General features: G+C 52.8%; 9 protein-coding genes and 1 long non-coding RNA gene across 17 annotated transcripts; 1 reads left to right on the top strand and 9 right to left on the bottom strand.

The window, feature by feature from the left end:
• Positions 1–34327: 34327 nt before the first annotated feature.
• Positions 34328–36376, bottom strand: HOXB1 (homeobox B1). The gene is made up of 2 exons (XM_035027387.1): positions 35620–36376; positions 34328–35151 (listed from the first exon to the last, which is right to left on the bottom strand). Exons 1-2 carry the CDS (start codon positions 36203–36205, stop codon positions 34823–34825), a joined length of 915 nt encoding a protein of 304 aa, XP_034883278.1. The 5' UTR covers positions 36206–36376; the 3' UTR covers positions 34328–34822.
• Positions 36377–44194: 7818 nt separating this feature from the next.
• Positions 44195–48278, bottom strand: HOXB2 (homeobox B2). Of its 2 annotated transcripts, XR_004683202.1 has the most exons (3): positions 47729–48278; positions 44945–46960; positions 44195–44757 (listed from the first exon to the last, which is right to left on the bottom strand). XR_004683202.1 is itself a non-coding variant. In XM_035026927.1 (2 exons), the coding sequence occupies exons 1-2, from the start codon at positions 48114–48116 to the stop codon at positions 46302–46304; spliced, it is 1047 nt and encodes a 348-aa protein (XP_034882818.1). In that variant the 5' UTR covers positions 48117–48278; the 3' UTR covers positions 44195–46301. The 2 variants fall into 2 exon arrangements, 1 of the variants encoding a protein (XP_034882818.1); XM_035026927.1 differs by having other exon boundaries at positions 44195–46960.
• Positions 46768–57079, top strand: LOC118024804. Of its 3 annotated transcripts, none has more exons than XR_004683205.1 (4): positions 46768–46850; positions 53172–53227; positions 56379–56603; positions 56808–57079. It is a non-coding gene; the product is annotated as an uncharacterized LOC118024804 (long non-coding RNA). The 3 variants fall into 3 exon arrangements; XR_004683204.1 differs by lacking the exon at positions 46768–46850 and adding an exon at positions 48330–49986; XR_004683203.1 differs by lacking the exon at positions 46768–46850 and having other exon boundaries at positions 51850–53227.
• HOXB3 (homeobox B3) lies at positions 53301–108119 on the bottom strand. Of its 3 annotated transcripts, none has more exons than XM_035026925.1 (5): positions 107590–108119; positions 76846–77023; positions 58831–58918; positions 55301–55897; positions 53301–54461 (listed from the first exon to the last, which is right to left on the bottom strand). In XM_035026925.1, the coding sequence occupies exons 4-5, from the start codon at positions 55746–55748 to the stop codon at positions 53632–53634; spliced, it is 1278 nt and encodes a 425-aa protein (XP_034882816.1). In that variant the 5' UTR covers positions 55749–55897; positions 58831–58918; positions 76846–77023; positions 107590–108119; the 3' UTR covers positions 53301–53631. The 3 variants fall into 3 exon arrangements, with proteins under 3 accessions (XP_034882816.1, XP_034882817.1, XP_034882815.1); XM_035026926.1 differs by lacking the exon at positions 107590–108119 and adding an exon at positions 88403–90882; XM_035026924.1 differs by lacking the exon at positions 107590–108119 and adding an exon at positions 78049–78210.
• HOXB4 (homeobox B4) lies at positions 78519–81551 on the bottom strand. Its single transcript, XM_035026930.1, has 2 exons — positions 80884–81551; positions 78519–80036 (listed from the first exon to the last, which is right to left on the bottom strand). The coding sequence occupies exons 1-2, from the start codon at positions 81338–81340 to the stop codon at positions 79738–79740; spliced, it is 756 nt and encodes a 251-aa protein (XP_034882821.1). The 5' UTR covers positions 81341–81551; the 3' UTR covers positions 78519–79737.
• On the bottom strand, positions 94266–98187 carry HOXB5 (homeobox B5). Its single transcript, XM_035026929.1, has 2 exons — positions 96236–98187; positions 94266–95543 (listed from the first exon to the last, which is right to left on the bottom strand). The coding sequence occupies exons 1-2, from the start codon at positions 96795–96797 to the stop codon at positions 95296–95298; spliced, it is 810 nt and encodes a 269-aa protein (XP_034882820.1). The 5' UTR covers positions 96798–98187; the 3' UTR covers positions 94266–95295.
• On the bottom strand, positions 98509–107591 carry HOXB6 (homeobox B6). Of its 2 annotated transcripts, XM_035026931.1 has the most exons (3): positions 107399–107591; positions 100821–102805; positions 98509–99747 (listed from the first exon to the last, which is right to left on the bottom strand). In XM_035026931.1, exons 2-3 carry the CDS (start codon positions 101233–101235, stop codon positions 99488–99490), a joined length of 675 nt encoding a protein of 224 aa, XP_034882822.1. In that variant the 5' UTR covers positions 101236–102805; positions 107399–107591; the 3' UTR covers positions 98509–99487. The 2 variants fall into 2 exon arrangements, with proteins under 2 accessions (XP_034882822.1, XP_034882823.1); XM_035026932.1 differs by lacking the exon at positions 107399–107591 and having other exon boundaries at positions 100821–106895.
• Positions 108120–110361: 2242 nt separating the features above from the next.
• On the bottom strand, positions 110362–113866 carry HOXB7 (homeobox B7). The gene is made up of 2 exons (XM_035026923.1): positions 113350–113866; positions 110362–111187 (listed from the first exon to the last, which is right to left on the bottom strand). Exons 1-2 carry the CDS (start codon positions 113747–113749, stop codon positions 110934–110936), a joined length of 654 nt encoding a protein of 217 aa, XP_034882814.1. The 5' UTR covers positions 113750–113866; the 3' UTR covers positions 110362–110933.
• Positions 113867–115489: 1623 nt separating this feature from the next.
• On the bottom strand, positions 115490–128912 carry HOXB8 (homeobox B8). 2 transcript variants are annotated; one of them, XM_035026921.1, is made up of 3 exons: positions 128825–128912; positions 117244–118220; positions 115490–116315 (listed from the first exon to the last, which is right to left on the bottom strand). In XM_035026921.1, the coding sequence occupies exons 2-3, from the start codon at positions 117665–117667 to the stop codon at positions 116008–116010; spliced, it is 732 nt and encodes a 243-aa protein (XP_034882812.1). In that variant the 5' UTR covers positions 117668–118220; positions 128825–128912; the 3' UTR covers positions 115490–116007. The 2 variants fall into 2 exon arrangements, with proteins under 2 accessions (XP_034882812.1, XP_034882813.1); XM_035026922.1 differs by having other exon boundaries at positions 115490–116312.
• HOXB9 (homeobox B9) lies at positions 123520–131067 on the bottom strand. Its single transcript, XM_035026920.1, has 2 exons — positions 128825–131067; positions 123520–126158 (listed from the first exon to the last, which is right to left on the bottom strand). The coding sequence occupies exons 1-2, from the start codon at positions 129339–129341 to the stop codon at positions 125923–125925; spliced, it is 753 nt and encodes a 250-aa protein (XP_034882811.1). The 5' UTR covers positions 129342–131067; the 3' UTR covers positions 123520–125922.
• Between the last annotated feature and the right edge of the window lie 5453 nt (positions 131068–136520).

The raw sequence follows: 136520 nt of genomic DNA, 5'->3' as shown, positions 1-136520 counted from the left end.
GATCTTCACTTGGGGGGTGGGGATGGCTGGGGGGTGACAAGACTGCTCACACCAGCAGTTGGGTTCCCGAGATGCTCTGGGTTGCTGGCTTCTGAGCCCACTATCTCACTTTCTTGTTGCTTCGTGTAGATAAGCTATCAGCTTCTGCACAGGATCAACTGAGGAAGTCAGGAGGGAGGAGAGACCTTGGCAGCCAGCAGGAAAGGACTGGCAGCAAAAAAAAAAAAAAAAAAAAAGCAAAGCATCCTGGGGCCAAAAGTGCTGACTGGACAGAAGGTTAAGGAGGGAAGAAGAGGGAGAGTCAAGGCAGAGGGTGAAAATTGGAAAGGGAAAAGCAGAGAAAGGCAGAAAGACCCCCAAAAAACTAAAATGACTCCGCAAACAGAACTCGAGCAGTTTTTCTCCTCTTTCTATTAAAACTGTAGATGTGCCATTTTAAACTGTGTTTTCCTCCTGTCTTGCCTTCCAAGAGTTAATGCAAACCAAGTACTCTTCAAACTTATTTGTGATCCCATAAAGAATCTAGTCTTCAAGAGTGATTTACTGTGTGACTTCAGGAAATTCATTCAACTGTTCTGAGGCTTTCGGCTCCCCTCTTAAAAAAAAAAAAAAATGCAGAGATTACCCCAGCCAGCTATAAGGAGAGGCCTCATGGTCGAACTCACGAGAAGTGCTAAAGAGCTGTTCTTTCATCTGGAACTACCTAGGGAGAGATTTTCTTACCATGAGCTTTTATATCCTCATTCATTTGAATTGGCGCTCTGGGAGCCAGGCCGAGAACAGGTATTTTTATCTTACTTTAATGGGTAAGCAGTGGTATAACTAGTAAAAAAATGGATCTCTCCTTTGTCACACTTCTCTGCCTACTATATGGAAAAGGCCTGGACTTTCTCCTTTGAGCAGGATTCCCAGATGTGGCTGAGCAGACTGGATTTTGGGGTGCGGGAAATCCTGCTCTTTGGAGGGGAGAGGCACCCACAGACTGGCAGAGAGCCTGCTGGTATCATCAAAAAGCGTGAATCAGGAGCCTCTCTCTTGAACCCAGCTGCTCAGCCCACCGTTACGTGGGTCCATGGTACGGGCCACTCAGTTTGAACGCTAGAACTAACACAGGGGACTACATTCCATAAGGCTCTGATAGAACAAGTCGCAGATGAGTTAGGAAGCCAAGTCAGGATGAAAAATTTCCAGGTCTGTGCTCTTCATGTGCAAGAAGAGTTACTCCCGCTTCTTGTCCTGTCTTATGGGCTCACTCTCCTCGTCACCTTCCTCAAGGCCTCCTCTCCCTTCCCATCCAACTGCTAGGTGGCAGCCCTTTATTTATACTCTTCTCTAAAGCCCTCATCCTCCAGGGGGCCTACTCAGATTACACCTGCTCTTGAGGAATCCTTCCTTTACTTTGTTATTAGATCCCCAAATTTGTCTACTAGAACAAGACCCTGCACACACAGAAAGACAGCAGTAAATTAGGGGTGAGTTATATGTCTAGTGTAATGTGTGTGCTAGTGTGTAAGTTAACACCACATGGATGAAATCCAGAGCTGCCCCTGGGCGTGCACTGCTTTGGGCTCTTGAAAGTCCCATTTTCAGGGAGCTGGCTTCTGAAGAGTGGAAGGGACTGTGACGCCCCTTGGTTGTTATTCCTCTTCTGTGTCAAACACAGCCCTGGCCCTAAGCACCCCCTCCTCAGGACAAAGGCCAAGTGGGAGAGGGTACCCCCAAGTGGATGAGGTCTTCATCCAGAACCACCCCGTGATACCACTGTCCCGGTTGCTGTTGAAGTGTCTGCCTCTCTGCTTTGAAGTCCAAGACTTCTAGAAGAGTCTCCAAAAGGCAGGAGGCCTCCCACATGCAAAAGAGGAAGGGAAGTTCCAAGTTCAAGTCCAGGAACAGGTATAGAGAGGAAAGGTCATCAAGCAAAAGGAGCATTTCCCTCCCTCAGGGAAGGGCACAAAATCACCAAAGAACAAAAAGAATTTCCTCCGTTCTCCACCTGCCAGATACCCAAGACACCCCCACTCCCCAGCCCCTCTGCCTTCCCTGACCTGATCAACCAGAAAGAGAGAGTCCCTTGACCTTGCAGGAGTCCCCTTTAGGGGACGACAACCCAGGGAAGCTCCGGGGCCAGGGGTCCCCTCCCGCTCTTGCCGCGACTGGCTAGGGACAGCAGGTGCAGGCCCCCGGCAGGATGGAGATGGCGCCTCTGCTCTTGGCAAATTCTTTTCAGGGGCGCGCGCTGGTGGGAGCCTGAGTGAGCAGGAGAGAGCGGGAGGAGAGAGACACGGGAGGGCGCGGGCGCGCCGGGGGGCGCCGGGGGGCGCCGGGGGGCGCCGGGGGGAGGCGGGCCGAGGCGGCGGGCTGCGGGGCTGGGTGCCCAGGCGCCGCTAGGGTGCAGCTGTGGGCTGAGCGGGCGCCGGGGCCGGGGCGGGCCCGGAGAGCGGCGGGCGGCGGAGGCGAGGCCGTTGGGGTGTTGTGTTTCCACTGTCACTATAATTAGGCGGATTCTGTGTTTATTTAGGCTGAGAGCTGTAAGATAAATGACAGCTTCGAAGATGCTTTTCAGCACTTCATAAATCACCCACCGGCCCGGGCAGTTGGCTTCTGCCACGTCTGGGGTCCTCCTCGCGCCCTGCGCCCACCCCCACCCTCAGGGAAGAGGGCACCCCCCCCACCCCAGGACCCCTGCGCTCCCGGCACAAAGGGCAGGAGAGCCAAGCGAAAGGGGTGCCTGTCCTTCCCAAAGCTCGCAGCGCCCAGCGCCCCGGAACAGGCCGGCAGCCGTGGGGAAGGCGGGCAGGAGGGCAGCCTCCTCCTGAGGTGGTCCCTGCGGCTGCGTGGGGCTCGGGTTGACAGGCAGGCTTGCCCTCCTCTGGGAGAATAGGGTCTCTAATCGGCTCTAATTCAGGCTCTCTTCCTTGTGCCTGGCTGACACATCTGGAGATTTACAAGAGACATTTGAGAAGTATTTATAGCACGGTGGACTTTTCTTCCCCCTCCTATGACTGAGCCTCTCTTGGGGGCTCCGGGTGGAAGGTTCCACGTCCTTTCCCATGGGAGAGCACATTCTTGGAGAGGGGTGTGGACAGCAGGCCCTCTCCCATCAGGACCTTGGAACTCCCTGGCCATGAGGAAGGGCAAAGAACAGGATGGTGACCCACCCTGCCTAGCCAGGCCTGGGTCCGGTCAGTCCCCTCGGCAGGGAGAAGGAGCAGGATGTGGGGTGTGGAACATCGGGCCTATGGGGCTTTGACTACAAGCAGGCAAGCAGCCCGCGGAGGTGATAAACCCAACAGAGACGTGAACATGGTCTGAACCAGACACCTTTCCATGCAGAGGTTTCAAATCAAAACAGACACTGCAGAGTCTCAGGTCAGGTATCAGAGCCAGTGGTATGGACCCTTCTCCTGGTTTGGGAGCCTGGATTGGGAGAAATTGGCCTTGGAAACAAATAGCAGGCCAACCTTCAGAAGGCAGTAAGCCACAATAGTCTTCTGAGGCCCATGCTGCCAAGCCTAGGTCAGTCCTGGTTTGGGGAGGTCCAACCAAGCCAGCAAGGAGACAAAGGGATCCCTGGCTCCAGACATCAAGGTACTGCTGAAGGAAAGAGGGGTGCCACACCACTGCCCAGTCCCCTGGCATAGTCGTCCCCCCATAAGGGGTCTGCATTCCACCAGAGAACCAGCTGCCCATGTGGAGCACTGCACCACAAGGAGAACGAGCAGAGAGAGCAGACATGGTGGTTCAAGTGCCCAACTCAGGAGCTCTGAATAGATGTGCTAGTGTGTGTAACCCTGTGATCTCCATCAGAGTGGCATTCCTCTATTCACTTACCTGGTATGGGTTAGCCGCTATCTCTGAGCCGGGCACTGTGCTAGGTGTTGGGCATAAAAAGATGAAAGACACACCCTTTCACTTATATTCTAGTGGGAGAGAGAAGCATAAAAACAAATCATTACAATTGGCTATTATGGTGATGAGTACAAAGTAAGATGGTGCCTGGCACCTACTTGCCAAGAGTGATTCCTTTCTCAGCAAGGGTCCTCAGTGCTCCATAGGAGGGTATTGCTTAAACCTGGGTAGAGCTCTGAAAACACTACAGAGTGATGATTGGAAGCGTGGACTCTGCTGTGGGACATACTGAGTCTGAATTCCAAGTCCAAGATGGGGCTTAAACACACAACCCTGAGATGGTCACATGCTCTACCGACTAAGCCAGTCAGGTGCCCCAAGTCTGAATGCCAATTCTGGCACTTAACCAACTGTATGATCTCGGGCAAGTTGTTTAACTTCCCCTTACCTCGTCTATAAAATGGGGAGAAGAAAAAAAAGAACTATGATTATTACTGGGCTTACCTCACAGGGTTATCATGACGATGAAGTGAGAGAATGCATACAAAACTGCCTGGAACCCCCATTGTCAAGCATCAAAACATCAAATTTAAGTATGTGGAATTTGAATATTTTCTGCCCAACTTGGTCTTCATTACCCCATTGTCAAGCACCAAACTGCCTGGAACATAGTAAGTGCTCAATAAATGTTAGCAATGGGAAGAGAAAGAGGGAGAGAGAAAGAGACACAATGAGAGAGAGAGGGAAGGAAGGAGGTTGAGAGAGACCGAGAGAAAAAGAAAGGCTCTGTGCGTGTTTCTGCAGGAAGGAAATCGAAGAAAATGCTCAAGTCCCTTGAATAAGAGGGAAGTACTTTTTGTGTAGCCCCTGTTACCCTCTCCATAGTTTCTCAGCATTTTCTGGTGAATTGGGAGGCTTTGGTTCTCATCCCAGCTCTTCCATTAGCTGCTAATATGTTCTTTCTCAGTCTCTGCGCTTCAACTCCTCCTTTGTGAAAAGAAGCAGGCGAGCTTCCTTCTACAATCTTCATTTCTGACATTTTATGGTTCCGTTCAAGAATGCACACAAAAAAACGAACGTTAGTATGTACATAGATAATTTTACAAATCAGTTGCAAGACTGTATTGTTGCAATGGTTTCTAAGCAATTCTCTATCACTGATAAATGTCTTTTGTGGCGCTGAAAATGATGATATATTATCCACTGTCCTCAGTCCCGACAAACATCTTTGCGACACTGTCAACAGCATAACAACCACAGTGAGGCTGTGGCAATGTCAAGGTTGAAAAGGTCAAATTTCCAAACCCGGGATCATTTTGGAAGTTTACACCAGGTTCAGGCCACTCAGAAGAACTTAGATCTGGTTTTTCTGAGACCTGATCTCTCTGGTTCATCTCTATCCTTTCAACTGCCCTTGTTCATCCAATTTAATCAACTATCCTGGGTATTTCCCATTTGCTGGAAAACTTGGCTTAAGTTAAAAACAAAATGACTCCTTCCCTTAAGATGTTCATTTTTCTTTGAGGGGAAATACATGCAAGCCTATCAAATAAATGCAATAACATGCGGGCGCCTGGGTGGCTCAGTTGGTTAAGCGACTGCCTTCGGCTCAGGTCATGATCCTGGAGTCCCGGGATCGAGTCCCGCATCGGGCTCCCTGCTCGGCAGGGAGTCTGCTTTGCCCTCTGACCCTATCCCCTCTCATGTGTTCTCTCTCATTCTCTCTCTCTCAAAATAAATAAATAAAATCTTTTTAAAAAAATGCAATAACATGCTGTAAATGTGGTGACAGAAGTCTAAGTAAGTGACAACTGGGGATGGCGAAGAGGAAATGGTCGATTTTCTCCCGTGCCTACCTACACAGCCTCCTATGCGTTCACACTTGTTGGACGAGTGAATCAACCAGCAAAGAGCCTGGAGTAGAAAATCGCATGGGGGCGGGGGGAGGGAATAGCAGGAAGGAAAAGAAATCTACCTGCCCGCCACCAGCCACAAGACAAACAAACCAACTAAATTAAAGCAAGTAGGAATGGGGTTACACATCTCAGAACAACCGCGTGGAGTCAGGAATAGAGGCGCCCCGAAGCTAGTACTTTCTTTCTTTCTGATCCAACTCTTAGAAAATCCCCAGGCTACAGATTTCCTGGCCAAAACAAGTGGAGCAGCACTGGGGCAAAGGGAAAACTTTCTTCCACCCACACCGGAAGAGCTGAATCCCTGCCTCCCTGCCAGTTCTGGGGAAGCAACTGGGTCCTCTAGCTGACTGCTAAAGTAGTTGGATGAGGATGAAGCCAGTCTCTCTAATCTTCATATGATCAAAGGCCACACTGCATCTTGTTGCATCTGGGGCTCAGTCTGTAGCTTAGAGTCTGATGCACACAAAGGTAGACAGTGTTACAGGTTTATCTATCTTGTGGCTCACAGATTTCAGCAGATACCAAGAGGGCTGGATGAGAACATGTGGGTTAAGCAGCACAACCAGCCCGACCCAGGTGGATGAACCCCCAAATATGTGGCCAGCTCACCGAGTGTGAGGATTGACAGCTTCCTTGTAAAAGACAGTATATTCCTTTCATGTATAGTTTGGTGTAAAATACTGAAATGCACAGAACAACAGAATAGCTGTCACATTTACTAATGAGATCTGTCTTTATAGCCCAGATCTTCGGAAAACTTCTTACAGAACAATAATTCAGCCCTCCTCCGAGCTTTGCTTCATTTCTGCTCTCTTGGGGGAAGCAAGCAAAGAAAACTAGACATTTCCCACTCAGCCCTATGGCAGCTTAGCAGCACTGAAATCCTCTGTCTGGTTAACATGAGGCTTTTCCCATTATCAACAATCTCAGAGGAAGCCTCAAACTTCAGCCAACGTTTACAGGCAGATCCCAGTTACTGTCACCCAGTAATATCTTTCTGCTGACCCCTGGCTTCAAACTTGGCTCAGTCCGTGCTCTTGACTTTTCCCACACTCCGTGCTTCCAGTCAAAGAAAATGCAGCCGAGCCTGTTTCCTAGTGTAAGCATGTAAATACCACACTCATCAACTCCTGGCTTGGGCCCTACTCAGGAGACAGACATAGAGAATGGAATTTGTTTTTAAAATCTGCCTTTCAGGTTAAGAAGATGGTGTCCCTAATTCTTGTCAGGAGGACGCGTAATTTCAATGTTTCTCCAGGAGCAGAGAGAGGGGCCACGAAGACCCACAGCACTCCTTCACCAATGCACCTTGGTAATCAGCGGCCGAGAGCTCTCGCTAATGCTAGGTAATTCTATTTGGCTCAACAAACATTTGTTGAGTGCCTCCTAAATGCCAGGCACCATGACAGGTGCTGGCAATTATCGCTAACACCCTGCACTTGTGAAGCAGTTGGCCAGGGTTAGAGATGCTGTTAGATGGCTGGGGGATAAAGGACAGAAGGGACAACCGAGCTCATCATCACAACGCTCCGTCCCTCGGAGAGCGTCTTACACGTGAGAGAAACAGAAGCACAAAGAGGTCAAGTCTCCGGATAACTCATTTGCATTGAGTCAGCTGCTCGTCTCTCCTTCTGAATCACAGCGTAGTAGACAGAGCTGGGGATCTGGAGTCCAAAGATCTGGGTTCAAATTCCAAATCCTCCATGCAGTTGTGTGAGTCTCAGTTTCCACCGATAAGATGGAAATAAGAATACTCGCCCTTCTTCATAAGTAGAAGAGATAATGCAAGACAGACCAGTGCTTCTTCAACTTCAACGTGCATGTGAATCACCTGGGGGCCTTGTTAAATTGCAGACTCGGAGTCAGATGTGGGTTGGTTTGAGCTACTTGCGTTTCTAACAAGCTCCCTGGTGATGGTGCGGAGCCTGGTCCATGAATCACACTTTGAGTAGAAGGCTATGGACTGTTTACTAGACAGACGAAAAGGATGGTGATACCAATGAGCATCGCCATCTAAGTAAACATCGAGAACTCATTCAGAATTCAGTAGAGCCATACTAAGTGATTAGAAATGTGTTAAGGCAGCCACGTTTGGGGCAATAGAAGGAATTTATGGCATGGCTTTGCTTACTTCGGTGGAACGATTAGAGAATAATACCAACCCATCCAAATCGGCAGCTAGGTTAGAAAAGAAAAAATGGAATTCCTATCTCCTTCAGTTAAAAACACTTGCCCTGGGTGTAAAACACTGAGATAAAAATCAGAAGGTCCTTGATCCTGCTAGATCATATCCTGCACATTATAACTATCTCCTGCCAAATTTCTATGGAATCCTAAAGCTGTTGGAACAGATATGCTTGAGGTTAAGCATCTCATATCCTCCCCAGCCCTGGGCTTGGGCCTTATCCTAGTGTCTGAAGACCACCTTGAGGTCATTTCTACCTGCTTCTGATCACTGACATTACCCCAGATGAGAAACATAGATCTGTTTTTCCAATGCCTTCAGAAAAAGCTTCTGCATTTCCCTAATAAGAATGACCACACGCTCACACCCTTAGGAATATTAATATTTAGTTAATATTTGTATATCTCTTATGGGCTCATGGAGTAATCTGAGTGGTGTGCAACCTGGAAGAGAAGCATCTGCTTGTCCCAATGACCTACAAAGAGATGATCCATTTCTTAGAATGTGCCTGGCCAGGTCTCCAAGGGCCAAAACAAAGCATAAAGTTGAGGGAATTATTGAGATAAATAGGAGGGGAAATACTATAATGCAATATTCTTGGTGGGAGGCTGGACTCCCAGATTGTAGTCTTATCTTTGCCTCTTCTCTACTGATCTGGGATGGGGCTTCCAACATCTATTAACAGAATTTACCTGCTTGTAATGTACATACCTCTTCAGTGGTTAGAAAGGACTTACGAATCAAAGGAGATATGAAGGGGAAAAAGAGTAGTAAAAAGCAAGACAGCAAAACATAGAAATTTATTTTCTCACAACTCTGGAGGCTAGAAGTCCAAGATTAAGGTGTCATCAGGGTTGGTGTCCTCTGAGGCCTCTCTCCTTGGCTTGTGGATGGCCATCATCTTGTGTCTTCACATGGTCTTCCCCCCGGTGCGTGTCGTGCGTGAGTCGGTGTCCTAATCTCTTCATATAAGGACGCTAGCCATATTGGATTAGGCCCCATCCTAATGGCCTCAGTTTACCTGAATTACCTCTTTAGAGGTCATATCTACAGGGGAGCCTGGCTGGCTCAGTCAGTAGAGCATGCAACCCTTGATCTGGGGGTTCTGAGTTCAAGCCCCACATTGGGGGTAGAACTTACTTAAAATAAATTTTAAAAAAAAAACAACAGATCTGCAAATACAGTCACACTCTGAGGTACTGGGGAATATGTTTTTTCAAGTTAACATTCCCCCAGTGGTTTTTACCTATATTTTTCAGACAGTTGCTGGTTTCCTGCTTCTCTTTGGGTTTGAGAGTGGGGTTCAGTTGGAGCTAAGGGGAATCAAACAAGGTTCTCATTGGAGTTCCTTCCCGAACTTCCCGGGAGAGCAACAGGCCCTGGGGTCCCAGCTCCAGCTCCAAACACAGCAGAGCGGCTCTCCTGGAGAAGGGAGGGCGGGAGGAGTAAGTGGCGACAGTTTATCTGAAGCTGGCCCTGGGTTCATTAAGAGGCCTGGTGCAGTTTATCTGCCTCTTGTCCACAAGACTCAGCTGCTTCGAACGCAGAGTCCAGGCCCTGTCACCATCCCCGCCCTGGCGGCGTCAGGTTGGAAGAGTGTGAAACAGTGTGTCCCCTCCCCCCACCCCAGTCTCCCCTTGTCTCCAACGGTCTGTCCTCAAGGGGTCAGATAGGAGCTGCAGTTGCAGAAATGAAGCTTGAAGGCCTCTGTCAATGCTTTCTACCCCTCAGTCGACTTGGCTGCTGCAATACAGGCCCAGACCTCAGCGGAAGGACGCGGAGAGAGAAGAGGCACGGGCTTACCTTCATCAAAGCCACCTTGCCTGGAATGTAGGTGACACTTGTTTTAAGTAGTCCCATTTGTCCTTGTCCTTGCCACATTTTGATGATGGGGAAAGGGAGAAACCTCTCTGTTGCAGGAGAAGAGGCCCAGGGTTTGGAAGCCCCTTTCTGAATGTCCCACAGCAACTCTGTGGTAGGATAAAAAATGGAACATAGACCTCCTGAGCCCTGGACCAGCCTTTCCTGAGACTGAGGCCCTGGCCACGCCTGTTGTTCTTTCAATGCGGGGGAGAGTGGTGGCTTGTCCAAACAGCTCAAAACATCTGTCCCAGGAGGGAGGAGACAGTGCATTATTCAATGAGTTGGAGTAGATGCCAACACCTGAAATTATTAACTTCTTGCTCGATCCAGAGAGTACCCCCCACTGGATCTACTATTAGAATTCATTTTCAGAGTGCCTGAGTGGCTCAGGTCATGATCCCAGGGTCCTGGGATCGAGCCCTGCATCGGGCTCCCTCTTCCATGGGAAGTCTGTTTCTCCCTCTCCCACTCCCCCTGCTTGTGTTCCCTCTCTCACTGCATCTCTCATTGTCAAATAAATAAAATCTTAAAAAAAAAAAAAAAGAATTCATTTTCAAAGGGTTATTGACTTTTTCCAGGAAGGTGGAAGGCAGCAAGCGGATTTATCCAAGTCAAAAGGAAGCAGTTGTGGGTGCCTGGGTGGCTCAGTTGGTTAAGCGACTGCCTTCGGCTCAGGTCATGATCCTGGAGTCCCGGGATCGAGTCCCGCATCGGGCTCCCTGCTCGGCAGGGAGTCTGCTTCTCCCTCTGACCCTCCCCCCTCTCATGTGCTCTCTCTCATTCTCTCTCTCTCAAATAAATAAATAAAATCTTAAAAAAAAAAAAAAAAAGGAAGCAGTTGTTTTCAAGGAAATCTGTGGCAGCAAAACACCCGAAGTCGTCAGGACCTGCGGTCTCCTGACCCCTCTCCAAACGCATCTTCCTGGAGGGAAGACCTCCACAGATACCCTGTTCTATCTGCTTCTCCTAACTGCCCACCTGGATTTGCTTCCTCACTCCAGGTTCGAGGACCAGGGTGTCATCAAGTAAAACCAGGCACCCACTTTCCTCAACACTCATCAGCGGCCACGGATCTCTGTGCCCCAGACTCGGTCACCCACCCTGTGTCTCTCCACTACAGCCTGGTCCTTAAAGGCTTGGGGCCCCGGAGCCAAGCTATCCTGTGTTTAATCTCAGCTCTTCTTACTGGCTGTATACTTAATTGCTCTAAGCCCCTATTTCCTCATCTGTTAAACGGATATAGTAAGAGTATTTACTTCTTGGGATTAAATGAGATCAAGAGCTTAGCACAGGGCTTGGGCGCATGGTAAGCACCCCATAAACGTTAGTTATTATCTTCAGGGACTTTTAGGGAGGGGGCTTCCACGCTCTCCACACCCACGTCTGTCCTTCCCGATTGCTATGTCTGTCCCACTGGGCCTTTCTCTACTTTGTCTGTCCCTGTCCTTCATAAAACACGATCATCTTTAATGCCCTTCGCCTAGTAGATGCTCTTTGTCTCTTACTCCCATGGAGGCAAAAAGGGCAGCCGGGTTATTGGGCTACCTGTTTCCCAAATCTGTAAATAGAGAAAGAGCGCGATGCCCCGCCCACCAGAAAGCTGGATCAAGGCCACTTGACCTGCCATATAAACCCTCCGCAGCCTCTGCCCCATCCCAGCCCTGCTGCCCCCAGCCTGGAGCGGGGGGACTTCGGTGATGTATGTAGGCTTCCAAGTGCTCTCCCCAGCCCCTCAGCAAGCTGCTTATCAGGGACTGAAAGGCCAGTCCAAGCAGCCTTGGGCCCGAGCTTGCCATGACAGCAGGACCTGCCTGAGAAGAGAGGCTGAGATAAATGAAGGATCCTTCATCCCCGTCAGCGTGGGCCAGACAGAAACCAGGTGCAAGGCAGTGAGCCTTCATCTTTTGTAAACAACCTTCCATCGCCCACTGCAGCCGCTTGAGCCTGAGACGGGGATTAGAAGCACAGCTTCTGCAGGCCTGGGGCCTCTCAGCTGGACAGCAAGTTAAAGGGCGCACAAGATAACTCGCTGCTGGGAAAGATGCTTGAGGAAACACAGCCATTCGTCAACAGGGGGTTTGCCTGACCTGGCAGGAGAGAATCTGATATCTAAACAGTCCCTGCATCCCTGAAGCTCTGAACGTTCTCCAGCTAAATACTTGATATCACATCAGATAATAGCCCAAGGCTCTTCCCCGGCTGGTTGGAGAAGGCTCTGTGAGAGGAGGGAGGCCTTGCCAGCACTGGATTTGGCTGAAATCAGGCAGGACTTGAGGTGGAAGCATCCCAGTGAAGCTGGTTTTGGTGTCCTTTAACCTGGGCCAGTCCAGTTAGGGGTCAAATGTTGGTCTTCTGTGAATCCGTGAAGAGACCTGGCACCTAAATTTTGAAGGCCTTCGTCCCCTCCCCACCGCACTCTCCCTGCCTCCCCACTTCTTTGGCAGAAGCTCCACTGAAAAAGCAGAAAAAAATTAACTGTGACCCCCGTGCTCAGTCCGTCCACCGGAGATGACAAAACAAAGTTAAGTGCTTGAATCCCGAAGGGAGGTGAGGACAGACAGGCCTGGCTAAACGGAACAGTGTCTCTGTTTACGAGTCCTATTTTTCCAACAGTGGGGAAGAGAAGGTCTCCAACCCTGTGTTCAGAGTTTCTTGTAAGACAATGAGAACGAAAACATGTTTCAAATAGTACTGCTTCCGTGGGGCGCCTGGGGGGCTCGGTCGGTCAAGTGTGCCTTTGGTGCAGGTCATGATCTCAGGGTCCTGGGATCGAGCCCTGCATCAGGCTCCCTTGCTCAGTGGCAAGTCTGCTTCTCCCTCGCCCTCTGCAGCCTCTCCCTACCCCCGCCCAACTCATGCTCGTGCTCTCTGTGTCTCTCAAATAAATAAATAACTAAAATCCTTAAAAAAATAACAAAGAAAATTTCAAACATATACATAAATGACAGAATAGAATGGCCTCTTACATGCCCAACAATACCCGGTTTTAACAACTATCAATCAAGGCCAACCTTATATCGTCCATACCTCCCTACACAGGTATAGTCTGTTGTAAGCTAGCAATTTTGGCCACAAGTCTGGGTTATTTTTTAATAGGAGGAGGAACATGGGATTTGGAGCCTGAAAACTTGTTCCACTCTTCATTAGCTGTAGGATCGTAGGCGGGTCACTTAATTCATTTGACTCTTGGATTCTTCACCTATAAAATGATGAAAATAATACTTGCCATACACACTTCACACAGAGCTCTTGTGGAAATGAGATGTCTTGAAAGGGCCTTGTAAAAGGAAGTACTCTGCCAGCACAGCTTGTTAATGCCCCGCCTCTCACCCGTGCGTGGCACCCATATGCTCTCAACAAACATTCATCGAGGCTGTTGCTAAGTGCTACGTCATATGCCAAAGAAAAACCTGTTCTTCGATCTTGGGCTGTGTCCCCGAGCCCAGCTGGTCCCATCGCAAATGCTGTCCCTAAGGCACCTAGGCCAGACAGAATGGATTACTCGGGGTGTCTCAGCCCCACCCTCGGAGAATCCCCTCAGTACGCACATCCTGTTGGACCAAGAGTCACTGCTCATACCGCGTGTCCTTGCTCAGTGTCAAGGCCTGCAAAATGTCAAACCATGTCAAGTCTCCAGGGCTGTATCTCCGTGAAGGTTCAGAGTGAGAATTACAGAGACAGTGGGACCTCAAAGTTAAGACCTCAAAATTACGTTTTGAAAAAAAAAAAAAAAAAAAGAAGCTGTCAAGGACATAACCCAAATCACCCTTTCAAAAGTTATTTGGAGATAGGTCTCACATCCAGGATTTAAAGGTGTGAGCAGAGACCAGAGGGGGATGCCTGACCCAAAGGTTGGCCCTAAAACTAATTTGGCTGCAGCTGGAGAAGATGCTATTTCTCTCTTGTTTTTCTTCCCTTAGAAAGAAGAGAATTCAAGATTTCATCCTTGCCCCAACCCCTGCCTCCTGGTGGCCCATGAAAACAATATTTTCCTGCTCAGCAGGGCAAAACCTCTTATTTCCAGTTGTCCTTTTCCCACCTCCTAGCGCCACACTGAAGTCCTCGCTGTAGACAGATTTCTCCAGCAAGTTATTTTCTCACCACTGAGCCCCGGCTGTTTTGCATCCCTGGAGCACGTCAGGGCCAGAGCAGAAATGAAAGGACCGACGCAGTGTCAGCTGCACTGGGGCCCAGGTCACTGGTGATCAAATTTTTTAATGAACATGGAGGCCAGGGACTTGAAAGGAAGGTCGGGGTTCACTGAAAGGCGAGCACAATATGCGTCTGGTTTATTAAATCCTGAACGTGCAGGCATCGATGTCCTCCCAACACCCATTACTCCCAGGAGCTCGGCGCTGCCCTGAGCAATCAGGGCCCCTGATCTCCTGAAAGCCTCTGACTCCATACTGTCAGAGAAGCCTGAAGGACACTTGACAATAGGGACATGTCCCAGGAGTCAGCATCTTGAAGAGATATCGGCACTCCCATGTTCATCGCAGCATTATTCACAGTAGTCAAGAAATGGAAACAATTCAAGTGTCCATCGGTAGATACAGGATAAAGATGTGGTTTGTACACGCGATGGAATATTACTCAGCCATTCAAAAGAATGAGATCTTGCCGTTTGCAACGACAGGGATGGATCTTAAGGGTATTAAGTGAAATAGAGAAGAACAGGTGCCATATGATTTCACTCATATGTAGAATCTAAAAAACAAAAACAGAAATAGAATCATAAATACAAAGAAGAAATTGGTAGTTGCCAGAAGGGAGGGGGGTGGAGGATGGGCACAATAGGTGAGGGGAATTAAAAGGTATAAATGTCCATTTATTAAATGAAGACGTCATGGGGATGAAAAGTACAGCATAAGAAATACAGTCAATAATATTGTAAGAGCATTGTTTGGTGACAGATGGTAACCACACTTTTCATGGTGAGCATAATGTATAGAACTGTCAGATCACTATGCTCTACACCTGGAGCTAATATAATGTTGTACATCAACTGTACTTTAATTAAAAAAATAGTAGGGGCACCTGGGTGGCTCAATCGTTGAGCGTCTGCCTTCGGCTCAGGTCATGATCCCAGAGTCCTGGGATCGAGCCCTACATCGGGCTCCCTGCTCGGCGGGAAGCCTGCTTCTCCCTCTCCCGCTCCCCCTGCTTGTGTTCCCTTTCTCGCTGTGTCTCTCTCTCTGTCAAATAAATAAATCTTAAAAAAAAAAAGATTTATAAAAAAAATAGTAAATTAAAAAAAAATTTTTATACATATTGCAGTAGTATTCAGCTATAAAAAAAAGAAAGAAATCATGCCATTTGCAATCACATGGGTGAAGCTGGAGGACATAATGCTAAGTGAAATAAGCCAGACACAGGAAGACCCATATTGTAAGATCTCACTTTTATGTGGAATCTAAAAAAGTTGAATTCATAGAATCAAAGGGTAGAGCAGAAGTTGGCAGACACTGGGAGGGAGGGGAGATGGGGAGATGTTGGTCAAAGAGTACAAATCTTCAGATCTAAGATGAATAAGTTCTGGGGAACTAAGGTATAAGCATAGGGATTATAGTTAATAACACTGTATTGTATACTTGAAATTTGCTAAGAGAGTAGATCCTGAGTGTTCTCACCATGCATGCGCACACGCACACACAGACACACACAAACTATGGGAGGTGATAGATGTGTTCATTGACTTGATTGTGGCAATAATTTCACAATGCATATGTATATTAAATCATCACATTGCACACCTTAAAAAATCATGTTGTACAACCTAAGTACATACAATTTTTTAAAGATATTTATTTATTTATTTATTTATTTATTTATTGGAGAGAGCAGAGGGAGAGGGAGAGGGAGAAGAAGGCTCTCCACTCAGCGGGGATGTGGGGCTCAATCCCAGGACCCTGGGATCATGACCTGAGCCGAAGGCGGATGCTTAAGCGACTGAGCCACCCAGGTGCCCCCATATAATTTGTATTTGTCGATCATACCTCAGTAAAGCTGGGCGGGGAGGAATGAGATAATACATGCCTACATTAAAACATTATACACATGCTTTATAATCATCATCATGCTCCTTCTTGGCCCACCTCCTCTGGATCTCTTCAGTGTGTTCAGCTCCATTGAAAATTTATTTGTTAGTTCAGTAGGCATCGGGGAGCCGGACACTGTAGTAGGCACTGGGAAAACCAGGACTAACAAAATGATCTCTGCCCTCAAGGTCATCAGAGGATTCAAGTGCACCGCACTAAAGGCCGTAGCAGAGGCACGTGCGGAGAATAAGAATATAGGGGAAAGGGGCGCCTGGGTGGCTCAGTTGGTTAAGCGACTGCCTTCGGCTCAGGTCGTGATCCTGGAGTCCCGGGATCGAGTCCCGCATCGGGCTCCCTGCTCAGAAGGGAATCTGCTTCTCCCTCTGACCCTCCCCCCTCTCATGCTCTCTCTCTCTATCTCATTCTCTCTCTCAAATAAATAAAAATAAAATCTTTAAAAAATATATAGGGGAAAGCCTCCTAACTCCCACAGAGTGGAGGAAGTGACAACTGGACTGAGTTTAAGAGGATGCAGAGGAGTCATCCAGACAAAGGAAAGTAGGGAGGGCGTTCTAGGCGGGGATGAAACCATGCCTGAAAAGCCATGAAGTTTAATAGAGATGGAGGTAAGCTATTTTGAATTCAAAAAGGTCACTGCTGCATCGAAGGACACAATCAGCAAGAGGGAAAAGGCAACCCATGGAATGGAAGAAAAGACTTACAAATCATATATCTGATGAGGAGTTACATATCCAGAATATGTAAAGACCTCCTACAACTCAACAACAACAGAAAAAAAACAACCCTATTAAAAATGGCCAAAGGACTTGAATAGACATTTCCCCAGAGAACATATACAAATGACCAATGAGCACATGAAAAGATGCTTAACATCACTAATCATTAGGGAAATATAAATCAAAACCATAATGAGGGCACCTGGGCGGCTCAGGGCTCAGTCAGTTAAGCGTCTGCCTTCGGCTTAGTCATGATCTCAGGGTCCTGGGATCGATCGGGCTCCCTGCTCAGCGGGGAGTCCTCTTCTCCCTCTCACTCTCCCTCTGTGCTCTCCCTGTCTCTCTCTCAAATAAATAAATAAATAAATAAATAAATAATTCTTTTTTAAAAATAGAGTTATCATATAATCCAGCAATTCCACTTCTGTGTATATGCCCAAAAGAATTGAAAGCAGGGTCTCAAAGAGATATCTCTTTTTTTTAAAAAAAGATTTTATTTATTTATTTGACAGAGAGAGACACAGTGAGAGAGGGAGCACAAGCAGGGGGAGTGGGAGAGGGAGAAGCAGGCTCCCCACTGAGCAGGGAGCCTGTTGTGGGACTCGATCCCAGGACCCTGAGATCATGACCTGAGCCGAAGGCAGACGTTTAACGACGCTTAACAACTGAGCCACCCAGGCGCCCCCCATCTTAATCATTTTTAAGTGTACGGTTCACTAACGTTAAGTACATTCACATATGCAACCAACTCCAGAATTCTTTTCATCTTGAAAAACTGAAACTCTATACCTATTAAACAACCTCTTTCCATTCCCTCCTGCCCCCAGCCCCTGACAACCACATTCTGTCTCTATGGATTTGACTACTCTGTGTACCTCATATTAAGTGGAATCATATAGTATTTGTCTTTTTATGATTGGCTCATTTCACTTAGCAAATGAACTCAAGGTTTATCCATGTTGCAGCATGGGAAATGTAAAATTTCCTTCCTTTTTAAGGCTGGGTAATAGTCCAACCCGCATCGGGCTCCCTGCTTGGCAAGAAGCCTGCTTCTCCCTCTCCCACTCCCCCTTCTTGTGTTCCCTCTCTCGCTGTGTCTCTCTCTGTCAAATAAATAAAATCTTTTAAAAAAATGCTTAAGATGGTAGACTTATGTGTACTTTACCATAATTTTTTTAAGGCATTGGAAAATTTGATATGCACTGGATGTTATTGTTAATTTTTTAGGTATGATAACATTCCTGTGGTTATATAGAACAGTGTCTTTATTTTCAGGAAATGCACACTGAAAAATATAAGGGTGAAGTACAACCTATTTTGAATGCACGGATGAAAGGATGGATGCATAAATAGAGAGTTACATAAAGCCAACCTGGCAAAATGTTAACAGCTGAATTGAGATGGTAGATGTAGTGCTCATTGTACTGCTCTTTCTATGTTTTCTTAATATGTGAAAGTTTTCATAATAAAAATTTGGAAAAAATGTTTAAATCACTGTATGGACCCAGCTGGAGAAAATACTCTCAAGCCTCCATACATGCAAAAATAATTAGATTTTTCCAGATGAGTTAACTCTGGTGTGACTGCCAAAAAAAAAAAAAAAAAAAAAAAATCCAACAAAGCAAAAAATAACCATTAGCTGTATTAACAGAAATATGGCATTTGTGGACAAGCTATTTACCCTCTGTGAGTCTTGGGTCCCATAGGATGTCAAATGAGAATTACATTAATCCCTTTCGTCTTTGGGTTGTGACAAGAATTAGATGAGACCATGTATGTAAAAGGCTTGAAACAGAAGCCAATATTCAATAAGTTCTCCCTAAGCGGGTGGTGGGAGCAGAAGCATGAGGAAAATGTTACAGTCTTTTTTTTTTTTTTTTAATATTTTATTTATTTATTTGACAGAGAGAGAGACAGCGAGAGAAGGAACACAAGCAGGGGGAGTGGGAGAGGGAGAAGCAGGCTTCCCGCTGAGCAGGAAGCCCGATGCGGGGCTCGATCCCAGGACCCTGGAATCATGACCTGAGCCGAAGGCAGACGCTTAACGACTGAGCCACCCAGGCGCCCCGAAAATGTTACAGTCTTAATCGACCATGCTGGTGGTGACACCACATAGCACAGTGTGTACTTTGAGTGCTCTCAGAGGGTGTTCCTCTGGTTCCTTCCTGGGCAATACAGTCACATCACACAATGAGCAGCTGGAGGATAAGGGGCTTGTTTCACCTGGAGTGGGAAAGACTGAGGTGGGGAATACATCACGATTGTCTTCTGGTAGCTGAAAAATGGTGCTCGGAGCAAAGGGTAAAAGTTTATTGAAACAAATGCCATCCTAAATAAGGAAAAGCAGTCAAAGTAGCTTGAACAGAAAATTAACTGTCTTAGGAAGTTGTCAGCTCCCTCTCTTTGGTAATTGGTGGATTGTCATCAGAGGCTGGACAACCATTTGAGGAAAACTGTCATGAAAAGGCGATGGGGGTGGGCGCCTGGTAGAGATGCAACTCTTGATCTTGGGGTTGTGAGTTCAAGTCCCGTGTTGGGTATAGAGATTACTAAAAATAAAATAAAATAAATATACTAAATATATTTCAAGAAATCTTGAAAATCTTTATATGAAGAGAGAAAACCAAAAACTAAATACATTTGTTGTATCTGTCAGTTATTAATATTATACCATCTATGCTACCTATTGGATCTGTCTTATCGTTACTCTTATATTTGTTCGTTTATCTTTTCAATATTTTGTATATACTTACAAGGTATATTTTCCCTAGGTACTAAGGATGTAAAAATGAATTGATATATAAACAAGTGGTAAGAGCCCAGCAGTGGGATTAACAAGGTTGGAGCGGAGGAAACAAGGACAGAGATTCACTCTCTTTAGGGATGGGGGGAAGGCTTCTTTGAGGAAGTGAAACTTGAGCTACGTCTTAGAAAAGAAGGATTTTCCAGACATAGAACAGGTAGAAAATCATTTCAGCAAATGGAAGAGTTTATTAAAAGTCAATATAGAAAGGGTGTCATGTTTTGGAGGGACAAATAACCAGGTAAAACCGGATCTCGAGGAAATATGAAAAGCCAAGAACGTCAGGAACATGTATCACAATTCTAAAACGGGAGAGACAGACAGAAGACTTAGACATCCAAGCTTCTTTCTTCTCTTCTTCCCACTTCTAGAACCTCCCTCCTGAAACCCCATATCTTTTCATTCCATAAGCTGGTGACCTCATTCACAGTATAAGGTTTTAAGTGGTTTTTTGTCTTCCAGTTACTGCCGTATTTTAAGAGGATTTACAGATATAACAACCTGGAATTGGGGCACCTGGGTGGCTCAGTCGGTTAAGCTTCTGCCTTCAGCTCAGGTCATGGTCCTGGGGGTCCTGGGATTGAGCCCACGCATGCTCTCTCTCGCTGTCTCTCTCTCTCTCAAATAAATAAATAAAATATTTTTTTAATTTTTTAAAAATTTTATTTATTTATGTGACAGAGAGAGAGACAGCGAGAGAGGGAACACAAGCAGGGGGAGTGGGAGAGGGAGAAGCAGGCCTCCCCCACCCCCGCCCCCACCCCGAGTAGGGAGTCTGATGCGGGCTCGATCCCAGGACCCTGGGATCATGACCTGAGCTGAAGGCAGACGGCTTAACGACTGAGCCACCCAGGTGCCCCATAAATAAAATATTTTTTTAAAAAAAACCTGGAATTAGGGGGCGCCTGGGTGGCTCAGTTGGTTAAGCAACTGCCTTCGGCTCAGGTCATGATTCTGGAGTCCCGGGATCGAGTCCCACATCGGGCTCCCTGCTCAGTGGGGGGTCTGCTTCTCCCTCTGACCCTTCCCCTCTCATGCTCTCTGTCTCCCATTCTCTCTCTCAGATAAATCAATAAAATCTTTAAAAAATAAAAATAAAAATAAAAAATAAAATAAATAAAAAACCTGGAATTGGGGTCTTCCTTGTTGTACATTTCAGATTTTTAAAGATTTTATTGATTTATCTGAGAGAGAGAGCACATAAGCGGGAGAGAGGGACAAGCAGGCTCCCCGCTGAGTGGGGAGCCCGACGTGGGGCTCTATCCCAGGACCCTGAGATCATGACCTGAACTGAAGTCAGATGCTTCACCGACTGAGCCACCCAGGAGTCTCACATTTCAGATTTTTGACCCCTCAAAATTCACCCCACCTACTTTACATTTTGATGGGCTTGTGTTGGACTTTCCATGAGGACCCTCTCTGCAAGAGTGTCATGCGCAGAGAGTGCTCGCTTTCCTCCAATATCACCTCCAATGGATTGAAATTCCTTTGGCCTCCATTTCCTTAGTTAGCAAGCAAGGCTGATGACGGGAAGGGATGAAAGTAAGAGTGGACAGACTCATGAAGCCTTAACTGGACCTTATAAAAAATAGTTCCAACTGCCCCCCCATACTCTCACTGCTGTTTAATGATTTTTACTGAGTCTCAGCCAAAATTGATATTCCCTTTGGTTAGAGGGCTGAGTAACTCTCTGCGAAGTAAGTGAAATATGGTGCGCTTGTAGTCCCCTAGCTTGCAAAATCATAAAGACCCATTATTTCAGCATGTTGTCTCCAGGCTGGCTCCGACCCATGAAAAGAAGACTGGGAAGAAGCCTGGCTCCTGCCTTCCCATAAACGATTGAATTTATTTGACACCTCTTACTGGTAAAAGCTCAGGTGAAGGGATTCAGTAGCCGGATGAGGGCTGGGATCTCTAAATATGTTGAAAATGTTATCTGTTTTTTCTCAAATATGTCTCTGTCATTCAGGTATTTGTTCTGTGATAGTCTTTTACCTTGACAGCCACTGAGTCCCTGCAGCTTGCATTGCAGAGCAAGGAAAGGCAAGATCCCCCCTCATCCTGCTCACGGGGAGCACCTGGTGAGGAGAGGCCATATGTGATTTGGGCCCTGTGGCCTCACCACCAATACTCACCCACCTCCCCCTTGTTGTGCATGCCTTACTCATCTACAGAGGAGGTAACAGAAAGGAGAAAATAAGTGGGTTTTCTCTGAGGGGCTCACACATACACTCTCTCATCTCCTTATCTGCACACTTGGCAAATTCTTTACAACATCTGATCAAGGAAGGTGGGGGTTTTTTTGTTTTTGTTTTTTGATGTTTCCGCATGTTCTCGATGTACTGCCCTGCTGCTAGGATACGATGAGATGCCCTTATCAGGAGCCCCTTCGGAGCTCTGCAAAGTCTGCGTATTTTTAAAGAAATAGCAAGCCAGTCCCAGAATGTAGCTTCTTTGGGGGAGAAAGCAACATTTGCATAAAGCAAGAGAGTAGATGCCAGACCCAAGTGATCTACTGCCCCTGATCTGGCTCTATGTCCCTCATCTCTCCTCTTCCTGTCTCACTCAGCTTCCCCATCATCCTATTGTCAGGACCCCTCTAGAGGGGTCCCCAGGACCTGGGCTGAGTTATAGGAGAGGAAGCTGCTCATGGCCTCCAGCTTTCTGCCTTCCATCTGCTTTGTGTCTGGCTCTGCAGACTAGTGCCAGGAGGCTCACAGGTGGAGGAGGGTGGAGATTTGGACTTTTGATCTGCTTATTCCTCAAAGTCTTCAAAGCCCTGACCTATATGTCCACCATGACTGGGATCTCCAACAAGGCCTGGGTGATGGGAGGGGGGGCGGCAGGGTATGGGGAATGTGGAAGAGGTCTGATTCAAGTGAGAGTAGGCGGGGTGCTTGAGTGTGCAGTCAGTTAGGCTAAGCATGGGACTCTTGGTGTAGGCTCAGGCCCTGATCTCTGGGTAGTGAGATTGAGCCCTGCGTTGAGCTCTGGGCTCAGCACTGGAACCTGCTTGAGATGAGATTCTTTCTCCCTCTCCCTCTGCCCCTCCTGCTCATGCTCTCTCTCTCAAATAAATAAATCTCTTTTTAAAAAAACTGAGAGTAGGCAGCTAGGCAGTGCTATTGTCTCTGACTCCAGAGCTAAAAGCCCCTTCTTATTATCCATCCGTGTGTCATGACTCCCATTACCTGGGAAGTCATAGCGCCCACACACCCATCACAAGAATTTGGAAAAATATGGCCTCAAAGAGAACTCTTCCCAAATTCATGTTAAGAGCCCCCTTCCCATTTCCCTCAGGCTTGCTGTAATATACCAAACTTGAATCTTTCAGCTTCAAGATCAGTCATGTTCAAAGTGTCTACATCTTTCCAAATTTGGAGAAGACCACTAGAAGGGGAAGGTCCCTAAAGCCAAACCTCCCATCATGACCAAACCCTGGACCATTAGAAGTTTTCTTGGACTCTGTGAGTCAACCAATATTTGACTTGGATTCTATTTGCAGGAATTTTCAATCTTTAAAGGTTATACGGAGAGAGAGATTCCCTAGGTGAGCCTGGTGATCTTGGATATTTGGGTAATCTGCTTGATTTCTGTTCCCGAAAAGAAAAAAGGCAATGACCTAAGACCCTGAATGAGGCCTGATGGTCTGATGGGTAGGGGTGCAGCTGGGGCAGGATGAGGCGGAGCCATGATCCCAAATGCATTACATATTCCAAATATGTGGACTTACATATACATTCTTGAGGGCTAGAGGCAGAAAAAGGAAATCATATGTTGCTTTTCAGATATGCAATCTTGGGTACATTACTTATTTTCTCTGCGCCTCCGGCTCCCCATAGGTGAGAATAACGATCATACTAACCTCCCAGAGATGCGGTGAGGGGTAAGGGCTAATAGCAAAGTGCTATATAAATGTCAATAACAACAACGATCACAAAAAACCGTAACTGCTGCCCTCGAGAAGGGAGGTCAGGGCGAAGCACTCTGAAAGAAATAGAGTTACCTGGACAGCAATGATAAGGAAGAGTAGCTGGCTTAGCCCAGGTCATCAGCACTTCCTGCCCCTGAGATAATACGGCCTCTCCTTCTCACCTGTCCACACTGTTTCTCTACTCTAAGGCTCCTTTCCCTTCTCACAAATTACACAGGCTCCGCTCAGCAAATGTTTGTTCCCCACAAATAGCTGCCAGTCTGACAGCGCTCACCCTCCCAGAGCTTGGGGATTTGTATGGATTATGGTTTTGATGACTGATGCAGCCCTAGAGGTCAAGAAGATAAACACAATTGGCAAGAGATAAAGGATTCCTCTCATTTCTCACCAGCCACCAGCCTGCCCCATTGGCCTTTCCTGCCCAGGCCCTGCTCCCTGTATCAACAGAAATATAGTGACCAGACCAAGGGATAGGATATTCCCACTCTACTTAGAACTGATGCGATCACATTTTATATTTTCTGTTCCCCTCTGGGTGCTTCGTTTTATGGAAATATTAACTAAGGAAAGAAGAGCAGGTTGGGAAAAGATCTGGAAATCAGGTCTTCGGAGAAACAAATGAAGGAATCGGGCATGTGTATCACTCCAGAGAAAGAAGGAGCTAGGGACACACGTGAAGGCTGTTTTCAAATATTTGGAGGGCTAGCATGTGGACAAGGAATTCAGAGTCATTCTGTTGAGTCCAGAAGGGTGGCAAAGAAGTAAGATCGATGGGTGCAAGTCCCAAAGAGATGAGCTCCTAATCCATATAAAGGAATATTTCCTATCATTGAGAGCAATCCAGCATTAGAGGAATCTTCCTTACAAATAGCAATTTCCCCATTGCTAGAGGCATGCAAGCCCAGCCTGTTGTAGTAAAGACTAGGCGAGCGTATAAAGGATAAAGTCTATACAGTCTTTCCATCTCCAAGCTTTTCATTGTTCTTTTGCTTTGATTTGCCCCACCCTCGTTCTCCAAGGCCATCTCAGGTGGGCACTAGTGGGTTGAGAAAAGAGGGAAGTTCCCAGCAGTTGTCAGCTTCAGCACTGATAGGTGTCTGGAAATTCACCCATCTGACAGAGAAATAAAAGGCTCGTGGACTGTGTCCAGGCGGGGCACAGGGAAAGACAGAAGGGATGAAAAGAGAGGTAGGCAATGCAGATTCCTCAGTTCTCTCTATGAGCCAGGAAGCAGCTAGCTGGTCCTCAAAACATCCAAGGGCAATATTGATCTGAAAGCTGGAGTAGCATCTCATTTGGGGGCAGGAACTTCTTTCCACATCTGCCAGAGGCCAGGGGAAAACACCTCTCCCTGTTACTAGAAGCAGATTTACAAGTAACTTACTCCTCCTCTGTCCCTATTCCTTTAAACAACAAAACTCCTCCATTAAGCTTACAGAGGGTGTGTGTGTGTGTGTGTGTGTGTGTGTGTGTGTGTGTGTTGGGAGAGGAGTAGGGTCTTTTCCTTCCAGGCACACGTAGGATAGAAACAGCTGCTATTCAAACCATCAAGGATTTGTGACCTTCCCTCTCCTTCTCCCAAACAAGGGCTTCAGACCTCGTTGGGGAGTGAAAACTGTAACTCAGGAAACTGCTCCCTGTTCCACACTGAGGTGGAAAAGGACTCTGGGGGTGCTGAGTCAGATCCTCTGTGACAGCGGGAAAATTCTCTGCATCTTAAACCCTGCCTCGGTTGAGAGGAGAGGATGGAAAAGTACTCGCCCAGGCTTCTACTGACCTAAAAGAAGAATCTAAGTTATGTCTCAGCAACTGAGCAAACATTTACACTTGTCACCAAAAATAAATTTGAAAACTAAATTTAAAAGACCTAGGGAGGAAAAAAAGAGAGAGAGAGAGAGAATCAGGTCTTTTCTTGTTTTCCAAAGGAGGAATCTGACATTCAGCTCAGCTCAGCACCTGACCAATGGAGAAGACTTAAGAGCAAGAGGTTTGTGTACTGACTATATTAAATTCAAACCTAAGATCCTATTTCCTGCCCTACCTTGGGAGATTTGTGTAAAAGAAAGCTGGAGGAAAAGAAGAAAAAAAAGCAAAATTTGCTTTAAATTTTTTCCAGTCTCCTATACCCATTTGACTTAGAAAGTAATAAAGAGGCAGAAGGAAGATCCATATGTATTGTAGATAAACCTCTCGTTCAAAAAGAGGAATTTTTTAAAATGAGATTTTCCCTAGAGAAATAGAGGGAGTTTTTCATAAGGGCAGGATTTGGGGCCACGCTCATTATTTTTGTTAGATTTATATAAGGCACATTTGGAAGTTAGATTTTTTTCCCCCCAAATCGGTTAGGATGTTGAAGAACCCAAAGCTGGGGTTGCTATATTTTTCTTTTATTTTTGTATCCTTCCCTTTGTTCCTCATTATTAAATTCTAGGGATAAACACAAGCTCTTTTTCTTTTTCCTAGTCAAGGCAGGAAGATGCAGATAAAGTCTACTAAACTGTGGGTCCAAACACCCAAATGAAAACCAAGGAAAAAAATCAGCTTTGCAGATCTTCTGTATTCGATGAAGATAATGTAGGAGCTTGGCCACATTTGGGATTTTTTGCTTGTTTGTCTGTTTTGCTTTGTCTTCATTTTTGCTTTCCCTCTGAATCCTTAGCCACAAGCCACCAAACTTGAAGGGTTGATTAATTTCCCCCCTATTTCCTTTTCGCTTCCATTCTGGGAATTCTGGAGAGAAATTTGATTGAGGGATTTTTAGCAAAAGGCCCTCCTCCTTTTCACCTGTATGCCGAGAACACTTCTGTTTTCCACTCACACTTCTCAGGAGTCTTGCTCTGCACCACTTAGAGTCAAAATACAAACTCAAGGTGTAGGAGAGAAAGAAAACCTTTCCACCCAGGTAACAATACCTGTCTCCCCGGGAGCCCGCCTTCTCCAGCTGTTGGCAGCCACGTCTGCAAAGCCGTGTCCTGGACTTTTGATCGAGAACACACGTAACAATGTTAGTTTATAGACAAGTCTGCGAATGCGTGAGGGAGGCTGGCGTGACTGCGGGGAATATATCAAGGTGTGGATTTCAATAGGTTTTGAAATGTTCGCCCCGTAGGTGGGAGCCTGCAAGCCTGCAGGCCCTTTCAAAGGCATCTTTGCAATTCCCCATTTCCAATGCACCTAAATTACTGAATTTGAATTGCTGAATAGAGACCCCATGCTGGATTCAGCACTTGGCCCCCACCCCCACCCCACCCATCCTCTGCGGACGGTATTGCCTTCCTGCCGGACTGGCTCTTTGTAGCTTCAGCCCCTGGGTAGGATCTCTCCGCCAAACCCCAAAGGTGGGGATTGAACACTGAGTTCCGGAAGCTGATGGAGCGTAAATAGGAGAAACTGGAGGCGGTGGAGGAAGTTGGAGCTGAAGAACAATGTGGGATCGCTCTTCTACCACCTACCAGCCTGTGTTTGCTTACATAGAGTTGGAAGACTTTTCCCCCTGAACAGCCTATTGTCCAGATTTTGCCTTTTCAGAATCCCCATCCTAAAAAACAAGAGCATCTGGCCAGCCCGAAGCGGGGAAGCAGAGAACCCTGACCCAAGGTTAGAGCCACGCCCAGGACCCTTGGCCCTTCGCGTTCATGAGGGTCGCTGCTGAGTAATTTCCTTCCCCCAGCTTTGTTCCTCCCGATCTTGAAACCTAGCCCCAGAGAAGCACAGGGTGCAGGGGACTTTTCCTTATCCTTGACAGTTTTCCCTTCTGTTTTCCTGGCTGGTCAGTTCCTGTTTCTGTGATCAGGATCCATGTGTGTAGGTCTATGATAGGAGTAAGCAAAAGGACGTCATCAACTGCCAACAATTTCCAGTGATGGCAACTGACCCTGCTAGACTGGGTGATCCTCCTGAGGGCTCTGCGACCCTTCGAACAGGTGGCCATCCTTGCCCCGAGTTCCGTTAAGCTTTCCCTTAACGGAAAGTTACATGAAACATGTATCTTTGAAACATGTCACGTGAAAGTAATGCTTTCCCTCACTATCCCCCTTCAGGCCCAACAAGCCCATGCACTGCTCTGTGCCAATTCACCATATTGGCCCTAGAAGGGAAAGACATCCCAAATATTTTTAGAAAAGATGAAAGGAAACCTAGGTCCATTCGTGTATGGACGACCCTAGACTCTGTGGGGTTGAGGTGGGAGATGGAGAGGGAAAAGAAAGGCTTATCCGTGACAGGAATGCCTCACCCTGATCTCCTCACTGGGGTCGCTCTGCAGAAAGATGGCTGCTCGTCCCTTTTGTACCAACATTTCTACCAATCTAAACACCCCGGGGGTGCCTGGCTGGCTCAGTCGGTAGAGCATGCGACTCTTGATCTTGGGGTCGTGAGTGAGTTCGAGCCCCATGTTGGGGATAGAAGTTACTTTAAAAAAAAACAAAAAAAATCCAGCTGAGCCTTCAAATCCCTTACATTTCCAAAGTTGAGTCTTTTCTTGAGTTTACACTTACTAAACTAAAGGAAGCCCAAATAAAACCTCTGCGGGTGAGCCCTGGGAACAGACTCGCTCTGAAGCTATGAAGTCAAATCACTCTGTCATTTGCCGGAGAGAGACACACTTAACGCAGGACGGTAGGAGAAGAAAATGCCTCCCAAGTCCCCTCCCTTCCCCAACCCTGCTTTCATTACTCCGTAGTGATGCACTGATTATGATAATACTCTTGGACTCATCAAGCATCTGAAACTGACACCCTTTCAGAACACCATTTTTGGGGTGCCCGCCTTCTAGATAGGAGCATTCTGCTTCAATCTTCACTTACTCAACAAATATTTACTGAGCATCTACTACGTGCCAGGCATCATTCGAGGCACTAGAAATAGAGCAAAGAACAAAACAGACAAAATCTCAGCCTTCATGGACCTTACATTCTAGAATGTTTGGAGGTAAGAGACTGTTTTCATATATGGTTGCTGGGAATTGTGCGTCACCTCTTTATCGTATGAGCTCTTTTAGTGTTTTTGGAAGAAGAGTCCAAGCTATCACAAGGTTACAAGTATCTCTGGATGAAACAGTCTATAATACTAATAACATGCAGATACGTGACCCTTTGCAGTCCTGGATCATCTCCACGACCCAACAGTTCCATTTTAGTCAATTTCCGTCTACTCCTTCCCCCAAAAGACAATCATTTGCTGAGTCCTCTCTCCTCTGGGAGGCCCTGGCTGCATGCTGGTCCAGCAAGAGGGGAGAGACCAGGGCATGACCCCACGACCGGGGCCCTTCCCCCGCCCTTCTGGCCTCAGCAATCCCCTGGACAGGCGTCTCCGCCAGGCCTGGGGGGTGGGGGGCCGCTAGCCATTTTAGGGCTGAACTCTCCATGAACCAGGAAGGGAAGGGGGGGGACGGCAGAGCAGAGCCAGTAGGAGCAGGCTAGGGAGGCCAGGCTTCTGGGCAAACCTCTCTGGCTGGGTAAATATTGAGCTGCCTCATCTCCAAGGTTGGGGGTTGAAAACAGAACTGTCAGAGCAGAGTAAACTGAAGGGAGCTTCAGGCCCCTGAGGAGCAGAGAGCACATGCTTTGTGGGGCTCCCTCCCTCCTAGGTTCCCTTCCAGGCAAAAAGGGCTGCGGGACTCGGAATTGTCTGGACTCAGGCCAGTGATTTTGAGAGCTTAGAGGAAATGGACTGGGGGTAGGAAGAGCAAGAGTGATTTTAATTAGCTCTAACTGGGTCAGTAGACTCTATCCAACAGGATGCTTCCCCCACCCCACCCTCCCACCCTCCTATCCCCCACCAGGTTTAACATTCCTTCTTACTTATGTCTTCTATCCTCAGATGAAAGGATGAGTCAAACTGCAGTGGGATAATTCAATCTACATGAAAGACTGGGAAAGCAGGCCCAGAGAGATTAGGTGACTTACCCGAGGACACACAGGAGTCTCCTGATAGAGTAAACTTGGGTCTCCTGACTTCTTACAGAATTCTTTCTTCTCTGAAGTATCTGCTCCATTAATTTCCTGATGAGGAGAACAACAGTGGACAGGCGCCAGGAAGCCTTTGAGCCTCTCTGTTCTCCCAAGAATGGACATTAAATATTTTGCATCTCCAACTCCTGTCCCACCCAGGACTCACTCTGATTATGGAAAGCATTTAGAGAGCAGAGAAACAGCAAAAGCTGAAGCATCTGGAATATTGTGACTGAGTCATGCAAAGGAGGTCATTCAAGGGAGTCCTTAGAGTCAGGACTGAATCATCAGAAAAAAAAAAAAAAGAAAAGAAAAGAAAAATCTGGTACAACTGCAGGGGGTGCCAATCTCATGGACAATAGTGAGAATGTGCTCGCAGACTTACGCAACGAGGCTCTCCTGCCAAGAGCACGTCTCATCATGACACTGTACCAGTGTTCTGTGGGACTACCCTGAATCATTTCATTCAGAATTATTTTATTCCGTAACAGCAAGTCCCATGGTTATGGTACCAGCTGAGCTTGTGGGTGCAGTGCAGGGGGACCAGAGCTGGAGGATGTCTGCTTCCATCATGCCAAGACCAAGAACAACTTGGTGTAAGAAAGTAAGAGAAAGGTCTTATGTGAATGTATATATATGACAGAAAATCTCTCTGAATGCACTACCAGACAGTGTTCTAAGCAGGTCTCGTGTATCTCATTTATTCTTCAACATCCTCCATTTTATATCTGAAGAGATGGAAGCACAGGGAAATTGAGTAACTGGCATAAACTCACCCAGCCAATAAGAAGGGGACCACACTGAAAATCCAGTTACACTTTAGAACCCTTGCCCTCCACCACTCTAAGTCAGGAACTCTGCCTTCAAAAATTCCTGTCCATCCTCCCAGAATGGAGAAGGGAGGAAAGTATGGGAGGCCCAGGTCACTCTCCCCCTCCACCAGTCAGTGCACTGAGACCTAAAGGAAATGACAGGGTCTCAGCCAGACCCACTGGACCTGTTCTCAGCCTCGAAGAAGGGAATCCCTTCTGTAGCCCCATAACCTGCCACTAGTCCCATATGTTTATCAGGGATCAAACAAGCTATGAGTGTGAGAAGTAAGAGTGTGTGTGTGCCAAAATGTCCAGATGTGCCCTGGAATAGATTAGAGACCAAAGAAGTGGGAGAGGATATGCTCCTCTTAACAATGAGAATTATGATTATAGTGCACATTTATTTATTAGGGACTGTTCCAAATATTTTACACATTTTAACTAATTCAATCCCAATATCAACTCTATGAAAATAGGTACTATTACGATCCCCATTTTGTAGGTAAGGAAACTGGTCGCAGGGAATTAGACAATTTGCCCAAGGCCACTGGCTGTGATAGGCAGGGTTTGAAAGAGTTGAACCCAGGTATCCTGGACGCTTCCTGAAATCCTCAGTCTTCCTCTCCGGCTCATCTGGATCGGCTGCCCCCCACCCCCAGCCCCCATCTCAGTCATCCCAGAGATGCCCCCAGCCTCCCCATCCCAACTCCCTTCCAGCAGCTCAGGGGTATGGGTGCAAGGAATATTCCTTAACAAAGAAACTAACTTAAAAGTAAGAAGAACTTCAGGGTTTTTTAAAATCTCTTTTTCTTGTCTCTCTTGTCCAGGAGATCAAAGGGCATCACGTTAGGAGAACAAACGCTGAAGAAAAAGGCAAATGAAAGAAGAAAAGTTCACACTTTGGGCTGAGAAACAGATGGTGCGGAGGGTTGGGTGGAGTGGAGGCTTGACTGCCCCCCCAGACAGTGGGGGAGGGGTGGGGAGATGCTCCTCAGAAACCTTGACAGACTTGCAACCAGCCCTGAGAAGAATTCTCTCTCCTATGAAGACTCAAGGGGAAAAGATTCTCTTAAGATTTTAATTTTCAACAGGAGAATTTTCTTGAGATAGTCTTGGTAAATGGAAGTGGGGGTGGAGGGTTTTCCAGTTCTGCGGAAAATGCGCTATCAGATCTCCTGGTGAATATAATTCCCCTCCTCCCCCGCCCCTCCACGCTGTGAAAAATCCACCTTTCTAAGAACTGCGGTGGAATCTATGAGTGAAGCAGTTTGGCATTTATCCTGGGAAGTTCAACAATGAACACCATCAACTTAATTCAATAGCAGAAAAATGTGCTTTTGTTTGTTTGTTTTACCATCCTCTCCTTTGTTGGTTATGATAGGAAAATGCACAGTGATCTTTTCTTTCTCCAACTAAATGCCTTCCGTGTAGACCAGTCTGGAGCCTGAGGTTCAAAGTGGGATTTAGGAGAGCACAAAGTGCGAAAGAGGTCAAGATCTTCGCATCAAAGATGATGGGAGACTCAGACTTTTTGTGGATTATTTTGTGGATTATTTTGTGGATTATTTTGAGCCAGCCCCTCTGTTAACAGAGAATTGATTTGCCCCTCACCCTTCCCTGGGGGAATCTCATGGTTCCTTCTGCGATGACCAAAATCAAATGGGCCAGCCTTCCCCTTTCCTCCTGTCCCCTCCATCACGCTTCCCCCAGGGCCTGTCAGCCCCATTCTGAGGCCCAACTCCTCCAGCCCTGTAGTCCTGTCCTAACCACTGCTCTTTCCTCTCCCTGCATTTCTGCCCATTGGCTGGTCCAGAGGTTGGAGGATCCACAGATACCCCAATCAGAAGGCTCTACTGGCTTCCAGTAAATGGCCCCAAGCCAGGGGAGTTTTGTTCCCACAGACATTTGCTCTGTCCCCTCTGTCAAGGTGACCCTTTTAGGGAAGCCAACCTTGGTGGCAATTTCGATTCAATGCAGAGAAGCGGTTAATAGGGGTGTGTGTGTGCGTGTGTGTGTGTGTGTGGTTTAAGACAGCAAGCTCTGGGAAAGCTAGGCTTCCTCTAGCAGCTCACTTCCCTTCCTCTCCAGCCGGGCTGTGCAATTATTGATAACGTTGCCTTTCCTATGATGGCACCGTTTTCATTAGGAAGCAAATGCCCAGTGTTTCTTACGGACACTCCTCGTCTTTTGACCAACTCTCTTCCTTTGAGGTCAAGAATTAAATAGATGGGGTGGAACGGACACCCCCTTGCTCTTGCGCCAGCGTCCGTTCCCCCCCCCCCCCCCCGCCCCAGCTGTCAGGGCTCCGGGGCCTTTGGACTCCCCGGGTAACCGGAATCAATAACCAGGGCCGGAGCCCGCAGGCCCGTGTCAGCTCGACGGCACCGCGGGGCGAGTGAGCGCTGGCGGTTTGTTGGCCGTCGCGGAGCTTCCTGAGCCCCGGCCCCCCGCCTCCGCCGACCAAAGGTTTGTCAGTGGGACCGGCCGGGAGACAATAGCTGCCCCCGCGGGGCTCGCTGTTGGCTTGTTTGGAAAGCCCAGAGGCGCTTGGAGGTAAAAAGGTCAGCGCGGGATTGGGGTTTACCCCGGCCCTCCCAACCCCCCCCCCCCGCCTCCCTCCCGCGTCCTCCAGCTGGCCCGCCCTGGGCCCCCTACCTGCCCGCCTCCCGCGCCCCACCCCACCCGGCCCAGTGGCGGCTGCCTCCCCTCCCCCTCCGTCCAGCGTCCCGGAGACCGGGGACGTTCACCTTGAGCCCGGGGATGGCCCTCTGCAGGCGGGCCGGCTAGGGCCAGAGTCTCCCAGCTACTCTGGCTTCCCTCGTGCCACGTCCCGGTCCCCTTTGCGTGGAAGGGTTCTGCGTTGGGGGGCGGGAGTGGGCCGGGCGGGGTAGGTGGGGGGTAACCTGGGTGCCAGTCTGCAGTTTGTTAGGGACCCATCCTCTGACATTCTCTGAGCAAGAGTTGGAGGGGCGGGGGCGTTATTACACAGCCCACCGACCCCGGGTTCACTCCATCAACCTTTATTGAGGGCCCACTCTATGCCGGGCCTGGCTCTGGGCCTGGGGGAGAGAGCAGGGGGAGGGGGTAGAGGGCCCTTGCTTTCCCCCCACACTTCCTCCTCTGTTTTACACCTTTTCCGTTCTCTCCAAACAAGCTCTTTCTCTCTTTTCCTGCCTTCCTCTCAGGACCCTCCCTGGACCATTTCCTTCCCCCCATCTTTTCCCTTCTCTCTTTCCTGGTTCCTCCAATGACCCAAGGACTGACCACTGTCAGACCTGGAGACTGGGGCCCAGTTCTGCTTGGGATCCACCCAGTAAGTCTTTCTCTTTATCCAGCTGAGATCTTACAGCTCAAATCTTTTTTTTTTTTTAAAGATCTTATTTATTTATTTGAGAGAGAATGAGAGACAGAGAGCACGAGAGGGGGGAGGGTCAGAGGGAGAAGCAGCATGAGAGGGGGGAGGGTCAGAGGGAGAAGCAGACTCCCTGCCGAGCAGGGAGCCCGATGCGGGACTCGATCCAGGGACTCCAGGATCACGACCTGAGCCGAAGGCAGTCGCTTAACCAACGGAGCCACCCACGCGCCCGGGTTACAGCTCAAATCTTTCCAGCGCAACCAGCATCCACCAACTCTTCCCCCATCTCTCTCCAGGGCTCTTGGGGTTTGAAGCCTCTTCTTCCCGGAGGTGGAGGAGAAGAAGCAGTCAGGAAGACGGGGAAAAACAGACTTTATTGAAATGAGGTAGCTGGCGGTACAGAGAGAAGCCGGTTTGCTTGGGGCTCAGGTTTCCAGAAACTCGGGGCGGGGGGCACCTCCACTGTTTCCAAGGTTCGGAGAAATGCTTGCTGCTGCTAGGAGCTCTCAAGGCACCTGGGTCTCCCGAGGCTGCCTCAGGGCTCGACGTGGAGATGGGGAGGAGGGGCCTGGGTTTTCCAGGAGGCAATAAATAGGGGAGGAACTAGTGGGGGCGTGCCTGCGCCTTCCTGGTAGAGGCTTGCTGGGGGCAGGCCTCGAAGAACAACGTTCCAGAAGTCTCCGGGAGTACCAAGTTCCAAAACACTTTGGTGGCTTAGAGATGAGGTCGCTGGCGGGAGGCAGGTCTCAGAAAAGCTCTGGAGGCTGCGTCGTTAGTGCAATACAAATGTGCCAGGAGGGGGTTAATAAGGTTAGATGGGGGGGGGGGCTTTTTGGTCTGTCACAAGGCAGCTGGTGTTATTGTAAGGTCTGTGGTGACCGGACAGATTAAGCATCGGTAATATGCCTGCACCCAAAAGCCTCCCCCAAGAGACACTTCAAGGCCTTCTCTCTGTCCTGGCCTAGAAGAGGGAGTTAGGATCCGAGCGCATGAGAGGAGTCCTCGGGGCTCAAAGGCACTGAACTGAACACAGGAAGTGGGAAGGGAAAGGAGAATTCGGGAGGATGAGGCTTGCTCCTACCCCACCCACGTGCTGATCCCCAGATGAAAGGCGGAAGGAAGCCCTTCCCTCCAGAGTTGACAAGTTCCGAGTGTCCCAGGCCTCCCTGGTCCTATAGGGTCCCCAGCCAGCAACACCCTGCCCAGACCAGAGAAAAGCGTCTCCCCATTCTCCCCGAAGGCAGCTGTGAACGGGCGCTCCAGCCTTGGTGAGGGTCGCCGGAACCGTAAAGCCGAGGCCTGGGTTCGGGAGAGCCGAGGAGCGGGCTGCACTGAGGCGCTCTAGAACAGAGGAGCCCCGACGGTTGGGGAGGATTCATTCAGGAGGTGATGGAGCTGGGCGAGGCCTCCGGGGACGTGCACGTCGACTGGTCGGAGGCGTCTCCAGCCGCCTCCTTGGGACAGCCCGGAGGGGCTGCGGGCACCCGGCCTCCCTCCCGCTCGCGCTTCTTCTGCTTCATGCGCCGGTTCTGGAACCAAATCTTGACCTGCGTCTCGTTGAGCTCCAGGGTGGCGGCGATCTCCACCCTCCGGGCGCGGCTCAGGTACTTGTTGAAATGGAACTCCTTCTCCAGCTCGGTCAGCTGCCGCGTGGTGAAGTTGGTGCGGAGGCCGCCGGGCGCGCCCAGGCCCAGCTCGGACACCTTCGCTAGGGGCGGGGCGGGGAAAGGGCCACGTCAGCTCTCCCACCTCTCTCCCCTTCCCCTCTCCTCCTCCCGGGCCAGCTCTGTGCCCCCAACGTCTGCCCAACGTCAGCTCTCCCCGTGCCCTTGGATAGCCAGACATCCCCAAGGTGACCTCCAAATTCAGACGGACCTCCCCCAACTCTTCCGTCCCCCCCCCCGCCACCCCCCTCCCAAGAACCGGGTGCTGAGTCTGTGTTGGGCACAGAGATGAGGAAGCGGGGGTGTGTGGCGACTTCCTCTGCAGGGTAACCGGGCACTCCCTGCGGGGGGGGGGGAAGCCCAACTGACCAGAGACGGGGCGGAGTGCTCTCACCCGCCCCCACCAGGGCTGCTCCACCTGTCCCGCCAGCCCAGGCCCGGGACACCCTCCGTGCAGGAGCGGCAGAGCGGCTTTGAGCCCCGGAGAGGAGGTGGCCGCTCCTGACTCCTACCTGTCTTGGGTGGGTTCCTCTTAACCTTCATCCAGTCGAAGGTCCGGGCCGTGGGGGTGCTGGGTTCTGACGGGCAGGGCGACTCCTTGTCCTCCGAGAGGAGTTCAGCATAGGCCGATGCAAAGCTCGCCGAAGGCTCGTTCCCGAAAGGGGGCTGCGGGGGAGGGTACGGCCCGGGGCCCGCTCCACCGGTTCCATAGCCGTCGGACAAGCCCCCTAGCTGGGCCCCATAGCTCGAAGGATGGTAATAGCCTCCATCTCCTTCCGGTTGGCCCAGAGGATAGTACTGAGAGGGCCCATAGCTGGGGCTGCAGGCGGCAGGGGCGTACCCTGAGGTCGCCGAGCTGGGGAAGGGCACCCCGAGCGCCGAAGGCGGCTGCTGGGTGGGATAGCCTGAGTTCTGCTGGAGCGCGGGGCTGGGCAGTCCCCCACCATAGCGGGTCTCGCCTGCGTAGCTGTCAACAACCGGAGCCGAGCTGGGGGGGAAGGAGGTAGGGGCGCTGTGGGCGCTGTGGGCGCTGTAGGCGCTGGGTCCCCGGTTACAGAGTGGGTACTCTAAAAAGGAATTCATCCTATTATAGTCCATGCGTGGAGGCCGCAGGAGGGTCGGCCCGTTTGGGGGAGACACCCTCTTGCCCTACAACCTTTCGGCAGTATGTCACAGCGCTGAAGCTTGCATCCATGGCCCGGCCCAGCTCGCTTGGGCCAGGGCTCCCCCAGGAAGGGGGTAGGGAGTGGGGGTGGAGGGGCGCATGTGATCTCTCCCAGGCCAATGGGCGCAGCGGGCCAGAGTTTGGCAGCCCCAGCGCCCATCCATCACCCCCCAAGCATTAGCATGACAAAGACACTTCAATCACCCGCAGCCCATCCATCTGAGAGCGACGTGGATGCGTCAAAAACATCTTTCTTCAAAGACTTTTGGGAAGAAGGGACCAGAGGGAGAGGGGGTAAAAGTTAGAGGAATATTCAAGACTTTCTTCCCCTCCCAACCCCCAAGGCCTTCAATAGGCTCCTGGGTTATTAGATTTGGACAAATTCAACCCAGCTGCCCCTCACTCTTCCCACCCCCAAAGGAGCCTCCCTCCACCCCAAGGCTGTAGACTAGGAGGTAGGGAATCCAACCTCCTTACTTTGCCCAAAACTCCCACCCCTGGTCTCTTTCTCCCAATTTATCTTGGGGTGATGGGCTAGGACAGCAGGGGAAGGTATGTTATCTTGGGCCAAATGGATAACTGTGAAGGAAGAGGGTGCAAAACGCCCAAGGGTGGGGCAGGGTCTAGAATCTAGAGGAAGAATTCATTAACGGAGAGGTGGGAAACTCATTTCAGTAAGCAAGGCAGGACGACAGAAATGTGGAGAGGAGGATGAGAAACGCCCCATTTCTCTCTCCACCCCTCCCCAGAAATGCTCTCTCCTCATTCACACATCCATTTCTCTCCCTCAGCCTCACTTTATATTCTCTGTCTCAATACATCTCTCCATTCGTCCATCTCTCTCCATATTTATATTCGTTCCCTACCTACCGATCACCTCATCTCTCTAGATGTATTTATCTTCTCTCTAGCCATCCATAGCTGTAGCTGGCTCGCTCACTCAGACTCAGATAACTCCTTGTATCTCTCCAGAGAGCCACAATGGGTACAGAGCTAGGTGATGTTTACAGGGGAAGAAGAGGGAAATTTTATTCTCTTTCTCAAGTGTTTAAAACTAGTGGAGCTAACTCTAGGGTTGCTGGTGGGGAGGAGGGCGGGGGGATGGGGTAACTGGGTGATGGGCATTGAGGAGGGCACTTGATGTACTGTTATATGCAACTGATGAATCACTAAATTCTACCCCTGAAACTAATAATACACTACATATTAACTAAATTGAATTTAAATAAAATTTTTTTAAATAAAAAATAAATAAAACTAGTGGAACTCCTGTATTCCCCTGGTTGCCTCCTTCCCCTCTCTCCCTTACCAACTTCCATCTCTTTCCCCTACCTCCCCCCCCAAAAAATCCCAAGCCTCAAAATCATAAATTCAATACCAGTCGTGTCTTAAAGATTAGTCAAATTTTCAATGAACTTTCTAGAATAAATTAAGGGAGTTTGCTTGGAGAATGAGAGAATCAGAGACTCAGGAGTGGAGCCTCACCCCTCTCTGTCCTGTGTGTCTGTTGGGTTAGGTTTGGGGGAGGGGAGGAGAACAGGAAGTGCCTCCTTCTCTCTCTTTTAGACCTGGATGGGACTGGAAGAGAAACTCTTAGGTAGAGCCCATTGATTCTCCTCCTCCAGACTCTGAGGACAAGAGCTTGGCGCAATCCAACACCCACGCTCATTTGTAACCTGTCAGGGTGTCTGCCTGAGAGGAGGCCTGGGGCTGGGGCTAGGGCAAGTCCGGGAGGGCAAGAGTTCAGGGAGGGATCTCTGTAAACAACGGAACTCAGGAGAGGAAGGGAAGCAAGCAGGTGGGACTGGTCCGAGAGAGGACTCTCAAAGCTGCTCAGCTTTCCCCACCCCTAAAAGGGCAGGGTGAGTACTCCTCCTCTGCAAAGAACCCCAAAGTGCTCCCTCTCTCTCTGTGTGTCTATGTGTCTCTCCATATTTCTGTTTCCCATTTCCCATCATTTTGCCCGTCCTTTATAGTCACTTCTCTGGCTTTCTATCTTTAACACCAGAGTCACACAGCCTTTCTCTTCGCTTAATTACTGCGAGCCCAGCTTAGCCCCCCAACTATGAAGGAGCTCAAAGCTTTTCACGGGCCCCTTACCCCTTTCCCTCCCCATGTGTACTCTGCTTTGGACCCTGCTTCAGACGAGAACAAGTTGGGGAGAGGGAGCCAGCTGGTAACTCCTTTAAGGGAGAAACAATGGGGGAGGGTGAGAGAATGTTCTCTGCCAAAGGGATGAGGGCAGACAAAGGAAAGTAGAGTTGAGATGGGGGCAGGGGTGGCCTGCAGAGGGGTTGAAGAGAAAAGGAGTGTAGAGGTGAGAACAAGCATATTTCTTTCTAGTTCCCTTTTTGGGGTTTGTAGATGTTCCTAACTTTTTTCTCTCACTTTAAGATATTCTCCATGGAGGCCTTTGGAGAAGAAGGGTTTATTTAGAGTTAGGATTTTCAAACCCCAAATCTGATTGAGGACTGTATCTGACCCGGTGGCCCAGCCTCTGAGAGACTTGAGACTTCTTCACTCTCTACGTTTGCCTCAATCCAGAAAGAACCCACTCACCTCATCCCTTGCTTTTCCAATTAAGGCAACAATTTGAGGTCTAAATGAAGTGAATTCCAAACCAGTTTGTTTGTTTGTTTGTTTGTTTGTTTGTTTTTAGAGGGGGGAGGGCCAAAGGAGAGGAACTGAGAGAATCTTAAGCAGGTTCTACTACCAGTGAGGAGCCTGACTCAGGGCTCAATCTCACAACCCTGAGACCATGACCTGAGCAGATATCAAGAGTCAGGCGCTTAACCAACTGAGCCACCCAAGAGCTCTTGCAAAGGGATGGGGGAAAGTGTTTTAAGTGATACTATTGATTACAGGGATAGCTTTGGCCTCAGTTCTCCAAATTCACTTATAATCCTTAATGCATCCCTGAGTCTTGCTCCCTTCCCTTGTGTAGCAGAAAGATTAAAACTTCCCCAAATTCCTGTTGGCTCCCCCAGCTTCAGCAGAAATGACTGGTGGGGAAAAAAGTAACTTGGCTCTCTACATTCCCAAGTTGCTTCCTCCTTAAAAGAAACTTCACCAGCCTCTGGCCTGAGAAGAAAGTCTCCGAAGCCTGGATTCCTTGCTAAATCCACAGCTGAGTACAAAACAAACAAAGAAACAAACAGAAGTAATCCACAGCTGGAGTAACCTCTGGGCTACAGCATTTTCTGGATGACCAAATTAAGTTCACCAGAGAAGGTCTGGGTGCACCCAACACCAAAGTGAAATAAAGTCGATTGATTTCCTCTTTTATATAATCTATTTAGACACACAGGAGAGCAAGGACACCATAGGCATGTTTAGAACCAAAATGATCTTTGAGAGGTGCTAGTCCTTATCACACTGAGAATGGGGCTGTGTTAGAAGTTTACACCTGATTCTGGCCTTTTTTGTGCAGGAAGCTGCTTTTGCTGGGGGGGGGGGGGGGCGGGGGTAGCAGGAGTAATCTGCACTCTTCCTTCATAAAGTCCTCAAGTGTCTCTCTGCCTGTTCTTCCCAGCCCAATTCTTGAGGCCCAAGGCCAAGCCCAAGATCAAAGGTTGGAACGTAAGAATTAAGAGGGCATTCAGGGTTATAATTTTTTCTCTATAAGAGATGGCTATTTGAGGAGAGGATGGAATCTGAATTCAGTGGTGTTTCTCTGTAAAAGAATACAGGCTGATTAAATTGTCACAAATCTGGTTGACAACCATAGACTATGGGCAGTACATATCATAAGGGGAAGACTACTAGCTTGGGGGCCAGAATACTTGGGTTCAAATCCTTGCTTGGCCATTTCTTAGCATTATGACTCTGGATAAGTTTCCTGGTCTTTCTGAGTCTCAGCCTCATGGAAGAAGAATGGGTTTAATTCTACTTACTTCACTGCATTGTTAGTAGAATTAAAGCAAACAAGAAAATATAAACAATAGAGAACTCTGTAAATGTCTGATATAAACATTACTTGCACATTCTGAAACAGTATGAGTCAGTCTTCTGTTTTTTAATATAACTAGCATATTAAAATACGGAAATATGTGGGTGCCTGGGTGGCTCAGATGGTTAAGCATCTGCCTTCGGCTCAGGTCATGATCCCGGGATCCTGGGATCGAGTCCCGCATTGGGCTCCCTGCTCCTTGGGGATCCTGCTTCTCTCTCTGTCTCTGCCTCTCTTTCTCTCTGTCTCTCATGAATAAATGAATAAAATCTTTAAAAATAAAAAAATAAGGGGCACCTGGGTGGCTCAGTCGTTAAGCATCTGCCTTCGGCTCAGATCATGATCCCAGGGTCCTGGGATTGAGCCCTGTATTGGGCTCCCTGCTCAGCGGGAAGCCTGCTTCTCCCTGTCCCACTCCCCCTGCTTGTGTTCCCTCTCTAGCTGTCTCTCTCTCTGTCAAATAAATAAAATCTTTTTTAAAAAAATAAAAATAAAAATAAAAAATAAAATAAATAAAATATGGAAATATGTGATAGGAAAATAGCATATGTGTTATATTTTCATGTAACATATCACCATATATTATACAATATGTGTTTTGTCATATGCAAATTTCATTGAGAATTGAGAAGTTTGTCTCTGTTTAGGCAAGGGATTTTCTTCTAAACTACAGAGTTCTTTGGGAACTAAAGCCTAATGTCATATAATCTATAAAGAACCCAAATGATTAAAATTGTAACAGAAGGGTGAGGTTCGATATTAGCAAGAACTTCCTGATCTTCCAAATATTTGGAAAAAGTTTTTTAGGGAGGATGTTGTCTCTCATTCCTTGAGGAACTTAGCTTAGAAACTGCTCTTTCTGGGTGAACCTGACTTCTGTCTTCTAGATAGAGTTCATCTGCACTGAAAAGTAAGTCAGAGAGTTGGAATCTTTCTAAAAGGAAAGGTTAGAGTGACATGAAGAGTTGAAATAATTTTCTACTCAATTGGGTTTCTCCGAGTGTGTTAGTGGTGGCCAAAATATCCACTTTGGAAACTTTATAGAACAATGATCAAAATGACTTTGTATCTAGGTGACTGTCCGGACTGCGATTTTTCTGTGGTGTTTGGGAATTAGAGAAGGTTTTAGGAGGGCTCTTTTACTGGTGACTCTTCTCAGGAGGAAGCAGTTTGTTAGATCTCCTTCAGACACTAAATATCTGCTTCCCAGCTGAGTGTGAAGAGGGGGATGGATGGAGACAGGAGGGCAGAGTTGAGCTAGAGAGGTCAAGGGAGGATTTGGGCCACACCAGCCACAGCAGGTGGAGGGGATGACATGGGGGCTCGAGGCCACTCTCCGCAAACTGAGCACATGTATTTGCCGAGAGCACTTTCAAGAATATGTACAGGAGGGTCGCGGAACGCTTGTCAGAAACTTAGGGGAAAGGTGGGCAGGGGAATTCATCAGGGCTCTTTAGGGAGACCCAGAATTTGTACCTATGCTCTGATGCTGGAGGAACCAGACAAAACCTGACTTAAAGGGACTTTTAAGGTCTAGTACATGGTGTCAAAGCAGCTTGGTGGCTCTTTTTGTATAAAATGTCCTACTGTTTTTTTTTTTTTTTTTGAAGATTTTATTTATTTATTTGACAGAGAGAGAGCGAGCACAAGTAGGCGGAGGCAGAGCCGTGGGCAGAGAGAGAGGGAGAAGGAGGCTTCCTGCTGAGCTGAGAGCCCGAAGGAGGCTGGATCCCAGGATCCCGGGATCATGACCTGAGCCGAAGGCAGACGCCCAACTGACTGAACCACCCAGGTGCCCCATCCTACTGTTTTTGACACAAGAGGAAACATAACCAAATGTTGGGGAAGGTGACAAAAGTTGGAAGTCAGAGAAAAGCTTGGTTAGGACACTTCTGAGTACTCATATCTGTTGAACACCTGGCACATAACACTACACCCAATGACATGTTTGTTGAAAAAGATTTCTTTCCCTACTAGTTTAAATAATGATTGGGGGCATGATTGTTGGTATAAAGATACAAATTAAAATGTGTTAAAATGGCTCTACCAGATACTTGGGAGGTGGGTTGTTGTCAAACATCAAAAGTCACCACCTCCATTTAAAATCACATGACACCAGCCACAATAAATATTTAATACATTATTTGTGAAGACTAACAAATATACTTTGGGCATATATCGATGCAGAAGATATTAGAGACATTAGTCCTTCCATCTGTTTTACAGATGGAGAAACTGAGGTCTGGAAAGGGGAAGGGACTTGCCCCAGCATGAGTTAAATTTTTTTTTTTTAATGACTCAGGGTTATCATGATGGCAAATAATTCCTCAATCTAATGGTCCTTTGCTTTCACCATAATATTAACGAGCCATTCTTCTTAAAAGATGACGCACCAAGAGCAAGGCAGACTGACCAGCAGCTTTCAGGACTGCACTGAAACCTTCCCACTCCAACCACAGCCAATTTATAACCAGTCTGTGCTACAGACCACTCACACTTGGTCCTGACCGAAGAGGAGCCCTGCCCCAATCAGAATGGGGTAAGTGAGTGCAGCTGCAGGGCATCACTATCAGCTTACCATCATGCGGGGCGGGGCAGGGTAGGGGTGGGGGTGCTGCCTTATCTGGGAACCCCTTCCTCTTCTCCTTCCTTCTCCTAAGCCAGCTGGGAAAACTCAGGCTAAAGAGGATGGCCCCAGAGATGAAGCAAGGAAAGGAGCTGATTTGGAACACAGGCATCCCCAGTACCAGTCCTTTATGAAACCCAAATTGCCAGGCATTCCTTTGATTTTGAAATTCGGTGGGGAGCTTGAAAACAGGAGTCCTCTCTTTCTGGAAATGCATTGTCTCTTTGTTCTGCAGTGGTGGCATCAGAGATGGTGAGTTTTGTGAATATGGAAAAGGAGAGACAGAACGGCTCCTGCGTTGTGCGTTGAAGAGTTCCAACTCCTCTCTAATAATCAACCAAGAGAAATGCTGGAAATGCTCCTGATTCCCTAGATTCATTGCTTCCCACCCTCAGGCTACACAAAGTGCCTAGATCTGAACACGTAGAACGAGCCTTTGGCTGGGCCCTCCTGGCCCTCCACTCACTTTGGCAGGGAGGAATCAGGACTGGTGCAGCCTCAGGCAGGAGCTGAGATTCCCTGTCCTTTGGGCCACTAGTTTGAGTTGGGGAGGATTGGAAGGGAGCAGCCAGGTTAAGCAGGTCAAAAATTCTTAAGCATGGGAGGAAGGCAGGAAGCAATGTGGCACTATGATCTAGTAGTGCTGCTCAAACTTTAATGTGCATATAAATTACTTGGGGATCTGCTAAATTGAGGTTTTGATCCAGTAGACCTGAAGTGGGGCCTAAGACTCTGCATTTCTAACCAGCTTCCAGGTGGTGCTGATGCTGCTGGTCCACGGAGCAGCAAGGCTCTCAGAGAACTGAAGCCTCAGAGGCCCCAGAGTGTTGCAGACCAAGCCATGATCCCAGGATGCGAATTCTCTCCAGCAGAGCAAATCCTGTATTTTTGGCATTGATGAAGGGTGCTCTCCTTTTGACCAAAGAAAGCTGGAAGGTGGGCAATTAGCAAGATCCTTCTGGTATTCTTGATCTTTGTAACAACCTGCTATAGCTGAAAGAGCATTTTTAATTAGACCAAATTATCTAGTTTGGCTGTCCATAGAAATCAAAGCCCCAGCTGAAATGTCTGTTTCATTTTGTTGGTGTAGAGACGGCTGTGTGCTGTGATTTTTAAGATGTTAGGCACTGCCTGTGGGCATATTTTATGGAGAAATAAACACACAGCCCAATGAGATGTATAGTGTGGTTTTAATATATTGTATATTCGCTTATTTATGGGGAAAATAAATACACAAGCCAATAAGCTGTGTATTATTACTTTAATATATTGAATTTATTTCATACCTATATATTTTATGAGGGAAAATAAACTAAAAGATACATGATATTATTATAATAACACATCTAATTGTTCTATATTAATTTATTTATGAAGAAATAAGTGCAACTTAACATGACATAGGATTATTTAATACAGGAGATGAATTCTATATTAAGACAGTTTAAGGGATTAAATTCCAGCTGAGTAAGATGTGTGCACTAGCCACACTGAGGGACCAGTTAAAAAAAATATGGGAGAGCCTGTCTAGTCCTATATGTCATGACCTATGTTGGCTCCCGGCTTCTCTTGACAGTTGTGGCCTCCCAGTGCCTGGTACTCCAAGTTCCCGTCCGTCCTTCTGGTCCAGGGGAAAGTCTGGGAGGCCCAGGAAATAAACTGCTTTCGTAGAATGGCAGCATCTGCTGGGGAGGTAACCCTGCGGTGTCTGTTTCTGAGCCAGAGAAATATTAAGTAAACCTAAGGAGGATGGATGGCTTTCCAGGGCCCTTTAAATCTCCGCGTTCCCCGGAACAAACCAGGAGGCAGATGGGGGAGATCGATCCTCGGCTTCCCGCTTTGCCGGGTTTGCAAGGAGCCTGGCTGGGCGCGGTGGGGGACAGCAGACAGCGGTGAGATGGCAGATGAAGCTGTTGGTAAGACAGGTAGGCCTGCATTCGGAGAGAGCTCTGGCCGGGCTTCAGATCCCAGAACGAAGGACCCAAAGTCAGACCCCGCGAGGCCGACCCGGGCCTGCACGCCCGCCGCTCAGCCCCTGCCCTGCACGCCCGCCGCTCAGCCCCTGCCCTGCCCGCCCCGCGCGGCCTCCACGTCCACCTCGCGTCCTCGGCCTCCCTCGCGGCATTTGTTTAAATAAAACAAAAACGAAAAGGAGGCGCCCGGGCTCCCTTCCTTCCGTGGCGTCTGGAAGATCCGGAAAGGAGACGCCGGGCGCGGGGACCGAGCATCCCGAAGCGGCTGTCATGGCGGCCAGCGTCTCTTCCCTCGCCCTCCCTGCAGCCCGGCCCCAGCGCCATTTTGAGCATCTTCCTTGCTTCCCTGTCGCCCGCCCGCTCTCCTCGCTCCTCCTTCCCGCCCCCGTAGGCCAAGCGCCTGCCGACGCAGCCCGGGCCTCCCCGGGCGTGCCGCTCCGCCGCTCCGCCGCCGCTCTCCCGACCGCGAAGCCCTGCAGGGGCTGCCCCGGCGCCCGGCCCGCTCCGCGCGTCAGCCGGGCCCCTTTCGCGCGCACTTGGATCCTGCTTCCCGAGAGAACCCCGACCCCCCTCGGCGCCTTGGCCCGGCCCACGTCCCCAGGTCTCGCCGTCCGCGGGCTTCCTTCGACCCCGCTTGGGGCACTGAAGCGAGAAACCTGGGGAACCCGAGGACCCCTCCAAATTCGGCTAAACCTCTGCGCCCCCTCCCACGACCCCGAAGCCTCTCCTGGCACCCTCGTCTGTACCTTCTCCCGTCACCCGCCCACCCTTATTTCTAAGCGGAGGCCGGGGAACGCCGGCGCAGGGCCAAAGGCCGGCCGTCCGGCCGTCCGGCCGTCCTTTAGAGGGTGTCAAGGGGACAGAACTTCCAGCAAACCCCCCGACTCCTCCCGAGCTGCGGGCCGAGAAGCGGTGGCCAAATAGGGTGACTTTTGTACCACCCGGACTTAGCGGCCCAGGGTCGGGCAAGCCGCGCGCGGGTCCCCAGGGAGTGACGGCCGGCCTAGGGGGGCTGCAGGGAAAGGGGCTGGGTCCCAACACAAACACTCATTTTCGTATTATAAAGACATTTATTTAATCTATGAAAATAATGTACAATAAATACTTTCCCCTTTTCCTATTATTAAAGAGTTTTAATAAATAATCTACGGTCTAAAACAAAAAAAAGAGAGAGAGAGAGGAAAACAAGTTCCTCTAGTTCTTTTTTAAGAAAGCCCCCCCCCCCCAGAGTTTAATTATTCCTGAGATTTCATTGGAAGGAGTCTACCAAACGGAATTTTCCTGTGTGATTTTTTTTTTTAAGACGCCGCAGTGCCCAGTATTTTAGAGAGAAAAGAAAGGAAATGGGTTAAACGCTAATTCCGGAATACCTGAATTTTAGCCAAACACATAAATCTAAACGACTTGGGGGAGGGGGTCCTCGGCTTTTCCCGCAGTCGGCCGAGGGGACCGGGTCGAAGGGGCCGGGACGGGGAAACAGGTTAGGGGAACTGCAGGTCGATGGTACAGAGGGTGCTGGTGAAGAAGTCCAGCCCCTCCTCGGAAAAGGGAACCGGGCTGTCGAGCGAGCCCTGCAGGCTGGGGGAGAGGCCTCCGGACAGCTGGAGACAGGAGTCGGCCGCGAAGAAGTTGAGGTCGGGCAGGAAAGGCGAATCCCGCCGCTCCGGGAAGGCATCTTCCGGCAACGGCTCGGGCTCCAGCCCGGCGGCCGCGCGCGAACCGCCCCCCCCGTGAGCGGCCACAGGCTGGGGGCCCTGGGCGCCCGGGGGGGCCGGCGCGACCTCGGGCGGGTGAGAGCAGCCTTCCCGCGCCGCCCGCGAAGCGGAGGGCCGGCCAGGGCTGGCCACCGGCTCTTCGGCGGGCTCGCCGGTGTCCTCCAGGGCGCCCGGGCAGGCGGGCTCCCCGTCGGGCGGCTCTCGGTGCTGCGTCTGCCGCTTGTGCTTCATGCGTCGGTTCTGGAACCACACTTTGACCTGCCTCTCGGTGAGGTCCAGCAAGGCCGCGATCTCGACGCGGCGCGGCCGGCACAGGTACTTGTTAAAGTGGAATTCCTTCTCCAACTCCAGCAGTTGCGTGTTGGTGTAAGCAGTGCGCAGCCTGCGCGCCCCGCCGCCCGCGGCCTCCGGCAGTCCCGGGCCATCTGCAGGGAAAGCGGGCTGGGCGTCAGAGCGGGCCGTGTCCCCGGCCCAAGCTCATTCAGCTTCAGTGAAGACCACCCCATCCGCCAAAAACAGTATCAGCAGTACCCCCCCTCCTTCCCCGCCTACCGAAGCCGTTCGCTCCCACTGCTTTTCCGTTCTTTCCTGTCCCCCTCTCGCCGGCAGCCCCGGCCCGGGTCAGGGCAAAGCATTCAGAGAGCCACCCACGGGCCACGCAGGGGGTAGGGAGCGGCTCCCTTTTGCCCCCAGAACCTCAGAGCCTCCCTCCGGAGTCCTTGGAGTAGACCCCTCAATTCGGCACTTTCGAGCTCAACCCAGAGAGAGGGTTCATTAAGAAAGACTGTTCCTCACCTCCTTTCCTCCCTTGCTTTCAAATCCCCCTCTTTTAGAGCTGGGGGAGGGGGGGAGATGGGGCCGAATCTTTTCTTGCCCCCAGATTCAACAACCCAGCAACACCACTTTAATTCCTCCACACAGATAGAGGTGAAAACCTAAATCAAATCCTTTTCTTCTAGCAGAGACAAAGCTCTTCCCCAGCCAGGTTCCAAAAATCTGCTATAGTGGGGAAAAAAAAAAAAATGCTGGCAGCGGCCAGGCCTGAACCCCAGCAGCATATTCCGCTCCCTCACCCCTGGAATCGACGGGGCAAGGATCCCCAACAGGCTCGACACCCTTTCTACCTCCCCCATCTCTCTTTCTCCCCCTCTCTTCTAGCTGCCCCTCACCCCACCCCTACCCCGCTAACAGACCTGCTGGCGATCCGACCCCGGAGGCCGAAACGGAGGAGGCGGCGGCCGGGGGAGACGAGGCGGATTGGCTGGGTTTCTTGGCGGATTTCTTCTCTTTCATCCAGGGGAACTCGGGGACCAAGGGGGCGGCGGGGAGCGGCGGCGGCGGCGGCGGCAGAACGGGCCCATCTTCGGCTCGCTTTTGGCTCCCGGGTCTCTGAAGGGTGGAGGCGCCGGGCTGGAGGCTGGGGAAGGTTTGCTCGAAAGGAGGAGGAGGAGGAATTAATGTCGACTCCTTGATTGATGAAGTTTGAAATGTCTCCAAGACAGCGGGGAAGGAAGTCAGACACTCGGCGAGCGATGGCTGGCTGTTTATAAACCCAATCTCCCTCTCAAATTCAAAATTCATGGCTTTCAATGGTGGGGGAGGGGGCCTGCTGGGGGGGGCGTCAGGAGGGAGGATCGGAAGGGACCCCCCCTCCTGCCCCCCCCAGGTTTATGTGATGGAGCGATTTTGGGAGGGGGAGATTTCGCTCTTTCTCTCTCTCGCTCTCTCTCTCTCTCTCTCTTTTTTTTTTTTTTAATTTTGGGCCTTTATAATTGTATATTGCTGATAAATACAAGCGTATGGGGACTCTCTCTATTAAACCCAGGACTCCGGCGAAATTGCAGGGAATTCATGGTCACGGGACTGGCCTCGGCCAATCGCTCGTCTGGGCCTGGTGGAAAACAGAGAGCATTATTTGCTTTAATTGATTCAAAAACTCTAGAGGACCACGACCTGGACACTGTGAGCCCCAAGTCCTACACTCCCTCTCCCCAAAGCCTCCCTTTCTCCAGAAAAGCTGGAGGAAACTTTCTCTCATCCCCTTCAGAGGATGGGAGGTTCCGAAAGCTGGGACACAAGAGAATCTAAGGGAGAAGTCTTCCTCTTTTCCAAATATTTGTAATAGAATATATTAATACATTCTTTACAATGCCAGCAGCATTTTCTTCCCCACCCTTCCCCCATTAAAAAAAGAAAAAAGAAGAAAAGAAAGAAAGAAAACTGAGTAAGGATCTCAATGTGGGAGAAAGAGGTAGTAGAAAGAGGCTTCCATCCTTTGGGAAAGGTCAGTGTTAAGGTGCAATAAGGAAGAGAAGAGATTTACAATCACCAGCACCACCATCCTCATCCCACCCCCCAAAAGCAACAGATAAATCTTGGAAAATCGACAGGCACTCCCAGGCTGACACGGAGGAGTGAAATAGATGGTGGGGGACCCTTTTGGGCCTCTGGCAGCCATAGCTGTGTGGTCTCAGTTTCCTCCTCTGCCTGGTGTTTGCGGCAGTGCCCCTGCCCCTATGTCCACCTGCCTTCCTTACCTGGAGTCTTCATCTCACTCCTTTTTGATACCCCACAATGGACAGGGTCTAAGGTGCATGTGCTCCCATTGGAGCCTCAAGTCTGTATCTACATCTGTCTCCAGGGACGCGAACAAGAACCGAGGTAGTGCGATTTAACTTAGAGCACTCTCAAACTCAGGTCAATGTGTGGGGGGAGGATTTCCCTCCCAGGACAAACAGTATCCCCTCTCCCATTTTTGCCAGTGTGCTAGTTTAAAAATAATAATAATAATCCTTGGCAAGAAAGAATTCTCTGAGCATGGAGGGGGTAAAAACAATGAATAAGGAGATGATATTCCATTTCTGGCCCCCGGGAGGGGGGGAGATTTTTTATTTTTTATTTTTTATTTTTTGAGGGGATCAAGAGAGTGCTGAACTTTAGGGAGTGCTGTAATTTACTGGAGAGAGGGGACACATAACTCGGGGCCCCAAGCAATTGGTGGGAAACTAGATCTCAAAGCAGAAAATGAAAAGTCGATCTGGGGAAAGATTTTTAAATAAGTGGGTCAGAGGGACCGAGAGGAGATGAGGCGATCAATCTTAGCCCCCTGACAGCTCCCTCCGATGGCATCAAAGAATTTGGCTCTTTGGGAAAGCAGAGGGAACAGCCGAAATTCCACATCCCTTTAAAAGGCCTGGGGGTGGGGGTGATAGCAAGAGAGAAAGGTGATTCTGGGAGAGCGGGGAAACAGATGGGAAATGGGGACAGAGGGAAGGACGCTGAGTTGGGTGGAAAGTTTGTCTGGAGAACTCCCACGGCTCTGGCCTCCCCTCCCCCTCCTCCTCTCCGCGGGCCCGGCAAGGAGGAGAAAGCTGGTTAGCAGAGAAATGGCAACTCAGCCGGCAGCTGGAACTAGAAACTTTCTGTCAATGTAACAGCCGCGTGGGTGGCGGTGAGTATTCATCCGCGTGGGTGGCGGTGAGTATTTAAAAAGGACAGAGAAGGACAGAGGAGAGCCAGTAGGGAGAAAGGGGATTTGTAGGTGGGGGCTGCAGGGACAGGGGGTGGCCGGCTACGGAGGGTTCAGAACAGGGAGAGGGGCTCTGAACTGCGCAAACTGGCCAGAGACCGTTGCGTCCCACCCCACTCCAAAGAAGCCAGTTTTTGCCCTTTGGGGGGGGGAGGGGGGAGGGGCACAGAAGAATCCCGAGTAGAAGTTGTCTGGAAGTTGTGCAGTGAGGCCTGAAAGAGGGTTCTCCGTCCGGCCACCCCCTTGAGAAGCCGGGGAAGTTTTTTCCACGGCCTCTCCAGCTGGCTGCAGGGTCTAGCGCTTCTCTCGGCACCAACTCCGGCCGAGGCTGTCCCTGCAGGAAATACGGCTCTCTTTAACCCTGCTGACAGATTTTACGGCCAGATTAGAGAAGAGCAGAAAAGTTGGGTGTTAAAAGCGGCCAAGAGAGCCCTCCTTCCCAGAGACACCGCGTCCCGCCTCCCGTTGTGCTGTGAATCTTACAGCACAGATATTTCCCCCACGACTTTGGCTGCTTAGCCAGCGCCTGGAATCTCGCAGAAAGAAGGGTAGAGGACACCAAGCCAAGTGGGCCCTTATTTTTCGTTTGCAATTCCAGCTTCAAGCCAAAGCTCTGCTTTTCAAACTCAAGCTAAATTCCTTCTCTTGGCCTGCCTCTCTCCTGCTAGATAAATAATCAATCCACTCCACCCCCAGAGCCAAACATGGCGCTTCATCTAGTCACATCATTCAGAAAATGGTATTCAGGGAAGAGGAAGAGGGAAAGACAGAAAGAAAGAAAAACCCTTGAGCGTTATTTGATCCCAATCAAACTTTGCACGCTCTTATGCCTTTAAATTATAGCCTGACCCGATGCTAAATTGCTTGCTGCTTGGATGAGCCGAGTCCAGTTAAAATCCTACTTGGTGGGGTGGGAGGGGGGAGGGTGTAGAATTCAGGTTGCTTTTTTATTGTTATTTATTGTTGCATAAAGACTGTAATTACTAACCTTGGACTGCCAGGATGCAACATAAAAATGAAAATCAGCCCTCGCTTTAAGGCTGAGGGCCTGGAACGATTCTCACTGACACTGCCCCCCCCCCATCACTACCACCAAATATATGCTCCTAATTAAGCAATGCGGGCGCATCGCTTACAATTAGAATTATGCAACTCTTCAGCGCAGCCATCGCTCCTCTTTCAACGAATTAGCTCCATATTTCAGCCGCCCTGTCTCTTTGCTCTTATCGGCTCCAGCGACGCGGCGGTGACATTTCATCTTTGACAGACCCTCTCTATCCTCGCTCCAATGTGATAAAACTTTTATGGAACCACGACTGAGAAATGAAGTTTTCCCAGGGATCGTCGAAATGGAGCTGCACATTAGCCTGGGGACCATTTTATTTACGCTGGGATCCAACCGCTTCTCCCACCCTCCTTCTCTCCCCTTTCCTTGGCAGGGGAAATCAAACGCGCCTCCTCTCCCTCCGCCCCGAGTTTTATTTAGTGATTTAATTTCACTTTAGTTTTAAGGTTTGACCTGAGAAGTCTAGGCCTCAGATTTTTTTTTTTAATCATTTTCCTTTGTTTTCATTTTAGACCCAATGGTGGTTGGGCTTCGGGTCACGTGACGACTTCTTTGTAGCTCCGGAAGAGAACTGTGAAGTTTAGGTTGCTTGGAAGAAGCAGTAAATGGCCAGATTTTGTTGTTGTTGTTGTTGTTGTTGTTGGGTAAGGGGTGGCCAGGAAGTTGTGGCCAAAGGAGCAAGAAGACAAAAGGTCAATGAGAAAAACTGAGAGGCAAGTAAGCCAAACAGAAAGGCCTAAAGAGAGCACCCAAGGGTCCTCCTCCCCCAGCCCCGCAACTTGTTACTTAAATCTTAGCTAAAGAAATTGGCAGAACGTTCCAGGCCTGAGGCACGGCAAGGCGGGGGGGGGGGGGGGGGGTGGCGGGGCGGGGGTAGGGGCCTGAGCCTTGGGTACAAAATCCAGGGTAGGGTCTTCAATGTCCTTCTTTCCTTGGGGGAAATTTGGCAGTCAGTGGCCTTGCTCTGCTATCTAAATTGGACCACCAGGACAAGATAAAATTGATAACAGAAAGTTTATTCAAGAATTGTTTGACAGACAACCCTTTCAAGTAAGGAAAAAAGTAACTACGGAAGAACAAAGAAAGTTCCAAGAGGGAATTAACTCTAATTCTACAAATTCAGGACTATACAGTGACAATAGGAGCTGAGTTCATGCCTTTTAGAACTAATTACAATTGCTCATAAGCACGAGTTTAACATAAATCTACAGCTCTTTTCTAGAGTACAATAATAACTAAAATAGCTGGTTTTACATGACAGGAAACACAATGTCCTTTATAACAAGTAAATACTAAAAAAGTACAGTTTTTCATTTTTTCCCTCATATAAATACATAATGTAGGGGGATAAATAATACAAAAAAGAAAATATTTTAACAGGCTATAACCAATAAATATATATGAAAATGTTCACTAGAACACACACTTTTTGAGCAATGCTGGATTCCTGCAGGCCCAGGCATCTCTCACAGTTGTTTTTATATCCATTAAAATGTAAACTCTAAGTGCAACAAAAGTGTCCTGTCAGGGGGTTGAGCAAGGCGCACAGGCCCAGCTGCAGCCCCTGCCTGGGACAGACAGTTTGTTAAAATATACCCTGTTTTCACGTTAAGTCAAGAGAGCAACAGAAGAAAAGAAAAGTGTAGAACCTCGCGTCGCCGACTGCTTTCTGTGGAGAGAGGGGGATGGTCCTGGAGCTGAGATGGGAGGCAGCAGAATGGGCAAACCTTCAGTCCTGACACCTTGCCTGCTCTGACCACTCAGTTTTCCATAAAAGAAAAAATATATATTTATAATATAGACAGCTCTGACTTTCAGGATCTCTCACCATCCCTGAGCCCTCTGAAAACTGTAATAGATGGGGGCGGGGTAGAGATATTAATGTCCTAAAGCAGAAAATATGGGGCTAGAAATGAAGGGAATGCCCAAGAAACCTCAAATAGATGGGAAGAAACTTGAGGCTTCATGGAAGTGGGAGGGGAGCGTGCTTTGTGCCCTTGGTTTTGAAATGCGCTCTTTTGTTTTGTTTTGTTTTTTAAAGGAGAATTGCAAGAAAAAAAAGTCAAGATTTGGAGAAATTACCCACAGAGAGAGAAGGTAAGTTGGTTGGTGATGGCCTACCCATCTTGTCTGTTTTTTTAAATGTGCTTCTTTGCCTTGTTTCCCTATCTCCTCTTCCTCCACCCCACTCGGGAGCGTGGAATTCCAACTGGGTATTGCTGGAGGCCTAGGGTTGAGGGGGTCATCTCCACAATCTGCTGTGGATTCCTCTCCAACGGGTCGGCAGGCAGATGGAACAAGGACTGGAGGACCTTAAAAAGCAACTTCTCAGGCCTGGGGGAGGGAAAGGAGCTCCAGGCCTGGTCTTCCCAGGAAGCGTGCCTATCACCTCCTGGCCTCCTCTGTCAGACCTCCAGGCTGCCCTCCCAGAGCTCCACGGCCGGGCACCCCTCTGGCTCTCACCGACCCCATGGCCTCGCCCCTCCGCCCTCCCTCTCCCATCACAGGTGTGTTAATTTGGGCGCTTCTTGGATTCTACCCTGAGGAGGAGGCGCATGGTGAGAGGAGAGGTCTGTGTAGGTAGGGTGGGGATCGCAGGGTCCGTGGTGCTGGTTGGGGGCCATAGGGGGCGCCCCGTTGTAGTCCAGGTTCCCCGAAGGGTGGTGGGAAAGGTGGTTGAGGCCGTAGAGGGAGGGGCCGGCAGGGGGCGGCAGCGGATCCGCGTAGCCGCCCCCGCCCACGTACACGGGGCTGCCCTGCATGGCGGGCGTCCCGTAGGCGCCCCCATTGGCTTGAAGGACGTGAGGCTCGTAATCGGGCGCCGGGGTCGGGGGGTACTTCTGCGGGGCGCCGCAGCCTTTGAGAGGGGGCTGGTAGCTGGAGGGCAGCGCGTAGGCATTCTGGTGGGCTTTGCCGAAGGCGGGCGGGGACGGGCTCTCGTAGCTGGGGGTCATGGAGTGTAAGGCGTTCATGAAGCCGGCCGTGGACTGCATGGGCTGCGGGGGGCTGCCGGCGGGGGAGGGGCCCCCGGACGACGAGGCCAGGCCCTTGGCCTTCTGGTCCTTCTTGTACTTCATGCGCCGGTTCTGGAACCAGATCTTGATCTGCCGCTCGCTGAGGTTCAGCAGGTTGGCCATCTCCACGCGGCGCGGCCGGCACAGGTAGCGGTTGAAGTGGAACTCCTTCTCCAGCTCCACCAGCTGCGCGCTCGTGTACGCCGTCCGCGCGCGCTTGGACGCCGCCGACCCCGGGGGGCTCTTGTCCCCTCCCCCGCCGCCGCCGCCGCCGCCCCCGCCGCCGCCACTGCCGCCGCCGCCGCCGCAGCCCTCCGCTGGATCCGAGGGGGAGGGGTGGGAAGGGGACAAAATGAAATAAAAGATAATTACTGAACACGCCGAAATTGAATGCATGGTTTCTTAATAAATCCAGGCCTGGACTCGGAGCCACCGCCGCCCTCCCCTTCTCGTCCGCGCCTCCTCCTAACCGCCCCCCCCAACACCCGTCGCATTAGCGGACACTCTATAATAGTGGCATTTATTAAGAGACCTGTTCTCCTCTTGCTGCCCCAGCTTATGAAAATTTGATCATGTCACGCAGACAGAGCCGCATGGCCATTCATTTAGAGCTGGATTTTCTCGCGCACGCTTTCTCCCCCCATTTCCCAATTCCGGGTTCTGGGAAGACCCCACCCCACCCCCACTCCCTCCCACACACACTTCCCGCCAGGTCCTCTGGACCAGGTGGGCGGCCAAGGAGAACCCCTGGGGGAATCTGGACATTCGGGGACAGGGCGCGGAAGTGTGGCTCGAAGAGGCTGCTTTGCCTGGAGGCCGGGACCCCGGGCCGCCCGAGCGATTGTGATTAATACCCACAGTAATCATACTTAATAATAATCAATCGTTGACGACTCTGCGTCTGCTGGCAGCGTCTCGTGGCTCTGTGGCCTTGCCAAGGGCTGAGGCCGAGCAAGCACCTGGCCTTCTGGAGCTCTCGGCAGCTCAGGTGGAGGGTGGCTGGCGGGACAGGGTGTTGGCGGGGTCAGGGGTCGTCAGGTGGTGGGGGGACGGGCAAAGCGCCGCCGCCCGGGCGCCTAGGGGCTGGGTGCTAGAATAACAGTGACATTCCTGGCCCTGACAAAAGCTGACGACGGGGAAGGCAGAGAGCTGGTACCTGCGCCGGGGGAGCTGTTTTTCAGCTTGGACGTTTGCCTTGACTCTTTCATCCAGGGGAATATCTGTTTGGTGAGGGTGGAGTTGGAGCCGGGAACGCACTTGGGGGTGCCGCTTTTGCTGGGCCCGCCCCCATTACTGCTGTTGCTGGTGGCACTGGTAGGTGCGGCGCTGGGCGGGGGTGAGCCGGGCGGGGCGGGCAGGGGCTCGGGGGCCAGGCCGGGCCTCATGCAGCTGCCGTTGAGCTCCTTGCTCTTGGCATGCGGGGCGGCGTTGCCCAGGGACTGCAGCGAGCACGCCGAGCGCTGGTAGTCGCCCTCCAGGTGCGTGGCGGCCTGAAAGGGGGGTTGGGGGGGGCCGTCGTAGCCGAAGCCATTGCTGCCAGGGTACGAGGAGTAGCCTCCGAAGAGTGCTGCCGCGGCATTGTCGTAGTAGGTGGCTTTCTGCATCGCTGGGCGAGGCCCGGGCAGTGGGTGGCAACTTGCAAGAGCCTGATACCCTCACGACCGGACATTGGCACCCGCGGGGGTCACGTGAGGCGCCGGACCCCCCTCCCCTTTCTGCCCCCCTCCTCCCGAGTCCGTTGGGAGCGGCTGACCTGCGGGGTGAGAGAAGAGACACAAGGGGGAGAAGAGGACTGGGGCTCGAATCCATCTTAGGAGCTGAAAAGGGAACTGACATCAATAGGGTTTTTTTTTTTTTTCTTCTCCCCCACCCCAACATCTTCAAAGCAGATGCTGAGGCCACTTTCCTGACCTGAAATGGATTTTTTTTTTATTTCTTATTTTAATTTTAAGGAAAAAGCCCACCAGTTTTTATTTCCACTTCTACTCCTTTGGGGACTGCCTAGGTATAGAATCTTACTACTGCAAAGGCCATGGTTTCTCTCTCCCGCCTGCATGCTAGCCCCTGACCTCTTCCTCCTCCCTCTCCCAATCTCCCCCCCACACACACACCAACTCTGGGATAGGGTGGCTGGGGTGGGGGGGGGACTAGGAGACTCCAAAATAAAAGCATCACCAACACCCTCCTCTGAGCTGAGACCCCTCCTGTCTTTGCCTCCCTCCATGTCCCTCCAGGTCTCTCACCCAAGCAGAGTCTAGCCTGAAGGAAAAACAACAGAGGATCTCCGAAAGAGACAGGAAGGAGAAGCAAGTTGAGCAGGGAACCTTCTCCTGTGAGGAGCCCTCTCTTTCCCCTCCCACCTCACGAAGACAACAACAGCCTGACCTAGAAACTTCCTGAAGATTTTTAACATCCAGAGCCAGCAGAACCGAGCCTCCTCCATGGCCCTGGGCAGGCAGGTACCACCACCTTCAGTCTGAGTCTCTGCTCAGCTAAGTCTGGGACCCAGCAGCTAGCAGCCCCATGGGGCCCCCAAATGGAGCAGGATTGTTTCCATTTCCCTGGCCCGACTGATTGGTGCAGTGACCATTTGGCCCAAGTCTCTCCTGGCTCCATTTTTTTTTCATCAGACCTAATTTTTTCCCCACCCCTTTCCTTGACAGTCTGTTTCCTCTGATTTCTCCAAAAGAAGAAAAGAAGAGAGACACTGGATAACTGCTGGACTTTTCTACCAAGAGATGCTAAAGTGCTTCCTGAATGAGAACACCTTTTCCCAAGGCAAAAAAGAAAGTCAACAGAGCAATCAGAACAATATTATTCTCTGGGTTGGAAACAGGGTATCTTGTTTACTAAAGTTTTCCAAGTTAAAAAAAAAATCATGATTTTAACGCAGACTTTTAAAACTGTGCAGAAAAAATAAAGCTTCAAGCTGTCATAGGATTTTGTGTATTTCTTCTAAAACTTCTGATTGCATTTTTTCCCTCCCTGTCTTCCCGCATCTCTCACCATCGTATTTCATAAAACCTCCAGAGTGACCCTGTCTTCTGACATGTGAGTTTGGACTACTTAAATCTCATTCAGCCCAGCTGGTCAACTCCAAAGCAAACTAAAAATAGGAAAATAAAATAAAAGGAGGGCAGGTGAAGGAAGTCCCTTCCACACATAAATCCCCTTCTTAATGGCAGAGATTTACACTCAAAAGGGAGCCAGGGTAGCCCTGAGTTCCGATTGGTTTCTGGGAAGAATTTGTTTCTGGGAAATACACATGGGTCTGTAGAGCAGCAGGTCCTTCCAGGGAGGAGAACTGGAGTTCAATTGACCAGCCTGACCCAATCCCTTTATTATTATTACCATTAGCCTCTGATGATTTAACCAAAATTAGCTTCGGAGCAGCCCTGGATGAAGGGGGAATTAATTAACAGGCATCAGTTGAGTTTGTTATTAATAGATAGAGAAGAGAATGAAATAAAAACGTTGGAAGAGGTTGGCTGGCTGGGCCCTGGCTTTATTTAGTCTAAATGATTGTTGCAGCCGTAATGATGATGATGATGATGATGATGATGATGATGATGATAAAGCAATAATCTGACTAGACGCCTGGGGCCGAAATTCCTGTCGTTCCCCCTGCAATAAACCTGCAAACCATCGCAGGACAGAGGCCAGGCGAGTGTGGGAAGCGGAGAAGCCAGAGACGGAACAGGAAAGAATGGAGACACTGCCGGCGGCGAGAGAGGGCTGGGAGGTTTGTGGACGGAGCTAGCCCCTGGCTGCCGCCTCTGGGCTGTCTCGGCTGCTGCTGCCGCAGGGGCTGGTGACTAGCTAGGCTGGCCCAAGGAGGCGAAGAGAAAGCATCCAGAACGCCTAAAGGGCTCCCGGTGGCAGGTTCCAAGCACACCGGGCTGAGGGCAGCAAGTTTGGGAGCTGGAGGTAACCGAATTAAAAGGCGCCTTAGCAACTCTGCTCTGGGACTTTGGCAGGCCCTGGGTCTGCCGGAGGGACAGTGAGAAGAGGTTAAGGTGTTGAGGGGATCCGAGATCTAGGGATCCAGGAGAAGAGGGGGTGGGTGCAGCTCTACCAAGCCAAACATGTCTATTTCCCTTGCCTCCATGTTGGAAAAATCCAGGCTCCATATGGCTTCTCGGGAGAGAGGGAGGGAGGGAGACGGTGGCTCCCGGCTTCCCCCCAGGGTCTCACTAGAGAAGGGCGGTGAGCCACCCCAAGAACCCCACCTGTCCAGGCACACCCCTGAAAAGAGCCGGGTCGAGTAACAATAGCTGGGGAAGCCCGGAGACAGGGGATGGGCCACCTTCCAGGACTTTAAAAAAAAAAAAAATTAGTGGAAGGAAGAAAAATAAAAGAACAAGAAAGGAAAAGGGAGAAAGGTTAGGCTCTTCTTAGCAGCCGGGGGAAAATTCAGCCCTGGATCTGGCTGCTGAAAGAAAAGAGAGGAGAAAAGGAAAGAAGCAAGAAGGGAGAGGGAGAGAGAGAGGGAGAGAGAGAGAGAGAGAGGGAGGGAGGGGGAGGGAGGGAGAGAGAGAGAGAGAGAGAGAGGAGAGTCGCTGCGTGGAAGGAAGCTTAAAGCTTGTGAACTCTTCTTGAACCGAGATTGGAGTCATATGGGCCATAAATCATTGAGACATACTCTCCGCCATTCACAAACTGATAGCCTATTTCAGTCCAGCTTACCTTAGCCACCGACGAGGGGAGAACAGGCAGACATAATATATATTCACATCGAGCCCCAGCGCGAGCGGCAGGCGAGAAATCTCCCCTCCTTGAAGGCAAAGGAAAAAAAGACCACTGTTTAAAGCTGCGTCGCCCCCCCCCCAATAGCCACCCCGGCTGGGGAGCCCGAGGGGCAGAGCGGCCGAAGGAGCCGCGCGGCGTCTGCTTCAATTCACTCGGCTTGGGAGCGGGGGTGCTCAGGAGGGAGGGGGTGGGGGAGAGGGGAAAAAAATAGAAGAAGACCGAAAGGTGCTCGGGCGGCTCAGCTCGCTGCGAATCCAGCTCCAAGCTCCAGCTCGGCCAAGCCGCCACAGTGTGGTTGCCCTAAAGACTGGTACGCCCTACTCTCCGTAACAATGGCCTCTGCTTTTGCACAGGGAAAAAAACCACACAGACACACACACACACACACACACACTCACTCACTCACACACACACAAGCTCACACACACCCCCACCACTCCCCCTTTAGCAAGCTTAGATGCCTGATAAGGAGGGAAGGTGTTGGTGGTGATGGGGGAGGGGGACATTTTTTAAAAACCCCCCCTCAAAAAAAAAAAGTGAGAAAGGAAAGAAAGTAGGGATTTTTGTTTTGGGTTTTTTTTTTTTTTTAAACAGGTAAATTTTTAAATTGAGATTTTGGTGCGGGGGGGGGCAGGGGGGGCAGGAAGAGGAAGGCAAGGCAAAGCCAGTGGAGTTCACAGCTCCCCGGCACCCTGCTGGTAAACCATTATGCTAACTGCGAAGTAGGTGGGGAGGCCTCGTCAAAGGCACGCAAGGCGCCTGGGGGTGGGGGTGCTGGGTGCCCCTCTGTGTTCATTCGAAGTGGCAACACTAGGGCTTTTTTTTTTTTTTTTTTTAAGTAGTTTCACTCCTCCGGGACTGGTGGCTGGGTCTCCCGCCCTCTCACCCTGGCTCCCCCTCTCCAAGTCTCCCAGGCTGTTTCTTCTCTTCCCCCACACCCTCCCTATTTCTTCTCTCTCCCCGCAAATCTCCAGGCTCAGTTTCCAACCGGTAGGGGAGACAGCCAGACCTTTTTTTTTTTTTTTAAACACCCCCCCTTTTGAGAACAGACAACAAGCGGTGAGTGATTATTTTAAAAATCCAGACCATCTTGCAGGAGGAGGGGGGTTGAGGAGAGGGTGACAAAAGGAGCAGTCTGTTTAGCTCGAGCTCCAGACACGGCTGGCAATAGAGAGGCTGTAAGAACTTCACGGAGAAGTTTCTGTTAAGATTCTCACCTCTGGATAGGGAGAAGGGGCTAAGAGGTGACAAGGACATTTGTACTTCTAAGAAGGTGAGAAGAACTACCAAAATGGCTTCATCTTAAGTGCGCTGGCAGAAGAGAAGGAGGGTAGTTATTATTATTATGCAGAACAAACCTGTTTGTTTCTCTTAGTTCTGCAAGATTTATGACTCTTGGCACAAGTGAGGAGGACTACAAAAGCTAAACTTTTCTTAGGGTGTGTTTGAGAAGGGCAGGAAAAGGCGAGGAGGCCTGTAGGAGGGAGCCAAGAGCCAAGAATGTAGGTGTCTGCAGATTTGGGGCGGGGGTGGGGAAGAGCCACTCCCGGTGGAGGAGAGACAAAAAGAGGACCAGGACATCTCCCAAAGTAGGAGTGCTTGCAACTCTGCCTAACTGCTGACTCAGGGCTTAGGGGATAAAATAGAAGGCAGGGAGTCTCTCTTTTCTACAAAGCCAGCTTGGAAAACTTGTTCTCTTAACTTGGAGTAGACAGAGCCAGCCACTACCCTGTGACCTCCTGGTTAGAATGCTTGGCTTTTGCCTTCTCCCATCTGGATGCACCAGAAGAGATGGGACTGGGAGAACAAAGGTGAGAGATGGTTCCAGCTATTGTCTTCCCTCCAGGAGAGGGTGGCTGTGTCTGGCAAAGCTTCCCTCACACCCCACTCACAAGCTCTGCTTTGGGCTAAGAAAGGGTCCTGCTCTCTTAGCGAGTATTCCCCGGGCCTCCTCCAACCCCTACTGCTTTCAGTCCCGCTAAGTCAGTTTTCATGGGCTGGAGCAGCCAGTTTCTTGGGGCCTTGCTGAGCAGGCGGTGGGTGGGACCCATGGCCTCCCTGCTCTCCAGCAACAGGAACTACACGCCAGAACCTCCCACTGTGATGTCCCAAGGACCCTACCACCTGCCTAGAGAGCTGGTGGCTGAAGGAAGGGGAGGGTGGTGAGGACAGAGGGTGGGAGCCATCTTTCCCCTCGCGCAAGCCCAAGCCTATGTTGCTACTCAAGCCAGGACCCTCAAAGAACACCATTACAGCTGCCTGCGTACGTGGTTGCACGGAGCCTGTCCTGAGATTTCTAGACCCTGGTTAGGGACCTACTCTGTTGGTTCCTATGTAGCTTTGGGCCTGGTGGGTTGGGGACTCAGCCCAGGGAGGCTTCCGGAGGCTTAAGGGAATGAGCACCTTTGGGTCTTTTCTCTTACTCCCCAAAATTAAAAGTCAAAAATGTACCTCAGACCCTCCAGCTCTCCTAGCTGTTGCTACCACTAGCTACAGAAAGTCATTGCAAAACTGAGGCAAGAGGAGAACCTGGTCGCTATGGGGCTGCACAGCATTACCTCAAGGAATTAAGAAAGCCCAGAGGGTACCCAGCCAGCTGCGGGCCTGTGGGACTGGGCTGCAGGAGGATCTAGCCTGGAGCTGAGCTGAAGGAGGGTGGAGGAGCTTTCCAAAGACAGAGGTGAACCCCTCCCCTCCCAGAGCCTCCTCAACTCATTGTGGTCTCTTCTGGGGACACAAGGAGCTGTGGCATGGTGGGGTGGGGGTGAAAAGGAGGACTGGGGATCCAGAAAGCTAACCTGGAGAAAAATTTCAGAGGACACCCCCCCCAATGCAGTAGGAGAAGGAGTGGGGGCTTCTTATTAATTCTGGAGAACAGAGCCCATTTGAACTGCTTGGGAGGCAATTAGATCCCAGTTTGGTTTCTTTCTTCTTCCTTTCTTGGAGATTTCTGGCAGGCCGGCTGGCCCTGGTTGGGGCTGGGAAGGGGGTAGGTGGATGGGGGAACAGGCAGCTTGGAGGGTACCCGGTTCCTATGAGCTGTTGCTGCAGGCTGGGACCTTTCAAACTTCAGGGGACAAAGGCCGGGCTCCTACTTGGAGTAGGAGACATCACAGGGGTGTGCGGGAAGACTGGGGTCTGGAAAAAGAGGGGGAAGAGGAGTTTATCACTCCTGACAATGAAGTGGTGATTTAGGGGCAGACCAGAGAGAGGAGTGAACAATTTCTTCCTGGACCCAAGTAGGGAAATTTGGGCAACCTAACTCTGGGGGTGTGTGTGTGTGTGAGAGAGAGCGAGAGATTGAAAAAGAAAAATTGAGACGAGATTAAGACAGAGACTTTAGGGTAATCTAACAAAGGCAGAAATTAACAATAAAGGTAAAAATTAGAAAAAATGGCCCCCTTCTGGGCATATTTTCCCCTCCCACTCGCTACAGCACTCCCCTCCCCCACTCCTAATCCGCACTCAGTACCAGGGGACAAGGCGCCCGTTAAACCTCTTAGAGCCATTCCTGGCTGTCCACCTTCCAGGCCTTGGAAGGATCATGTCTGTTTCCCTCTCCCTCTCCAAAAGAAAAATCTACCGAAGAGCAAACGAAAATTCTCCTCTCAATAAGGACAAAATGGCTGGCTGCTTTAAAATCGATTTCTGGTATCAGCCTTGGGGTGACCAAAGATCTGGCCTCCAGCTCAACCAACCCACCGGCTCACTGAGAAGCTGGGACCTGGGAGCGGGGGGCGAGGCGATTAGAGAGCTGTTTCTTCCTGGTCCTGTCTGGGCTCCAGGGCCCCACACTCTTTTCCAGCTTCACTGCCCAACTTTGTGGCCGCTGTGGAGTTCACACACGCACCGCAATGTCCATCTCTTCTTGCATATTAATAAAGATTTCAAAGCTGGCGGTTGTAAAATTAAATTGCTAATGAAGATGGCTCTTGGTATCTGGATTCCCAACCCCCACCTCTCTAAGACGCCTGTGCGGGAGGAAACAAAGAGGAAGCGGGAAGAAGATTCCGTGAGGCCGCGGAGGCCGGTGTAGACCCGGCTCAGCGGAAGCGGGGATCGAAAGAAGACAGGCCGCCACGGTTGGAGAAGAAAAATGCAAGCTCTGCTCTCCCCCCACCCGAAGTGGAGGGGCGCGGGAGGGAAGCAGGGAAACACAGAGCAGCCACGAGGGTTCGCAAAGTGTCTCTCTCGGGGACCACGGAGGCGGCCTGGATGCGCTGACCGAGCGGATGGCGGTGCCGCGGGCCAAGTCACGAGTCAGGGACGGGCGGGCGCATCTGAATCCGGGGCCCGCCGCATCTAGACGCTCAGTCCCGGCCTGGCAGACCCACCCCGGGCGGCCAGTCGAGACAAAGGTGGGCAGACTGGCGAGGGCAAGAGGGGGAAGACCGAATCCTGGCGGGCTTGGGGAGGAGGTGGGTGGCTGGGGAAGGGAGGGAGAAGCAGGCAAGAGAGGAACAGGGGCCTAGCCTGCTGCGAGTGACTGGGCAGGTCTCTCCTGACAGATTGGATGTCTCTCTCCCAGTGACCTCTGTTTAGCAGACAATAACTCACCGGATTAATGACCAATCAGCGGAAGGCCTTCCGAATTGCCTCCAAATATAAAACCCCAGAGTCAGAATGGGATAGGGCCAGAGTTTGGACTTGCCAGCCCTTTGGGTGTTTTTCTTTTCTTTTTTTTTTTCTCCCTCTCTCTCAAAACAGAGACTCTGATTTCCAGAACCCCAAGGATGAAGTTGTGCCCATCTCTTCCTCTCCTCCACCAGAACTCATGTACCTGACCACACTTCCCAAGGCGGTCTGGAAACCTCCGGTCCCCTAGTGGCCTCCCATATCCCTGACCCTACAAGAAATCTCCCTCTCACAACCATGCAACTTCTAAGAAGCCCCGACCTCTTTTGAATTTTATCTACTTCCAGTTGGGAAAAGAGATGAAAACAAGAGCAAAAATAGGGTGGGGGTCATCTACCTCATAGGCCTTCTGTCTTGGCTGCCCTGGGAGGACACCTACAGTGCTCTGCTACCCTGTGTGTGTCCTCCCCCAAAAAAGAGAGGGCTCAAAGGGCCTGGGGTCAGGGTGAGGCTGGGGGACAGGCAGTGGACCACCATTACAGAATCCAAATTCTGAAACCACAGTAGTCCCTGGGCTGGAGTAGGAAGAATTTCAAAAACTGAAATTTGGACAATTCCAGCCTCAGTCCAGTGCCTGGCAGGGAAAATGCCTTGCTCTGTGAGGGGGAACCCCCCTTTTCCTTAGTGCCCCTCCTCCAAATGCCAATCCCAGTCCAACCCAGCTAGCTGGCCCCTCTCCACTGACTTCTCACTTCAATTGCTCTCAGCCTGGGCTTCTCTGCTGAGAATAAAGACAACTTCAAGAAGAGGAATGGTCCAGATTCTAGTAGATTTCCTAGCCAATCACAGTAACTATCCACTGCTCTGGGTGCGTACATACTCCCTGGATATTGCAAATAAGCACACAGTAACTTCTACACCCAGATGCCCTCAGAACTCCAGGACATGCACCAGAGAGTTTCCCAAGGTCAGACCTATGGAGAAACTCAAAGACCCCGTCCTCTCCAACCCCTGCCACTGTTACAGACAGGGAAACTGAGGCTCAGAGCCAGGAAGTGATCTGTCTAAAGTCATACTTGGCACAGCCTCAGCAGTCAGGAGGCTTGGATTCTAGGCATTCCAGATTGGCTGTGTGATCTGAAGCAGTGAACTCCTTGGGCCTCAGTGTCCCCTCTGCAAAGCCAGAGCATGTACATGGAGGGGAGGGGTTGGCCTAAATGATCTCTCAGGTCCCTTTTTGGACTGACAGCTTGTGGTTCTCTGTGTGCTCATGTAAAAGTGAGTGACAGTATGCAGTAATAAACTGAGTTCAGACAATAAAGGGCACCACCTCTGCCAAAAGCAGAATATTTCTTCTTGGGATTTAAATGTGTACACCCCTACCACTGAAAACCAACCCCACTCCTGGTTCTCCTTGCTCCCACAGAGGCTCATACACTGGTTTCTACCACCCTTCTCTCTCTCTCTCTCTCTCTCTCTCTCTCTCTCTGTGTAGGGGGAGGTGTTCTCTACCTCCATCACTAAATCAGAAGTGCTATTTTTGGACACAGCAACCTGAGCAGTAAATAATTAATTTGTATAATTAGAGGAGGAAGGCTCTGACCTGGCAATTTTTAACTAGGAGTCAATGCACCCATTGTACCAGCCTGGCTTTCTCACCCGACCCCCAACTCTGCCCATACACCTACCAGCCTCTCCAACTGTCTCCCCCCCCACCCCGCCCCGTTGGAGACCAGCACTCCCAAGATGGCCAGAAGGGTTCAGAGTCAGACTCTGCTCCCTCCCCAACAAAGTTCCATTCTTTGCCTTGCTCCCCCACAGAAATCGGTTGGCTTACAGCTGCCCCTCACAGCTTGCTTTCCCTACCCCCTAACGCTGTGCGGGCTCCAGGCCCAGGCTCTCTGCTCTTGGGACACATGAAATCCACCTCCCCAGTTCAAGATGCCCCAACAATGCAGCGAGTTTGCATTTCAAGAAACTCCCATTAATATCAATTTACTTCACTGAAACCTTGGGTTCTTCATCAAGTTGATGATTTATGATAAAATCAATTAAATTACAGCCACTTAGGGCCCAGCCGCTTCCTCTCAGATTTCATTGGTGCGGGGCCCAAGTGTCTGGTGGAAAAATGCAAGTTTAGCTGGAGGCGAGGAAAGACAATTCTGCGGCTGAGAAAATTTAATGCAAAACAATTTCCAGGCAAAGCCAGGCTTCTAGACAGAAATGCAAGAGCCACCAGTTGGCCTGAGGAAATAACTATCTGGGGTCAAAATATTTCTCTCCCCAACCCCCAGCATCCTGCATGGCTCCTTTGCTCTGTTCCCCTTTGTGCTCACTTGTCCCTTCCCAAGCAGAGACTTTGGAGGAAAATTGGAGCAGTAATGGGGGAACCCAAGCCTGCCAAGGCCCAGTGTCAAACCACCAATCTCTGCTACCACCCCAGGCCTTTTTCTGCTCTCCTCCTCCCCTCCCCATGCAGCCATGCTCACTAATTCCTTATCCTCCCATGGCAAAGTTAAAGGTTCAAAGTGAAGATCAGGCAGCGTGGGCAGATGGCACAGAGGGGCCAGGGACCAGGCCAAGTGGACTGTCTGCATGTGGCTGTGGGAGGAAAGAAAGCACACTCGGGACCAGCACCACCCCACGGTGAGGGCACGGGGCAGCAAAGTGTGTCTAGAGCTACCATATCAGAGTACCAGGACCAGAGAACTCTGAGCCTCCCTCCCAGCTCCCTGTGTGCCCACTCACAAAGCGATGCTGCACCCCCACAGACCCCAGCCCAAGCGCACGTGTGCCCCGGTGTGCAAACGGCCTCACACAATACACAAACACATCTCCACGTGTGCATGCTTGCACACTCTCCTTATACATCACACAGACCCACCACATCCTGCGCCTGCAAAGGGACAGTTCCCACCATCTCCCCACATCTGGGAAAATAAATCCCAGCAAATGAACCTGGCATCGCCTCCCACTCCTCGGAGAGGGGCTCCTCCCGCCTCTGCTCTGTTTGGTTTTTGGTTTCCAGAGCAGTCTGGGAGTAAACATAGCTTCTCTGAAGCCATAAATCACCCCCCTCTCCTACCTTCTCAGTTTAACACCCGGCCTCACCGCAGCCCTTGTAGTTTCAGCTTCAAATAACCCGCCAGGTGCTAAAAGGCTCACCATGGTGGCAGCTGGACTGTGGGAGCAGAGCCCCGCTGTCCCCCCAACCCCAGGAGATGCCCCCACATTTCCTTCATAACGCACAGCTTCCAACTCCCCTGGAAAACCCTCCAGAGCCTCCAACACCCTTCCTGGGCCAGAGAGCAACCCCATCCCCTAAGCGGTTCCCATCCACACACCGGGGGCCTACAGCCCCACATTCCTCCACGTTGCCCCGCACACCCGGATCCCTCTACCCCCGCAGCACCCACCCGCCTCTTTAAGGTGCGCCCATCTTTGTCTTCCACGATTCGGAGCCAGCCTCCTTCCTGACCCAGGAGAGAGACCTGGGGGCTGGGGTCTCGGCCCCCACCCCCCCCCACACACACACCCCTCGCCGGACCCGGGCCGCTTGGCTCCGCACCCCCACTTACCTGGGCGGACTCCCGCTAGGGCGCAGGCCGCGGGCAGCCAGGAGCAGCGGGCGCGCGGGAGCCGACTGCCAGGCCCGGGTCCCTCGGCCCCAGCGGGGGCGCCCCGGCCGCCGCCCGCCGCATCGCGCTCGCGCAGACCCCAGCGGCCCCGGAGCGGCGGGCGGCGCGGGGAGAGGCCCGGAAGCGCTCGCCCCCTCCCCGCCCCCGCCCCCGCCCCCGGCTTTGTTCGGCCCTCGAGGCCGCGGGGCGGCGAGGCGCGCGCGGAGGCTGCGCTCGGGGCGCGGCCGGGGACCGGGCCGGAGCAGCCGGAGCGCCCCCTCGGCGAGGGCCCGCGTGGGGCTGCGGGCGGCCGGGCGCGCCTGGCACCCAGCCGGGTCGGGGCCGCGAGAGCGGGCCAAGCTGCCGTGCGGGAGGAGCCGGCGAATGACGGGGGGCACGGCGAGGCGCGGGGAGCGCCGGGGGCGCCATGGCGGAAGGCGGGCGCACGGGCGGCTCTTCAATGTCACCAGCGAAATGGGTTCCATATGTCCGGCCCAGCGGAGAAGGGAGGGGAAGGGAGAGAGTTCTGGGCAGGACGGGACGAGAGGATGGGGGTGGGGGTGCGCAGTGGAGGCAGAGAGCAGGGGCGAGGGCGTAAAGGGACGGATGGGAGAAGCCAGAAGGTTTGCATTTTCCAGGTTCCCTGGAGTTTTCTAAAGCTGCTTAGGCTGGTAGGAACTTTCTTTCCCTTTTTCCTTTTTCCTTTTCTTTCCTGAAAGATGGGGGAGGGAGGAGATTAGTAAGGTTAGCATCCGTTTGTTCATGCTGGGGGTTCAAGGGAGGAGATGTGGATTGGAGGTGAAAGGGAAAGTTCTTAGGCAGCTGGTAGATCAACTTCTTCTCCCCGTCCCTAAAGAGGCAAAGAAGAGACCAAACCCACCAGGGGGAAGAGAGGCCAGCCAAGGAAGGATTCCGGGGTCCAGGTGTGAGCGCCTGACCCCAAATACCACCACCACCCCAGTGGAATTCTGTTTTGGGAGATTCCAGCCATTAAGTTACTGATGGTGGTGGTGGAAGAGGAGACTGATGGGCTAAGACAGTCTTGGCCATTCTCTGACACTTCGGTTCCTACCCCAGCTGCCTCACACCTGATTTAGCACCCCGGAGGGCCTACTCTAGAGGCAGTTGCTTCTGGGACAGCGCTGGCTTTGGGCAGCTACCTGGAAAGAAAGCACTGAGTCTGGAGGAGCTTTCAGACCCCCTGCAGCCCTCCCCTCTCCCCTTGCCTGGCCTCCCCCAAGGGGTTGGGCTCTTTCAACATGTCTCTCTCTTCTGTCTCTCCCTCTCTTTCTCTTTCTCTCTCCCCCCCCCCCCCCGCCTTTTCTAACCATCTCTGTTGTCTCTGTCCCTTTCTCACGGCCTCTTTGTCTTCTCATACTCTGCCTCTCTGTCTTCTGTAAGTTTGAACTGAACCCACGAAAGACTTAGCAATATCTCCAGAAATCACTTCTGGGCTCACTTATTAGGCTGCTTCTCTCCCGGGGGCAATGTGGAGCTCTTGGCCTCAGGGCCCTTTCATCTGCAGAGAAAACACATCCTTCCACCACAAAGACATTCTCTTCTACAGAGAAGGGGGCAAAGTGAGTGGTTTCTTTTCTGGTTCCCTCCTTCTCACTTAACTCTGTGTGTGTGTGTGTGTGCCCATCCAAGTTGTGGGGTTCCTTGTCCCAGGACAGCCTCCCTGCCGCTCTGACCGGCCTTTGTCTTTATTTTCCCTGTCATCCTCTCCTTGGGCTCTGCCTTAACTTCTCCCCTCAGAAAAGGATCCTGCTGCTTGTTCTCTCTCTGGGGCCCTCCCTTTTTCCTTCATCCTCTCTCTCCTCATCTTTTTATTCAATTCCTCTGATTGCCAAAGCATTGGCAGCCCAGCTTCTTAAAGGCATGGGGATAAACACTCTCATTCCTAAAGAAGGACACCAGCAGAGTCTGGAGAGAAGATGGACTCAGCAGCTTTCCGAAAGCCCCTTCCACCAAATACGTTCTACCTCATCCCCTGACAGCACAAAAGCAAATGGGGTGCATATGTGCAGAACGGATAAGAGGCTGGGTGCTTCGTGGCTAAGTAAACCAAATATTTATATATATAAAACAACAACAACAACAACAACAAAGTCTTTCCAAACTTGCTGATATATGCCTGGATGGAGGGCATCAAGCCTTACGTGGAGAGATTCTGCAAGGAGCCAGCAACTAAAAGATAATGGTGGAGAGGGATGGTCTCTCCGCTTTTGTCTCTCCTGGGGGAAGACTCTGAGTGTGAGTTGGGGAAAGGAAAGGGGAGGGGGTATCCCCACGGCCAGAAGAGACAAAGACCTGAAGCGGGCTGACAGAATGGAGAGGAAAAGGGGGGATCAGATCGCCATGTCACAGGCAAAGGCAGCAGGGGGAGGGGAGACAGCGAAGGAGGATAGTTGGTAACACAGGGGTAGCGGCCTATAGGACTGGCTCCCAGCTCACCCCCCTAGCTCTGATCTTCCCAAAGAGCAAATCCTTCAGCCTTCCCCTTTTGTTTCCCATCCCCCAAAACAGGCTGAATTCAGAAGCTAATAAAACACAGGTCTCCCTCTTCCTTCTCTTGTGTCCCTCCTCCTCTCCAAGGAAGAGGTCATCCTTCCCCCTTCTCTCAGGGATTCCAAGACTTTGGCCTAAGTTCTGGAATGCTGCTTTGGGGGTGAACTCACCCTTCCCTCATTTACATCCCCCCCCCACAACTTCCCAGGTGAGGGAGAAATACATAGTCGCCTGTCACACTGAGTGTGTGCGGGATTCTCCAACACCGAAAGAGGGAGGCCTGAAGGGTTGGAGCCCGCATCCCTCAAGCCTGCCTTCCCCAGCACCTTCCCCCTTCCCCACAATCTCCAGTCCCATCAGAGCTGCCCCTGAATCCACACTCTCCCCAGTTCCTTTTATCCAGACTAGGTAACACCACACCCATCCCAGCCTAGGGTCTTGACCTCTCCTTCTCTTTCCCCCTAAACCCTTTTCAGTCCATACTCCCAATCTGGGAGGCTTCCTCCACCACCCACCCACAAATCTGCCAGGTAACAAGGACGGGGCTCAGCACCCCTTGGAGCCAAGCATGGGAGCGAGCTCCTGGATGCTCCAGGACTGAGGCCTAAGTCACCACTCCACGAGGCGGTTGCCATGAATAATTAACACCTGGGTGCTGCGGCGTCACTCTAATTTTTCTCCTCGAAGGTTTACACTAGCAGGCAGAGTTAAATATCACGGATAATAGTAGCTATAAAGTCACTTGGCCGGGCTCCAGCCAGAAAAGGAAAAGCCAGCGGCCTGGACCTTACTTGGCAAAGGCTCTGGCCCTCTGCTCCTCATCCATCACAACTTTGGGGTGCAGTGTTGAATGTCCCCAGAAGCTACCTCTGGCTTTGCTCTTGACCATCAGGCTCTTCCCTAATGGGGAGGAACTGGGACCCCCACATGAGACCCAAGGGGAAAGTTACCAGCTCTCCCCCTCCCAATCTGCACCCCATTTGCTCCCTCTTTGGAGGGGAACACACCCTATGTCCTGGAACCCTCACCAACTTTCTGGGACCACCTGGTTCCTGGAACATTTCTTTTCTCGAAAAACTTAGAGAAATTCTCCCTGCTTTAGCCCCAAACACAGAGTCCCTCACTGCTGAGGAAACTTTCTTTGTTTCAGGAGGTCGAAGGAAGGCTACTGGGGTGTGAATTCATTTCCTTGTTTTGTTAGCCAGTAGGGTGGGGAGCTTTCAGCTTCTCTCCCTGCCCTTCACCCTCTGCCCCCATTGTCTCCCCCAATTTGGAGAGCTCCTTCTCCACCCTCGGTACCGTGCCATACACATCGATCCTACAGATGATACTTTAGTACTATGACTGAATCCTTCCAGCCCCCTTCCCATTGCAGAGAGCTTCAATTTGGTCCCCATTGATTACAAAAATCTTTGCCTTCAACTCCAGCCATTTCTCCCTCCGCCTCCACCTCTCCTGCCCCCAGGCTCCTTCTGTCTTCAGATTTGGGTTCTTTACCCTGGGCTGGAGTCAGAGCAGCCAAACTCCTGGAGGGGAACCGCTGAAAAATGAAGCTCTGTCTGCTGCTTTAGGAATGTTGGCTCTCTCAGGCTTGCAAATATAATTTTTATATTAGGTCGTGGTCTTTGACTGGGTTTATATGCCAATGAGGCATTTCTGGTTTACCAAATTTATACAAATCTCGCCTTAATTGATAATCACAGATGCTGTAATTTAAGACCTCCAGCCATAGAGCTTTCATATTAACTGCTGATATATTACTGCAAATCGTCTGAAATAACCAACTCCTGGGAGCAGAGCAGAGAGGGGAGGAAGTGGCTCCGAGAGCGAGTCTCTCCCGGCCGCAGAAATAGCCTAGCTTCCACATCATTTTCCGTGAGAAATGATTTATCGAAGACATGGCCATAAACAACACAACTTGCTCACAAACACACAGACGCGTGCGCACACACGCACGCACACACACACACACACAATGGCTGGCATGCCGGTCGAGAAGCTGACACCCATATTGCTATAAATCAAGAAAAAGGTTGGAGGAGAGGGAGAGAGAGACAGAGAAAGAGAGAGAGGGAGAGAGAGAGAGAAGAGGAATATTCCTAAAATCTCTATGCAATGCCTCAATGGGTATAAACATACAGAACACCGTGTGAAGAGAAATGGCAGGAAATGAAGATGGCTATTTGTCACATTTTACGACAATAACATTAATAACAAACAATAAATTTACATGGACATAGAAGACGCGGTAGGTAGTGAGAAATCCCTTCTACTTACAATACCCCAGCCCGCGGTGTGGCTCCGGCTGCGGGGCTGTTTTATTGCTGCCTCCCTCTCTTTTTCTCTCTCTCTCCCTCTCTCTCTCCCTCTCTCTTTTTTTTTCTCGGGGTACAGGCTTGTTTTTCAAAGGACAGTTGAATTGCACGTCAGAAACAGGGAGACCGAGCCTGCGATTTTCCTGACGAATACATATCTATTCTGCAACCTCGGCATTAATTATTTAATGAATCACGTGACCAGGAGGGGGAAGGGGGTCTTTCGATTTCAGGCTCAAAGGACCACTATGACCTTCCCCTTCAGGAGGAGAAATTTTCCTGCAAAATAGGTTCCCCCCAACCCACCAATGGAAGAGTAGTGAGTTCTTCTCTCTCCCACATTCGCATCTATACCTACTCTACCTACAGCTCCCTAACCTCCCCTCCCCAGACACACACTTACCCACAGCCCACCTCTCCTCTCTCCCTTCTCCTCCTGCTTCTGCTTAGTTCGTGGAGGTGCAGAAATAGTCTGCAGGGGCGTCTGGGGGGTGGGGGTGGGGTGGGCGCCGAGCCCTGCTCCAAGCCCCTGGATTTCTCAGCTTCCAGTTCTTCTCTCTGCATCCTTTAAGATCAAGATTCCCCCCAACTCAGTTCTCTCTCTCACTCCTAGGATATTGATTTTAGTGCGACCCACTCCCCTCTTCCTAAAAAAGCAACAACATTTCTAAAGGGACTAGCTTCAAAACAAACACTTCATAAGTCCAAGTTACACATGTATAAAGAATGGGGCTTCTGGCTTTAATTCTCCTTCTGATCTTTTGTGATACCTTTGGAAGGGGCAGAAAAGGGACAGGGTGAAGAGATTACTCTGGGGCTCCCACAGCTGAGAATAACCGCAAGGGGGACTTTTTTTTTTTCCGTTGTGTTATTACCATCACAGGGAAACAAATTCTAGTGACCAACTGAGAATACACTCTAGAGACAAAGACCCCAGACTAAAGTATCTACACAAAAGAAGTGGACACTCAGTAGCTATCTACCTATGTCACACCCCATATCAGTGACCCCCTCCACCCCTAATACACCAGTGAAGACAGCCGAAGATTTGAACTAGAGAGGAAGGAGAGGGAAGAAAGAGGCTTTGAGGTCGGCCTGGCAGCCCAGGGTCCCTATTTCCCAGGTGTTAATATTCTGAGCTCCCAATCAGCAGACAATGGAGTCTGATCGATGGGGAAAGATTGGGGGGGGGGTGGAATCTCATAATAAAGGGTTAAACACAGGGACTATAGGAGCAATCCATTCCCTAGGCCTAGAGAAAGGGACACACACTCCTTCATCCCAGATGTAAACAAAACAAAACAAAAAAATCCCCCAAACCTTCACTTACAGCTTGGCCCCAGAACCAGCAGACCAGTTACAACCAGAAGCCGAGTCCTGGGCCACCGTGAGGGGTGGGAGTGCAAAGGGGAGCAGAAAAGACATTCCTGAAGAAGCCCCGCTCGGCACATTCCCAGCCTTATCTTCAGCAGCTCGGCGCGCAGCCTGGCCCGCGCCGCCAGAGGGGCAGGATAGGAGAATAAATTCGGCTTAGGGTAGGGGAGCAGGGGCCGAGGGGTCGCCACCGGTTTGTTTGGAGAGGCCTGAACCAAAAACAACTCAATGGGGAGAAGGCTGAGGACCCAGATGCCTTAGCAGCCCCCAAAGAAACAGTCACCCTGCCCGCCGGCCCCGGTAAGTTCCAGCTGGGGCGGCCAGGCGGCCCCTTGCCTCCTCCTCCGGAATCCCCGCTCCCGACGCACGGGTGGGGCGTCGGCGGGGCCCGCACTCTGTAGGGGGGTGGTCGGCTTTGATTGTCCAGATACAAAACACAGACTGGTATTGAATTCAGCCTGCTCCCAACGTGGGCCCTGCGCCTGGCTCCAGTCAGGGCAACTCCTTGCAAGGTCCTGGCCACAAATCCATTAAAAATGGTCCCCTTTGGGAAAACAGTCCCCTATAGTCTGAAAGAAAAAAAAAGAGAGAGAGAGAGAGAAAGACAGAGCGAGAGAGAGAGACAGACAGAAAGGAAGTAATAGGCAGGAGCATGGGAAGACAGCAATCTCTGAAACTGAGAAATTGTCTTTAAGGACAAGAAAAAGAACAGCAGAATGACAGGAAGGCACGCCAGGCAGGTTCTGTTAAAATGCCCACACTCTTTTCGGATCCTGGGAATGTCCATGTTCAAATAAACAAGAGCTTGAGCGCGAGCGGAGCGCTTTCTTGCTGCCGATAAAGCGAACGTTCATTCTGTGAGAAAGGGGAGATTGATTTACGAATCTGAACGCGCCGGTTTTATGGCTGATCACAAATCCGTCAGCGCTCAACTCACGCTGGGAAACTTCCCAACTCTGTTTTCCAACCAGACTCCCCTCCCCGGCTGGCCACTCTTCCCAGGGAGACCCACCACCGGCGCTGGAGCGGCCTCGAGGGCTCTGGCAGGACTGGGGCAGCCCCGCTGCCCCCGGAGGTGCAAATAGGAGGGCCAACGGGAAGGGCCCGGGACCTGGAGGGAAGAGGGCAAAGCTGAGGAGTGCCGCTGGAATTATAGAAGATGAGCCCATCCAGCTGGGGGAGCCTGCTGGAGGTGCTCAGCCCTGAAAAGACTGGGGGTCTGGGAGTGAGGGAAAAGGGAAACCTCGAAGCTCTCGCCTATGGGGCTGAAACCCTGGAATGAACCCCAACCTTCCCTTCCATTGTTTCCCTCCTCCTTCCCTTTGATGGACCCCTCACACTGCAGAGAGCTGCTCCTAAAGTCCCAGGTGACTACAGCTTCCTCACCTGGGCCTCTAGAGGGCCCACAATTGGTTCTCTGCCCCTATGAGTAATGGGTGCATATCTTACATGAGCCCCAAACATTTGCAGTCCAGGAGCGGCCCAGCTCCCTTTCAACTCACTCCCTCTCCTGCCCGAGGCCTCCAGCCCCTGGGTGTATTCTGCCATTCAGGGACAAAGGAGATGGTACCCACCGATGCCAGTTATTTCTTGCCTGAGTTAGAGTCCCCAAGTTACAGGAGACAATTTACAAAATGCAAATCAATACCCCACACACATCCCAGCAAGGTTCTGTCTCTCCTAGTTTTAACTGAAGGAACATTTCCTCTCTTCTCAGCTGGAGTCTCAGTCTGTCTGTCTGCCTGCCTGCCTGTCTGTCTCTCTTTGTCTCTTTCTCCTCCTAAGAGAATGGCTGCTGGTGTGGATTTTAAGATGCATCAAGTAGAACAGAGATTTGGAAAGGCTCCATGTTAGCAAATTCTCCACCCATCTCCTAAAATTAAAAGTTGCTAGAACTTTGGTTACTGTGGCAGAGCTGTCCCTGGAAATGGGCAGAACAGCCTATCCTGACCCTTCTCGCATCTCTCTTGCTCCTCTGGTAGGGAGGTATCCATGGGTCCTGTGAGTAGCTGGGGTGGGACTGGGGATTAGGGGAAGAGGGCATAAGTGATTATAGGAATAGCTTCCTAAACAAAGGAACTTCAGAAAAATGGGTTGAGAAGCTGTGGATTTGGATATGAGACCTTGAGAGAAAGTAGCCTCCAAGGGACTGTTGCGGGGGGGGGGGGGGGTTCCCCCCCCTTTTTAACACCGGGGGGTTTTTTCCCTTCCCCCCCTGAAGCCCTATGGCCCTCTTTTTTCCCCCCCCTTTTTTTTTTTCCCCCCAGCCCCCCCCAAAGGAAAGGGGGAAAGAGGGGGGGAGGGGGGGGGGGGGGGGGGGGCGTTTAGAACCTGGCCTAGGAAAGGAGTTCTACATAGAGGGCCGCATCAGCACCCTACTTCTCTTCTCCAGCTGTACCCCTAAGCTAAAATATTTACTTCTTTTCTCCCCAATGGACAGTCATAGAAAAACAATCCAGAAATTCCCAGATAGCAAAGAAGGGGTTGGGGGCTGGAGGGAGATGCAGAAGGTGGGCCACACAACAGCCCAAGGACCCCTCCCAGCAGAGGTGTGAATTTCCCTCCTGGGCAGGAGTCAGGAGCCAGGAGCCAGGAGCCAGCACACTGTCCAGTCTCAGAGAGGTCAAGGGGCTTCCGAGGTCATTTTGTGGTTCTAATACTGAGCTAATCGCCTAGAAAACGTGGCCTCTCCATGAACTCTCTCTCCTGCCAGCCTCCTGCCTCCAAACCCACAGTGAGCCCCAGGGTAAAAGGGCCAGCACATTCAGGTCTGAGGCAGAGCCCCCTGGCTCCCTTGCCCCCAGAAGCAGGGCCCCACAAGGGGGAACAGAGCCCCTAAAACAAGAGAGCAAAAGGAAACCAAACTGAACACTGAGCCTCCAGGAAGAAGGGGGGGGGCAGAGTTGAAGAGGAAGATTCCGGCATCAACGAACCTTGCCTGTAAACGGAACAGTTTCCTGCTTCAGAGTTGCAAATATTTAGTCCAGAATCCCAAGCTAGACACAAAAAGAAAGAAAGAAAAAAATGAAGACGTCTACCTATACCCTGCTCCAAGCCTGGGGCATTCCATCCAAGAACTGCATTCCATTTTTCCAGGAGGCAGCAGTGACATCTCCCCGGTAAACAGACATATGGGACACAAGCCCCCAGTGTAGACAAGCGAAGTCACAGAACACACGGGCCACATGTGCGTGTCGCTAAACACGCACACATGCTGGACCTCCCCAGGCCCGCCTGCATTTTCCAAAACCTGAAAAGCACTTCTGAGCAGCCTCACAAACAACGTTCTCTGGGGTTTTTCAGGGGCCCTGACACCTCAGTCCCAAGCAGTTCAAACACTCTCCAGGTGCAAGGCCCCTCTCTCTCTCCCTCTGACCCAAGCATCAGTCATCATAAAAGGCAGCAAATCTGACCAAGCATCCACCATAAAAAAAACCCGCGAAGAAAGTTGAAAAAGGAAAAGGAGGCGAGAGAGTTTCTTCTTCCCTTTGTAAAAAAGCTCATAAAACGATAAAAAAAAAAAAAAAAAAAAAAGGCAGCCCAGGCGGGGGCTTTGTTACCTTTGCGCCTCTTGCCTCCTCTGGCCTGAATTCCGCGGATCCCATTCATGACGAAGGGCTTCTTCCAAACTGAGAGAAAAAAGTTTTCAACTTTATGGTTCCAAATTTTTTCCCCCTCGCAGATCCGGGAGAGCCAGCTAACACTTTTTTCCCCCAACAGCCGGTCTGCGGAGATTTGCTGTTGAATAATAACAAAGGAGAGAGGATACGTATTTAAAGAAAAGAAGTGATTAATGGTTTTCTGTATAATTCTCACATTTTTCTTAGCTCTTGTCTACACAGAATGGCTGTGAACTTTAAGCTCCATAGAAATCTTTTTTTATTCTATTCATACCTTCCAAGGAGCAGCTTTGATTTGGTTCTATAGAGACATTCCTGGGGGGGCATATGCTTTTTAAGAACTATTTCCCCCCTCCACTAAGGGCAGCCACATCCCCTGGCAGCTAAACATCACACCGAGATTCGACCGAAACAAAGCTCGCCGCTCTGAGCCTCCAGGTCCGGGCGATTTTTTATGAGGCTTCCAGCAGCATTTCAACAGGGCCGTTCTATGGCCCTTTCCCGCGCTGTGGACACGGGCCCGTGTGTCCTGGGCCCTACCCAGCCTCACACTCCCGGGGCGCGCTGCAAGCCGGAGGAATACAAAAGAAATAACAATAAAACGTGCTGGTGGAATCAGCTATGTTTATTTTCTGGTGGGAGACGGGACCGAAAAACGACTTTTAATTGCGTACGCTCTCTTGAGCCCCAAGCTTTTTGGAGGCCGGTGGGTGGTGGTATCCTGGCCCACCACAAGACCAGAGACCCTGAGGTTGGAGCCCTCAGACCTTAGCACTTCTCTTGGGTGCTGCCCAAAGTGGCCCGAGCCTGACAGAGCTTGTGAGGGTCACCGGCACCCCCTTCCCATTCCCCCACTCCATTCTAGGGGTGACTGGGACCTCAGAGACAGAAAGCTATTTGGTCCCCAGTCGTACTTTCGATACTTTCTATGAGAAAGAAAATGAAAATTAATACAGGAGCAGGGCTTCACAAAAGAGGCCATTTGTCTTCTTGATTATCTATTTGCTTGTCAGAGTTTGAGCTATGGCATCGGCTAGCTCCTTTGTAATATAAAAATACTCTGAAAACCTGCAAACACCCAGAAACATCTGTGCAAAAAATTAGACTCATTAAAGCTTTAAACACCTCAGAGGAAAACGATACCTTCTTAGGCGGGAGGAAAGACGCCGGCCTCGCAGAATCCTCCCTCCGAACCTTAATAAGCAAAGAGTCGTCTGTCTAGAAAGAGACAGCTTAACCGCATTTTATTTGCTTATGACAAATAAATCACGATATGAAAGGCTTTGCCATACTTAAGCCTCTCGTGTCCTACAATGAAACATTCCCCCCCCCCATTAGGGATTGAAGTCAGCCCTCCCAGTACTTTCAATCCATTTTTGGACTGGAGGAAAAAATTAAAAGCCCCAAACAAAACACACCCACCCCAAAAGGAAAACAAACAAGTTACCACAATTTGGAGTCCGCTGAGACAGAAAGTCCCTTTGGACCCTTTGAAAAAAATCCTCAACCACATCCAATATGAGGCCGAATGGACTGGGATGCTTAACATATACGCTGGGTGGCATTTGTCTGTATCTTTATATCAAGGTTTCAACAAAAACACGCTGTGCTGGTCACAAGAAACCAAACATTTATTTCTATTGTCACTCTGTACAGGACACAAATTTTCACACCAACGAAGGGTTCTAGACTCAGGTAGCCCCAGAACTAGGAAGGGGCCTGGTTTGGAATGTCAGAGAGCGAACAGGAGAGAGGACGCACATGACATAAAATAATAATAATAATAATAATAATAATAATAATAATAATCAATGCAAAACAATGATAAACTATGGGAGAGGTCTCTGCAACATCATCTCCCAGACCGGGAGGGGCACCCTGTTTTATTTGCTAGTTTCACATTCGTTTGCAGTCTAGGAGAGAAGGCCTCGGCAGAACAACTCTAGATTGGCAACAGGGTTGCGCCCAGCTCCCAGAACTCAACTGGCCTCTGGCTCTGCCAGGAACGGCCTGACCTTCCAGAAGTCCCTCCCGTGTCTCTGGGTCTCTCTCTTTTTTTTTTTTTCGGACCCAACTTCCCTGCCTGCTCCTGCACCCGGGCCTCCACTTGTCCCCTTCCTGCTGCCCCCCAGCCTAGCCTCTTGGTGGAAGGGGGGGGGGGTGAGAAGTCAGTGTGCCTGTGCGGGGGCACTGAAGGGGAGGGCGTGTGTGTGTGTGTATGTTACCGTGGCCAAAACACTGCGCTATCTGGCAGTCACAGGGTGCTTTCGCTGGGTGTCAGGAATGGGGGACAAAGAAAGAAAATCCAGGCTGTGTTCCAGCGGTGGCAGCAGTAAACGCGGCCGAGCCGGGCCTCATTTGTTAGCCGGGTGTCGAGGTAATGGTCGCCACCGAGGCCCATCCTCTCCTCGGCAGAGTAAACAAGACAGATGGGCCTGGGCCTGGCGTGATTAAAGATGAAACGTGGATCCATCTTCGCCAAAGCTGAAAGCGAGGAGTGCAGCCTCCTCCTATTTCTCTTTCTGTCTTCTTCTTTCTCTTCTCCTTTTCTTCTTCTTCTTCTTCTTTTTAAGGAAGAAAGCAAGAGACTTGAACCTTGCTTCTGGGGGGGCCTCACCCGGCTCCCTATTGTCATTTCTATAAATAAAGCTTCCCCTCCCCCTCCTCTGCGTTTATTCGTGTAAATAGATAAAGTGAGGGGAGGGCAGGTAGGCTTTTGCGGACCCAGGCCCCAGGGTCCCCTCCCGCATCTCCCCCCGCCCGCCCCCACCCCCGCGCTCACAACCCACCCCCGCCCCGAGGTTCGCGGCTCCCGTGCGGGGGGGGGGGGCACTAGAGCGCGGGGGGGCCTCCGTTGGGCCGGCCAGGGGGCCCTCCAGCTGCGCCTGCGGTGCCACCCGAGCGGATCTTGGTGTTGGGCAACTTGTGGTCTTTTTTCCACTTCATGCGCCGGTTCTGGAACCAGATCTTGATCTGGCGCTCGGACAGGCAGAGCGCGTGGGCGATCTCCACCCTCCGGCGCCGCGTCAGGTAGCGGTTGTAGTGAAATTCCTTCTCCAGCTCCAAGACCTGCTGGCGAGTGTAGGCTGTCCGAGAGCGCTTGGGCTCCCCGCCGGCGTAATTGGGGTTTACTGGACACACACAGAGAGAGGGAGAAAGAGAAAGTTTTATTGCCCCGAAAGGGAGGAGGGAGAGCTCTTTCTTCCAGCTAGCACAGTGTCTCCCTCCCTCCCTCTCCCGCCACCTCTTCTTCCTCCAGAGGGGGGTGGGGACGCCAAGCGAAGAAAGCGGCCCCCGGGAAGAGATAGAGACCTCAAAGTTTTGGAGGGTTGTGTTGTCTCCACGTTGTTGTTTGGGTGTCTGGAGAGGGGGTGGGGGGCGTAAGGAATCTTCACAAGGTTTTAACCGCTCCTCTCTGCCCCCTTGGCCTGGGGCCCGGGATGGGAGAATGAGGGGTGAAAGAGGGAGGGGGGCTTCCCTAAACCTTTCTTCTGCTAGTTCCCACCCTCTGTGCTCAGATTCCATGTAGCGCCTGCCCCCAGTAAAAACTTTTGCCCACTTCTGAAGCCAAGGAGCCAGACTAGAGGAAAGAAAGGAAAAAATAAATACTGGGAGTTGACTCAACTCTCCCTTCAAATACAGATTACCTCCTCCTCCTTCTCCTCCCCCACCCCACACACCCCTCCCCAACTTGCAACTTCACTGAGACTGCATCTCCCAGGCGAAAAAGTCGCTGGTGAGAATGGCAAAGAGGATGGGGGAAACCGACTTCAAAGGCGCGGGGCCCACCAGGCCATAAAAATTTATGGGGGATGTAATTATGTGGCTCTGAAAACAGGCGACCGTAAATCTCCGGCAATGGCGAGTTTATAGCGGGGACAATTGGCTTCCCTCAGCTCCCCCCCGCCCCATGCCTCCGAGGTCCCTTCGGTGTAAAGCACCGGGGGTGGGAGGGGGAAGGGGTGCCCACGCACTCACCCGTGCTCACGTGAACTTTGCGCATCCAGGGGTAGACGACGGGCTCTTTGCACGCGGAGTGGGACGGGCTGGGGTGCAGGGGGTTCTGGGCGCAGGGAGGCGGCGGGGGGCTGCTGCTGACCGCCTCGCAGCGCTGGCCGGGCTCCGGGAGGAGGGCCCCGGAGGGCGGCGGCGCAGGAGCCCGAGGGGACAGCCCGGGCGGTGGCGGGGGCGGCGGGGGTGGTGGCGGAGGCGGCGGGGGCCCGGGGTCCCGGCAGGCCGCGTAGCGCTGCACGGTGCACGCCGCGCGCCGCCCGAAGCCCGCCTCCGGCTGGAAGCTGCTCTCTCGCCTCTGGCCGCCGGCGTAGTACCCCGGCGAGTGGTCGCTGGGTAGGTAATCGCTCTGTGAATATTCCTCGCACGGAGGGAACTTGGGGTCGACATAGTTTGAGTTGATCAAAAAAGAACTCATAGCCATTAATTTCTGGGAATTGCCCACAAAATATACTAAAATTTATTCCGACCCCTGACTCGTTTTCCTGTTTCCGAAAGCCCTCCTACTTACTGTCAAGTGAACAAAGTTAGGGGCCCACGTGATCCTCGGAGCCAATGGCCGCCCCGCCTGCGATTCCCGGATAAGGAAATCTGCTCACCCGGACCCTACTCCAGCCAAAGAGGTTTATTTCCCCTTCTTCTCTTTTCCCCCTCCCCACCCACCCAACGCCAGGATTTACATAGGGCTCCTGCAGGGCGACCGCCTCCTCGCCTAGCTCTCTCCGGGATCAGAGAAAGAGAGTGAGAGAGAAAGGGGGAGAGAAAGAGAGGAAGAGGGCAGGTTGCCGCCGGAGGGCCTGTTGGGGCGCTGGGCAGAGAACAATCATCCCGGGATCCCCTCGAAGTTGGGGCTCTCGGGGCAGCCCCCTCCTGTCCGGCCTCACCGCCCCGCATTCTCTGCCTTCCATAGGCCCCCCATCCCCTCCTCACGACGGGAAGGAGCCCAGGAGGCTGTGTGGGGAGTTAAGTTGAGGGGCAGACTGGGGGCTCCGCCTAGAGAGAGGAACCCACATGGGGGCGAGAGGGCACTGAGCACCGGGCTTTTCTCTGCAGTCGCCTGGGGAGGGGTAGGGAGTGAAGAGAGGAGGCGTCGGGAGCAAGCAGGCGGGTGCAGGAGGGACTTGTCAGAGATGAATGGAACCGCGGGCGGATCGATAGGAAATTCATGCACTAATTCGGGGAGACCTCGCCTTCCAAATCGCATTTAGCTGCGCTATTAGTTTGGCTGTGTCAGTCAGTCCTTCCGTTCCCCTCTCATATCCAGTCCTCCCCTTACCCCACACGGCCCACGCCGAGAAACGGCTTGGTTCCCCACACGGAACATGAGTGCTGGAGTAAAAATCTTGCAACTTTTGAGAGCGCACTGAATAGCCATTTGCTAATTCCAGAACCACCCGAGCAATGCTAACCACGGTATCCAGCCGTTCTAATTGCCGCTCATGCAGCTGCGTCTGCAGTGAACAGAAATCTCACATCCTTATGATGCTGGGGGTAGGAGCCCTAGGGGTGACCCCCACACACAATAACACCCCTTAGTAATTGCATATTTCCAGGGCATCTTGTTCTGATCCCAAATGAAAAGGCAACCTCAACATCCGTTTGAAAAGCGATTTTCTTTGCCTTCGCACACTGACAACAATAGTCATTTTTTCCCGGATTTTCAGTAAAGCCTCCCTGATCCCAGAATAGAGAATAAACGGGCTTGGGGGAGAGGATAAAACACCACCACCTATATGAACCTATTAAGAGAAGTGAAAAGGGACCAAGCCTTCCAGGGGCGCCTAGGCATGGGATATTTCAGGTAGATGATTCCTCCATCTCTAACCAATGAGGGAGGAAAGGAAAGAGGAAGGAAAAAAAAAAAAAAAAAAGGAAGGCGTCTTCGTGTGGTCAGTCACCGGATGGTCCTCTTTTTGGGGAAAAAAAATTTCTTCGGGAAAAAAATGAGCGGAGTGTTTATGTCAACTACATATTCCCCTAGATACGAATTTGTGACCACAAAATTCCTTACACAAATTCGGATCTACAGGGTATATACAGAAGACAGACAGATCTTCTTGGCCCAGAAATTTTCCAGTTCTCCTACTTTCCGCGCCTTCTTCGTCTGGGGTGTGGTTTCAGTGCTTTGATTTTATTTCGTTTTGTTCTACGTTTGAGCTCTGGGAGCAGGAAGACACTGCGGGTCCATTTTGGGGATTACAAGGTTTTCAACTCTCTTTCTCTTCTATCAGAGAAATAGAAGCAGCCGGTCCCGCAAAGGGACGCGAACCTCGGGGCTGCCGCACAACCCTGGGCGGCGCATGAATTATGAGATGTAAACATTAGCTAAGCACAAAAGGAGGAAGGGTCATCCCGAGGCTGCAGCGAAGTCAGAATCAGGCCCTTCTGGGTGCCCTCGCATCCCTCCCTCCCCCCAGGACTTTTTTTTTTTTTTTTAAGAAAAACAAAACCCCAATCGGCTCCTCCGTGCCCCTCGTAGCCTTTAGTTTGCCATCAAACGAATATCTAGATATTTTCCAAGGCGCCTCTTGGTGAAGGGAGGAGGGAGAGGTGGCTGGGTGTGAAGGAGGTGTCATAAAAGTCCTTTTGGAAAAATTCAATGGTAAAAAGAGAGAGAAACAGCTGTAAAGAAAAATGCTGGGAGACCAAACAGATGGGGCCCCGGATATTTAATGACGGGCAATTCCGTTTACAACCTGAGAAAAAGATCAAAGGCGTTTCATTTCCGAATGAAGGGCAATGAGGAGCCATAAAAGATGCAGCCAGATGATATTCCAGCCCCTCCCAGCCTCCCGCACCTCCTAGGGCCAGAAAACGGGGATAATCCCTGAAGTGTGTGGAGGAACCCCATTTCCCCCACCTCCCCAGCCCCAGGCAGGCTCTCTCTGTCTAAATTTGCTCATTCTGCCACCTGCTAGGGTCTCTGGCAGTGGGACCAAAATGGGGATCTGGTAAACCTGGGGGAATCTGGGGTTTACAAATGAACTTCCCAAGGGTCCCGGTAACCACTGAATTTACTAAACTGGGAGCCTGGGATTGGGCTGGAGGGAACTGAGTCCTAGACTGAATGCTGAGACCATCACAGGGTGAGGGGAATTGGCACAGAGAAAGCCTCTACCTTGCCCAGACTCCCTACGCATCTCCCTGAGAAATACTCGCATCCTTAGTGATGGAGTCAGAACGATATCCATTTCATTAACAAATACAGCAACAACACAAAAAACAACCTTCTAACCAGCACATTGCAGAAGTCTCTCCCCCTCCCCAGTCCTGGGACTCTTGCAGGTGGGTAGGAGGAGTGCTCCCTCCCACTTGCCAGAAACTAGGTCCAGAGACCTTTTGATTTTTCTATCCCAAATCTAGATTGCCAATTTTGGCCTCGGGCCTGATTTCTAACACCAACACTCTCCCAGCCAGGCTGACTTGCATATATTTGAAAAATCACACACACACACACACACACACACACTTATATTTTAATTACCTTTGCCAAGAGAGGGTCCAGTAGACCCCCATCTGGGCACCTAAGGAGACTAGGGTCTGGCCCTGGGCCCACAGACAAAATGCCCCCCAGCCCCCCAGCATCAAGCAGGGATCTTTCCAAGTCTTGTCAAAGGCCACTTCGTCAGGGGTTCCACGACCCATTCCCACTGGCCAGGCCCCTCCCCCACCCCATACCTCCTGTCCTTCTCAACTCGCTCTCTGAAACCCGTCCAACTCAGCCGGCTTTTCGGAATTTTGGGAGGGCCGCTAGGCTGGCCACCGGGCCTCTCTGCTGCTCTACACTTCACAAAGGATGCAGCCCAGGTGCTCGGAGCACCCCAAGAGAGAGGTATGGGAGGCAGAGCCACTGCGGGGCTGGGTATGGCTGCTCCTGGGGACAGAGCGCGGAGATTTTCTCTGCGGCGCGCTGGGAGCCGCCACCTGCCCACCCCACCGAGGCGCCGCAGCCCCCCACCCCAGCCGAGTGCAGCCGCGATGGGTGGGGGACAAGGTGTATCAGCGACTCCCCAGACGGATTTCACCAACACCGAGGCTGCCTCTCCCCTCCGACCCCAAAAGAATACGAACACGAGTACTCGTAATAAAAATAAGAAAAGGCAAGGGCTCTGCGCGCGCGTCCCGAGCCACCTCCCCTGCGCTCCCGGGTCGTTCGCTCGCCGGCTCGCCGGCCGCCTTCCCCTGGCAGCCACAGGTTGCTAAAGTGACCTCTCGCTGCTCAGCCCCCTCGGCTGTCCCGAGCGCGCCCAGCCCGCACGGAATCATCTACCTTTTGTCGCCAGGGAGAGAGCACAGAGCAAGGGAGGGAAAGCGCAGGGCCGAGGAGGCGAGCCCCCAGCCGGCCGGCGCACCGGAGGCCGCCCGGAGGAGTGGAAGGCCCAGAGGGGAAGCGGGCAAGAGTACTCGCCGGGCGGCTCCCCGCGCCCTCCGGCCGCAGACCCGCCCGCGGGCCCGCTCGGCCCCAGATGAGCTCGCTCTCGTCCACTATTGTGTGTCCGGAAAACCGAACCGCCGCTACGGGCCCCCTTGCAGGCCGGAACAAGACTTTTTTTTGATGTGTTTTTGTTTTTGAAGCGCAAGTTTTCGTATTAATCTCATACTTTGGCAGTCTTTGTTAAACAGCTAGGCGCGTCACGAGGCTCTCGAACATTTTAATAATTTTTAGACGCCGTGACCTACGGTTCACCCCTCTCCGGGCCTCCCCCACGAGCAGACAGTTACTATAATACACTCGCACAGTTCGCTCGGTCATATTGAATTTTGCGCAGGTCATTACTTGGGAGAAAAATGACGGAGCAGGAATTTGATTCAGCTCATCCTCTTCAGCTCGACTTTTTGCCAGAACCTTCTCTTCCCTTCACCCAACCCCCACCCCCCCAAAAAGTCCCAGGCTGGTAGTACTCAGCCTACCCCACCTCTGCCTTGATATTCCATCATTCCTATTTTCTCATCTGTTTTGGTTCCTTGGGCAAGGTAGGAGAGGGTAGGATTCCATAGGGGTTCCCTTTGGGGCCTGGGAGGGAGGTGGCACCTGGAGAAGTGGAAATGTGGCCTTGGGACTCGGGGTCCCAGAGAGCAGGCCTGAGCCAGAGCCCCCTTCCCTCCTGCCTGCCCTATTAAATGGCTGCATTGGCAGGGCCTGTATCCCTGCCCCCTTGCATACTCCCTCTGCCTTATTCCCTCCCCCAGTGCCAGAGATATCCCATTTCTGCTCAAACTTTGGAGGTTCCAGGGCCCCAGGAATGACTCCTCCACTTCCTGGGGCTGAGATTTGGTCCCTAGGCCAGCATATCTGGGGAAGACAGAGAGAATCCTGAGAGAGGAGCTGGACCGTACTGGTCAAAGCAGGAGGACTTGGTTTTCAGAGGCTTTAATTTCCCTTTAAACACAAAACAATACACCCTCCCCCCAATTTTTGTTTAAAACCACTTCTCGTCTATACAGTAGCACTTTTGCCTACCCCTATCACCACCACAAGGACGTACAGGAGCAAAGCAAGGAGACATTAAAAATACTCAGAGATTTTCTCTGGTTTGTCTCTCAAGGATTAGAATTCTTGGACTGTCAACAAGACATTTTCCCCTTTCTCTAGCCTCCAAGGGACCAGCAGAGGTTAGTCAGGTGACTCCCCTACCACCCAGTTTAAGTCTAGGGGGAGTGTCTGCAGGGAGAGGTCCCTCTAGCACAAGGAGGTGAGAGAGACTATCCCAAGGCACCCAGTTTGGCCGAGGATGGCAGAGGACCCTCTTTCCCCATCCTGAGGCCCCTCCAGCCCAGGGCCTTTGGCTGCTCCAGGCTATTCCACAGAACCATAAATTCGCTAGCATTCTGTCCTGGAAAAGGAGGAAAAAGAGACAGAGGAGGAACAGAAGGAAACAGAGTCTCCAGTTCAGCCTTTGACCTCTACCTCTTCTGGACCTCAGGCATTCCTTCCTGGCTTGACTCCCCAGAGCAACTTGTCTCAAGGCTGAAGAGAAATGGGGACCCACACCCAGTTGGTTTAGTCAAAAACTGGGGCAAATTGATTTGCAATTTGACATTACGTTGTTGTCTCTTCTGGCCATAATTCAAAAGGCGTCTTTATGAAAACTCTCAGGTTATCTCTATTCTGGCAGGACAAACACCCACAGCGCACCTCCTATATCCAATGCTTGGAAGAGAATGTGATCACATTTCATAACACGATAGTCATTTAAAGACCAAAAATAGGCATATACCCTGGTGTTATAATTACAGAGTCTCTGTAAACATTTTACTTACGAGCTAAGCCTAATGCATAGATTCAAGGTTCATTTCAGGTCGCTTGTTTTAACTCCAGTTAAAAAGATCTCTGTGAGGCCATTCAGTATTTTTCCTTCTCATTTCCCCTCCCTCCTCCAAATAGGAAGAGAGGGATTCTGGATGAACATACAAGTGGAGGTTTGGGAGAGAGTGCGAGAATTAGCTAGCCAACCTCCTTTTAATATCCAACTTCTTAAACCCAAGCAATTTGGAAAGAGGAATGGGAATTTAGAAACCCTCCAGTCCTGGCCCACTGTCATGGACTCCAGCTGCCTGGACCCAGCCTGGGGGTTAGGAATCCCTGAAGAATAGGCCTGCCTGAGGGATAGGGGGAGTTGGGGGAGTCAGGCTCTTTGGACCCTTTGGGGGAAGGAGGGTGGGTCTGATGTTGGTGAGAATCAGGCCTTCACCTTGGAAGCCTTCTTTGGCCCCATCAAACGTCCTGCAAGGACGCGTGGGTAATTGGATTTTTTTAATGTGTGCGGCTGGGTAGGTTTTAATTAAATTTTATATGGTGACTCAAAGGTTATCTTTGGGAGAGAAAATTGCGCAGAGGATTCGCCATGCCCCCAGCGCTCTTGTGCAGCTCCCCACCCCACCAGCCCAGCGGCTTTTGGAGAAGGGTTTCTCCCCCACCCCAGTTTCTCCTGCCCCAGATAGCTGCCTCTCCTCCTCCCCAGTTCTGCTCCCCCACTCCCCAAACACACAGGTCTTCCTTACCTCCCGCACCCTTTGCTCCCTCTCTTCTCTCTGCTCACACAGCCTCCTCCCCTTGCCCAGACCGCCCCCACCGCTAGACGCCGCCGCCCGCTCCCGCACGCTGTAAACTTTTGACCCTCCAACTTTGCGACCCCTCTGGCAATAACACTGGCCTCACGGCCCAGGGTCTCATTCTGCTGCGCCGGCTGCCGAAACCCAAGCGCAAAACGCCTTCCGTGCCCCTCCCCCCTCGCCACCCTCCCCAAACCCCCACTAAGGGCCTTAGATCTGGGGAAGAGGAGCCTTTTGATTATTAAATAACGCCTTGGGAAAAGACGCCACCCCACTTCCCGCATCGACCCCACTTCCTGCATTTCCACGGGTCTCTCCTGTGGAGTGCCTGGAAAAGCTTTTGATGACCCACCCGCTCCATTCTTGTCCCGGAACGGGGCCGCGGTTGCTGGGCGTGGGGACATACGGGGTGCAGTAGGACGCGTCGGCTGACCTGGAGAAGGGAGTTTCTGGGGTGAAGAGTGGAGAGAGCTTGGAGCAAGGGTTCCTTGAGAGCGGAGGGGGCCACAGTCCCCAAAGGGCTGGAAAGAGAGAGCTCAGTGTCCAGGCCATGCGAGACCCAGCGGGCCCGGGGCCACCTTGCAGGGCCGCTCGCTGGCGCCTCCGAGGCCCCAGCCTGGCTGTGAACTTGGTCTAAGGCGGACTCTACTGGCAGCTCGGGGACGTTACAGCCTCTGCCTCTCGGCCGGCGCGGCGGCCGCACGAGCGACCCGCGCTCTTTCGGTTTCCCTTGCGCCCAAATATCCCCTCCCAGGACCCCACTTCTCACAGGGAAGCGTTCGTTCCCCCGTCCCTAGGGGCCTTTTAGGGGTCGGAAAGCAGAAGAGAGCGAATTAGAGAGAGACACACACAGAGAATGGAACAAGCCTGCAGAAGCTCCAAAATATAGGGCTTATCCTGCATCTCGCCTTCAGGCCCCAAGGGGAGACGTTCCCACATGCTGGCACTTTCCCTCCACTTTTCCCCCAGATGCTGCCTTCCAAGCTGAATCCTCCCCTTCCCACCTGGCCTGGGTCATCTCTTGACTAAGCAAGCTGCACTGGGGCCTGCCAGGTCCCTTTCCTCCCTAGATGCATTCATCCCTACCCGACGGGGCTCTGAGGTCAGGGATCGCAACAATCAGAGGCAGCCTCGGTACTTAGAGGCTGCAACCGGGGCGAAGCTATGTGGGCTCAGCCCGAATCCACACGGAGAGCAAGGCCAGAGAGCGGCCGGGCAGCCTGGGAGCCGTTTCCAGGGAAGAGAGGCTAGAGGATGCTGCAGAGAGTGCATTTTCCTCTCGGAGAGGAAATTTGGGAAGAGAAGAGACGGGACAGAAGACGCCTTAAACAAAGAAAAGAAGAAGAAAAAAAGTGGGGGAGAGATTAAAACTTGGAAAGGGGGTGATATTCCGGTCCGAGAGGTCCCGAATTGCCCGAAGTCCAATCTCTCCAAGTCTCCTAAATCTCCGAAACTTCCCCCCGGGAGCCCGCCAATCTGGGTCTCAGTAAATTCACCAAAAGGAAGAACGAAAAATCGAAAAATCGGCCTAAACCTGTCGGCATGCCGGGGCCCCGGTCCGAGCCCGAGCGGCGGAGGTGACGGCATCGCGGCCCGAGGCGCGTAATGTATGCGGCAGCGGCGCGGAGCCCCGAGCGCTCCGGCCCCGTCTGCTGACCTCTGCGTGATCCCGGACTCTATGAATTATTGATGAGATATGAGCGTTGATTTCCCCTTTCAGGATGCAAACTCCATTATATGGTTAAAATGGCGATTTAATCGTTGAGAATAGCTTTGGTGTGGGTTTTTTCCCCCAACTCATTTGCACCTCCTTCCTTTTCATTTAACTGTCTTAATTAAATCCTTTAACAGATTTTAATCACTTTTTGGAGGGAGGGGGGAGAGGAAGGGGGAGGCCATCGCTACCACCACCAAGCACGAAAAACAAAACAAGCCCCCAGGCCATAAAAAGCTTCTACCTTGGGGAAGTTGGAAGGAAGGTGGGGAGGAGTCCTGAAGCCCTCTAGAAAGGACGTCCTGGGAACTTCCACCAAAAGATCCATCCATCTGAGGACAGCCTACGTCTGACAAGGAAGAGTCAGGCCTGAGAGGTGTTTAAGTCCACCACTGAGAAGATTTGTGTGTGGACTCTGACTGTGGGGAGTGAGACACACTTGCCCCTGCTGAGAAGTGCAGGGACCTCAAGCCTGGGGAAGGCCACACGATTCTGGTGGGGAAGGACTCTCCGATCTGGGCCCCAGGGGCACTTAGGGAGAAATGTCCATTTTCCTTAAGGGGCCCCCATTTCTTCCCTCCTCCTCCCCAAGCGGCTCAGTTTCCAGGCCGGTGTCTGGGTTAATTAATACGGATGTGTAACAGCACGGCAGCAATCGATAAATCCTGCTGTGGGCAGATCCCAGCCTCGAAATCTGATTACTTCTAGAAACTCCAAAAATGGAGAGAGTGACCCTAAAAGATGGGAGGGTTTCTTCCCAGCTCTGTCCTCCTTGGTTGATCCAATTGGTCCCCAAGCTGAGAAGCCCATGCAGGGGAGCTTCTTCCTCTCTACCCTGGAAGGGACTGAGTTTGGGAGATCGTTCTAAGTGGTCTGTCTTCTCTCTTGTTCCAAATCCTTGGCTTCTGCCCCAGCATCCAGGGATGAAGGAACCAGGCCAGGAGAGGAGCTCCCACTTGGATCTTGCCCCCACCCCCTGCCTCCCCCCCTCCCCCCAGTGAACACGTTCTCACAGCCAGGGAAGGGTTAAGTGTCCCCGCTGCAGTTATGGAGAGGAAGCCGATGAAATATGGGCGCTCGGAACTCCAGGGCCGGCTGGCTTTCCTGTTTACACTTCTTTATACTTCCTCCCACCCCGCACGCAGAGAAACAAAACAAAACAAAACAAAATAACCAAATCAAACAAAAAAAATCCAAAATCAAATTGTCCGCTGAGAGGTGTCAGGCAGGCTTTGGAGGGAAAAAGGCAACTGGGGCCTTAATGCCCGGCTGCCTCCTCAGGCCTGCCCAGGTGGAGGGTGCTGGGTGGCTGGGTGGCTGGGCGGCAGCATTTGGCTGCAGGGTGCTAGCCTGGAGCTCAGAAGGTTGAGGCCTGGACCCAGAAGAGGAGGGAGAAGCGGGTGGGCGAGGAGGGAGAAAAGAGTCCTCCAGATTGAGGAGCGGTTTTCCCAGAGAATCTCTTGGGGAAGGCAGGAGGGGAGGGCACGGGTCTGTGGCGGAGTAAGAGTTCCTCTGCACCAGAAACCCCTTCTTACCTCTCCCCCCGCAACACACACATCCTTATTGGGTTTCAAGGGAGACCATTGCCCAGAGAACCTGAAGCAGGGAAGAGGAAAACCAGCTAGGGAGTCTTTTCCCGGAACCGCTTAGAGCAGGAGACCCTTCAAGGGTTTTAACCTCCGGGGCGGAAGTGGGCACCCTCCCCCGCCCGGGGCTGCTCTTCACCATTCCGGAAAATCTGTCTAGATATGCCCAGCAGATGTCCCTGGGTCGCTATCAGAGTTTGCAGAGCTGACATAGAAGGGGACAAAAAAAGTCTTCAGGGGCAGGCCTGGTGGTCTGGGGTTTCTGCGAGAGGGCTCGGCATTGGAGGGAGGCCAGGCCCGTGGGAATGGGGGTTCCCAGGAGGCCCCAGGTCAGATTCTGCCCCTGCTGCACCCTTCCTCTGCACCTTACTCAACTCATTTGCCTTGTCCAGAGTGGAAGCCTGTGGAGGCTGTGCCTCCAGAATGTATTGGTATCTTAAATGATGCTGGGGACCCTCTGGGAGCTGACCAGTCTCCTTTCCAAGGAATACAAATGCCTCATCATTCTTGGGGGGATTTGTCTTCAAATCAGGGTGAGGACCCCAAGTTCTCTGTCCTCTTTGCTCTCAAACCCGTGAAGGTTCTCCTGTAAGTCAGGCCTGGGCAGGGACTGGAGAGCTGGGAATAGAGAATGGCTACAGGGAAGAGGGGAGAGAGGCAGAGAGTGCAGATGTCCTTCAAAGGGAAATGGGGGGAATCTCATGGCCATTCTCTTGTCCCAAAGATCAGAAGCCCCTTAAGGTGCCATATGTCCAATTCTAGGGACTATTCACAGGAGTTGGTAAGCCGAATCAAGAGACGGGAGGGCTAGCAAAAACAGGAGTGACAGGGTGGTAGACCCCATGGGTCTTAAAATCGGGGGTCAGTTTGGTGGAGAAGAGGCCTCTAGTTTAGAAGAGGGTGATTTACCCTTAGAAAATAACAGGCCCCCTGGGGGTCAGATGATGAAATCCCTCTGGGTTTGCGGTGCCACAAAACAAAGGGGCTTTTAAGGGTCTGGTAGGGAGAGAAGAAGAGGGAGGGAGAGGAGAGGAAAGAGAGAACCTTTCTGATTTTTCTCTCCTGCTCCTGAGTCCCTTTTTTCCCTCCGGACAGTTGGGGTCTGTGTTCTTGAGCAAGTTTTATTTATGGAGGGCCTGCCAGGGATCTGCTGAAACACCTAACTCCTCCAGGCAAGGGAAAAAGGCTCCCCCTTCCCCCCACTCCTGGCCAGGAATTAGGTTTGGAATTTGAGGGGATTGTGCCCCTCTGACCCTCCTCAGAGCCAAGCGGAAGGGGCTGGCTTGGAATTAACAGGCGGAAGCTGGATGCAAAAGCCCCGCACGCCCCATCCTGGGTAACCCCGATGAGGCCGTGGAGAAATGGGAGGCACCCCCTTTCACAGGGTTCAAAAATCTGAAAGCCAGAGAGAGCCCCAGTGCAAGGCGGCCCACAGCAGCCGCATTAGCCTTCCCGGTGCTTTTTCTCAGCTCAGATGTATCCAGATAAAAGTGCCCAGCGGCGCGCCCACACACACCCCTGACAAATGAATGTCATAAAGTTTCTTTCCTGGGGGTGGGGAGATGTCTGTCTGAAGATATCCAGCAGTGAAGTGGCCCCCCCACAAGGGGCCCTTCTTTCAGGAGTACACACCCTTCCCTCTCGCCCCCTAAATTTCCAAGGACACTGAAGGAACCCACACAAGCCCCTTTCCCCCCACAAAGAGTCAGACACTCCTGTGCCTAAAAACCAGGCACCCCTACCGCTGGCCTTACAGAAATGAGAGCCCCCACGTCAGTTGCCCAGCCTGTCAGAACTTGGTGCAAAAAGCAGACGAAATGTCCCCCACTTGCTATGCTACAGCCCTGCCGGAGGCAAGATTTCCTGCCCGGGGTTCCAAGCCCCAAAATTGCAGGGGGAGAAAGCGAAAGCTGGAAGCCACTTACCGCGGGAGTGCTGCCACTGCCTTCTGGGCTGGGAGAGCGCTCACCTACCTCTGCCCCCTTCCCCACCACGGCGAGCAGTTAAAGTGTCACTTAACATTCTGGAGAATGTGAAATATACCGCGCGGTGTCAACTCCCCAAAACCATAAAACTAACTTTATGGACCTCACGTGACTTTCTCGAGCCAGTGAGGGGTATCTGTCTGACTTCTCGGCGATTTTTACGATCTAACTTCGAGATAAAACCCCTATCCATTTGACATCTAAATGTCATAGCGACTTTTGGGGTAGTTTGCTATGGACAAAGGGGGACAAAGTCAAGGGGTGAGGGGGAAGGAGGGCCCAGTAGAGCCTCTACGACCCTTGGCTGCCTCCTCACCAGCTCCCCCTCCCCCCAAGTCCTGTAAGAAGTTGGGCCAAGCTGGAAGGGATTGACCGGGTAAGTGTCCAGACTTGACTCTTGCACTCAGGGTGAAGGCGGACTTGGATGGAGGAGGACTGGGCCCTAACCCTGGGCCACTCGGGCTGGCAGGGGAAACAGGGGTGTTCCAAGAGGGACCCCAACTCCTAACCAAGAGGGAAGGTCAGTTGGGCCCCTGGAGAGAGGGAACCCTCGCTAAGTACAGAGAAGACTGAAGTTGAGAGGAAACCTTTGAAATTGAGCTGATTTTTTTTTTTTTTTTTTTTTTTTTTTTTTTGGTCTTAGTGGGTGGCGGAGCTGAATTGGGATTTGGGCCAGGGGACGGGGGGGCTGGGCAGGCCAGTACCACTCCCAAAAGGCCAGGAGCTTCCTGCTCAGGACTTAGGCCCACATTACTTTCCCTGAAGAGGTTTCCAGAGGCTTTTCTTGCTGGCTGGTGGAAGGCCAGGGTGGAATCCAGCTCACCCTTTCCCTTGCCCCAAGCCCCACATGGCATTTCTGGGCCTCTCAGTCCCCCAGACTTGAAGGCCAATCCCCTGGCCCAAGTACCGGCTGACCAAGCGAGGGCTGTAGGTGGCTGAGAGGGGCTGCTGGTGAGCATCCTGCTTTCCCTTCCCTACACCCCAGATCTGTCAAGAGTGGTCTAGGGTGTGCCCAGTGATGGGAGAGACAGGCCCCCAGAGAAAAGACAAGTGGAAGGGCAGTGCAGTGGGGGAAACATTTATTTGACTTCAAGGAAAGCTACAAACAAATACCAAAAGCGAATCACTGAGACAGGCCCGGCAAAGGCAAAGACAGATTCCACACGTAGCACAGCATCCACTCGCTCACTACAAATGGTCTTGGAAGCGAAATGGGGGGGGGATGGGTCTGACCCAGACTGTCCCCATATTTACAAGCTTTGGGCCCTCTACTCCAGACCCATGGATTCACAGAGAAATACACAAGACATTTTACACTGAGGATTATTTTTGTTTCCGTCCACTCCCAGGCCAGGCCTTGTGGGGCCTACCCAGGCGGCAGGAACTGAACTCTCACGGTTTACCTTCCCTCTTCTCAAGATCACCCCTTTGGTCCTCCACGCCCCCTTCCCACCCCCGGACCAAGCCACTGGGAGACTTGGGCCTGGGGAGTGGGAAGGGAGGAGGAGGAGGAGGGTGGAAAGAGACAGTCATGGACTCCATCTCCGAGGCCAGCTCAGCTGGGCCCCACACTGCGGCACTACCCCACCTCAACAGCTGCCCCTTAGAGAAGTTTCAAGCTGAAACTCAAAATACAGCGACCATCCTTTATAAATAAGTTAGAAGAACACAGATGGGGAGGGGAAAGTTCACGTTAAACATGCGAGTTTCTTTCTTTCCTGGGGGAAGGAGTGCAACCACAGACACGAACATTCAGAAACACTGGCGGATTTGGGGTGAGTGGAGGGGCGTGGGGAGCAGGGAGGGAAAATAATAATAATTATTATTATTATTAACAATAATAACAAGATTAACCAGTCCAGGAGAGAGGGAGCCACAGGAAGACCTAAGACCAAACGAAAAATCGTAACACAAGGCCGGGGCGAGGCAGGCTCATGGGAACCGGTCCCCAGCGGGCAGTGGCAGCGCAGGGAGGCTTGGAGGGGCCAGGGCTGGGGGGCGGCAAGGGCTCTTGAGCCACCCAGGGCTCCTCCAGGCGGGCTCAGGGCTGGAAGGCGCTGCCGGCTGTAGCCAGGCTCATACTTTTCAGTTTGTTGTCTTTCTTCCACTTCATGCGCCGGTTCTGGAACCAGATCTTGATCTGGCGCTCGGACAGGCAGAGCGCGTGGGCGATCTCGATGCGCCGCCGCCGCGTCAGGTAGCGGTTGAAGTGGAACTCCTTCTCCAGCTCTAGGGTCTGGTAGCGGGTGTACGCGGTCCGGGCCCGTTTCCCGTCCGGCCCGGTCATATCTGGAGCAGACAGAGTAGAGCCGCGAGGCAACCAACGTTAGTCCGCTTAAGGGAGGGGGCCCTGGATGGGAGAGGGGCGTGGAGCAGGACCCAGGCGTCCCCGGCACCCAGCTCACCGCAGCTCCAAGCCTCCCCACTCCAGACGCCCGCATCCGAGCTCGCTCCTACACCCCCTTCTCCTGCAGCCCCCACTTGTGCCGGCTGCGAATGCGCCCGGCTTTGTCTCTTGCTCCCTCCCTGTGCCTCACCCTTCGCTGGGCTCAGGCGGCCGCTCGCCCCGGGAGGGAGGAGAACGGCTGCACTTTGGCCCTGGAAAGCTCCCATTACTGCTCGCCCCTTCTTTGCTAGCAGCAGCCTCAAAATTTCGGGGGTAAGCAGGACCCTTCCCCACGTTACATAAACCCCATCCTTTATCCCATAGCTAGTACAGCTGGGCGAATAAAACCTTAGCCGAAGCTGGAGACAAATGATTAAAAATACTCCTCCCCAGCTAAAGACCTAGACCTTCTTTGGCTCTATCCCCCCGAGCTGGGAGGACCCTCTTAGAGACTTCTCCACCTCTGGAAAAAAAAATAAATCTATATCTGAGGAGAAGCCAAGCTCTCCTCGCCTCCCCCCCCCCCCCCCCCCCCCCCCAAACGCAGAGAAGGAAAGCCGAGGAGACAAAAAAAGGGAGCGAAAGCGAGAATTACCATGGCTGATGTGAAGCTTCCTCATCCAGGGGAATATCTGCGGAGTCTGCCCCTCGGGCGCGGCTGTGGAGGTGGCCATGGGCTCTGGCTGTGCCCGAGCTAGGCTCGGGCTGCTTAGCTGCCTCGCCGCTTCCTCAGGCTCCGAGGACGCGCTGGCCTCGTCTATTTCGGTGAAATTGGCGCTGGAGCTGGCTGGGGTCGCCTGGTCGGAGGGGGACGAAGCAGAGGGCTTGGCGCCGTGGCTGTCGCCGTTGGTGCAGGGCAGGGACTCGGGCGAGGACAGGGAGCAGCTCGACGCCGCTTGCCTGAAGCGGGGCTCCTGGGCGGGCGCGGGGAAGGCGCGCGAGCTCTCGCCCACCGCCCCAAAGTGGCTGGAGGAGGCCGAGGAGCGGTTGACGCTGAGGTCCATCCCATTGTAATTGTAGCCGTAAGAGCCGGTGTGCATGGCAGCGGGATCCCTGTAAGAGCCGCTCAGAGAGCTGCCACTGCCATAATTTAGCAACTGATAGTCCGGGCCATTTGGATAACGCCCCGAGAAGGAGTTTACAAAGTACGAGCTCATTTGGGTGATTTTGGAGGGCTTGATTTGTGGATCGTGGTCGTTATAACCCTGTGCTTCACGATTTATGATGTATTAATGAATTATAGCGATGCACTGTACTTCGTTTTGCTATGTATGCGGCCAAATATGGGGGGGGGGTTGGAAGGGGGATGGGGGGGCGTTAGGGAATCACGTGCTTTTGTTGACCAGTCGTAAATTCTCGCTGATGACCTCAAGAGGTAATTCATGCTCTATGGTTACAAATAATGACGATCCGAGAATCGTTAGGGCCGATTCAATGCGAGCCTCCAAGAGAGGGGGAAAAACGGAGAAGGGGGAGAAACAGGGAGAAGGTTGGCGGCGGCCTCTGAGCAGAGCGCGCCACCTCCCGGCGATCGGCGGGAGCGCGGGCCGCAGACTGCCATGGCGGAGACGGCTGCCTCCCTGCTGGCTCCCTGCAACCGCCGGGCGAGAAGGAAACCCGGCCTGGGCTCACCCGCAGAGTTGAGTCTTTTAGAGGAGGGACCCACTTGAGCCTTCACCCACTTTCTTGGGAGTGGGGTTAGACTATCTGTGCCCTTCTCCCTGTCATTATTATTATTATTATTATTATTAGTGTTATCATTACTATTATTTTCACTCTGGATGAGATGATCAAAAATTGAGTTGCTTTTCCCTCACTTGGGCTTTGCAAGTCTCCGTGTTGGGGGCGGAAATGGGGGGGAGGGCTGGAAGATGTGTGTGAAAAACAATTACTGCAACGCGTTTCCCCGTGAGCTCGGCCTGGCCTGCTTCCTGCCGGGGCTGCCGTGGCCCACGCATAGCGTCCAGGCGCAGCTGGTATGGCTGGGCCCAGGGTTCCACGGAGAAGCTTTCACTTCTGTGCCTCTTAGAAGTTTGGGATCCTCTTCCTGACTTTCTCCTCCTCCTTAGCCCAGGCCCGGAGAATGGCAAAGCAGGACAGGGACCCCAGAGGAGGTGCGGGGCTGGGGCGAAGCGGCCTAGTTGCAGGGGAGAGCCGGTGGCAACGACAGAACCGGTGGCTGGGGTTTGGGGTTCTGAGAGTTGGGGATCAAGGCAAGACCGTTTCCCCTCATCACCAGATGCCCGCTATTGCATTGGGAGGCCCCACCCGAGGCCCCTCGCTGACACGTCTGGGTAGTTTCAGAATTTGCCCGGCGGCCCACATCTTCCCTGGAAAGGGGTTCCGAGGACCAGCGGCGCCTTGCTGAGCACGCTGGGCGGCCAGAGACCGCCGCAGCTGGGCTCCTTCTGCCGGGCGGCTATTTTCTTTAAAAATAAAAAAGGGAGAGAGACGGCGGAGGAAGAAAGGAAAACAGTGTCCGCAGCTTGCCGCCTGGGGGGAGGGTGGGGGGTGGGGAGAGAATGGGTCGTTTTTTGGTTGAGGGGATGGGACCAAGACGCCTCATCACCTGGACTCCTGCCCTCAGGTCTCCAAGGAGCAGCGGAAAGTCGTGCCCTTCGCCCCGTGCCTGCCGGCCGCTTCGAATTCCCCTACTTGTCGCTGAGCTCCTGCTCGAGGCAGGAAAGGGCGTCTGGAGCCTTCAGCTCCGGGCGGAGAGACACCCGGTGGCCCCGATTTAGTCTCCGGAGCCACAGGCCCCGAGCCGAGGGCCAAGGCCAGCAGAGATCAGGCCATGTGGGCAGGCCAAAGGCTGCGGGCCTCGCCAGCGTGAGGACAGAAAGGCGCTGCTGAGGCGCGACACCCGCCTGGCTGTCTCTGCAGGGGCTCCGGGCTCGGGGCCTCGGCGGTGTCCCTCGTGCCACGGACAAACGAGGAAAAGCTTAGAGAATAAGAGGGAAACGGCCCTTCTCTGTCCCCCAAGTCTGCACCAGGAGAGGCTGTTGGGAGCTCAGCAGTGGCGAGGCGCAGCGCCGGAGCCTGGGCGGGACCGCCCCAGCCTCTATCTCAACTGTAACTTCCAAGTCGCGCCGGGCCGGCCAGGGCAACCAGGGCTCCCGCCTTTGCTGCGCAGTTTCCGGCACTGGGACGCTGGGGTGGCCTTGGGGGTGGGGGAGTGGCAGGGGAGGAGCAGAGGTGACTGAGCGGCGAGTTTTTACATCTTTATTATTATTATTATCATCATCATTATTAATAATATTAATATTATTACCGAAGTATTTCACGTCCAGAGCTAAGACAAGACTACAAACACGACACATAGAAAATTAATAAAATAGAACTTTGTTTTCTTCTGAGGCTCCTCTTCTTACTTCTAGGTAGTATGTGCTCCTTCCAGTGGCTTTAGGGAGGGGGTGGGAGAAAGGTCTGGGGTCAGGGAGTCTTCGAGGCCCCTGCTGAGGGGACTGCGAATCTACCATTGAACCGTGCACGGGGGACATGGACGAAATGAGACGCGACACGGACAAGAGCATTTTGCTCTGCTTCCAGGAAACATCAAGTGAATCCGGCCCTCAGTTCTCATAGGGGAGCCTGATGGGGCTGAAGCGGTCCCGCAGGGATGGAGGGGGCGCTCCGGGTGCTGGGTGGGCTCAGGCGGCAAGGCCTCCCAGCACCCAGGGAGAGCTCTGCGGGTGGGGGCGTCCAGGAGAGCGCTGGGCCCCGCCTGTCGCGTGCTAGAGAGCAGGTCCCCCGGGCCCCCCGCCCGCAGAGCCTTCTCCGGGCTCTCCGACGCCCTCGGCTCCCCACAGGCCGCTCCCTTCGCGTCCCCCCTCCCTTTCCGGCGCCTTCACTCGGCTGGCTTTTCTTCCTCCTCCTCGGCACTGAGCTGAGACGCACTGAGCAGTTTGCTCTCCTTTTTCCACTTCATGCGCCGGTTCTGGAACCAGATCTTGATCTGCCTCTCGGTCAGGCACAGGGCGTGCGCGATCTCGATGCGCCGCCGCCGCGTCAGGTAGCGATTGTAGTGAAACTCCTTCTCCAGCTCTAGGGTCTGGTAGCGGGTGTAGGTCTGGCGGCCGCGCCGGCCACTGGGCCCAAAGGAGGAACCTGTTACGCAGAGAGAAGATGCTGAGGCCTGGGGTCACCAGGGCCAGAACCCCCTCCCCCACTCGACCCTCAAACACGGACTCTAGCCTGTCCCGGGATGCCCCGCCCCCCTCGGTCCCCCCTCCCCCCCCCCCCCCCGCCCCCCGCAACTTCCTCACTCCTCCAGCGCCCCCTCCAGATTCCCTCCGGGTCTCCCAGGCCTGTGCCTCTGGTCTAGACTCTTGGTGAGGGATGGGAGGCGAGTTTAAAATCCCACCTGAGCCTAGGGGGAGGGGCTGGGGAAGTACTGGCCAGGTGTGTGTCTCTTCCTAGCCTTATCTTTTCTTTCCATCTATCTGACTCCCCCACCACCCTGTGATAGATTCCAGCCCTTAATCCGTAATGACGTGGATCGATCCATAGTCGGCATTAACTGCTCCTCACTTTCGTGTCCCGCTAATGGACATCAATTTGGGACTTAAGGCCGACAAATAATCCAACCTGAGACCCAGGCGCCTGCTTCTCCCCCTCTCCCCCTCGGCCAGCTGCCTCTCCCTTTCTTCCCCTTATTCTCCCTCCCTCCTTCCTCTGACTACCACCCCTTTCCTGGTGCCTCCTCTTTCCCCAGCCCCGAACCCCCAGGGAAACACAGTCCGGGACGGACTCAACTCTCCCTCTCGCCAGCGTCACGCCGCCCCCCTTCCCGTGACGCACTCCGTTTTTAATGGAACCGTCTTCGGGTGGGGGACCCGACCCGGGCTGGGGGGGGGGGGCGCAGGGGGGGACGGGTGGGGAAGCCACGCCAGTGGCTGCGGCCCCTGCCCCCTCCCCTGCCCCGGCATCGGGCTCTGGCGCGCCGCTCCGCGAGAGCCCACTCGCTCCCCCTTGGCTCCCAGTGCAGCTGGGACTTTGCAAACTTTGTAACTCCTGAGGGCGAGAGGACAGAGCGGGAGACCTCGGGCGGGCGCCCAGTCTTCCCCGAGCTCCTAACGGAGATGCCCACCCGGCACCCCGGGGGAGGGAGGGGGCGCTACGTCTGTCCCCGGGGGTGGGGGCCCGCGGGGGTCGGGGCGGCCGCGGGAGGGCTCACTCACTGTTGCACGAATTCATCCGCTGCATCCACGGGTAGACCGGAGTGGAGCACTTCTGCTCTTCGGCCTCGCCGAACACGCTCTTGTCCTGCGCACAGTCGGACTTCCGCGGCTCGGGGTGGAACCGGGGCGGCTCTTCGGCGCCCGAGAGCGCGCAGGCCGACTCCTTCTCGCGGTAGAAGGCCGGCGCCGGCCCGTAGTCGCAGGGCGCCGCTCGGCCGTAGCCGCCGCCAGCAGGCGGGTAATAGGAGGAAGCCGCAAAGCCCTTGTCCTGGCCGGGCCCGGGCCCGTAGGGCGCGGGGTAGTGCCTCAGCGGGTCCGCATAGCCCGACGAGTAGAGCGGCAGCTGGCCCAGGAAGGACTCCTGCCCGCTGGCCAGAGTGACGGGGAAGGTGGAGTTCACGAAATAGGAACTCATTGGGAGGGGAGGCGCGCTCGGCCGCTGCTGCTCCGCCGGGTTTATGATTTGTTGTGTTTTATAGTCCGAGCGCCGCGCCTATTAGTAGTATATCTGAGATTGGGTTTTAGCTGAGGGGGGATGGCGAGGTGCCAGTGAGGGCCAGAAGGAAATACAACCATCTGATCCAACACTGACCAATGGCAGAGGCAGGAATTGTCAAATAGCACCCAGGAGGAGCGCAGCCCGCGCGAGGGACCCGCGCACAAACCTATCAACCTTTTTTTTTCCTCCTTCTTCTCCTTCTCCTTTCTCTCTCTCTCTCCCCGACAACACAACGCGTCCTGTTCCACCTACGCAGGATCTGCGAAAGAGGCGGCTGTGCCTTTGAGGGAGGAGGGAGCGTTTGGATTGAGACCACCCCATCCCTCAGTGATTAAATAAATATAGCCCTCCCCTCCCCACGCAGGATAGGAAAAAGTTAATTGTGTTTTCAGAAAAGTTAACCCCTGCGTTGCTTGAGCCCCATTCCCTCAAGGGAAGGGTGCGTAAATGTCCCTCTCCGTGTGGTGAGGTGAGACCTAAAGGAAAAAGGGTTGTGTCTAGGGTTTTGTGTGGGTAGACCAGGAGCAGAGTTCACTATTTAGCATTTTCAGAAGGAGAGGCGAAGAAGAAGAAACTCTCCCCTCCCCAGGTTTTGAAAACTGGTTTTTCCTATTTCTCAGGTCTACCCTGTCTCCTCCAAGCCTGAGTTTATTATTCCTGCGGCTTCTCAGCTCCTATGGTCTGAAGGGCAGGCCAGAGCCTGCTGCCCAGAGGACCCAGCAGGCTGGGAAATGGGAGGAGGGTCTGAGCCCATGCTTCCCCCTCTGGCTCTGTGGCCAGGTTAGGCTAGGCTAGGAGCTTCCTGGAAGGCTCTGCTACCTCTGCTGCCCAAGACGTCCTGCCTGGTTTGAGCAAGTGCTGCTTGCTCCTTGGCACAGGAAGGGGCACTGGGGAAAGGGACTCACCTTCTCTTCGCTTGCGCGGTAGGGAGAGGAGGAGTGAGGGGCGTTGCCCAGCCTAGGTTGTCTGATCCCTATCCTGCCTGTAACCCTCACTCCATCCCCACCCTCTACCCCCCAAATTATTAGAATATCCTGGGCTACAGAGTCTCAGGAATCAAGGATGCCTCAGGACGTCTGGGCCCAGGGAAGAAATTGTTCTTCCTCCAATTCCGGGTCCTCAAAACCTCCTGATATTTGAGGCAATCAAAGACAACCGGAAAGAGAGGGGCCCTTGCTCCTTTACCAGGTCTCTCCAGAAGCTGGCAGTTCTTTTTAAAATGAATTCTTTCCCAAGACTTGGTTTGGATTTAGTTTTCTAAGGAGGGAGAGGTGTCTGCATCCTCCTGGGGACCCAGCAGGCAGCTTACAACTATCAGCCCGAATCCCCTCTCCAGATGCTCACCACCCTCCTGTCTGTCTCTCAGCATCTCTCCAGTCCCTCCCACACCTCATATTTGTATCACCAGCTTTGCTGCTGCACAAGCTTGGGTGTGAGAAAGAGTGCTCATTTCCATTCATTTCTCTCTCTCTCTCTCTCTCTCTCTCTCATCTAAGGAAAATGAGCACTGAAGCCAGGCTGGAAGACTGAACCACAATGTGTTTTCAACATTCTAACTAGGCACGTGGAGGCCAGGCAGTAAAGGGTGATAACCTTCAGACCTGGGTTCTGGAATGAGCCAGGATGCGTGACAAAATCTGATGATAAAGGGGCCAGGCTGACTCTCCTCTGCCTTGTTCTTTGGGCTCCTTTTTGTGGGCCAGATTTGTCCACTGCAGATGGTACAAGACACTAGGGAAAGCGGTAGAGGGCTGAGGTTGGCGACCAAGGGCAGGAACGTGGTTGGCTGCAAAGTGGCCTACAAGGCTCCCTGAATTCAGGACAACTTCTAGGCTATACCCTCAGGGCCGAGTGGTGATCCCTGCATGGTGATCCCTGCACGTCCCACCAACCACTTCCTAGCCAAACTCTAGGGGGAGGTTTATCAAGATTTAAGAAAACTCAAGCCTGCTAATGATGAAGAATCCTACGTGCCCCAGTCTGGCAGTGATTGGGCCCACTCCTAGAGAGGAATAGGGAACATTTGGTCTGGGGGAGCAAGGTCAGGAGAGTGTCTGTATGCACCTCCCTCCTCCCTGCCACTGGGGCTGGGCCTTGGGCCACATCCGTTCTGCCTCCTCCCTGGCCACAATGTCCCCTTCCTAGAACTGGACCATGTGGGCTTTGCTGTAGAGTCTGGACTAAGTAGGTTGCCATAAGGCAGGGAGACTTCCCTGTGATAGAAGTACGAAAATAACTGCCTTATCCTTAAAGTCAGGGCCCCAAATTAACCTCACCTCTGCAGGTTGCCTGTCATGAGATGGAGCCGCAAAGGCAGGGCCTGGGCGCCTGGAGTCCGGCATGAAAGGAAATAGCGCCTCATCGCTCTTATCTAAGCCCAGAGGTATTTATGAGCGTTTATTCGTCTGATCCATTTGTTTGGGAGAAAGAGCAGACGGGTAGGGCCTGGCCAGAGGCCGCCTGGTTTCTGGAGCCAGATCTCTACGAATTTGTCTGTGGTTCGGTCCACCATCGTCTGTCTGTCTCCAAGGGAGAATATGTAAATACCCAGCAGGCACAGCTGTCTGCCAGTCTGGGGTGTCTCTCCCAGCCTCACTGAGGAAGTGTGTATAGAGAGAGGTGGATATAAATGTGTACCAAGTATTGAGGACACAACAGAAGGATTGCAGAGAAACCCCACAGGCAGAATTTATAATTGTAATTTTCTGTGCTGTGAATCTGAGCTCCCGTGGACACGCACGCATTTTCATCTCCCAGGGAAATGTCCAAGTTGTGTTCAGCTCATGAGCAAAATTCTCCTGTACCGGTAACCTCAGGGAGGGGTTTTTGCCGGGATGTGTATGGAGGTAAGGGGGGACTGAGACACTGTCCAGGCTTCCCATTTCCTCTCAGCTACAAAGCTCCCCCCCACCTCCAGCTCATTGGGTTGTGAGGATCTTGCCCCAACCCACTCCCAACTCCGGCTGGGGTGGAGCAAATTAAGACATCTCAACCCAATTCTTCCCCTAGACTGTGTGATGCTCTGAATTTGGGGGACATAAATGTTCCCAGAGGGAGTTCTCAACCTTTGGGAGCTGTTTACAAGGGATATTGCCTTAGAATTGGCCCGTCCGGCACGCGGTACAAAGACCTCATTTCCATTATGCAAATGAACATCCTCTTCTCTGATATGGGGGGAGGTGGGATTGGCGGTGACGCTGGGCTCCCTCCCCTTTCTCCCTAACCAGGTCCATCGGCACCCTAAGAGCCAAAGTGTTTCAACCCCCTGTACAGGCCGCCTTCCCTCCCTACCTGTCCTCCGGACCGCCCCCAAGAAAGAGGGGCCCAAGACTTTCCAGCGGCTGCCCGGGGGGCCTCCGCACTGGGCCGGGCCTTCTGGCCGCCGAAAGTCACTCTTGCTGCCGGAAAGCTGGAAGGAGGCTCCTGTGGTGCAGACACTTGAGGCGCCATCGACCCGGGGAGCGCAGCCGCGGGGTTTGCCCCCCAGCACCGCCGGGCCCCCTCGACCTCGGCCGCTCCTCCAGCTCTGTGCCAGACCCTAATAACACCTCGGCCTGCCTGGCACCGCAGGCAATTTCCTGGAGCCTCCGCCCAGGAACTGGGGCCACAGCACCTTGAAAGGAGCAGCCAGGGTTTCCTCCTGCGGCTTGAAAGCCCGAGCTAATCAGTAACCCGTGAGACAGGGGCCAATATTCAAACGCGGCAGCAGAGGAGCGTACCCCTGCCCTCGCCACCCCCTTCTGGGAAAGCGATCGGGTTAAGCGGGTGTGAGGGGTCCGGCAGGAACGGAAATCACAGTGGTTTGGTTCCTTAATGGTTGATCTCCACTCCCACTCCCAATTTTTTCCCAAAGCATATTTGTGTCGATTTCGCTTGAAACGATCGAGAATGGGGGAGGGGACCCACACTCACTTGCAGACACCAACAGTTTCCAGAAAATTTCGGCTCAATTCCTTCACCACGGACTCACCCGCCAAACAACTGGCAAGACCCACCAGCCAACCCAGAGAACACAGACCCGGGTTTGTCTTTTGACAGCCGAGTGGAACTGCGGGGGCCGGCGCCTCCCCTGCTGGCCCCCTCCCTTGGCCGAAAAGAAAACCAAATAAACCTTGAACAGCCTTGGCCTCGAATCTCCCAAGCCGCCCGGATGATCCCCTCTCGAGCCTTGGAGGGGTAGGAGGGTGAGGGCTCGCGACTCTGATCCCCCAACCCTTTGGTTCAGGGCCCCCTGCCCGCGGGATGCAGTATTAGTCCTTTTTAAATATGACCTAGAAAAAGCCGTGTTCTCAGCCAGCCGCTGGGATGGGGGCGGGCGAGGGGAGGGCACACTTGTTCTCTAATCCACACGCGGACGGGCGGGTACCATGGTCCAGCGGAAAGCGACAATCTGGGCCGACGTCCCCCGAAACCCGCCGAACCTGAGCAGCGGGGGCTCCAGGCGTCGGGCACGGTTCAGGCGGTGTCGCCGGGCTTGCGGCGCCGAAGCCGCATGTCTCCGAACGGACGGTAGATGGCAGCAAACCGCATAATTTGGGTCAGAGCAAACTGTCTAAGGGGTGATTTATACCTCGCCAAGACTACAGGAGAAAAAGACCTTTAGTCTGGATGGGTTTGGGGAAATTTTCCTTTGAGAATAGGCCCCGAGTGCCGTGGGTGCTGACCGAGAACTTCTCTCGCGGCGCAGCCCAGGGGTTCCTGCAGGCACCCAATCAGGGCCTGCTTCCTGGGCATCTACCTGCGCCTCCAGGGGCCGCCTTCCAGCGCCACAAGTGGCCTGCATCCCTCTCTTCCCAGCCCAGGCTCGAGAGGGCCAATATCCCCTTACCCACCCCCAACGCCAGCAATTCCTGGGCCACCACAGGCCCGAGGCTGAACGCTCTGCATCTGGGCTTCAAAAAGAGAAAAGCAATCATTTGTGCAAACCAAACTAAATCGCAGTCTCTCCTGCCCTCCGTGCCCAAAGCTGCTTATCTCTCTGCTGGCAGCTTCCCCCAGAAGGCCTCTCACTTGGTTTTTAGGTTCTGACCCGCTTCCCCCTTCTTCCACCCCACCAGCTACTTTAGGAATTTCAGTCTCCCGCCCAGTGCTTCTTCTCCCCCTTCCTCACCCCCAGGAGGCCTGGCTGGAGAATGAAATCAGGCGCCGGAGGGACAGGATTAGCTGTCTGAGCTCAGCGCCAGGCAGCTCTCCAGTCCGGACACCATCAGGTTCCCTAATTGAGTTCTCTTTTTATTTTCTTCTTCCCTCCCCTTTGTCCCTCTCTCTCTTTTTTTTTGTTTTTGTTTTGGTTTACAAGCTTAAAACACAACAACATGCTCAGCAGCTTCTCCACAATCAACACGTTTGGATCCAGGAAAGTTTGAAATGTTCCCACTTCAGACACACACACATGGCAATTTTCTCTACCGAAATCCACACGCCCATACCAATAAAACACAAGTAATAGAATCAATATTGCACGGAAACCAACACGCTGTAACCTACCGCATTAAAAAACCACAAAATTGTCTCCCTGCAGAGCGAGGCTCCCTCCTGCGGGAGTGGCGAGAGACCTGGGCATTCTCGGGCTGGCTTCCTGGGGGGAGGGGGGTCTCCCTCGAGTTGGGTGCCCTTTAATTTCAGAGACGTCTCCCAAAGGGAGATAATGAGCATTTCTCTGTGAATTGTTCTTTCTCTGTCCCTCTAGCCGCTGCCTCCTCGCCCTCGCGGGCCTCTGCGGAGATTCCAGGCCCTCCAGAGACCAGGACGTCCCTCAGCGCCACCGCCCCTTGTGCCAGTGCCTCCGGGAAACCGCCGACACCCACACAGGGCAAGAGAAGTGCGCCGGGGCAACTGGGGGAGGCCGGAACAAGGGAGGGATGGGGGGAGGGGGGGGAGGGGCGCACACCCACCAGGACCGTAGCAACCGGCTTCTGGGGCGCCCCGCAGCCCAGACACCCCTGTCCTCTCTTTCGCAGGCCCCTCGCTTGAGCCTCTTCTCCCAGCTTAAAAAGGCGACTTAGAGCTCGCCTCCGTGGCCCTTTCGGTTCCTCCTCCTATCTTCCTTGCCCTGGCTCCCCCTCCAGGAAGCAGCCACCTCTCTCTCTCTCTCTCGCTCTCTCTTTCTTTCTCTCCGCCACCGAATTTCCTGAGAAGCCTCTCCCTGCAGTGCCCAGAGGTGGGGTTCAGCCCCGTCTTGGGGTGGGGGGAGAGGGAGACAAACCTAAGCCCCACCCCCTACAAAATCGGTGCAAAAGAATAAGAAGAGAATTGTAGAATCTCCCTTACCTTTGTAGACCTTGGGATTTCTTTCCTCCGATTGAAAGAGGTGAGGAGGAAGGGAGGGAAAGCGTTCTGTTTCGCCTTCATCTTCCAGATAATATTGTCCCAACCTGAGAGCCGTCGCTTCCCCTTCTCTGACTTGGGAGAGAGGGTGTTTCGCTTTTCTGATATTTGCATAGAAAATGGAGTAAGTTCTGGCTTTGAAAAATGGTATCAGGCTGCAGTCCTGGGCAGATTATCCATTTACCCTCCATGATGACTAAAATCCCAGATCAGCAAGCAAATCAACTTAGAAATTAAAATTATTTTTGGTTCTCTCTTTTGTGTAATTCCCACCCCTCCTTCTCTCTCTCTCTCTCTCTCCTTTCCTCTCCCTCTCCCTCTCTCTTTCTCTCTCTCTTTTGCTTTATCGAGCTGATACTGAAGTATAAAAATATCAAGAGGCTGGAGCCCTGAAGGACGACAGTGCTCCGACCTAGGTGTGGTGTCCAAAAGAATGCTGCATTATAACCACCAGGGAAATGATAAAAAGTTCATGTTCACGATCGCCCGGCCACATGACCGGCGCCGGCCAATCGCTGGATTCAACCACTCATAAACTTCTATCACAAAGTTGTAAATTTTCATAAAACAACAAGGAATTTATTGCATTTCTTCATGGCTGCTCCACCAGCAACCCTTTTCTCGGTCGCCATCTTCTTTTCTTCTCCTTCTCTCTATTTGGGGAAACCCCAACCTGAGAAGGGGTGAGATTTGGGGTGCAGGGAATCAGGCGGAGGAGCCACAAGGGTCCATCTGGGAAGGGGATTCTTTCCAGAACCTCCCTATTCTCGCAGGAACTCTGGCCCCCTCTTCTAGTAAGAATTCACCCCAAATCCTCCACACAGGGGCCATTCTAAGGTAGTTTTGGGGTGAGTCGGGAGTAACAGCGGGTATCCAAAATTGCCACTTGCATCAGGGCAAAATGAAGGCTTCAGTGCCCCCCTGAATGCCCCCCTTGTTTCCAGCCCTCTAGATGGCGGGACCCCCACCTGTGAGGCTTGTAGCATTGCGGGTGTGGGGACCCTACATCCCCTAGGGCCTCGTTTTTGCCTGGGGAAGAAAGGCGGCCCTGAGAGAGGCCAAGGTGGACAATCTAGCTACCAGATTCTCGCCTCTGCACCCCAGAAATTGGAAGAGGGTGAGGCCAGATCCCTGCCTCTCCCACCCAAATGCCCACATGCCCAGGTTCCCAGTGACAGCTCCACGTGCTCTCCTGGGGGTTCTGCAATCATTAATGGGAGAAACTGCAGGTTCAGGGGACTTCTACTTACAAATTCAAATTAAAGAGATTCTCCTAAAACGCGCTTCCATTCCAACCTGCTTCCCCCTTTCTGTCCCCAAACCTGTTCTTTGCATTTAAATAATCCAAGGTTTATAATCGAATAAATTCTAAAAATCAGCTCCACAGGTCTAGATGTGTAGGGGCCGTCCTCCAGGTTTATGTTCCTCAATCAAGGGGTGTTTTGGAGGGGGGGGAAAAACCCACCATCACCACCACCATCAAACAAAATTCACCCCGTGTTTCCCAGTTTCCCTGAAATACTCCTGTATTTTGAATTGAGCTACCAGCGCCTAAATGGAGGAAACGAAATACCATCCCCCCAAAATTGTTTTCTCTTTTTTCTCTCTGTCTCTGTATTCCGGAGATGATTCCAGGTCGCCGGCAGCGCGGACCGCGGGCAGCAACGCGCGGAGGAAGCCCGCGGAGCTCCCGCGGCCCGCGGCTGGGCTCACAGCGGCCGGGATGCGGCCACACTACCCGGGTAAACTTGCACCGCTCAGGCTCCCGTTCTCAGGGGTCATCCACTCCTCCCTCCACCCATTTAAAAATTCTGTTTGGATCGCTGTGTTAATTTAGAATGAGATAAATGAAAGTAAAATAAGTTGAAATAAAATAACCGAATAGGTCTTGCGGAAAATGCTTGCCGAGGGGGCGGAAGCCCGGGCGCGCCCTGGTGTTGGAGGCCTCTTTGGGCTGGAGGGGAGCGTCTGCTCGGCGGCCTGGCTTCTGCCCAACGCCGCCCAAGAAGCGGGAGTGGATTTGGGTGGTCACCTTCCCTTTCCTTCCCCTCTTCCGTCGCGTGGGGCCTAACACTTCGGATTTCAGCTCTGTATTTGTGCCCCAGCTCGGCCACCAAGCCGCAGCCTGGTTTGAAGGCCTGGATGAGGCAGAGTTTGCGGAAGGGTGCGGGTTTTGTTTTGTGAACGGGTGTGACTGAGCGTGTGGGCTCATGGATATGTTTACTTGGGGGCAAATGTGAATCTGTGTTTATAAGCCAATGTGTGAATGCGCATTGGTATGTATCAATGTCGCGGTAAGTGTGAATGTGTGTTTACTTGTGAGTGTGTGTGAACACAGTATTCCAGGGTAGAGTTGGGATGTGTGAATGCCCGCATGTTTATTTATGGACATATGAATATGGGGTGTTTAGTTGTGACTGTAGGTGACAATGTATAGATTTACTTATGTGTGACGTCAGCCTGTAAATATGTGTGATTTGTGCATTTGGGTATGTCAGTGTGTAAAAGAATGTAAAGGGAGGTGCGTGTGTCCTATCGGGGTTCACTTGTTGACGGCCCCCAGAGCCAGGAGCACCAGGAAAAAGAGCAGACCCCAGCACAGAAAGAAATGACTAGCAGCAGAAGTTGGAGCCAAGGGGCTCAGGGATGCATGGCTCACCCTGACCCTGACCCCCCACCCTCAGCTTTAGGGAAACACAGAAAATAGGTCATCTGTTCGTTTTTAAATTGTGTTTTATTTCTCCATCCTTCAGGTACACATACAATGTAAAGAGGCTCACAGGGGCTAGCGGGAGCAAGGAGCAGGCCAGGTGCACAGAGGCGACACTTGAGCTAGTTGGTGGGTCCATGGGGCTCCCTAAGGCCCCTTCAGTCCGCTACTGGGAAGGAGGGGGGCTCAGGAGGACAGGGAACCACACACGTTAGTCCAGACCCACAGACCACAAAGACAGCTTCAAAGAAAGGGGCTTACAAAACAGCAAGATTTTACAAAGACCTTACAGTAGCGACATAGAAAAGGGGAGGCAGAAAAGCTACAGAACAGGTAGGTGATTTTCTTCCCATATCGTACAAAACAAACCCGCCGGACTTTTCTGTAGGTAGTATTCTTTTTCAGTGTTAAGAAACCAAAATTTCACGTCTCTCCTTAAAAAATTTTTTAAACTGCTTTCCACTACTTAAATAGTTTTCCCCCTCTCTATTTAATTTGAGTTTCCTGGTTCAGTTCTCAGAGCTGGGCTTCCCCCCTCTCCCTTTCTGGCTCTCTTCCTCTGCCCTTTCTCCGGCTCTCACTCTTCCTCGTCCTCCTCCACCTCGGCCTTGTCCTGGCCTGTGGCCCCAGGGCCCGCGGTCTTGTTCTCCTTTTTCCATTTCATGCGCCGGTTCTGGAACCAGATCTTGATCTGTCTTTCCGTGAGGCAGAGCGCGTGCGCGATCTCGATGCGCCGCCGCCGGGTCAGGTAGCGATTGTAGTGAAACTCCTTCTCCAGCTCTAGGGTCTGGTAGCGGGTATAGGTCTGGCGGCCTCGCTTTCGGTCAGTCCCTGCGCACAGTATTTAAAGGAGAATAATGAGTGCGTGTGGGAAAAGCCACGAGAGTGCCCATCTCCCTCTCAGACCCTTAGGTTTGGGGTCAGTGGGTGGCAGAGCCCATTTCCCCTCTAAACCAAAGTCTTACTTTCCATACCCCAGTGTGTGCCTTCCCTCTTCCCTCAACGTTCCTAGAGGCCTCCTGAGGCAAACGTCCCCATTTGCCACCCAGAAAGTCTTCCAGCCTAGGGCTTCTGAACCCAAGATTTAACCAGCTGGCTTTTGAAGGCCCTGCACCGGAGGGGTGTATGTGGTATAGAAGGAAGGTTAATCTTCCCATCACCCCTGAGACCAGGCACCCTAAGACTCCCCCTTTTGGATACGACTCTGATGGTCTTTAGGGTAAGAGGCAATGGAAACCATGCAAGTGGAGTGGGGCTCTAGGCCTGGCTTGAGTGCTTTTCCCAAAAAGAAAAGGAAACAAAGGAAGCTCACAGACCCAGGCTCGCTCTCTCTCTCTCTCTCTCTCTCTCTCTCTCTCTCACACACACACACACACACACGCAGAGCCTGTTGTGGAATGAGGAGGAGGTGAGAATTTGCAGATTTCCTGGGAGCCTGGAGTTGGCCTGACAGCAGGGGCCCTCTGATGACTTTTTCCAGTGAGTGGCTCAGGTTCAGACAGGGCCAGGCTGTCCTGCCTGCCCACCTGCCCAGACAACCCAGTTTTCCAAATCAATCTTTGGGCCTCCAGGAAGGCACAGGGGAGACAGCAGCCTGGCTTGGGGTGGAACATGAAGTATCTGGGAAGTGGGGACTGAAGGGCAGAGGAGAGCTTTCCAGGTTAGGCCGAAACCCTAAGGAGCCTTGGGGGAGGTTGTACTGGGGGAGGTGCTGGTACGAGCCCTCCTGGGAAGTAGACATGGGAGGAGAGCCTAGGGGCCCTAATTCCAAGTCAGATAAAAGCCAAGCTGAAATGTTTACGAGCAGAAAAATTGGGGCTTTGATAAACCAACTGGAAAGGCAGTTGAATTATGGAGCAGGTAATGGGGACCGTGACCACTAATACTGATGGTGTAAGAGCTGGGCCTCTTCTGACTGGACTGGGGAGTCTCTGACCACAAGTCTTGGGCCTTCTGAACCTTGGAGTTGGCCCCTGAATTCAGGGCAGCATGAAGAAAGATGTCTGGTTCAGGCTAGTCAGGAGACCCCACAGAGCCTGGGTCCCTTGGGGCTCCTGCAGCCGCTGGCTCAGTGGCCTGCACTCTCTAACTCGTGATCTGGCTCCATGCAGTCCTAGTCCCTCCCCAAAGAGGACATTCACCCTTCTGGAACAATACCTGCAAACTTGCTGGCCAGTTCTCCAGGGGGTACTTAGGCGCCCTAGGAAGGGCACCTGAGGAAGCCTGCTGTACTCCTATGAGGCTTCTGACCCTTTCTCTAGCTCTGCTTCCCCCTTCCCAAGTTCACTGGGGGGTCAGGAGCCTCATCTCTCTTGGCCTCAACCCCCCTCTCTCCACCTGCCTCTCTGGCTCTGTGTCCCTGGCTGGATCTTCATCTCTTCTCATACCCCCTCCTCCCGCCAAGCCTCTAGAGCCCACCTCTAATTGTCCAGAAGGGAATAATGGGGGAGCGGGGTTGGCTGGGAAGGAAGGGGGAGGGGAGAATTGCTCTGCGCTGCGGGCCCCCTCCCCCAGACCTCCAAGCTGGGGCTGAGGGACACACCCAGAGCTGAGATCCCCGGCGGGGGAAGGGAGAAGGGAGGGGGGAGACCCTAATGGCTATTCTCTGCAAACCCCAGCCTTCCTCCACAAGACAAACGGCCTCGTCTCCAGCCCGTGCCGGCGCGGCTGATAAATATTTAAAGCTAAAAGGCCGGGAGGAAAGGTGGGGGGCGGGCGGGGGGCTCGGAGCGCCACGGCGTCGGCGGAGAAAGATCCGCCGAGGGAGCAGAAGGAGCCTGAGAGCACCGAGCAAAAATGGGGGTGGGATGGGGGTGGGGTGGGGGTGGGGGCGGTGCGCCGGGTTGCGGCCGAGGGGCTGCCGCGTCCCCAGGGCCGACCTCCTACCGGGGGCACTCTGGACGCGGAAAGGAGCACTTGGCCGGGAAGGGGGCGCCTTTCGGGGAATGTGGCCGGGCCACTGCGGCTCGGGATGGCTCGGTGCGCGGCGTTACCTGAGCTTCGCATCCAGGGGTAGATCCGGAAGTTACTCTCGGCCGCCAAGTCCGAGTCCCTCTGCTCCTTGGCGCCCGCCGCCTTGGCGGAGTCGCCGGGACACACCCCGGAGAGGTTCTGCTCAAAGGGCGCGCAGTGCATGTTGAAGGAACTCGGCTCGAGCCCGTAGCCGGCCGCGTAGACGCCGGCTGCACTCTGGCCCGCCATGCCCCCCCCGCCGGGGTACAAGCCCTGCATCGAGGCGGCGAAGGAAGCGCCCGAACCCGCTCCATAGCCCGGGCGCTGGGGGTTGGAAGCAAACGCACAAGAAGTTTGTTCAGGGAAGGCTCCGGTAGCGAAAACCGAACTTGCGGCTGGATATTTAGAAAATAAAGCATTCGCATAATACAATGAACTCATAATTTGGCCGGATGATTTGTAGGCAGGGACGTTTTAGTGTCGGTTTTACGAGATTCCTTGATATATTACAGAATTAGAGTCCAGATTTACACCAAAAAGGACCCCCTTTTTCCTCTCCGGACCACGTGACCCCGCCCACGTGACGTCCCCTCCGCCAATGGCCGGGCGGCCTCCCCACGGCTCCCGGTAATGTGGAAAAAATTGTGTGGCGTTGGATTTATAAAATATGATCAATAATGAATGGGGAAGCCAAGCCCTGTGGATTGGGGCTGGGGGCTCAAGGGCCGCTGTCGACCCCCTTGGGCTGGAGGCAGCTTGCAGGCGAGATTTGGGGAGGAAGGGATTGAGTAGAAGGGAAAATAAATAACCTCCGAGCGATCCGTGTTGTCACCCCCCCCACCTCCCCAGCCGGTTACCCAACGAGAAACAAATGCAGGGATTGCCCGCAACTGGGTGGGTGGGGGCAGGTCAGGTCTTTATTAATCTGGGCCAATTTCGCCTGGCTGGGCCTTTGGGGGAACTTGGTCCGGTCCTCCCGAGGTGAGGAGCGGAGGTGAGCCTGGCCTCCTGGCTCTCTCTCGGTGCCCCCAGACATACAGGCAGGGATGCAGTGAGGCTTCGTGGGTGCTCCTACAGGCGCGGGATCCAGCCCACGGGCGTTGGATGCTGCGGTTTCTGGTGGCTTAAAAAAAAAAAAAGTTTGAAGATAAAAAAGGAAGGGGGGGGGGGGGGGGGGGGGAAGAGAAAGGAAGGGAGGAGGGCGGCCTGGGTATACTGCTCTCCTGGTTCCGGGAGGCGGATGCCTCAGTCGAGCGTGGCTGCCGGAGAAGCAGGGGCAGCGAAGGAAGGAAGGCGGCGAGCCACGACCTCGGAGCTGGGCGAAGGTGGCCAAGTCGTGGAGAGGGAGAGGCGGGGAAGAGCATCTCTCCTCTCCTCCTGCTCCCCACCCACCCACCCACCCACCCAATCCGGGAAAAATAAATATATAAGCTTGTTCAGCGGCCCTGCACTCCAGTTTTATCCACCCCTCCACACACATGCACGCACAAACAGGAGAGGGCCCACAGAAACAAAGGGGGAGTTGGAGGGGGATACAGCCACCAGCCCGGGCGCATCTCTCCAGCGTGGCCTGGGCGCCAGGGTCTCGCGCCAGCAGCCTCGGAACGCGAAGGGAGGGGGTTTCTCTGGGCTCCCCTCCCCCGTTCCTCTCTCCTCCAATCAGGCGCAGCCGCCTCCCTCACCCCCTGCGCCTCTGGGCCAAGGGACTCGCACCACCTGCCTCCAGCCCCCGCCCCCTCCTCTGGGCTGCCTGGCCTGGCGGGCGCAGGAGCCCGGTGACCGGCTCTCCCCAGCTCTGCAAGGCGCCGGGGGCAAATGAGGAGCGCGGGCCGGGCCAGTCTCGGGTTCTCGCTTGTAAACTTTATTGTAACTCTTCCGCCCTTTTCAGGCGCAGACAACAGAACAAAGTATAGAGGAACAACAAAATATATAATTAGCCCTCCCACCCCCCAATAAAGCAATTCACGGATACAGGATACATTCTCTTCACAGTAAACCTAAGAACACTTTTAACAATTGCCCACAGCGCGCATGCTAACTAAAGTAACCTCTTTTGAGAAACACTTAAGACGAAATTGCCAAACCAAAGGGGGGGGGGGGGTTGGGAGGAAAAGAGAGAAGCAAGAGAGAAAGCCAGCGAGCTAGGGAGGGCAGCGGGGAGAGAGGGGTTGGGAGGGGGAAATGAGGACGGAGAGAGAGAGAAAGAGAGAGAGAAGAGAGAAGAGAGAGAAGGAGAGGGAGACAGAAAGAATTACGGCGTGAATAGGCAGTTTCATGTTGTTGGGAGAACTTAGCAGAAATCGGTACTTCGGTCATTACAAAGAAGCACGTTCAAAGGAAAAAAGACCATTGCACAAGGAGGCTTTTTACACGGGGCGGGGGCGTGGGGGGCTCAGCCAGGCCGCAGCCGCTCACCCTCGCAGGGCGAGGGAGTCCTTGCTTAAAATCCTTTTCTTTCCCCCCCTCCCCGGCCCCCAAGAGAAGGGAAGGAGATCCACGGTAGCTCACACACAGAAGCTATTACGAGATACTACCACTAGCGGGGACTGGCGCGGCGGGGGACGCTGCGGCGGGAGGCCGGGCTCCGGGCCCCGCTCGCGGGGCCAGAGCTCTCTCGGGCGGGGGCGGGCGACGGCCGTGGCGTGGTCGGGGGACCCACGGACGGAGGGCGCCGCGGCCCTGGCAGTCCCAGCTGGAGCCTACTTCTTGTCGCCCTTCTGCGCGTCGCCCTCGTCCGCCGCCTCCGGGGCCCGCTCCAGCTTCTGTTTCTCCAGCTCCTCCTGCTCGCATTTGCTGCTGGGGAACTTGTCTTTGTTGTTCTCTTTTTTCCACTTCATCCTCCGGTTCTGGAACCAGATTTTGACCTGTCTCTCTGTCAGTCCCAGCGCATGCGATACCTCGATCCGCCGCTTGCGAGTCAGATAGGGATTAAATAGGAACTCCTTCTCCAGCTCCAGGGTCTGGTAGCGGCTGTAGGTCTGTCGGCCTCGCCTGCGTCCGGCGGCTGCTGGGAAGGGGGGAAAAGGCGCGACGGGGGGGGGGGGGGGGGGGGGGGGGCAGAGACGGAGAAGGTTGGAAGATTCGTGAACCAGCCTAAGAGACCAGTATAATAAGGGCAGGGGACCTTCTACCCCGTGCAGGGGCGGGGGCGCTGGGAGGCCGCGGTCAGCGGTCGCGGGGGGTGGTGGTGGTGGTGGTGAGAGGGATCAGACACCACTGAATCTAAGGGAGCCCCCTCCTCTGGTAACCAGCACCAGGGAGTTGGGTGGGGGTGGTTCAAATCTATTAAAAGTGCCATAAACTTTAGAAGGAAGGATGTGAAGGGTGGGGGCAATAAGAATAAAAAAAGCCCGGATGGGGACGAATGGACCCACCTTGAAAAGCCCCCAGAGCCTCTGCCCCAGAAGAAAAGTTTCTTCAGGGTAATTAAACTATAAAGCAATTGAGAAGTGCAAAAGTTGAGCGCCCCCACTCCCACCACCCTCTCTCCACTACCCCCATAAAACAGTAAAAGGGGGAAAAAAGGATGAGAAGAAGAAAAGTAAGGCAGGGTGAGGGGTTTATGGATTCAGGAAATGTCGCTTAGCGACCCCCCTTCAAGGGAAACAAAAAAGAAAGGAAGGAAGGGAGGGAGGGAGGGAGGGAGGAAGGGAGGGAGGGAGGGAGGGAAGAAGGAAGGAGGGAGGGAAGGAAGGAAAGAAGGAAGGAAGGAAAGGAGGAAGGAAGGGAGGAAGGAAAGGAGGAAGGGAGGAAGGAAAGGAGGAAGGAAGGGAGGAAGGGAGGAAGGAAGGAGGAAAGAAGTGGGAGGCGATCGGACCTGAGCAGGCACTTCTCCCAGGCGCTGGAGGAAATGCTCCGGGCCTGCCCGGCCCCCTGCCCGGCCTCGGGCCCTCTGGTCTCCCTTCCGCCCCCGGCCGGCCCAGACGCGAGCTCACCTTGCGGGCGCATCCAGGGGAAGAGCTGTGTGGGCGACGGGCTCTGCTCTGAACCCTCGGCCTCCTCGCCCAGGCCGCTGGCGGCCGCGAGCTTGCAGTCGGCGTACTGCACCAGGTCTGGATCCTGCGCACCAAACAGGCTCTGCCGCTGCAGCGGGTCGTAGCCGTAGAAGTTGCCCGGGTCCCCGTGGCACGCCACGGCGCACGGGTTCTGCTGGTAGGGAGCGGTGGACAGCGACGATGGCCCGTGGTAGAACTCCTGGATTTGCGACGGGTGCTGGAAGCTGCCGCCGCCGCTGGGACCGTACACCACGGTGGGTCGGCCGCCCAGGTCCTGGGCGAAGCCGCAGTCATAATAATTGGGGCGCAGGGACTCCCCGGTTTTGTATTTGGAGAACAGTGAGTTGACGAAATAAGAGCTCATTTTATTGAATTTTGAGGCGGCGGCGGCGGCGGCGGCTGTAGTTGGGGGCTGTTGGGGAGGGGGTGGGGAGGGGGAAAGGGAGGGAGAGAGAGAAAAAAAACGCGGATTCGCCGGCTCCTAGTCACCCTCGCCAGGAAAAGGAGAGGGAAAGGGAGGAGGGGGGAAAAAAAGAAAAGAAAGAAAAGGCGAAGATCTCGAAGCCGCCACACTTTTTGTGATTTCCAGGAATAGAAAAGGACAGCGAAGCCTCCAAAAGTCTAAGCTTGCATGGCAGCCGCAGCTCGCTCGCCCTCCCCCCACCCCCCACCCCCCAAACAAAAATATACCGCCACTTAAAGAGGTCCTCGCTTTACATTTCGAAGAAGGGATGCCAGTTCATAAACAGTTTTCGGTGATTTACTTCCCTGCAAATGAGTTGTTTCATATTTTGCACTGTCTTTTCATGATCATTTGCATCCATTAGAGACCCCGCATCCTATTGGCTTCTCCGTACTCCTCCCGGACAGAACGCAGAGCGAGGGCGCGAGCGAGAGAGAGCGAGCGAGAGAGAGAGCTAGAGCGAGAGAGCGCCAGGGAGTGAGGAGAGAGCGGAAAAAAAAAAAAAAAAGGAGGGGAAGAAAAAAAACACCCAGGGAGAGCGAGGGGGAGAGGGGGAGAGAGGGGGAGAGGGAGAGGGGGTGAGAGAGAGAATGAATACGGATTAAATCTGTTTAACTACCTACATTAATGAGATATCTCTTGCCTCACAACAAATCAAATACCTTCGCAGACCACCCCCAAAGACTGATGTGGGGGAGTCACAGAAAAAAAACACGCACACACACATACACAACGCGCCAGGCGTAGGCACGCTGTTAATTTCGCGATTTTAACGAGGCAGTTGGAGTCTTTTTAAATGTCAGGGTCGCTTCGGAAAAATGTAAAAGAACACGGTTTAATTGCGCCGAGTTTTAAAAGGTCCTATAAATGTAATTGGTATTTTAATACAAGTTATCAAATCATACAGCTTCCTCTCCTAAACATATTTTCAAACAAACGAGGTAGTCATATTTAAGGCTTTAATGATCAATTTCCTTATTATTGATAAACGTTTAACTATCGTGTGGAGGGAATTGGCTGGGTAACCGGCCCCCCAAAAACGGCTGTAAACTCTTTAACAAACTATAAAACGCAATAAAGCCGGAGTCTGTTGTTGTTTATGCCGCAGCGCATAAAAGCTGTTAGCATTTTACGAGTTCTTTCCTCTACAGCTATAAAACTGCAGCTTCGAACGCCCCGCCGCCCGACTGCAGCGCGGTGGGGGTGACGAAGCCGAAATGAGAACGATTATGGGTTTTTTCGGCGCAAACGGTGACTTTTCTGATTTCACCTCCTTCAGCTGGGGCCAGCACCTGCCCCTACCTACCCCCCCACAGCCCCCAAACCACCTCCTCTCTGCTCCACCCAGGCCACGCACCCACTCTCCCTCATTCAACAAACAAGCAGGATTTTCTCTGGAGAAGGGGTCCCGCAGGACATGAGGAGGGACCAGGAGGGGGGAAAGAAACTTTCTGCTTAATGGGCAGTGGTGAAGCAGGGAGCAAAGTTCGCCCAGCAACCTCCAAATCCGCAGCTGTGCACAACCTCCTTGGCCTGGAGAGAAGTGCTGGGATGGAGAGAAGGGTCTCCAGTCAGCGCTTTGGGGGACCAACTTTGTGAGATGGGAGAGGGGCCTGGTGCCACTGGCAGGATGACACCCAGCTGGGCAGTCCCACTCCTGCACCGAGGCCTTGGGACCTACTAACCAAGTTCAACTGGCTCCCCAACCTTCCAGCCCAGCCCTCCACACCTTCTGCGGCACCCTAGGGTGAGGGGGCACCACCGAGCCCATGAGCACATCAAAGGGAGGGAAGGGCCATGGAGGCCGCTGCGGGACACTGAGGCCCAGGTGCTTGGTTTGAGGCTTGCGTTCCTGTCCTCTCCTCCGCTCTAGGTAGAGGCTGCAGAGTGTATGTATGGGGCGGGGGAACTTGTAGCTTTCAGCGACCTTTGAGCCATCATCACTACCTAAACTGACCTTGGGGTAGAGGGGATTTGGATGCAGCAAGGCCACAGAGTCCCCATTTTCTCTCCTCTCCCCTTGGGGAGCCTGTAGTTAAACCCAACTCTCTCTCCAGACCTGGGGACCTGGGGCCTGAGGCACAGCCTAGAAGGCCGAGCTGCGTGGGCACCACCCCCTCCTGCCTTTGCCTTCCCCAGCCTGTCTGGCCTACGGAGGGTGGTGGCCAGGTTCTCGAAGGCGCCAGTCCCAGGGTTCCAACCAATGGCTTCCTGAATCGGCTCACTGGCCAAGGAATGGAAAGAAAGAAGGGAAGGAGAGAGAGGGAGAAAGAAGGAAAATTTCTAGTAACAAAGGTAGAGGCTTCACAAATACATTCAAGCCATTGTTTATTCACCAGAGAGTGGTTTGCTTTTGGAAGGGTGCTTTGGGGGGGGGGATCCCATTTACCCCAACCTTTGTAAAAAATGAAATCATCAGCTTTTTCCAAGGGGAAGTTCCCAGTAGAGCCACTTGGTCCTTCAAAAGTGAATCGGGAGAATGGGAGAGGGGCTGAAAGGGAACAGAGAAGAGGCGGGGAGAGAACCAGGGTCTTGGATTTTCAGTGCGAGGCTGAGGGGGTGGTGAGGCAGCTGGAAGGCAGAGTTAAGTTGTTGCCGAAGAGAACATTTTTATCAAGTGCGGGGGATTTTATGGTCATGATTTGAGGACTCACCGGTGAGGGAGAAATTCAATGGCTTGTTCTAAATCATCCCTACACCGTGCCAGAAATTCCTGATGGAAGGAAAATGTTTCTATTATAAGAAAAAACAAGAGCAAGGAGATAATTTATAAACACCCAACGGAGCGCAGATTTATTAGAGAAACTCAAGTTGAGAAACTCCGCTTGCCTCTTTGCACCAGGTCCTGGGGGAAGAGAAGAGAGACCGCGGCGGGGCTAATTTTAAGGAGGGGGCTGTGTGTTTCTCAGGCAGGTTTGTCCGGATGGGGGACACGGATCAGGCTGGGCCGGGAGGAAATGGGAGATTTGGAATTAAAAGGGTTATGGGCAGACAGCGCGCGGGTCTCAGAAGGAAAATTGCCCGAGTCCAGGCCTCCAGCTGCTAAATTGCGAAAGGACCCTTGTCCCCTAGGTTTGCCGGGGCCGCGGCGCACGGAGCCTGAGCTCCCACCTGGAAACCACCGAACGCGGCGAGAATCGGGCTCCTGCTTCCTGCCGCCGTGCCTTCTCCCACATCCATCCGGCAAACGCACACTTTTTGGGCTGCCCAACTTGGGGCGCGCAGAACAACCGAGAAAACATACGAGACCTCCCCGCGCCTCGCGGTCCTGGGGAGCCCCTGCCCCGCGCCTGGCTCACCCGGCGCGCGCCCAGCCCCGGACGCGTACAAAGGCTCTGAAGCCTCTGTCCGTGCTGATCCGCTCCGCCCGCTTTGGGCACCTCCGAATCCCCACCAAAGCCGGGGATCTATTCCACCCCCCCCAAGGTGTACCCCACACACCGCGGGCTGGCTCACCCGGTTCCCTCTGCTGCTGATCCCGTTTCGGGGCAGCTTCCTCTCCATCCGACCTTCTTCTGCCCGCTCGACCCTTTCACCTGACCTGCTCACCCGCATCCGCAGATATTCCTCTAGCCCCCCTCCCGGAAAATCTCATTTTTCCGAACTAATTCTCCTCTTTTATTTTGCCCATTTTTCTTTTATTATTATTATTATTACTATTCCCCGTTTTCATGCATTTGTTGCCCCACCGACCACAGAAACTGGGTGAGAAGCACTGAGACCTCCTCCTGGGGAAAACTCAGAAAATTGACCATTGGGGGGGACGCAGTACGCTATATCTGAAATCTATAAAACGGGGGGAACGGCCATAATGAACCCTATATTTTTATTACGCGCAAATTATTCATGACTTTCGGTAGCGCTCAGTTCACAGACTCAGGGCCGACCAAGGTGCGATGTGCAGCCGCCAGAGTCCGCAGCCTTCGCTCCGGGGATTTTCGCGTGGAGCAAGGGTGCCATCTAGCGGCCGTCCTGAGAAAAGGCGCCGCCGCCGCCACCGGTTCGGCCAGTTTCTCCGGAGAGCCAGCCACCGAGGCGACAAGCGCGAGAAACTTTCATTATTAGCAGAAAAGGGGGAGGGAAACGAGAGCAGGCGAGAGAAAAGACATCGGAAATCAGGGAATGGCTCATGAAATTGTGCAGATAAGCTAAAAAAAAAAAAAAGGCGAGGGGGGTAAGGAGGGAAAAAAGAAACCATAAGCTTTTTTCCTCTCGTACTGACCCCCGCCCCCCAGCAAGCCCCTAATTTCTGGCGGAGACCGCCAGGCAGTGCGCCCTTTATGGCCCGTAAAAGGGGGGAGCCGAGCACTTTTCAAACCCAACACGATTGTTTCAAATTCTGAGGAGAAACAATTGGGCTTTTTTTGCGGGGCGGGGTGGGGGGGAGAGAAGAGGCCTGGGAGGGTGGGAGGGGGCTGTAAAAGGATCAAGAGGCTGCCCGCGCCCAGACGTCTGGCCCCGCCGGACCCGTGTGTGTGTGTGTGTGCGCGCGCGCGTGTGCGCAGGGGGCTTCTCGTTTAGGACGCCCGATTCTGGAGGGGGTGTGAAGAACAAAGAGAAGAGTCCGAATTGCGTTCTCTGAAGCTTGTGTGACAACAAAGTGTTCTTCCCTCCCCAGTCCCCCTTCTCCCCTCTTTGCCCCCTGGGCGCCCCCCCCCAAACCCCAAGCCCCGCGGCCCGGGACGGGTGAGGGTGGGGGCTCCGGAGCCTGGCCCCACCCGTTCGCCCGCCAGCCCCAGAGCCCAGGCCCAGCTGCGGCTCTTGCAGCTCCGGAAAGTTTCCCCTCACTGTTTGCTTTGCTGCTGTTTAGTTTCTTAACCTTCAGAAATTTATACGCTATAAACTTTTATAGCGGTCATATTCTTTTATTGCTGCGCACACGGCACTGAATTCCTCTCCCGGCTTCTCCGTCTCGCACTCTCGCGCTCTCCCCCTCTGAATCTCTCGCTCTCTTTTATGACAACAGATTTCCCCATCCCCGGCTTCCCAGCCTCCGCATCTTCGCCTTTGTTTGTCTTTCAAGAAGCCACCCCGGGCTCGGGACGCAGACGCCGCCGGAGGCTTCCCCGGGAGGCCTCGCGCCCCCTGTCCCGCCGCTCTCCGTCCGGTTCCAGCCGCGCCTTTGCGTTTCTTCTCGGCGGAAGCTTGCCTGCTCGGCTCTCCCTCCGCGCCCGCTCGCTCCAGGGCGCCCAGGATGGGGAGGGAGCCTAGTCTACACAAGCTCTAAAGCGAGATTCATTTTATAACCCGAATGGAACCCTCCTCGGAGGACCGTACCCAGGGCCGTACCCAGGAGCTTCGCTTTCTCCTGCCTTTGGCTGTCTGTCCGATTATATCTTTCGTTCGCTGGAGAGGGGTAGGCCTGGCCTTTCCGCTTCCAGGCGCCTCTCGCTCGGGCCATGCTTTGTCCCCACCTCTCCCCCAACCCTCGGGGGCTCGGCGGGCTGCAGCGCCGCTGGGATGGGCCTGGCGGGAGGCTCCGGCGGCCGGCCGGCACCCCAGCGCCAGCCGGGCGGGCAGAAGCCCAATCCGAACGCCTGGCTGAGACGGGCAAGGCCGCGGGGAGCAGCGATCTTCCTAAGAGGCTCTGGAGGGGATGCCACGGTCTGATGGGGACAGAAAGGTGCCTCTGGCAACCACATTTAGTTTTGGGGTCCGACTGGGGAGTGATTTTTTTCCCCCCTCTGGAGACACTTCTGTTGCACTCCCAATCTCCTCTCCCTGCCTATCTATGGGAGCTGCCTGCCCAGGCCTCTCCTCTTACCAAACCACCCGCTTTCCACCAAGGCTGCTACCCTGTGGCTCAAATCCGAGCCTCAGATTCCAGGTGGGGGCCAGAACCCTCAGAGGTTCACTCCTTTTGAGCAGAAGGAAGGACAGCCTGGTCTTCCTAAGGCCTCTATCTAGGCCCAGTCGCCCAGCTGCAGGGAATGGGTGAAGGAAGTTAGTGCCCAAACCAAGGTGATGTTCTCGGGCAGCTGAGAGAGGAACTGCTTCCAGCAGTGGCAGGGCAGGCCTTGCCTTCCCTCTGGCTCTGGAGTTGGTAGGGAGGTCTCCAGTGCCACTTTGGAGGAAGATATTGCTCACTGCAGACGAGACCCGTCTCCAAACCACTCATCTTTCCTTCCATCCCCCTCCGGTCTCCCAGCTCTCCTGCTGAAAGGCTCTTGCTCACTTTAAGCAGAGGTCTTGGGACCTTGGGTCCAGACCAGTTCTCAGCTCCACCAGGAAGCCTGCTCTGTGCAAGGTCTAAGGAGACACCTCTTGGGCCCGGGAGTCTCTGTTTTTTCCAAGCTGCCCTCTTGGAACTAGGACCTCTACCTCTGGCCAGGTGAGGAGAGCCAACAGAGAATGAGACACAAGGAGAGATTTATTTTCTAGAGTGATATATATTTTTTTGTTCTTTTTCTTGTTTTTTTTTTTTCTTCCAAAACAAACAATCAGAGCTCTAGGCCCCTTGCCCTCCCCGTTCCCACCCACAACCCTCCCATATAAGCGACAACTGAAAACAGACGAGACGATCACCCCCAAAGAAATCACAAAACACAGCACAATTTCACGACAGCCACCGACAAAGCAAAAAAAGTTCTACTGGAATGTCCCCTTGCAGGGTCGGGAGAAGCAGGAGCAAGAAGAGTTCATGGAATTGAAGGGGACTGGACAGATGAGGGAGCAGAGGGGAAGAAGGGAAGCAGAGAGTAAGCTTCGGGCCGATGCTTAGGTGCGATCTCGCCTCTTTCCTTTGCACGCGGGACCGCGTTGCCCAGAAGCGCGCGCAGCAGCCGAGCAGACCGCCATCCAGGCCCGAGTTGCGGGATGCAAAGGCCGGCGCCGGGGCAGGTCTCGTTCTGCGCTGGGGCAGGCAGCCGCCGAGCCCCTGGCTCCTCCGCTTGGGTCGAGAGGTGGGCAGGATGGGGAGGAATGCGCCAGGCTCCTCGCGCTGGAGCCTTTGCTCCTCCCGGCCCTCCACAAGTTATCCCGGAAGGGAGCTTGGGAATCGATTCACAATAAATTCTCAATAGGACTCTCCCGACCTGGCTTTCCTGCCTCTAGTAGGGTTGAGCTAGGAGGGGATGGAGGGTGGATTGGGGGGGGCGGGGGTTTCTACAAGGGGCGGCTTAACTCGCTGGTGCAAGGTGGATTTGGCCGAACAGAGTTGATTTCAGAGCTGGGGAGGATGTGGAAGGATGCAGGGCCGGTGGAGAGCAAGAGAAGCTACAGTCTCTGTCAAGCGGGGCACAGATGAACGGACAGACGACATTGTCAAGGCTTACGACCCACGATTTGACCTCCTTTTGTTGGAAGGAGAGGAAAACAACATGCAGAATTAAACATTTCCTGCAACAAAATGTGTGTGTGTGTGGAACACCTTCATAAGTCCTAGGATACCTTCATAAGACCACTGCTGCCTTTCCTTGCCCCTTCTAGCCCCCCAGCTTGGGGGCTGAGTTTACCCCCATTTGCCCTTGGGTCCAGAGGGGGTACAGTTGGGGATTCCATAGAGATGGTATTGTGATGCTGAGCCCTTTGGGCTGCAGAGCCTCATTCAGGAATGTGTCTCTAGACATCTTCTTGATGTGTTACTTGTGCCAAAGGTAAAATCTGGGCTTGCTGGTGGTCTGAGGGCTGTTCTGCCAGATTTGGGGTGCAATGGTCTGAATTTGGGGTGTCACTTCATTGAGTGTTGGCTGTGAGCTTTCCCCGTTATTACTGTGGGCTCCAGGCTTTATGTATGTGGGCTTCTTTTGGGCTGTATGCAGTTGGAGTGTCCCTGGGTGACTTTGGGGTGGGTGCAGGTAGGGGGTGGAGATAGGTAGGCTGGAAGTGAGGGCCTGGGGCTTCCCAGAAAAATTAAGGGGATTGCTAGGGGGGCTTGACTAGGGTCTCTCTTTCCTTGTGGCCCATCACCTTGTTAGAAGCCAACTACATGTCTACCTTCTAAATCAACAAAACTTCCTTCTGAGGCTCAGGAAGAAGAGAAGGACAGGTAAAAGGGCAAAGGAAAGGAGATGCTCTAGATGCAGAAAAGGACTTGGAGGAGAAAGACTCCCTTCCCCATTCACTTGAATACATCCCAGACAGCACTGGCCCTGTAGCCATCACTTATAAATACGTGTGAGATGGGGAAGGGGCGGGGAGGGCTGGGGGGGGGGTCTTCACTCTTTGCCCTGTTCCTTATTCATTTTCTTCATTTTCATCCGCCGGTTCTGAAACCAGATTTTGACTTGTCTCTCACTCAGATTGAGGAGTCTGGCCACTTCGTGCCTACGGTCCCTGGTGAGGTACATATTGAACAGAAATTCCTTCTCTAGCTCCAGCGTCTGGTATTTGGTGTAGGGACAGCGCTTTTTCCGGGAAGAGCGAGCGTGCAGCCAGTTGGCGGAGGGGTTGGCTGAAAGAGAAGCAGCGATAGAATCAAAGAAAGGAAGGGGGGATGAAAGGCCCCCATGTTCTCCTTCCAAAAGGACGTACCCCTGGCCTCCACTCCCCATCTTGCATTGCAGAGAAGGGACCTGGGCCTTCAAGTTCCCAGAAGGCGTCCCAGAGATGGGCCAGGAGTTGCTATTGACACCTTCAGGTGAGAGTTACTTGGACAGAGTGGAGCTAAACACGTACCAGGCTTCTCAGCATTTCCAAAGCTTTGCCTGCCTCCGGTCCTCTCTCAATCTCTTTCTCCACTTGGGTCCCCACTGGTCAGGACTCAGGTCAAAGCCCAACATGGCTAAAGCAGCCCCCCCACACAAACACACTGGCATCACCAGACTAACCAGAGGTGGTTGACCTGGAGGGTCCTGGCCTTGGGTCTGGGGGCGTTAGAGTAGGGTTGGGCTGGGGGAGAGGGGCTTCTATTCAGCCACAGCTGAGAAACCTCCTGGCTCTCCAGCCCAGTCAGAGTGCACCCTGCCTTAATCACAAGCTTGCATCCCTTGGCCACATGGCAGCAGGCATGTGTGTCTGTAGATAACTTGTCCCCCCACCCTCCACGCACACACCGCAAACATGGGTCTGCACTTAGAGACGCAAACATCCAGCACACTCCAATTCACATGCAACCCAATTGCAACCATTTATCAACTCCAGCCTGTGGACAAGGGAGCGCCAGGGGCTCACAGATAACTTATGGTTGCAATAGTCTCTCCTTTTCCGCTCCTGCTCAGCTCGCAGTTTGGTTAAAGCAAGTTCAGGGAAATTGGGAAGCAAGATTGCTCCAGTCCCAAGGTGGGGAGCCATGGATGATGTGGGGGTAACAGAAAGCCCTTCACAGCACACCTAACTCCAACTGGTTCCATGTGAGGAAGAGCAGAGAAAGGGGTACTTGAGTGGGGGGCGGGGAGAGGAAACAAAAATATATACAGGCTTGTCTCCTTTACCGTCTCTCTCCCTACCCTCCTGAACTCAGAAAAGTTGCCAAATAAAGCAGACCCAATTAAAAATAACAGCCACCCTTTGCTAGATTCTTCTCCCCAAATGAAAAGCACTGAATATATTTTTAAAAAATAATCTGGTTCCTCCTACACTAAGTACCGTGTCTTACCAATTTGCAGTGCTATTTCCTTAATGTGATTGCCTGGGATGGGACCCGCAGCCGCATTAAATATGAAAGAGGAAAAAAACTGTTAATAATTGATCCTAGCCAAACCACGGCCTTGCAGTAATGGGCTTTCCAGGCAGAGTTTGGAGCTTTGGGGTGGGGGGTTCTGTTTGGGTGTGAGCCGGGAGGTTTTGGGAAGAGCCTGTGTTACCCAAACGCTAGTTCTGGTTCTTAACCTCGGCTGGCTGGAGGAGGTAGCACCCTGCAGGGACCTCAGGGGAGTGGGACAGCCCTCTATCCTCCAGCAGACGAGGACGCCCCAAAGGGCCTGTGGGCTACTATGTTGATGGGAAATCTGGCAGGGCAAGGAGAGACGAAAAAAATCTGACCCTCGCTCCCCCAAAAGAGTAAGGGGTGAGGACTTGTTCCCGCCAGCCTGGGGGTTATTGTTTGGAGCTAAGAGCCCCCAACCAATTTGCCTTTCTCAGCCTTACAAACGAAAAATATGAGACTCGCCCCCCACTCCCACATCCAGCCAGCAGCACCTCCTGGAAATTAGCCAGACTTGGGTTCCTGGCGGGGGTGCTTCTGGAGGAGTGGGAGATGAGGAGTAACTACCATCGGAGGGTAAAGTTCTCCACCTTTCCGCAAGCCTCTCTTCCCACCCTCCCCCCCCACCCTTCCTCTCCCCAGGGTCCCTTCGGGATCTCTCCTTCTCCACTCTGGCTGTCGGCCCCGAAGTTCAGAAGCGATTCCCGGACTCCCCGAGAGGCGGACAGCTCCGGCTGGGGCTAGGGAGCCCCGCGGCGCGCAGCGGGGGCTGCAGAAAAGGAAGCTGCAGCCCGGGCGAGGATGCCAAGGAGGGGAGGGGGCGGCCGGAGGGAAGGCTCCCGGGGAGGGGCCGGCGCATCCGGGGAGGGGGCTCAGTCACCGGGTCCTGGGCTTCCCCGCCCCTCCCGGCGCCGGCTGCGGACCGTGAGCGGCTACTGCGCGAGATCTGCTAGAACGATCCTCCGCCAAGCTGTTGCATCGCAAATAAAATCCTAATGAGCCCCCTCCCACTTCCCCTTGGCCGGCTTTTACGGTCTGCGCGTGGCGCGGGGAGCTCTGCCAGCCGCGCGGCCCTGGGCAGCCCCGCGCGGGCTCCCGGCCTCGCTGGCCGCCGCCCGGTCCCCGGCCCCGCCAGCCCCTCTCCCCGGCCGGCGGTCGTCAGCCTCCTCCCCGGGCTCTGAGCCCGAGCCCCGGGGGAGTGGGGGAAGGGAGGCCGAGAGAGCAGCGAGGCGGTGCCTGCGCCCCAGTTCCCCTCCCGGACGCGGAGCCGTGGGGGCGGCGCTCCTCCAGCGGCCTGTCTGCCCTTCGGGGACACCCCGCTTGCTCGCCTCCTTGCTCCCTCTTCCCTCCTCCCCCGCTCGCTCTCCGGCCACCGCCGCGGTCTCCCTTCACATTGTCCGCAGTTTATTGCCTCTCCCCTCCCCTCCCCCTCGCCTGGCCTTCGGCCTGGTATTTCCTCACTTTTTATAACTTACTTTGATCCGGCCTCTCTTTGTCCTCGCTTCCTTCGCAAATTTTATTGTCCCCGTAGCCGGGTCTTTGATTAGACAGGACGGCCTCCCTGCCCGCCGAAGTTTCCAAACTGTACTCGGGCGTGCCCTGTTTGAGCAGCTCCCCAGGCGCGCCCAGCAGCGGCTCCGCCTTCACCGCCGCCTGGCCCTGCCCGGGAGCAGCTTCGCCGCGCGGCGCCGGCTCCAGCCAGGTGCGGAGGTACCTGCTCTCGGCCGGCGGGACGCCCTGGGGCTGCAGGTAGGGGTGGTAGACGGACGGCAGGCTTGCGGACGCGTGCGGGCTCAGCGGCGCCCAGGAGGCGCCGAACACCGGCGCTTTGGGCTGGAAGCTGCACGAGGGGAACTCCAGGTGCTCCGCGTGGCCCGGCTGCCGGGGGCTCGCGTACTGGCCGGAAGGAAACTTGGCTGGAGGAGCGTCCTCACTCTCGTGACTTATGATCGAGTCGACATAATAGCTGCTAAGCGTCCCAGAAATGGACATTCTCAGACATTATCCGGGCGCTCGCAGGGGGAAGGGAAGCGCTCGCGCGGCGGCGCCCAAGCAGGGAGAGGTGGCACCCAGACCGGTGTGAGGGCTTTCGGACGCGACCCCCCCAGCCCCCCACCCTCCCACCCCCACCCCCTGCTCAACTTCTCAGCCAACAAAGTACAGTGGAGCAGCCCGGCTCAGCGCTCCTTGCAAAATGATTGGTCAAAGTTTTTCCGACTGCCTGATAAAGCGTCAGCTCCAACATAAATCAATCGGGCGAGGGGGCTGCGCTCTCGCTGTCATCCGTCCGCACCGCATTCCATATCGAGGATGGATTGTTTTATGCTGATGCAATGTGCTATCACGTCAGGGCTCCGGCGGCCACGTAACCTCAGCCCGAGCTGCCGGCCGCCCGCCCGCCCGCGCCCCCCCCCTTTTGCAGGAAGGGGGGTTGTTCTCGACATGGGGCGGCGGGGGCGGAGGAGAGGCGGAGGGAAAGCAGCGGGCTGCCTCGGGAGGGATGCAGGCTGTGGAGCCCTCTCCCCAGGCGGGTCCGGGAGGAAGCGAGGGCGAGCTGGGCAGAGGGAGGGAGAGAGCCAGCCTGGGGCGCAGACCGAGAGGCCCACAGCATAATTAAAGAGGAGGTGGTCCTCTCCGCCCCCCCCAAAGCACGGCCACTCCACCCCGCAGGCCTCGTTTCCTCTCCTCTGTCCCCTTGACACAAGATGTTTATTAAACAGCGGTGCAGCGGCAATCCATTGGAGATGAAGTAAAGGGGATGGGGGAGAAGTTGGGGGGGTTATAGGGCGTTATCCGCTTTGGAGGGTTCTCTGTGACTATGTTGGGAGGTTTACAGGCCTGGGAGCTTCTCCTGACCCCTCCGTAGCTGAGAGAGGAGACAGGGGAATCAAAGGGGGTGCGTGTCCAATGATCTGGTCCTAAAATTTAGCTATCCTAAAATCAGAACCTACATGAGGTTGAAGGTATTCATCAGGCTCTGGAAAGTTGAGCCTCTAAAAGAGTTTAATACAACTAGCCAAAGCTCCTTGAAATTTCTAGGGCCTCTCTCTGGCCCTGCTCAGAGGGAAGTATGGGGTTCCGGGGGAGGGGGCATAGCCATGACTCCTTCCCTTCCCTGGTAACTGCCCAGGCCCTTAAAATTGCCCATTGGGGGAGCTGAATGTGAGAAAGGGTTAAGGGAACTTCCCTAAAGTGTCAGCAGAGCAGAGGTATGGACAGGGGTCCCATGGTTATCTCCCCTGACACCCAGGGAAGAAGGGGACCAGTGAGTTTTTGCCTCTTCTGGATGGCTCCTCTCGCCCGGCATCGCCGTCCTGATAGATTTCCAAATATCGGTATTAGGTACCAGTGTAGACAGAGAGCCTGCGGGTCAGTCTCCCGACCACCCGTCGCCTTCCCTCCTGTGAACTCTGGCTGCAGCTTTCAGATAGCCCGTTTTATTGGTATCTACTATGCGGCCCTGCGCTGGGACTCCCCTGGGGCCACCGGCTGGCTTCCTGGCTCATCTCCCAGCCGCTGTTCTTCCAGCTTCTGCCCTGGGTACAGTCGCTTCTTGTGATGTAGGCACACAGGGAGGCACAGCCCCTGGACAGAACCGATTCTCCTCCGGGTGGGTTTAGGAGCAGGCTGGGGCGGGTTTTCTCAGCATTGCCGGGCCCTGGGCCCTCAACCGATAGGCTGTTCCCAGCCCTGTCCTTTTAACAAAAGCGGGGCCATTCTAATTTGAGGTTTTATCTTTTTGGCCATGTACCCCTCTGCCGTGCAGAAGGCTGCGGATCACCTCTGTGCACACACACAGACACACTCCCTCCCGCTTTTCTTTTCCAAATGAAGCCATCTCGTGTCATTACGTGTGAAATATGAGGGTGAAGCGCCATATTTCTTCACATTATGGCGATTTCAAAATGATTTTTTAAAGATCAATGCCAGCGCCGAGCCGGCCCCCTCCTCTTCCACCCCAGCTCTCCGAGGGCGACAGCCCAGCAGACCGGGAACCAAACGGCGTGAAGATCTGCTCTTTCCATGGGACCCAAGTGGGGAAACAAAAATCCGATGCAAATTCTTCTAAGTAGCGGTTGGACGCTTAGGAAAGTCCAGGGAGCTCCCCGGACTCGACAGCGAAAAAGCTGCGCGCAGAGCGAATGAATCACAGTTAAGGCAAAGCACCTGTTCTCGATTTGCCAGATGTATGGAGTCTGCTGTTGGCTTTACCTGTAATAAATATATTCTTCAAAGAAAAAAAAACCCTCTCCTGCCGTAAATAATGGTGTTATGAAGCATGGCGGGCTGAGTATATGACTTTCTGTAGTATATAAATTAGGGCCCAAAAGGCCATATGGACTGTGGGCAGGGCCTTTTTTATTTATAGAAAAGCCACAGTGCTGGGCTGTTCTTAAAACCCAGGCCGTGCAGGCGCTGGGCTCTGACTGCGGCCCTTCTGGTTCCCATTCCCGGCCCAGACTTTGATGCTGCCTCTCTTTGCAATAAGAGAAGTCCAGAGGGACACTTAGTTTAGGGAAGAAGTTAGAGGATGAACATTTGGGCTCAGGACTTGTGCCCCATAAGGGTGGAGAGTCCCAGCAGACGGGGGGCTAAGTTTGTGAGTTGCTGTCTGTATGGGGAGTTGCTCCTAAGCCCTGGTAGCTCCCAGGTACTGGGTAAGGAGGAGACCCAGGCCTCTTTCCTGAGACCAGAGCTTCACCTTTGCTCATAAAACTGGAGGGTGGGGACAATTTCAAAATGACAGGTTTTGAGGTCTCTGTCTTCTCAGGATAGGGAACTCTGGAGCGAAGGGAATGAGCAAGCACCCACGCCCTGGACCCTTCACCCCAGCTCTCTTCCCTCCAGGTGGGGATGCAGATGCATCAAGCAATAGTCCCACCCTAGCCAGGCTTTCTAGAAAACACTGCTGCCCCAAACTGGAGCTCAACTCCAGCTCAGGGAAAGGGTTAAAGTGTCAGCTGGGAGGGAGCCCCTTGTCTGGGTGCTCTGAGGGTCTGTGGATGCCCTGAGAACCTTGTTTCCTCTCCCAAACAATGGTACCCACCGTGGAGGAGGGAGGCAAACAGGATTGCTGCCCCTGGAGTCCAGCTTCTAAAGATGCTTAATAGAGAGGTTGCTTGAGTGGGGGGATCACTTTGTCCGGAGAGCAAACTGCTCCCCACCCCACCCTAGATCCTAAAGAGAAAGAAGGAAAACCTTGCCTTCCCTCGCAGGCTCTAGCCATTCCCAGCACAGGAGCTGCGCCTGAACACAGCTAGGGCCAGGAACTGGTGGCTCATAGAAGGGCAGGCAGGGGAGAGCTGCAACCCTGGGCCACACTGGGGCCCAGAGCAGCCAAGAGCGAGGCCGAGGTGGGGAGAGCAGAGGCCGAGCCTGGCCTGGACCAGCCCAGCCGGTGAGTGCCCGTGTTACAGGGGTGACTTTTGGAAAGATTCTTGTCAATAAGGAGAGAGAGAAAATCTAGACAGAGGGAAGGAAAAGAGAGAAGGAAAAACAAAAAGAAAAACAATAAATGGGAAAAGGGGGAAAATTTGTGTTTAAACTTTGGTAACTGATAAGCTAAGCTGAAATTTATGCATGTTGTATTTGGATAGACGTGTGTGTCCTGTAGGTATATTTCAAATCAACATTTATTTATGGGGACCCAGTGTGCAAAAGTGCTGTGCTCTATGCTGTGTATAGACTATGTAATAAATAAATATGCCCAACTATAATACTGGATGTGCTTGGGCATTCATATAGAAGATCCAATGGTGCATATGTGGATGCGTGTATAACCCCTGTGAATGATGTGGGTTTACAAGTCTGTTCATATAAGAAGATCTATTACCCAAAAATTGTTGCGTACATTTTTATAACAATCACACACCTATGGAAAGGGCGAAAACTTGAGTATTCGTGTACTTGAATTTTGGCTATAGAACATTATCTGATTAGGAAGCTTTGTTTGAAAATCTGCTGACTTGATATTTAAGCAAAATATTTACCGTATCCTCAAACAAGCGCATGTAACTTAAATCTGAATTCTTTTACAACTTTCTCCTAAAATAATTCTCTGGAAGGTGAAGGAAATGACTCGAATTGGCCCAGGAGAGGTTGAAATTTTGTGACTTTTTGGTTTGACCATGACATCCTTTACTGCGTATCTCACCCAAAAGTGCAGGGACAGTGTGCATCGTGTGATGCCTATTTCATGGTAGTGATGGGCATAAGAATCAAGGCACCATACTTGTGCACAAGTGTGTCCCTCACAAGTGTGAATCTGGCCAGTGGGCAAAGATGAGTGCAATGTGAAAGCCCTCAGGTAACTGCAGGGGTCATATACAGCACTGCTGTCTCCAACGAAATTAGAAAGGTCCCCACGTCTATGTCCCCAACCACCCGGGGATATTTCTTCTGACCCAGAACCAGAGTCCAGACCCACTCTGAGAAAGAAAGAGGTGTGGGGATGCTTGCTTGGGGGGGGGGTTGGGGGAAGAAACCCTGGTCCCCAGAACCTTCAGCCTTTATCCAAACCAGCCTCTAAAATGGATCACATCGAATCTACACCCAAGGGTTCAAACCTCAGTGCTTCCAAAGCCTCCAGGTGGGGATTTTAATTGTAAAGTAACGAAATCTCCTGCCAAATCTCCCTCCCAGGATGTCAGAGGTGAAAGGAGGAACGGAGAGGTCAGCAGCCCAAGCAGACCTCGGGAATCTTCTTACCAACTCTCAGCCATCAGGGACATGGAAGGCAGTGGGGGTGGCTGGCTCTTTGGGAGGGGGCATCTAGGAGGCCAAACGGGGAGGGCGGCAGGCGGGGCGGAAAGGAGCTGAGCAGGTAGAAGGTTATTACGGAATTGCTTCCATAAAACCTGTGGCTGTTGTAAAACTCTCTGCTTTCCAAAGACTTTATTTCCTCTTTTCTCTCTAACATCCCCCTTTTTTCTTTTTACAGCACTGTTCCTGGGAGGGGGTGGCCAAGAGACACCAGGGATGGAAGACAGTCAGGCTCCAGGATCCTGGTGGCTGGGCAGGTTTGTGAGAGGCCCAGAGAGAAGTAAGGTAAGGCAGTAAGATGCTCCAGACCACCTTCACCCAGGCTGGAGGACAAGAAAATGTCAAGGAACAGCGTTGTTGGCCTTTGCCCACCAGGACAGTAGATTGAAGGCTGCATTTCTTCCAGGGCTGGGGGTGGGTCTTCCAAGGGCCCTTCCACTCCCAGCAGATGCCCCTTGTTCAGAGATCACCCCCCCTCCCAGGTCAGCTTGGCGCCGGAGTCCCATCCGGTCAGGGCCTCTTTCCCAGCCCCTTTCCACATTTCCTCTGCCTCAAGCAGGGGGGAAAAGTTTGGGAACAAAAGTTAGCTTATGCTTTGGACCGTCCCCCTCCTTCCTCCAGTACTTCCAGTTTTTCCTTTCCTGGGCAGAGAGCCAGCAGCCTCGAATGGGTTGGGGTCAAAGAGGGTATCACAGCTTTGCCCCTGCCCCCCCCCCGTTCCATCTCCTGTCAGTCCATAAGTCTGGAATGAAGGGCCCAACAGCCGGGGGCTCCTCTGTAGCCGGCAAGCCAGGCCCTTCTCCCAGTGGGTGGCCCTTGGGACCCAGGTAAACCTGCAGTCCAGCCCCAGGGTCTATGGGGAAGCCTTGGCCACTTTGTGGGGAAGGAGCTGAGGGATTGGGAAAGGTAGGACTTTTTCTGCCCCACTTCTGCCCCACTAGGCAGCCCTAGGAAGGACCCTGGAGGCCCACACGCTGAGGCGACATGGGATCCTGATATTTCCTTTTCAGAATGGGACATACAGAGTCCTCTTCAAGGACCTGAAGTTTCCTGTTGAAGTGGAGTCCTGTCCCCCCTCCAATGGTTACAAAGACCTCAAGGACCCCCCCCCCCCGTATCTCTTGAAATCAAGCTTTTTGCCAAGTTGGAGAGACTTACTCTGGAAAATCTAAATGTAGACAGGAGCCCAAGATCCCAAGGCAGAAAGCTTGAAACGCAACCACCATTTTCTTTGGCTCTGCGGAACAGCCCAGCAAGGTGCCTCTGGTGAGTGGAACGCTCCCCATTCCCCCTTTCCCTCCCAACGCACACTGAAAAGATACAGAAGTGTAAAGACACCCTAGTAACTTCCCAGATCTCTCCTCTGGGGGAACATCCTTGCTGCTTCTGGGTGAGGGACCTCAAACCTCGTCACCACTTCGCAAGGTGATACACTAACCCTGACTCTGCTTCCCTCCCCAGCTCCCCACTCCTCCAGCTAAGCGAGGAGCAGTAACTGCCGTGAGTCGGGTGGTTTAATGTCGTTGTGTTCAGAAATCCAGGCCCAACAACATGAAACTACCTAATTCACTCAGCAGTTCCAGTTCACGCTCCAGGTCAAGGGCTCCCTGAGGGCAGGCCCCTGCAGCCATTTTGTGCGCCCAAGCGGCTGGCCCTCTAACTCCATTTTCCGCCACGACTTCCCCAGCAGAACCCAGTTGCTAGTAAACAACATGTCCAAAGACCTGGAGGCAGGACTCCAGGAAAAACCACTCTGGAGCTGGGCCTGGCAGCTCAGATTCCAGGGACTTTTGCTCTCTTCCAGGAGCCCTGGTGGATGGGGACTCTAGGCCCAGCGCCAGGCCTGGGCAAGGCCTCGCCAATACACCTGCCTGGTCCCCGCCTCTCGGCCTCCGTCTCTGCAGCTGGAGGTCTCCACAGATAAGATTTCTCACCTTCAGATTGTAATCAAGGTGCGTCTACACTCGCCGGAGGGCTAGTGCCTGTATTCCAGGGTCACTCAGGGCAGCTCTGAGAGGCCAAAGCCCTGCTTTGAGACTGCAGTATAGACAGAGAGTGGAGGGGAGTGCTGAGAAAGTGTCTGCAGGAGACACAGACGGAAAAGCCGAGTGTGAGAAAGTACCAGGAAAACTAGGGAGCAAACAGAAGAATATGACTGGCAGGGGAAGCGGGCTGACCTGAGGAGTCGCTGTGAAGTCGCCCTGCCAGAAACGTCTTGGGGGGGGGGGGGGGGGGGCTGGCTCTGCAGAGGCTGAGCTGTCCCAGGTAAGACCGTCCGTTCCGAATTCATAAAGGAGCCCGAGGGGCTGAGGACTCAGATTGGGACGCAGAGAGCAAGTTTGCATCTTCCTTCCTGACCTTCAGCCTGGGCCCTTCTCTCCCCGCCCCCACCGATGTCCCCTCCTGCCA

The sequence above is a fragment of the Mirounga leonina genome, unplaced genomic scaffold (assembly GCF_011800145.1).
Source record: "Mirounga leonina isolate KUSES-001 unplaced genomic scaffold, KU_Mleo_1.0 Mir_200, whole genome shotgun sequence".
NCBI classification, from domain to species: domain Eukaryota; kingdom Metazoa; phylum Chordata; class Mammalia; order Carnivora; family Phocidae; genus Mirounga; species Mirounga leonina.
The sequence above is the reverse complement of the archived record's forward strand: the minus strand, read 5'-3'. Positions and strand labels throughout refer to the sequence as shown.

Coding starts and splice junctions, on each gene's coding strand:
- HOXB1 (XM_035027387.1), bottom strand. CDS start 36,205: ATGGACTATAATAGGATGAATTCCTTTTTAGAGTACCCACTCTGTAAC. Junction 35,152..35,619: donor GAGGAACCCACCCAAGACAG/GTAGGAGTCAGG, acceptor CCCCGCCCCTAG/CGAAGGTGTCCGAGCTGGGC.
- HOXB2 (XM_035026927.1), bottom strand. CDS start 48,116: ATGAATTTTGAATTTGAGAGGGAGATTGGGTTTATAAACAGCCAGCCA. Junction 46,961..47,728: donor CGGGGTCGGATCGCCAGCAG/GTCTGTTAGCGG, acceptor CTTTCCCTGCAG/ATGGCCCGGGACTGCCGGAG.
- HOXB3 (XM_035026925.1), bottom strand. CDS start 55,748: ATGCAGAAAGCCACCTACTACGACAATGCCGCGGCAGCACTCTTCGGA. Junction 54,462..55,300: donor AAACAGCTCCCCCGGCGCAG/GTACCAGCTCTC, acceptor CCTCGGATCCAG/CGGAGGGCTGCGGCGGCGGC.
- HOXB4 (XM_035026930.1), bottom strand. CDS start 81,340: ATGGCTATGAGTTCTTTTTTGATCAACTCAAACTATGTCGACCCCAAG. Junction 80,037..80,883: donor CAAAGTTCACGTGAGCACGG/GTGAGTGCGTGG, acceptor GTGTGTGTCCAG/TAAACCCCAATTACGCCGGC.
- HOXB5 (XM_035026929.1), bottom strand. CDS start 96,797: ATGAGCTCGTACTTTGTAAACTCCTTCTCGGGGCGTTATCCAAATGGC. Junction 95,544..96,235: donor GAAGCTTCACATCAGCCATG/GTAATTCTCGCT, acceptor TGTCTGCTCCAG/ATATGACCGGGCCGGACGGG.
- HOXB6 (XM_035026931.1), bottom strand. CDS start 101,235: ATGAGTTCCTATTTCGTGAACTCCACCTTCCCCGTCACTCTGGCCAGC. Junction 99,748..100,820: donor GCGGATGAATTCGTGCAACA/GTGAGTGAGCCC, acceptor TCTGCGTAACAG/GTTCCTCCTTTGGGCCCAGT.
- HOXB7 (XM_035026923.1), bottom strand. CDS start 113,749: ATGAGTTCATTGTATTATGCGAATGCTTTATTTTCTAAATATCCAGCC. Junction 111,188..113,349: donor CCCCTGGATGCGAAGCTCAG/GTAACGCCGCGC, acceptor TACTGTGCGCAG/GGACTGACCGAAAGCGAGGC.
- HOXB8 (XM_035026921.1), bottom strand. CDS start 117,667: ATGAGCTCTTATTTCGTCAACTCACTGTTCTCCAAATACAAAACCGGG. Junction 116,316..117,243: donor CCCCTGGATGCGCCCGCAAG/GTGAGCTCGCGT, acceptor CCCCCTTCCCAG/CAGCCGCCGGACGCAGGCGA.
- HOXB9 (XM_035026920.1), bottom strand. CDS start 129,341: ATGTCCATTTCTGGGACGCTTAGCAGCTATTATGTCGACTCGATCATA. Junction 126,159..128,824: donor CAAAGAGAGGCCGGATCAAA/GTAAGTTATAAA, acceptor CTTCTCTTTCAG/CCAACCCCTCCGCCAACTGG.